Here is a 144,179-nt window from a genome sequence, read left to right as displayed (position 1 = left end):
TATTTTTAATTCTGTCTGATAATTTCATAATCTCTGCTATACCTGAATCTGGTTCTGACACTTGCTTTTTCTCTTCAGACTCTTTCCTTTTATCATGCCATGTAATTTTTTTGTTGAAAGCCAATCATGAATTGTCAGGTATTAGGACATAGACAGAACTTTGTATGACATCTTACTTTTATTTGGCCAGGAGATATGCTGTGTTTACTGTTTTCTGTATCTGTAGTATCAGAGGATTCAATTTCCACAAGCATCTTTGATTTTGTCTGCTGGCATCTTTTGTTTCCCCTACAAACCCCATTGAGTCTGAGCCTTCATTTCTTTCCAGCTGTGACCCACTGTCACAGCTGAAAGAGTAAGGAGCCCTTACTGAAGTTTCATCAGGTCTGTGTTGAGGAGACACGTTCTGTAATCCTGATTTGGTCTTGGTCGTTTAGTATGCCTGTCCCCCGGGCTGTGACCTTCACAAGTACTTCTCAGGTTTTTTCTTCCCTTATGTGAAGGCGGATGGCCAGAGGGTCTGAAGTTTAGTAATTTCCCTTACCCCAAGTCCAAGAAGGCTCTGGTGAAGTCTTCTCCCTTGCTGGGTAGGCCATTGTATGGAAAATGCTCTTGGCTTATTTCAAAATGGTTACTTCTCCCCTCTCCCTGGCCAAACAGCAGGCAATTTTTCTCTGATATTTACCAAGAAAACCTGTCGAGGATCCAAAGGGTAAACACCATGATTGTCAGGGATGGGGGGGTGCTTAGATTAGGCCCCCAGGAGTTTTAATTCTCAAGTTAGTCCACACTCGGTCACCAGCAATTCATTGAAGCTACCATTTAAGTCCCAGTTTTACAGATTCCAGCAGTTTCTGCCTCAGGTGTGCTGATCTGTGTTCACTATAATCTGTAATCTCTAGCATCACCTGTTTCTCCAGTTTGGTGGTTGCAATTTGTCCCATGACCTCAATTCTCTGATGTGGCCAAGAATAGTCATTGATTTTTTTTTAATTTTTTTTAAATTTAAAAATTTTTTTTTGCGGTACGTGGGCCTCTCACTGCTGTGGCCTCTCCCGTTGCGGAGCACAGGCTCCGGATGCGCAGGCTCAGCGGCAATGGCTCACTCTGTATGACAGTCTCTAGATCCACCCACGTCTCTACAAGGAGGAATTCCCAGAACTTCTGCTGCCAGTGTCCTTGTCCTCATGATGAGACACAGTCCCCCACCCCCGCCTCTGCAGGAGACCCTCCAACACTTGCCAGTAGGTCTGGTTCAGTCTCCTATGGGGTCACTTCTCCTTCCCCTGGGTCCTGATGTGCACACTACTTTGTGTGTGCCCTCCAAGAGTGGAGTCTCTGTTTCCCCCAGTTCAGTCAGAGTCCTGCAATCGATTCCCACTAGCCTTTAAAGTCTGATTCTCTAGGAATTCCTCCTCCTGTTGCCGGACTCCCAGGTTGGGAAGCCTGACGTGGGGCTCAGAACCTTCACTCCAGTGGGTGGACTTCTGTGGTGTAAGTGTTCTCCAGTTTGTGAGTCACCCACCCAGAGGTTATGGGATTGGATTTTATTGTGATTGCGCCCCTCCTACCATCTCACTGTGGCTTCTCCTTTGTCTTTGGATGTGGGGTGTCCTTTTTGGTGAGTTCCAGTGTCCTCCTGTTGATGACTGTTCAGCAGTTAGCCGTGACCCCAGTGCTCTCGCAAGAGGGAGTGAGAGCACGTCCTTCTACTCTGCCATCTTGAACCAATCTCTAGTCATTGATCTTTAATCTGTTCATATTTTTTCTTGTGAGGGTGGGAATAAGTTGCAAGTTCTTTACTTATTGGAGTGGAATCTTTCCTTTAGATTTTAGACATTGTTTTCTTTAGCTCTTTGGACATATTAAAATATCTGATAAAAGTCCATGAAAAGGCATGGAAGAACCTTAAATGCATTATTACTAAATGAACAAAGCCAACTCAAAAAGGCTACATACTGGGACTTCCCTGGTGGTGCAGTGGTTAAGACTCCGCACTCCCAATGCAGGGGGCTGGGTTCGATCCTTGGTCGGGGAACTAGATCCCACATGTATGCTGCAACTAAGAGTTCACATGCCACAACTAAGGAGCCCATGTGCTGCAACTAAGGAGCCTGCCTGCCACAACTAAGACCTGGCACAACCAAATAAATAAATGTTTAAAAAAAATTAAAAAGGCTACATATTGTATGATTCCAATTATATGCCATTGTGGAAAAGGTAAAACTATGGAGACAGAAAAAAAGACCAGTGGCTGTCAGGGGTCGGGGGTCGGGGAAGGGATGAGTAGGCAGAGCACAGAGGATTTTTAGGGCAGTGAAAATATTCTGTTTGATACTATAGTGATGGATACATGTCATAATACATTTGTCCAAATCCACAGAATGCATAACACCAATAGTCCCCTGGTTCATTCTCCAAACTCCTTTGGAGCATCTCTCCTCCTCACTCCTGATATCCAGTCACACGGCCTTTCATAGAACATATGAAACTTTCCCAATTCAGGATTTTTGCCCAACACCTTTCATCTGGCTTATTTATCTTTCAGGTTAAGCTTTCGTGTCCCTTCCTGGAGTGGCCTTCCTTGCCCTCACAACCTAAATCAGAATCCATTGTATTCTCTCTCCTTGTACCATGTTCCTTACGTGGACACACTTACCACCATTCGTGTATTTATTAGTTTATTGTCTGAGTCCCTAGTAGGGAGGCAAATTTCATGACAGTAAGGCAAGCATCTGTCTTGCTCCCTGATGTACTCCCAGCACCTAGCCCAGGGCCCAACTGGAGTAGGTAGGTGCTCAGTTGACACATGTGGAATGAGTGAATAAAGGAGGTTTATTCATCCACTCTGTGAGGTTGATGCCATTACCTCAGAGTAGTTTAGTGACTGCCACACAGCTAGCAAGTGGACATAAATGGGTGCGATCTCAGAATTACAGTTCTTAGGTGAACACACCATCTAGGAAAGTATTTGCTAAGGGGATGGAAAGTAGGGGTGGGGGAGGAGTGGGGTGTGGAGCAAGGCAATTTGGACGATTCCAGACCAGTCACTCTCAGGGAAATGGTCCCCGGGGGAGGGGGAGGGGAGAACCTGCAACACATATGTTCAGCATTTTACATGTTGAAAATTATCTTCTGTTTTCACCCTGGCTGGGAAGGATAATAGAAAATTATCCTTCTTCTAAGGACAGATTTTCCGATTTATGGGAAGGAGGCAGGTTTAAAAGGCGACAGGGAAACCGCCCCCAGCTTTCTACCATTTCCCTAAGCAAGTAAAGGGCTGAGGGGCGTAGGAGATATGTGGGCACGGGTGGCGCCAGGACCACACTCGCGCAGGGGAAAGTGGATCTTGGTGGCATGGCGCCCCACAGGCTGCACATCCCTCCCCGCCGCAAAGACTCCCTTCCACGACACCCCCAGCCGGCCTGCACCTTACTTCTCAGACTCCACACGCCCCCCACCGCAGCCCTCCGCGAGCCCCACTTCACCCCACGTCACCTAGCAGTCTCACATCAACCCACGAATGGCGAGAAGCTTGCAGGGAAGGCACGGCTGTGGGGAGTCCGCGCTCAGCGGCGGCGTGGAGCCGACTCCACAGCAGAGGGCGCCGGAGAGCCTCGCAGCGCCGGCCCGCCGGACGCTCGCGCGCGGGGGCCGCCTCCATGCCGGGTAGCTCGCAGGCAGGTAGTAAGCCAAGGCCGCCAGCCACGCCCTTCTAAGAAACAGACTCTTCCCGACTTCCGAGGCTCCGCAGTGAGTTCGCTACTTTGAATGGCCCTATGGATAGCTGCAAAATAAAGGTTAATTGCTGTTATTATTATCATTTATCACATGTATCGGTAACAGGTGATCTTAAGAAAGAAGCCAAGAGTCTATGGAATAAGAACTGAAGTGCAGATTGTGTTTGGGTAGTTTGCTTTTTTTTCTTTTGTGGTTTGGGTTGCAGGGTGTGCTATTTCGGCATATAGTGTTTTTTGTTTGTCTGTTTCTTAAGGTATAGGTTAAAAATTGTCTTTGTGGGGAGATTGAGATTGACATATATACGCTACTATATATAAAATACATCACTAATAAGGACCCACTGTATAGCACAGGGAACTCTACTCAGTACTCTGTAATGACCTACATGGGAAAAGAATCTAAAAAAGAGTGGATATATGTACATGTATAACTGAATCACTTTGCTGTACACCTGAAACTAACACAACATTGTAAATCAACTATACTGCAATAAAAATGAATTTTAAAAATTGTCTTTCTGGGAAAAGACTGATTCTTCTAGAGTGATTTGACACATTTCTGGAGAAATGCATTAACATTCCCTTCACAAAAAACTGATGGGAAGGGGATAATGGGAACAACAACTTCATATGCCGAGGAAAACAGATAAGGTGTGAGGAGACCGTTTATTGACATTTAAACCCCCACACGCCCTTTTTGTATTTTTTTTTAAATAAAGAACTTCTCTAGGAATGAAATTGACCAAGTCAAAGAACATTAGACCTGGAAGGAATTTTCGAAATTAAACCACCTTCTCATTATTATATATGTGGAACAGAAGGCCCAGAGAGGATAAGTGTCGGTCAAAGTCGCGGAACACCTGTGTGCAGTCAGGGCTGATTTCCAGTCTGGAGCTCAAGTGGGAAGCAGTATCTCTCAGGGAAAGGACAGTAGTATGATGTTTAAGGATTTTATTCTTTATTAAGTAATTATTGTAGGAAAAGTTGGGAGAAGTTAACGTTTGAATTTACCTAGAGTCCTACCACTTTGAAATGCTCATTGTATTTCTGCTGTATAATATTCCAGACTTCTTCATGTATGCAAATACTGGTAAAAATGCTGTATTTACTAAAATTGGATCATTCTATCCATACTTCTTTGCAATATAATTCCTAACAGATGCATAACTATTCTGTTGGATGGAGGGACTTTTATTAATTTAATCAGTCCCTTATGATAAACATATAAGCTTTTTCTAATGTTAAACTCTTATAAAAGATGCTGCACTAAACATTCCTGTTTGTACATCTTTTGCTGAAGTGATGTCTGCCTATTGTTCAGCTTGAATTTTTGTAGGAATGTAGTGCAACGGTATAGGCTGGGTTTGAACTCCAGCTCTGGAATTTACTGTGTGTCTTTGCACAAATCACAGCCTTTCTAGGCTCCAGTTTCCTCATCTTTAAGTGGAAGCAATCAGACTACTGATTGCCTACAGCTATTGGGAGGATTAAATGAGATAATACACGTAAAATAATTGGTTAGTGCCTAGCACATAGCAAATCCTCAATCAATATTAGCCATTATTATTATTATTATTATTATTACCACCATGACCCCTGAAGAAGGCTGTTTCTTCAAAATGACTCCCATAGTTTCTATTACTTTTTAAAAGAGAGTAATCAGAATTTCATGAAGAAGTTTTTAGGTGTAAAACTTTAGTAGTTAAATGAATATTTCCTATTTCTAACTTCATTTATCCAGAGGATAAATAATAAAGTGTGGGCTGTAGAGCTACTTAACCATGTTCTAGTTATAATAGGTTTATTGTCAGTCAAACCAGGAAATGATAGCTTTTCATTGGAGGTTCTTATGTAAAAATCAACTGTTTTGTGACAAATAAAACCACCCCTGATTCTTTCTTCTGTGGAAAATCCTCAAAGCACAGCTTATCCCAAAAAAACAGCAGAATATCTATGCTATCACCTATGCAGCTTCCCAGTGCCTTCAAGCTATTCTCTTCTGATTTTCTCTTGTATCCATGGGCCCACTATTTCTTATTCTTAATAGGTGTGGGAGAGAGCACAGAAGCAGAAGTTGTTGCCTCTGAAACTTTGCTTTTAATATGGGAAGACACCATGAGTCACACTGGGACAGATTTCAGGTTCATATTCCCATCTGAAACTTTGGAAACTAGTCACTATTCCTACCAAAGCCTATACAGTTAACCCAAGCCTGTGTTACCCTTATTTCTCCAAGGGCTGTCAAAAAATAAGGAAACACTCACTCTGTTTTATTGATTGATTTATTTGTATATTTTTAATTCAGGTATAGTTGATGTACAATAAGTTTCAAGTGTACAACATAGTGATTCACAATTTTTAAAGGTTATAGTACATTTATAGTTATTATAAAATATTGACTATATTTCCTGTGCTGTACAATATATCTTTGTATATATCTTTGTATATGCAAACTACTATGCATATTTATGTTATGCATAGTAGTTTGAGTCTCTTAATCCCCTTCTTCTATCTTGTCCCTCCCTACTGCGTCTCTTCCACTGGTAACCACTAGTTTGTTTTCTATATCTGTTGCCAAAATTCGGCCTTTGTTCACAGGTGCTGAATAGAAATGTGGAGAGAGTTTTGGGTGAAGTAGGAAAAACAGCTTTATCGCTTTGCCAGACAAAGGGGGCCACAGCAGGCTAATGCCCTCAAGACTGTGTGACCTACCCTGGAGGGGGTAGTGAGGAGTCTTATAGTGTTCAAGGAGCAGGGAGTGATCAGATTCTTCTGATTGGTTGGTGGTGAGGTCATCAGGACTCAGCATCATCAACCTTCTGGTTCCAACCGGTCTGGGGTCTCCGTGCTTGTGGGCAGCATACAGTTAACTTCTTCCACCTGGTGGGAGTTTCAGTCTCTGCAAAACAGCTCAAAGGAGATGGCTCAATATTATCTATAGTCCTTGAGGAGGAACTAAAGGTCTTTGACTTTGTTTAATGGCTAAAGTATTACTATTTTGTCTTGCTTGACTGTTTTCCTTTCTGCATTTTCTCACTTCTCTGATTTAATTTATTCTTTTTAAAAATATTTATTTATTTATTTTTGGCTTCATTGGGTCTTCGTTGTTGGGTCTTCGTTGCTGCCCATGGGCTTTCTCTAGTTGTGGCGAACAGGGGCTACTCTTCGTTGCAGTGCACGGGCTTCTTATTGCGGTGGCTTCTCTTGTTGCAGAGCATGGGCTCTAGGCGCATGGGTGTCAGTAGTTGTGGCATGCAGGCTCAGCAGTTGTGGCTCATGGGCTCTAGAGTGCAGGCTCAGTAGTTGTGGCACATGGGCTTAGTTGCTCTGCGGCATGTGGGATCTTCCCAGATCAGAGCTTGAACCTGTGTCCCCTGCATTAGCAGGCGGCTTCTTAACCACTGCACCACCAGGGAAGTCCCTTAATTTATTCTCTGACTAAAGTTTTTCTACAGACAAAAGGCAGGCGGAGGACATGGGTAGGGGTCTATTCTGGGAAGGCCTCATAGGGTCTTTCTCGGTTACATATCTGTGAGTCTGTTTCTTTTCTGGCATATTCACTAGTTTGTTTTATTTTTTAGATTCCACATATAAGTGATATCATATAGTATTTGTCTCTCTGACTTATTTCACTAAGCATAATACTCTCTAAGTCCATCCATGTTGCTGCAAATGCCAAATTTTCCTTTTTATGGCTGAATAATATTCCATTGTATATATAGATACCACATCTTCTTTATCCATTCCTCTGTTGATGGACACTTGGGTTGCTTCCATATCTTGGCTATTGTAAATAATGCTGCAATGAACACTGTGGTGCATGTATCTTTTCGAATTAGTGTTTTCAGTTTGTTTTCAGATATATACCCAGGACCACTCACCCTCTTTGAGAAGCTGGATGGAATGTTCAGAGTTTGATGGCCTATCTCAGAAGTCAGCAGTCAGTGACCAAAATTCATGGTGGCCAGAAGATTTCCAAAATGCTGCCAGTAACTCTGTGCTTACTTACGGTTCCTTCCTCTTCTGCTCCACTGACACTGTGAACAGAGACACTCAACAGGATCGGTGGAGTAAATGTGGTGGTTAAATGAGTCCTTCCTGGACACAGCTCTTGTGGAATCTGAGCACCAAATGCTGGGAAATCCTTGCCTATAACTGAGGCCCGGAATGACCTCCCGTGTGTCTTTTGCCATGGTGTGCCATCCTTCTTTCCAGTAATGACCAGTTATACTCTATTATAGTGTCTCACGCTTGTTGTAGTGGCTTTGACAATTTAGCTAGGCTAGAACTTTCCCGGGATTGCCTTCCCTGTCCTGAATTAGGGTTGGCTGGAAGAAAAATTGGGGCAAGATTTGGGAGGTAGAAGTGAAGCCACAGCCATTATGTTCTGAAATTTGGTATAAGACCAGGTGCTATTGCCACTTGTGCACGTTGGCACTGACCCTCTGGCATATCTTTTTGGCGTGGGACAGCAGTGGGGCCCGCAGCGACTCCACCCACAAGATCTCCTCCAACGTGTCCAGATCCTGGGCCGGGTGCGTGTGCAGCTCCGTGGCAAAGGATGGCAGTTCCTTCTCTAGATTGGAGACAGTAAGAGGCAGTTATAGGGTCCACAAAGTTTTGTGTCTTCATGGGTTTTAGTTTGTCCTCATGGGTTCAAGGGAATCCTTGCAGATTCCAGTTGGTCTTTGCTCTCCCCCATTTCACATGCACTTATCTGCCCAACTATTGGCCTTGAATATGTGCATTGACTTCAGGCCACCGTCAAATGCAGAGGCAATAGCCTTTCATAGACTTCTTCCTCAGCTCCCACAACTGCATGAGATCTAATCCCTATAATAAATTCCCTCATTGCCTTTCACTCCGCTTCTCTGATCAAACCCTACAACTGTGTTTAGGTGAGTCTTATTTTATACCCAAATTTGAAAGTCAGATACAGGATTACAGACATGACAAAAGAATGGTTTCTTTGTTTTTTGGCCGCGCTGTGCGGCATGTGGGATCTTAGTTCCCCGACCAGGGATTGAACCCACGCCCCCTGCATTGGAAGTGCAGAGTCTTAACCACTGGACCGCCAGGGAAGCCCGAGAATTTTTAAAACTGAAGTATGGTTGATTTACAATATTGTGTTAGATTGAGGTGTGCAGCATAGTGATTCAGTTTTTTGTTTGCAGATTATATTCTATTATAGGTTATTATATTACAAGGTATTGGATATAATTCCCTGTGTTATACAGTAAACCCTTGTTGCTTATCTATTTTATGTATAGTAGAGTGTATCTGTTAATCCCATATTCCTAATTTGTCCTTCACCCTCTCCCTCTCTGCTTTGGTAACCGTACGTTTGTTTTCTATGTCTGTTGAGTCTGTTTTTGTTTTGTATATAGATTCATTTGTATTATTTTTTAGATTCCACACAAGTGATATCATGCAGTATTTGTCTTTTTCTGTCTGACTTATTTCACTAAGCATAATATTCTCTAGGTCCATCCATGTTGCTGCAAATGACAATATTTCATTCTATTTTATGGCTGAGTAATATTCATACACACACACACACACACACACACACACACACACACACACACACACACATATATATATATATATATATATCACATCCTTTTAAGCCAATCATCTGTTGATGGGCACTTGGGTTGTTTCCATGTCTTGGCTGTTTGTATATTTTGGATATTAACCCCTCATTGGTTGCATTGTTTGAAAATATTTTCTCCCATTCAGTAGGTTGTCTTTTTGTTTTGTTGATGGTTTCCATTGCTGTGCATAAGCTTTTAAGTTTGATTAGGTCCCATTTGTTTATTTTTGCTTATATTTCTTTTGCCTTGGGAGACTGATCTAAGAATATATTACTACAATTTATGTCAAAGAATGTTTCGCCTATGTTTTTTTCTAGGAGTTTTATGGTGTCATGTTTTACATTTAGGTTTTTAAACGATTTTGAGTTTATTTTTGTATACGGTGTAAGGGAGTTTTCTAATTTCATTGATTTACATGTGGCTGTCCAGCTTTCCCAACATCACTTGTTGAAGAGACTGTCTTTTCTCCATTGTATATTCTTGCCTCCTTTGTCATATATTAATTGGCCATAGGTGTGTGGGTTTATTTCTGGGCTCTCCATTCTGTTCCATTGATCTATGTGTCTGTTTTTGTGCCAGCACCATGGTGTTTTGATTACTGTGCCTGACAAAAGAACCTTTGATTTTTCAAAAGAAAAAAAAAAAAGATTTGTACGTGACAGTTAACTAACCATCTATTACCCTTGCTTTCGTTTTGATGTCAAACTCCTTTAAATTGTACTCTACGTTTATTGCCAACTTATTTTATTTTTCTTCCTCCCATTTTCTCTACAATCCCTTGAATATGACTCCTCCCTTACAAAACACTTTTTTACTTCAGTAGGGACTTACCAAACAGCACATCCAGGTCTCAGTCTTCTTTATTTCTTCTTCGTACTTCTTTACACAGTTGGCTGCTTTCTTTTTCTTGAATTTCTCTCCTCTCTTGGTTTCTGTAATCTGCAGTCTTTGGGATTTTCTCCTCTCTCTCCAACTGCTCCTTCTCTGTCTTGTTTGCTGACTTTTCTTCTCCCCACTCCTCAAGGTGTAGTTGTTGCCCAAAGCCCAGTTCTTAGCACTCTTGAATTCTCACTTTACCCTTTATCCCTTTATGATCTCCTCTACTCTCATGGATTCAACCATCATCCCTTCACACTCATGATTTACAAATCTATGTCTTTATCTCTGCTGTCTCTCCTGAATGCCAGGATCATGTTTCTAAGCGTTCATTGAGTTGCACATGAATCTCAGATTCAACGTGTGTAACCCCCACTATTTGTTTACCACCACAAGTCAGTGTTCCCTAAATTGCATAATGGCATCACTGTCCTTCAGTCGTCCTGCTCAAAACTTCAGAGCTGTTCAACACTCTTCCCTCTAATCATCTTCAAGTCCATGAGTGCTCTGACTCTCCCCTTCGTCCAGTTCCCCTTGCCAGGCCCTCATTTGGGCTTACTTTTACAACTTACTATTACAACAAACTCCTACTTGATTCCTAACTTTAGCTTCCACCTATTTCCTTTCCTACCCCCTGCAGCCTGTGTTACTTTCCCAAAATAGGCATGGGTTTATGTAACTTCTTTGCTGGAAATATCTCCTGGTTCCCCCTTACATATATAATAAATACCTGCCAGTTTTGCACAGCACAGCCACATCTTGATTCCTTCCCTTTCAACCTCATGTCCTACGATACTCCAATCTCCCAGCATGCACAGTCTATGGATCCCTGGACATACCTGCCTGCTCCCAGCCTAGGGCCTTGGCTCAAGTCTTTTCTGCTTGGGCTCTGTACTATATTGAATTCCTAACCATCCTCTCTATCCAGGCTCAATTCTCACTCCTAGCTAGTGAATTGGGTAAGAATCTCTGAATCAGAGGTAGTTTTCATCAATAACATGAAAATAACAATACATATAATAGCAATAGCTCTCATGGCTCAAGTACTTACCTACTGTGCCAGGCACTGTTCTACATGTTTTACATGTATACATTCTTGTGTTCTTCCCAATAACTCCTCACCTGACATCTTCATGTCAGTGCGGACGTGGATACAGACTGACCTCACTCTTGATCCCTTTACTTGAGCGTCAGCTGATGTTGGTTGAGTGCTCACCATGGGCCTTATCTTTTTTTTTTTTTTTTTTTTTCGGTACGCGGGCCTCTCACTGTTGTGGCCTCTCCCGTTGCGGAGCACAGGCTCCGGATGCGCAGCCTCAGCGACCACAGCCCACGGGCCCAGCCGCTCCGCGGCATGTGGGACCTTCCCGGATAGGGGCACAAACCCGTGTCCCCTGAATCGGCAGGCGGACTCTCAACCACTGCGCCACCAAGGAAGCCCATGGGCCTTATCTTTATTACGTTATTTAAACCTCACAACACCATAAGGCAGGTACCATCATGATATCCATTCTACAGATGTGGCAATTGAGGCACAGAGGGAGGTCAGCCTTGCCCAGGGTCACAGAGTGAGTAAATGGTGGGGCTGGGCGATCTGCCTCCATAATTTGTGGCTTCCTTCTCTGGTGTGGGCCGATCTGCCTCTCGAGACTGAGAACCCACAGCACGATGGCTGGGTCAGGCATTGTGACATTCCCCACATCGCCTGGCACAGGGCCCTGTATACCAGCAGCTGACATAGGCTTACTGACTGATGCTCACAGGTACAGAAAGCGGCAGGAGGGACATTATTTTCACAGGAAAACATCCTGTCCTCGTTGAGAACCACCAGAGGATAACCATCTCCCCTCTTACAGACCCTCATGAATACATAAATAAATAGAAAGTGACTGAAGTGGTGAATATAAAGCAGTGTGGTGTGGTCATCTGTAAAGTTTTATTAGAAATATTCAATCCCAAAGTGTTACTGCCCATGATGTAAGTAACCGCTACTCCCAAAGACAAGCTTCCAAAGAGCACATCAGTGATGCGTGCACAAATCTCACGTCACCTCTTCTCCTCCACACCTGCACTAAATTGTCATTAAGAATGAGACATTTAAAGAATTTATAAATGGAATTAATTAATGACAAAAAATGATTAATGTCCTCCAGGGTAAAGGTACCTAAGAGGCTGCTTAATCAAATTCCCTTGTCCCCTCAAAGGCAGGTTGGCTGACACAGCAGCCCAGGCTCTGTCTATCAGCTCCTCCTTCTCTGTTCCAACTCACTGGTGGACGAGGGGCCACATCTGAAAGTGCAGTGAGTGGAACCACTTCATCATCAGGGCAGGGCAGGGCTTGTCTATGAGTGAGGTTGAGCCATTCCACCCTGGTGTAATTTCTTTTAAAAAGGGGATGATGATAATGATGATTGTGAAGGTAGAAATAGGATAAGTCATGTACAATGTCAAGCACAGGACCCATGGTTAGAAGCTATTCTTAATATTCAGGATATTAACACGCCCCTGGGGACCTGTAAACACCTCTTGAAGAACCATAAAACCCTCAATCTGGCCTGGCTTTCATTTGGCCCTTCTTGGTGGGGAACAAGAATTCCAATATGGAGAACAGTATGGAGGTTCCTTAAAAAACTAAAAATAGAACTGCCATACGACCCAGCAATCCCACTACTGGGCATATACCCTGAGAAAACCATAATTCAAAAAGAGTCATGTACCAAAATGTTCATTGCAGCTCTATTTACAATAGCCAGGACATGGAAGCAACCTAAGTGTCCATCAACAGATGAATGGATAAAGAAGATGTGGCACATATATACAATGGAATATTACTCAGCCATAAAAAGGAACGAAACTGGGTTATTTGTAGTGAGGCAGATGGACCTAGAGTCTGTCATACAGAGTGAAGTAAGTCAGAAAGAGAAAAACAAATACTGTATGCTAACACATATATATGGAATCTAAGGAAAAAAAAAAAGGTCATGAAGAACCTAGGGGCAAGACAGGAATAAAGACACAGACCTACTAGAGAATGGACTTGAGGATATGGGGAGGGGGAAGGGTAAGCTGTGACAAAGCGAGAGAGTGACATGGACATATATACACTACCAAACGTAAAATAGATAGCTAGTGGGAAGCAGCCGCATAGCACAGGGAGATCAGCTCGGTGCTTTGTGACCACCTAGAGGGGTGGGATAGGGAGGGTGGGAGGGAGGGAGACGCAAGAGGGAAGAGATATGGGAACATATGTATATGTATAACTGATTCACTTTGTTATAAAGCAGAAACTAACACACCATTGTAAAGCAATTATACTCCAATAAAGATGTTAAAATAAAATTAAATTAAAAAAAAGAGGAGAGAGCTACCAAAAAAAAAAAGGAATTCCGGAAGTTAGAGGAGAGACAGAGTGGGAGGGGTGGGGTGGGAGATGGGGTGCAGGAGAAAAGGGCGGCATGGGGAAGATGGAAACTCTCCCTGGTCTACAATACAGGCCCAAGTAAAGGGCAAACATGCACCTATGTAGGGCACCTGCAGCCAGAGGTGTGGAGCAGAGTCCAGCGGACGATGCATAGCTCCACAGTTACGTCCAAAGTCGAAGGAAGGGCCCCTTGCACTGTAAACGTTCTTGGGAGCACTGATCACTGGCAGGGTTCTACACTTGCACTCTGACGTGGGTTAGTACAAATCTGGAGCACTTGTTGCATTCGGCAAGGGACAGGTTGGGTTTCTTGCAGCAGGCATCTGAGCACACAGAGTGCTCTGCAAACACAGCCCCAAGCTCCCACTATAATGCGCCCCAGGGAGCCAGAGCAAGCAGCTCCCTGATCATTTCATATGAACCACTAGCCCAATTCGTGGACTTTGCGGGCGAATGGAACAGAACCAGAGTCCCATCCATTAGTTACCGACTTTCGGGCGGTTAGGGGGAGAGTCGTGCTCAGAGCCCACACGACAAGGGGTGGTGACCGGGCTGGGGCTGCTGGGGCCCCGCGTGCTTTCTCCAGCCCCACCTCTGTGTCTCTTGCTCCGGGGTAACTAAGGGCAACGAGCCTGCGCCCATGGAGGGGCCAGGCCGAGAGATGTTCTCCCAACATTTTTCCCGGGCCCCGGGGGCGAGTGAGGTCTCATTCCCATGCCCCTCCCCCGCCTCAAGTTGGCACCCCTCTACGGTCACTCCCTGGCCTCGTGCACGCCTCAGCGGGTCCTACCCACCGCAGGCCAGGTGGGGATGGGCACCTAACCATGAGCGGGTACGCACTGCACCTGCGACAGACACGCTATAACCGGGACCAGGCGCCAAAAAGAGGACCTGACCCGGCCACTGGCCCTAGCTCTATCCCCGACGAGGGCATCCCCACAGATCCCAGCGCAGCTTTATCCACAGCACTCAAGACGTGGAACCTCGGCTCGTGTGGGGGCGGGGCAGTGGAGTAGCCTTGATGATACTGGCTATCACAGCCTGAGTCGGTGAAGACCGGGAAGAACCACAAGGCCAGTGCCCGGACCGGGACAGGTGCTTTGGCGAAGCCCAGGAAATGCCCTTTCCCTGGGAGAGGCGAGTGGACAGGACGCTGCTGCGGCTCAGTGACGGCCCTTCGCCTCCCTATAGGCTCTCTCTTTGCCTTTCCCCCTTTTCAGATATGAAGCCCTCCGTGATCTCAGCGATGGATGGTAGCGGGAGGTGAAGAGGAGGCAGTGTGGTCCGAACTGGGGCGGGGGAGGACGAGGAGGCGGTGGCCAGGAGCCCACAAAGCAGCAGCAGCAGGAGCTGACCTCCCCAGGTCCCTGAGGGGCGGAAGCCTGGGGACAGGTAGCGGCGCTTCTACCGCATCACATTCACCCCTTTGCAGCTACGGATGGAGAGCCTTTTACACCGCACTGGATACCCCGCCGTGTTCCCCATGTACGCGGCTAGCCCTGGAGGTGCCTAGCTCTCCAGGGGGCTCGGTTGTCTCTGGGTGTCTCTGGCTCTCTTCCGGAGTCTGAGCCAAAAGCCACCTAGAGGGCCCAAGGCCACCAGGGCCCCCTCCCCCAGGACTCTGGGGTGGGGGCAATACCTACCGGGCATCAAGGTAAATATTTTCATGCGGTATTTAAATCCATCAAGTAGGGAAACTTTGGCCGGAGGCCCGTTTTGTAAATAACGTTTTGTTGGAACCGTGCATGAGGCACCGTGGAGCAAGTGCAGGGTCAGATTCTACCTATGTTTAAATTTTGGTAATATTTTCATCATGGGCTATTTTTGCACTAATTTTGGTATTTGTTAAATACTACACTAAAACATTATTTATCTTGATTACTGATTTTTTTGGTGTCCCATTAAATTTTGCGTGGGAGGGAAAACCACCTGCTAAGGCGAGCCTGGAGCTGGGTATTACAGAAAAGTGTACTGTGGTGGGGGGCATGAAGGGGATAGAAAATTTAAAACAAGAATGAAATAACATCCATATATTTAATTTCATCCACATCTCAGAATACTGAACATTTGTGATTTTCTTCTCGCTTGCAAGACACATGGATGATACTGAAGCCAAGGTGCAGGTGAGTAAACCTGAAAAAAACAACCTGGCAGGGCAGCCATCCTAAAACCTGCTTTGGGACTTGGACATCTTTGTCATGGACATTCTCACGTTGGTTTGTTTTTATTGCCTTTTCCATGATTGGAAAATAAGTTTTTGAACTTTGGGGACTTTAAGGAGTAGTAAATGGGATCAGTAAATTCCAGTTTATGGAAACTGCCCATCATTCCCAAAGAAGAAAAAATAGAACAGAGCCACTTTTCCTACACCTGTGGTATCTATCCATCTGAATATATATAGATATGTGTTTTTTCCAATAAAATTCAAGTCCTCCTAACACAAGTATCCTTTAGGGAGAATGTTAGCCCTCCTTAAAGCAATACTTCTATCTTCCATGCAGTCATGTTGGGACTCAATCTGACCTGGAAGTATTTACATTAATACACTGAGGAGCTGGGTTATAAGAGGGTTCAACAGTGCTAAATTATTTAAAATATTCAAAACCACGCATAAACTCTGAGGTAAAATGAGTGATTCTGTAAACATTTCAGCACTGGTGCAAGGGAGTAATTGGTCCAGAGAGCACACTATAGGAGTAACTAGCATCTGTTTAGTTGCAATGAGACGGATGGGGTTGAGAGCTTAAAGTTCAAGTCCTCCTGGTGTTGTTTTTCAGCATTTGGTAAAGCAAGGTAGGGAGTGGTAGCCCTAAAGTTGTCTAAAAAAACAAAAACAAAAAAGAACAATTATGGATAAAATTCCACTGACCCAAAAAGGGTGAAAATGAGAATTCTAATATATTGTCAAAATATGCCTTGGAGATATCACACAAAATCAATGTTATGAAACTACCAAATGCATAAATGAATATTCTCTTGAGGAACTTCTCATCTAAGGACTTTTTTCCCTTTTGGTGGTACAATTAGGAACAAGTGGGTTTTGTGGAACTTTTTGGTGCTGGTGGGGTGGCTGTCAATTCAGGGTAGAGTTGGACCTGTGTTAATCTGAAGTACCTTTTCATTTCCTCAAGCAGGGATGACTTATTTCTAGGTCATGGAATCAAGAGGTGACTACTTAAGATCACAGAAAACCTTAGGTTGCATCAAGGAAGTATTGGTAGGAGGAAAAATCAGGATGAGCTTATTATTAGCTTTGCTGCAGAGAGCGTGTGTGAGGGCAGTGATGGACACGGGCTGCAGAGCTGGTGGTGGGGTCTGGAAAGCAGTGCTGGCGGCCTAAGGCCACGGGCTGGGCTCACAGTCAGGTCTGGCCAGGGCTTGGGAGGCGCAGGCCTCTGCTTTCTCAAGCAGGCAAAGCAAGCTCAGAGGAAAAGGGAAACTGAAGTTTTGGTGGCTTGCTTCTCCTGGGTTTACGTAGTGGTCTCTTAATGGAGTTCTGAAGGGAAAAGGAACCACAAGAAAAAAATAAGGAAAAAGAATGTTCTCATCTATTTCCAAACTACAGCATGAACCCCAAAGAACCTCCTTTTCTCTCTTTTTTTAAAATTGAGGTATAATTGATATACATTATATTAGTTTCAGGTGTACAACATAATTATTTGATATTTGTAAATATTGCAAAATGATCACCACAATAAGTCTAGTTAACATCCGTCACCACACCCAAATTTTTTTTCTTATGATAATTTTTAAGATCTACTCTCTTAGCAACTTTCAAATTAGTACTATTAGTACTTTCAATAGTACTATTAACTGTAGTCAGCATACTGTACATTACACTCCCCATGACTTAAGTTTGTACCTTTGACCCCCTTCACCCATTTCTCCTACCTCCCTCCTCTGGCAACCACCAATCTGTTCTATGAGCTTGTTTTCTTTTCTTTTCTTTTTTGTTTTTTGCGGTACGCGGGCCTCTCACTGTTGTGGCCTCTCCCGTTGCGGAGCACAGGCTCCAGACGCGCAGGCTCAGCAGCCATGGCTCACGGGCCTAGCCGCTCCGTGGCATGTGGGACCTTCCCGGACCGGGGCACGAACCCGTGTCCCCTGCATCGGCAGGTGGACTCTCAACCACTGCGCCACCAGGGAAGCCCCTATGAGCTTGTTTTCTTTAATTGACGGGGGGTTGTTGTTTGTTGCTTTTAGATTCCTCCATGTAAAAGTGAGATCACACATTATCTGTCTTTCTGATTTATTTCACTTAGCATGATGCACTCAAGGTCCATCCATGTTGTAGCAAGTGTAAGATTTCATTCTTTTTTGTGGCTGAAAAATATTCCACTGTATATACAGGCACACCTCATTTATTGTGCTTCACTTTATTGCACTTTGCAGATATTGCGGTTTTTTCTTTTTCTTAAACAAATTGAAGATTTACGGCCACCCTGAATCAAGCAAGCCCACTGGTGCCATTTTTCCAACAGCATTTGCTCACTTCTTGTCTCTGTGTCACATTTTGGAAATTCTGGTGATATTTCAGACTTTTTCATCATTATTATATTTGTTATAGTGATCTGTGATCAGTGATCTCTGTTTCTATTGCAGAAATATTACAATTTGCTGAAGGCCCAAGATGGTGGTTAGCATTTTTAGCAATAAAGTATTTTTTATTTTTCATGGCTTAAACAACAGAAATTTATTTATTTTTTATTTTTTTTTAACATCTTTATTGGAGTATAATTGCTTTACATTGATGTGTTAATTTCTGCTTTATAACAAAGTGAATTGGTTATACATATACATATGTCCCCATATCTCTTCCCCCTTGCATCTCCCTCCCTCCAACCCTCCCTATCCCACCCTGCTAAGTGGTCACAAAGCACCGAGCTGATCTCCCTGTGCTATGTGGCTGCTTCCCACTAGCTATCTATTTTACTTTTGGTAGTGTATATATATGTCCATGTCACTTTCTCACTTTGTCCCAGCTTACCCTTCCCCCTCCCCGTATCCTCAAGTCCATTCTCTAGTAGGTATGCATCTTTATTCCCATCTTGCCCCTAGGTTCTCCATGACCATTTTATTTTAAGATTCCATATATATGTGTTAGCATATGGTATTTGTTTTTCTCTTTCTGACTTACTTCATCCACCTCACTACAAATAACTCAGTTTCATTCCTTTTTATGGCTGAGTAATATTCCATTGTATATATATGCCACATCTTCTTTATCCATTCATCTGTCAATGGACACTTGGGCTGCTTCCATGTCCCAGCTATTGTAAATAGAGGTGCAGTGAACATTGTGGTACATGACTCTTTTTGAATTATGGTTTTCTCAGGGTATATGCCCAGTAGTGGGATTGCTGGGTCGTATGGCAGTTCTATTTTTAGTTTCTTAAGGAACCTCCATACTGTTCTCCATAGTGGCTGTATCAATTTACATTCCCACCAACAGTGCAAGAGGGTTCCCTTTTCTCCACACCCCCTCCAGCATTTATTGTTTGTAGATTTTTTGATGATGCCCATTCTGACCGGTGTGAGATGATATCTCATTGTAGTTTTGATTTGTATTTTGCTAATGATTAATGATGTTGAGCATTCTTTCATGTGTCTGTTAGGCAATCTGTATATCTTCTTTGGAGAAATGTCTATTTAGGTCTTCTGCCCATTTGTGGATTGGGTTGTTTACTTTTTCAATATTGAGCTGCCTGTAAATTTTGGAGATTAATCCTTTGTCAGTTGCTTCATTTACAAATATTTTCTCCCATTCTGAGGGTTGTTTTTTTGTCTTGTTTATGGTTTCCTTTGCTGTGCAAAAGCTTTTAAGTTTCATTAGGTCCCATTTGTTTATTTTTGTTTTTATTTCCATTTCTCTAGGAGGTGGGTCAGAAAGGATCTTGCTGTGATATATGTCATAGACTGTTCTGCCTATGTTTTCCTCTAAGAGTTTGATGGTGTCTGGCCTTACACTTAGGTCTTTAATCCATTTTGAGTTTATTTTTGTGTATGGTGTTAGGGAGTGTTCTAATTTCATTCTTTTACATGGAGCTGTCCAGTTCTCCCAGCACCACTTATTGAAGAGGCTGTCTTTTCTCCACTGTATATTCTTGCCTCCTTTATCAAAGATAAGGTGACCATATGTGCATGGGTTTATTTCTGGGTTTTCTATCCTGTTCCACTGATCTATATTTCGGTTTCTGTGCCAGTACCATACTGTCTTGATTACTGTAGCTTTGTAGTATAGTCTGATGTCAGGGAGTCTGATTCCTCCAGCCCCATTTTTCTTTCTCAAGATTGCTCTGGCTATTCAGGGTCTTTGGTGCTTCCATACAAATTGTGAAACTTTTTGTTCTAGTTCTGGGGGAAATGCCAGTGGTAGTTTGATAGGGATTGCATTGAATCTGTAGATTGCTTTGGGTAGTAGAGTCATTTTCACAAAGTTGAATCTTCCAATCCAAGAAAATGGTATATCTCTCCAACTATTTGTATCATCTTTAATTTCTTTCATCAGTGTCTTATAATTTTCTGCATACAGGTCTTTTGTCTTCTTATGTAGGTTTATTCCTAGATATTTTATTCTTTTTGTTGCAATGGGTAATGGGAGTGTTTTCTTAATTTCCCTTTCATATTTTTCATCATTAGTGTATAGAAATGCAAGAGATTTCTGTGCATTAATTTTGTATCCTGCAACTTTACCACATTCACTGACTAGCTCTAGTAGTTTTCTGGTGGCATCTTTAGGATTCTCTATGTATAGTATCATGTCACCTGCAAACAGTGACAGCGTTACTTCTTCTTTTCCAATATGGATTCCTTTAATTTCTTTTTCTTCTCTGATTGCTGTGGCTAAAACTTCCAAAACTATGTTGAATAACAGTGGTGAGAGTGGGCGACCTTGTCTTGTTCCTGAACTTAGTGGAAATGGTTTCAGTTTTTCACCATTGAGGACAATGTTGGCTGTGGGTTTCTCATATATAGCCTTTATTATGTTGACGAAAGTTCCCTCTATGCCTACTATCTGGAGGGTTTTTATCATAAATGGGTGTTGAATTTTGTCAAAAGCTTTCTCTGCATCTATTGAGATGATCATATGGTTTTTCCCCTTCAATTTGCTAATATGGTGTATCACGTTGATTGATTTGCATATATTGAAGAATCCTTGCATTCCTGGGATAAATCCCACTTGATCATAGTGTATGATCCTTTTAATGTGCTGTTGGATTCTGCTTGCTAGTATTTTGTTGAGGATTTTTGCATCTATGTTCATCAGTGATATTGGCCTGTAGTTCTCTTTCTTTGTGACATCTTTGTCTGGTTTGGTATCAGAGTGATGGTGGCCTCGTAGAATGAGTTTGGGAGTGTTCCTCCCTCTGCTATATTTTGGAAGAGTTTGAGAAGGATAGGTGTTAGCTCTTCTCTAAATGTTTGATAGAATTCACCTGTAAAGCCATCTGGTACTGGGCTTTTGTTTGTTGGAAGATTTTTAATCATAGTTTCAATTTCAGTGCTTGTGATTGGTCTGTTCATATTTTCTATTTCTTCGTGGTTCAGTCTTGGAAGGTTGTGCATTTCTAAGAATTTGTCCATTTCTTCCAGGTTGTCCATTTTATTGACATATAGTTGCTTGTAGTAATCTCTCATGTTGCTGTGTATTTCTGCAGTGTCAGTTGTTACTTCTCCTTTTCCATTTCTAATTCTACTGATTTGAGTCTTCTCCCGTTTTTTCTTGATGAGTCTGGCTAATGGTTTATCAATTTTGTTTATCTTCTCAACACACCAGCTTTTAGTTTTATTGATCTTTACTATCGTTTCCTTCATTTCTTTTTCATTTATTTCTGATCTGATCTTCATGATTTCTTTCCTTTGGCTAATTTTGGGGTTTTTTGTTTTTCTTTCTCTAACTGCTTTAGGTGTAAGGTTAGGTTGTTTATTTGAGATGTTTCTTGTTTCTTAAGGTAGGATTGTATTGCTATAAACTTCCCTCTTAGAACTGCTTTTGCTGCATCCCATAGCTTTTGGGTCGTCGTGTTTTCAGTGTTATTTGATTCTAGGTATTTTTTGATTTCCTCTTTGATTTCTTCAGCGATCTCTTGGTTATTAAGTAGTGTGTTATTTAGCCTCCATGTGTTTGTGTTTCTTACATATTTTTTCCTATAATTGATATCTAGTCTCATGGCGTTGTGGTCGGAAAAGATACTTGGTAAGATTTCAATTTTCTTAAATTTACTGAGGCTTGATTTGTGACCCAAGATATGATCTATCCTGGAGAATGTTCCATGAGCACTTGCGAAGAATGTGTATTCTGTTGTTTTTGGATAGAATGTCCGTAAATATCAATTAAGTACATCTTGTGTAATGTATCATTTAAAGTTTGTTTCCTTATTTATTTTCATTTTGGATGATGTGTCCATTGGTGAAAGTGGGGTGTTAAAGTCCCCTACTATGATTGTGTTACCGTCGATTTCCCCTTTTATGGCTGTTAGCCTTTGCCTTATGTATTGAGGTGCTCCTATGTTGGGTGCATAAATATTTACAATTGTTATATCTTCTTCTTGGATTGATCCCTTGATCATTATGTAGTGTCCTTCTTTGTCTCTTGTAATAGTCTTTAAAGTCTATTTTGTCTGATATGAGAATAGCTACTCCAGCTTTCTTTTGATTCCATTTGCATGGAATATCTTTTTCCATCCCCTCACTTTCAGTCTGTATGTGTCCCTAGGTCTGAAGTGGGTCTCTGTAGACAGCATATATATGGGTCTTGTTATTTTATCCATTCAGTCAATCTATGTCTTTTGGTTGGAGCATTTAATCCATTTACATTTAAGGTAATTATCAATATGTATGTTCCTATTCCCATTTTCTTAATTGTTTGGGGTTTATTATTGTAGGTCTTTTCCTTCTCTTGTGTTTCCTGCCTGGAGAAGTTCCTTTAGCATTTGTTGTAAAGCTGGTTTGGTGGTGCTGAACTCTCTCAGCTTTCGCTTGTCTGTAAAGGTTTTAATTTCTCTGTCAAATCTGGATGAGATCCTTGCTGGGTAGAGTAATCTTGGTTGTAGGTTTTTCTCCTTCATCACTTTAAATATGTCCTGCCACTCCCTATTGGCTTGCAGAGTTTCTGCTGAAAGATCAGCTGTTAACCTTATGGGGATTCCCTTGTGTGTTATTTGTTGTTTTTCCCTTGCTGCTTTCAATATGTTTTCTTTGTATTTAATTTTTGATAGTTTAGTATGTGTGTTGGCGTGTTTCTCCTTGGATTTATCCTGTATGGGACTCTCTGCGCTTCCTGGACTTAATTAACTATTTCCTTTCTCATATTAGGGAAGTTTTCAACTATAATCTCTGCAAATATTTTCTCAGTCCCTTTCTTTTTCTCTTCTTCTTCTGCAACCTCTATAATTCGAATGCTAGTGCATTTAATGTTGTCCCAGAAGTCTCTGAGACTGTCCTCAGTTCTTCACATTCTTTTTTCTTTTTTCTGCTCTGCAGTAGTTATTTCCACTATTTTGTCTTCCAGGTCACTTACGCGTTCTTCTGCCTCAGTTATTCTGCTATTGATCCCTTCTAGAGAATTTGTAATTTCATTTATTGTGTTGTTCATCAGTGTTTGTTTGCTCTTTAGGTCTTCTAAGTCCTTTTTAAACGTTTCTTGTATTTTCTCCATTCTATTTCCAAGATTTTGGATCATCTTTACTATCATTATTCTGAATTCTTTTTCAGGTAGACTGCCTATTTCCTCTTCATTTGTTAGGTCTGGTGGGTTTTTGCCTTGCTCCTTGAGCTGCTGTGTCTTTCTCTGTCTTCTCATTTTGCTTAACTTACTGTGTTTGGGGTCTCCTTTTCGCAGGCTGCAGGTTCATAGTTCCCATTGTTTTTGGTGTCTGTCCCCAGTGGCTAAGGTTGGTTCAGTGGGTTGTGTAGGCTTCCTGGTGGAGGGGACTAGTACCTATTCTGGTGGATGAGGCTGGATCTTGTCCTTCTGGTGGGCAGGTCCACGTTTGGTGGTGTTTTGGAGTGTCTGTGGGCTTACTGTGATTTTAGGAATCCTCTGTGCTAATGGATGGGGTTGGGTTCCTGTCTTGCTAGTTGTTTGGCATTGGGTGTCCAGCACTGTACCTTGCTGGTTGTTGAGTGGAGCTGGATCTTGGCATTGAGATGGAGATCTCTGGGAGATTTTCGCCGTTTGATATTACGTGGAGATGGGAGGCCTCTTGTGGACCAGTGTCCTGAACGTGGCTCTCCCACCTCAGTGGCACAGCCCTGACGCCTGGCTGGAGCACCAAGAGCCTCTCCTCCACATGGCTCAGAATAAAAGGGAGGAAGAAAGGAAAGAAAGAAAGAAGAAGATAAAATAAAGTAAAATAAAATAACGTTATTAAAATAAAAATTATTATGAAAAAAAATTTTTTTAATAAAATTAAAAAGAAACGGAGAGAACCCTAGGACAAATGGTAAAAGCAAAGCTATACAGACAAAATCACACACAGAAGCATATACATACACAGTCACAAAAAGAGAAAAAGGGAAAACAATATATATATCATTGCTCCCAAAGTCCACCTCCTCAATTTGGGATGATTTGTTGTCTATTCAGGTATTCCACAGATGCAGGGTACATCAAGTTGATTGTGGAGATTTAATCCGCTGCTCCTTAGGCTGCTGGGAGTGATTTTCCTTTCTCTTCTTTGTTCGCACAGCTCCTCGGGTTTAGCTGTGGATTTGGACCCGCCTCTGCGTGTAGGTCGCCGGAGGGCGTCTGTTCTTCGCTCAGACAGGATGGGGTTAAAAGAGCAGCTGATTCGGGTGCTCTGGCTCGCTCAGGCCGGGGGAAGGCAGGGGTATGGATGTGGGGCGAGCCTGCAGGTGCAGAGGCCGGCATGACATTGCACCAGCCTGAGGCGTGCCGTGCGTTCTCCCGGGGAAGTTGTCCCTGGATCATAGGACCCTGGCAGTGGTGGGATGCACAGGCTCCCAGCAGGGGCAGTGACCTGTGCTTGCACACAGGCTTCTTGTTGGCTCTAGCAGAAGCCTTAGCGTCTCATGCCCATCTCTGGGGTCCGCACTGATGGCTGCGTCTCGCACCCGTCTCTGGAGCTCCTTTAAGCTGCGCTCTTAATCCCCTCTCCTCGTGTACCAGGAAACAAAGAGGCAAGAAAAAGTGTCTTGCCTCTTCAGCAGCTCCAGACTTTTTCCCGGACTCCCTCCTGGCTAGCTGTGGCACACTGGCCCCCTTCAGGCTGTGTTCACTCAGCCAACCCCAGTCCTCTCCCTGGGATCTGACCTCCGAAGCCTGAGCCTCAGCTCCCAGACCCCCGCTCAACCCAGCAGGTGAGCAGACAAGCCTCTCAGGCTGGTGAGTGCTGGTCGGCACCGTTCCTCTGTGCGGGAATCTCCCCGCTTTGCCCTCCACACCTCTGTTGCTGCATTTTCCTCCATGGCTCCAAGGCTTCCCCGCTCCGCCACCCGCAGTCTCAGCCCACGAAGGGGCTTCCTAGTGTGTGGAAACCTCTCCTCCTTCACAGCTCCCTCCCACTGGTGCAGGTCCCGTCCCTATTCTTTTGTCTTTTCTTTTGCCCTACCCAGGTACATGGAGAGTTTCTTGCCTTTTGGGAGGGAGGTCTGAGGTCTTCTGCCAGCGTTCAGCAGGTGTTCTGTAGGAGTTGTACCACATGTAGATTTCTGATGTATTTGTGGGGAGGAAGGTGATCTCTGCGTCTTACTCTTCTGCCATCTTGAAGCTCCTCACCAATAAAGTTTTTTTTTTTTTTTTTTTTTTGCGGTACGCAGGCCTCTCACTGTTGTGGCCTCTCCCATTGCGGAGCACAGGCTCCGGACGCACAGGCTCAGTGGCCATGGCTCATGGGCCTAGCCGCTCCGCGGCATGTGGGATCTGCCCGGACTGGGGCACGAACCCATGTCCCCTTCATCGACAGGCAGACTCTCAATCACTGCGCCACCAGGGAAGCCCATCAATAAAGTATTTTTAAGGTATTTACGTTGTGGGTTTTTAAAAAAATATTTATTTTTTGGCTGCATTGGGTCTTCGTTGCTGCACACGGGCTTTCTCTAGTTGCAGCGAGTGGGGGCTACTCTTTGTTGCCCGGGTTTCTCATTGCAGTGGCTTCTCTTGTTGCGGTGCATGGGCTCTAGGTGCATGGGCTTTAGTATTTGTGGTTCGCAGGCTCAGTAGTTGTGGCATGTGGGCTGTAGAGTGCAGGCTCTGTAGTTGTGGCACACGGGCGTAGTTGCTCCATGGCATGTGGAATCTTCCCAGACCAAGGCTCGAACCCATGTCCCCTGCATTGGCAGGCGGGTTCTTAACCACTGGGCCACCAGGGAAGCCCTTTATGTTGTTTCTTAAGACATAATGCTATTGCATACTTTAATAGACTACAGTATAGTGTAAAAATAACTTTTACATGTATTAGGAAACCAAAAAATCCATGTGGCTCACTTTATTGCGATATTCACTTTGTTGCAGTGGTCTGGAACCACACCAACAATATCTCTGAGATGTGCCTGTATACACATTTTCTTTATTCATTCATCCGTAGATAGACAATTGGGTTGTTTCCTTATCTATCGCAAATAATGCTGCAGTGAACACGGGGGTGCCACACTGTTGCTGACCTTGTTCTAAAATGCCTAGTTCCACTCTCCTGCCTTAGAACTCTTGTTGGTGTTGGGATCTCCTAGTTGAGGAGTAGGGCTGGCAGGACCTACTCTGGCAACATCACCTTCCATCCAGAATCCTGAACCTGGAGGTAGAACCGGGTTAGCTGACAGTGTCCTGAGCCCATGAAGACTGGAGGGTGGGGGCAGGTTGGCACATGCAGAATTGACAGTGGTCTGCCTCTTTCCCTCCGAATTATTGGCTGGGCAGAAACTGCGTTTGAATGGAGTTGAACCTAGTTAGGTTGAACTTTCCTTAGCATTAAAGACTAAGATATCAAGGCAGTGACCAGATCTTCAGCAACTCTCACGTCCCAGTAAGACAAGTCAAAACCCCACTGGGCCCCTCTTGCCAGACCACCTTTCTAACTTTTAAGATGTTTCAGAGGGTGAATGACTCCTTAGTCATCCTTGAAGGAAGCCTTCTGTCTAAAAATCCAACATGTTCCTTCCTATTAATTATTTACTTCAGACTGAAGATGGGGTTTTAAAATAGGGGCTGCCTCCCTCAGTATGACTTTGAAAGGGGTTGAATTTTTACCATGTTCAGCTCCCCCCATCACCAGGGTGACATTGTCTCTAGTGAGGAGGGGCAGGGCAGCTCGACTGCTGTCAGAACACTAACATGTCTTTACCCTGTTACCAGGCAAAGCATTAACAGCAAGGACACAGTGCAATTCACTAGCTGGTTTGCATGTAGGACATGGAAAATAGTTAAAGAATACTAAAAGTGGGAGGACAGGAACAAAGCAATAAGCCTAGACCAGAGCTTGGCATGTATAGCCTACGATCACTAATGTTGGGCTGAAGGGAGGGGTGCAGTATTAATTTTCCTAAGATATTTGAGCAATAATGAAATAGTTTCTTCCATTTCATCAATAGCACATAGATTTGCATATTGTGTTTTTCTATTAAGACATTAACTGTTCAATATACTAAACCAATACCTTTTTTCCCTCTGATTAAAGTTTTGGTTTAAGAATGGGAGGGCCAAGTGTTGGAGATATCAGAGGGGTTTAATTCTCAGAAATACATCCCCTTTGGCCATGGGTCACCCTGTCATCATAATCCTGGATGGACCCTATAATGCCATATTTATTCTGCAACCCAACTGGAGTTGGGTTCCTCTGGTGCCACTGCAGCCCCAAATACCTGGGCCACCCATGCCATCCTTGCCCTGTCTGCCCTTGCCTCCTCCACCTATGTCTTCCTTTGGCTTAGCTTTGCTTGGCCTGGCATGGGTCCCTGTCATCAGCATTCATTTTCTAGTCCCTATCTTGTAAGACATGTTTTCTATGAGTTTTTCCAAAGTATTTTTTTGCCAGATTGAAATTTTTCATAGCACCTCAAGAGCAGTTCACCAAATGCCTAATAAATGAACTGAATAAATGAAAACAGTGCACTGTGTTTTTAATAGGGCATATTTTTTGTATTTTCAGTAAAGATGTGAATTCTCTTGTATACTTGTTTTTATGTGCCAAATGGGGTTAGTATGATATGGGTAAGAATTGCTAAGGAATGTCAAGAAGGTCTCTTTTCATGAGGTGACGTCCCTAAGCACTATCACTAGACCCTGCACTTCTCAGATACATACACATGTAAGATGAGGTGGGAAAAGTCCCTAGTGAGAGAACAGTGTGCTGCAAAATGGGACCAAGCTCCATTCATGATGAGGAGCTCAGGCACAAGCCTGGACTCTAAAGGAAGCTTCCTAAGAAATTACTATTCATAGGGCTTTATGGGAAGGTAGCATCCAAATATTCACCTAGTTTTGTTCTAGATGCTCCAGATTCTGTTCACTACCCTCCCTTTTTGTGAAGGATATAGGGGAACAAACCATTCTGGCCCAAAGGAACTGCTGCTTCAAAGGGAACACAAGAGGTGCCTCCATTGAGGCCAGAAAGAGGCTCTTCTCCCTTTTCACCCCTCCCCCCACCACAGGAGCCATATTGTTGTGTCTTCCCCGGCTCAGAAGTGACAATTATCCCTTCAAATGTATTTTGTCTCATTCAGCGTCCTTGAAAGGACGCTAGATCTGACGATTAAACACTAAAAGGGAACATTTTGGTTTACTGCTGCTGGAAGCAAGAGGGAGGCCCTGATTAATATTCCAGATTAATAGATCACTGAAAAGAAGTGGTCAGACCTTGGCTTTCTTCATGCTGTCTTCCTCATGTGAAACTGCCAGGCTAGAAAACAAAATACAAATGAAGTGTGATAAAAAACTGAGGAATTACTGTTAAATTTTTAGGCATAATAATGGTAATGTGGTTATGTTTAAAAAAGAATGTCTCTCTTTTAGAGAAGCATGCTGAATTGTTTATAAATGAAATGATATCTGGGATTTGTTTCAAAATAATTGGGAGGTGGTGGCAACTTCTCACAAGTTGATAATTGTTCAAGTGGGTGATATGTACATGGGAGATCATTACACTATTCTCTATACTTGTATATATATTTGACCTTTTCCATAACAAAAATTAAATTAAAAAACCTGATCATCTGTGTTTCTTCTTTTTCTTTTGCTGGGCTTTTTTTTTGCTTTCCTTTGTATCTTCATCTGAAAATTAAAACACATTAAAATTGAAAAAAAAGTTTACCTCTAAACATTAATACCTTTTTATAAATTTATTTATGATTTATTTATTTATTTATGGCTGTGTTCGGTCTTCGTTGCTGTGTGCGGGCTTTCTTTAGTTGCAGCGTGCTGGGGCTACTCTTCGTTGTGCCACACAGGCTTCTCATTGCAGTGGCTTCTCTTGTTGCAGAGCACAGGCTCTAGGCGTGCAGGCTTCTGTAGTTGTGGCACGTGGGCTCAGTAGTTGTGGCTTGTGGGCTCTAGAGCACAGGCCCAGTAGTTGTGGCACATGGGCTTAGTTGCTCTGTGGCATATGGGATCTTCCTGGACCAGAGCTCGAACCCAAGTCCCCTGCATTGGCAGGCGGACTCCTAACCACTGTGCCACCAGAGAAGTCCCCATGTTAATACCTTTGACAAGATAAATATGCTTTTCCTGTCCCATTTGTTATATCAGAGAAATTCAAACGCTTGTGTCACGAACCGTGCTAGGCACTGGAAGCATAGAAATTAAAGTCACACTAGGTATTAGATGATATAAGGAATTATTAACTTACTGGTAAGATAATGGTATTGTAGTTAAGTAGGAAAATGTCATTTTTTAAAGCGTTGCAGACAGAAATATTTAGTGTATTTTACCTTGACTATCTCAACAAAAAAATCCCTATCTGAAGCAAGTATGTCAAAATGCTAACAAATGTTAAACCTGAGTGACAAGTACTGTACATGGCATTAATACTACTACTCCCTTTACTTTTCTCAATGTTTGAGTATTTTCATGATGTGTGTGTTTGAGGGTTTGCTTTCCAGGAGCTCATTCTAGTGGAGGAGACACAGGGAAAGAGGCAAATCTGAGTGAGAGGGAAGCATGGGGTGCTCTGGGCATACAGAGGAGTCTCAAAATCAGGCTGATTTGGGGATAGTGGTTGAGGAATGGTTGACCAGGAAAAGGTGACTCTTAAGCTAGTTATTTTTAAAATCAGTTTCATTACAAACGTAATGCATGCCCATCATAGCAATGAGTAAGCCAAGCCGCATGCAGGGAGAGACCGGCATTGTAGGCAGACAGACTCTCTGTATCAAGCGACAGAGTCAAGAGAAAGGACGTGCAGTATCAAGGAGATGGAAAGTCATCCTTAGGCCAAAGAGGACGCTGCAGGAGAGCCACAGGGTACGTGATGCGAGAGATCAATTGGGATCTGACTTTACCCTGAAGGCCATGGAGAACTGCAGAAGGATTTTAAGTAGGGACCACCATGCTCAGATTTGTGCTTCAAGAAAGCTCAGGCTTCTAGCAGTGAGGAAGAAAGGTGACAGTGAGGGCCAGGAAACCCAGGTGACATCAGAGGAAGGGGTGCCTTAATGTAACGTGTCCCCAGAGGAGGCACCCTCTGTCAGTCATCAGCCAGGCATTGTAGGCAGACGGACTCTCTGTATCAAGCGACAGAGTCAAGAGAAAGGACGTGCAGTATCAAGGAGATGGAAAGTCATCCTTAGGCCAAAGAGGACGCTGCAGGAGAGCCACAGGGTACGTGATGCGAGAGATCAATTGGTGTTGCAGTTTTCTTATGACAGGGCTGAAAGTAAGCTCATCACACGAGATGAACTGTGCAGAAGCACAGCAGTAGAGGGCTGCTGCTCGCTCAGGCAATACAGCGCCGTCTCATCCTGCTGTGGTGACTTTTATTTAAGCATTATCTATGTTTACATCTTAAGACTTAAAATTTTAACATTCCAGAAATGCCAAAGCAGCAATATATGCTTGTATTGATTAGACAAGCAACAGTGGGCTTTCTTGAAGACATGCCGTGCTTCATCCTTGAGCTCACAAGCAGCACAAGGACATCTCCTTGTGTTCCCATCATTCTGATTATACTGAGGTCATTTCATGGATCAGCGCCCAAAGTATCCAGGACTGCCTGCAGTTCTGGCTTACTCGCTAACCCTCGGTCTGCCGAGGGGTTCATGGGTCACGTCTCCTTTCCATGTCCTCAGTTATTCCTCTACAATTGGGATCTGACTTTACCCTGAAGGCCATGGAGAACTGTGGAAGGATTTTAAGTAGGGACCGCCATGCTCAGATCTGCGCTTCAAGAAAGCTCAGGCTTCTAGCAGTGAGGAAGAAAGGTGACAGTGAGGGCCAGGAAACCCAGGTGACATCAGAGGAAGGGGTGCCTTAGTGTAACGTGTCCCCAGAGGAGGCACCCTCTGTCAGTCATCAGCCAGGAGAGGGCACAAAAAGGTGACTTCTTTGTGATGTGCCGCCCCACAGGAAGTGTGGTACATCAATCAGCTGCTGGCCAGAGGGAGCCCCCTATGGTGCACCTTTTTGAAAATTGCACAAAGGTGCCCACTAAGTGTGAGAATCTCACAAAAGAGCTGCTCCACTGGGCTGAGGCAGCCCCCTGTGGCTTGGTTTAGCACCACACGTCTCACAGACTAACCCCAACATGGTTCGGTGCCACATGCCTTGTACAGCTACACACAACCAATCTGGAGTCACACGGCTTAGGTCTGAATCCCAACTGTGTGGCCTTGGGTGCGGTACTTATAACCTGCTCTGGGCCTCCATTTCTCCATCTCTAAGATGTGTCCTACAGTGACTGTGTGGATTAAATAGCAATAATGCATATCAAGCACTTAGCAGGGTGCCCAACACAAAGTCAGTGAGTGTTCAAAACTCTTGGCTATTATTGTTTTTAAGAACCTGCTTCTAAAATAAGCTTTCAAGAAGTACAACTAGTTTTGAAGTAAGGCTCACAGAAGGATGTTGGCTTTCTTACCACTGGAGTCTGTTTCAGAATCAGAGTCACTGTCACTATCATCAGAATACTTCTTGTGTTTTCTTTTAGATGATTTTTTCTTCCTCTTTTTCTTGGACCTTTCTTTTGAATGACTAGACTTCTTCTTTTCTTCTACATAAAATACAAATAAAAAACTAACTTCTAAAGAAGTATTTCTGAGCATCAATTTTATTGTATTAAAAATACTGAAAAGATGGGCTTCCCTGGTGGCGCAGTGGTTGAGAGTCCGCCTGCCGATGCAGGGGACACGGGTTCGGGTCCCGGTCCGGGAAGCGGCTGGGCTCGTGAGCCATGGCCGCTGAGCCTGAGCGTCTGGAGCCTGTGCTCCGCAACGGGAGAGGCCACAACAGTGAGAGGCCTGTGTACCGCAAAAAAAAAAAAAAAAATACTGAAAAGGAATTGATGACAGGCGATTTGAGTAAAGTCTAATATTCAACTATTTATAAATGTATTTTTTAAACTTCTCAATAAAAAAGTCCTATATTTAAAAAATACCTTCTGAAGTAGAAGCTAAAGTGGTGCTTTTCTTTGGCTCTTTGTCCTGTACTGCTGTATGTTCATCAGAGCTGAATTTAAAGAAAACTGTAGTAAGAATCAGAAAAGTGATAAAATATGGACCACAGAGTATAAAAATATACACTTAAAAATTTTCAGTAACAAACTGATTCTCCAAGAACCATTCAAAGCCAGCATCTGACTGCTTTTGTAACAGTACAGCTTATTGGCCAACCACCTTCAAAATAGTAGAATAATCATTTACATTTGCATAATGCTTTCGAGTTAACAAAATGCTATTCACACTGAAAGCAGCATGAAGGATTTATATTTTCAGAAGAAACCACAGGGCAAATGCAGGGAAATAGGAATCATAAGGAAAGATGAAAGAAACTGGACATAAGAAGGCTGAGGGAAGACTTCATAATTTCATTCTACATGTGGAACAGACATACGGTACAGTAGCAATTGTTGTGTCTCCCCAGAGTAAGAACCTAACACACTACAGTATAGAGATTTCATCCTGTTGTAAGAGAATTCTGAAAATGAGTATTAGCCTTCTACAATAGCTTAAAAAGGGCATTTCTGTATCACAGTCTTTTCCTCTTAACATCACATCTGGAATAATTTAGATATTGCCTAGAAAATTATTTTTAGGGCACCTTCCAACTCTAATTCTCTGATTTCATGTTCTTATACGGATATCTGTAAGTACAAGTTTCTAATAATAATGCTTTATCAACTAGTCACAAATTAGAAGTTTATCTGTGAAGCACATTGTCTCAACTCGACCTAAAGTAGACACGGAAATAGAGGAGAGGGAAGCAGCAGCTGATAAAGAGCACCAAAGAGAAAAGAAACAAGGAAAAAGAAGAAGCATTAAACCTTCAGATAGTATTGTATATAGGAAAATTAACTAAACAAAACCATACTGGCATGTTCATCTTTAAAATCCCTTTGTAATGCTAAAATCTGGCATGCAATCTGTTATTGGGTTAGTTGAAGAAAAAAAAATTCAAAATAACATAAATGCATTATTTGTCTTAACACTGAACCCTTCTAAGAATAGGAAATTAGCACCCCATGAATTATAATTTAAAAAGAACAATTAGCATGCTAAAATCCACTGGCAACATGTTTTAATTCTTAGGTATGTTCCATATTTTTAAAACTTAAGGGACATAAAAGGATAAATCACAAGAAAGAAGAAATATGTGAGACGCACTTAAAGTTCCTCACTTAATTAAAAAATTTAAAATAGGCACTGGATTTAATAAATGTTATAACATATTTTAAAAATACATTTTTAAAAGACTTACTGTGGTTCAGTATTGTATTAGTCAGCTAGGGCTGCCATAACAAAATACCATAGACTGGGTGGCTTAAACAACAGAAATTTATTTTCTCACTGTTCTGGAGGTTAGAAATCCAAGATCGAGGATTGGTTCAAGATGGCGGAGCAGAAGGACGTGCTCTCACTCCCTCTTGTGAGAGCACTGGAATCACAACTAACTGCTGAACAATCATCGACAGGAAGACACTGGAACTCACCAAAAAAGATACCCCACATCCAAAGACAAAGGAGAAGCCACAATGAGACGGTAGGAGGGGTGCAATCACGATAAAATCAAATCCCATAACTGCTAGGCAGGTGACTCACAAACTGGAGAATGCTTATACCACAGAAGTCCACCCACTGGAGTGAAGGTTCTGAGCCCCACGTCAGGCTTCCCAACCTGGGGATCTGGCAACGGGAGGAGGAATTCCTAGAGAATCAGACTTTAAAGGCTAGTGGGAATCAATTGCAGGACTCTGACTGAACTGGGGGAAACATAGACTCCATTCTTGGAGGGCACACACAAAGTAGTGTGCACATCACGACCCAGGGGAAGGAGGAGTGATTCCGTAGGAGACTGAACCAGATCTACCTGCTAGTGTTGGAAGGTCTCCTGCAGAGGCGGGGGGCAGTTGTGGCTCACCACAGGGACAAGGACACTGGCAGCAGAAGTTCTGGGAAGTCCTCCTTGGTGTGAGCCCTCCCAGAGTCTGCCATTAGCCCCACCAAAGAGCCCAGGTAGGCTCCAGTGTTGGGTCGCCTAAGGCCAAACAACCAACAGGGAGGGAACCCAGCCCCACCCACCAGCAGACAGGCTGATTAAAGTTTTACTGAGCTCTGCCCACCAAGCAACAGCCATCTCTACCCACCACCAGTCCCTCCCATCAGGAAACTTCCACAAGCCTCTTAGATAGCCTCATCCACCAGAGGGCAGACAGCAGAGGCAAAAAGAACTACAGTCCTGCAGCCTGTGTAACAAAAACCACATTCACAGAGAGACAAGATGAAAAGGCAGAGGGCTACGTACCAGATGAAGGAACAAGATAAAACCCCAAAAAAACAACTAAATGAAGTGGAGATACGCAACCTTCCAGAAAAAGAATTCAGAATAATGAGAGTGAAGATGATCCAGGACCTCGGAGAAAGAATGGAGGCAAAGATCAAGAAGATGCAAGAAATGTTTAACAAAGACCTAGAAGAATTAAAGAACAAGCAAACAAAGATGAATAGTACAATAACTGAAATGAAAAATACAAATTCCTAGAAGGAATCAATAGCAGAATAAATGAGGCAGAAGAACGGATAAGTGACCTGGAAGACAGAATGGTGGAATTCACTGCTGCGGTACAGAATATAGAAAAAAGAATGAAAAGAAATGAAGAGAGTCTAAGAGACCTCTGGGACAACATTAAACACAACAACATTCACATTATAGGGGTCTCAAAAGGAGAAGAGAGAGAGAAAGGACCTGAGAAAATACTTGAAGAGATTATAGTTCAAAACTTCCCTAACATGGGAAAGGAAATAGCCACCCAGTCCAGGAAGCAGAGAGTCCCATACAGGATAAACCCAAGGAGAAACACGCCAAGACACATAGTAATCAAATTGGCAAAAATTAAAGACAAATTATTGTAAGCAGCAAGGGAAAAAATGACAAATAACATACAAGGGAACTGCCATAAGGTTAACAGCTGATTTCTCAGCAGAAACTCTACAAGCCAGAAGGGAGTGGCATGATATACTTAAAGTGATGAAAGGGAAGAACCTACAACCAAGATTACTCTACCCGGAAAGGATCTCATTCAGATTTGAAGGAGAAATAAAAGCTTTACAGACAAGCAAACGCTAAGAGAATTCAGCACCACCAAACCAGCTCTACAACAAATGCTAAAGGAACGTCTCTAAGTGGGAAACACAAGAGAAGAAAAGGACCTACAAAAACAAACCCAAAACAATTAAGAAAATGGTCATAGGAACATACCTATCAATAATTACCTTAAACATGAATGGATTAAATGCTCCAACCAAAAGACACAGGCTCGCTGAATGGATACAAAAACAAGACCCATATATATGCTGTCTACAAGAGACCCACTTCAGACCCAGGGACACATACAGACTGAAAGTGAGGGGATGGAAAAAGATATTCCATGCAAATGGAAATCAAAAGAAAGCTGGAGTAGCAATATTCATATCAGGTAAAATAGACTTTAAAATAAAGAATGTTGCAAGAGACAAGGAAGGACATTACATAATGATCAATCCAGGAAGAAGATATAAGAATTATAAATATATATGCACCCAACATAGGAGCACCTCAATACATAAGGCAACTGCTAACAGCTATAAAAGAGAAAATCAACAGTAACACAATAATAGTGGGGGAATTTTAACACCTCACTTACACCAATGGACAGATCATCCAGACAGAAAATAAATAGAGAAACACAAGCTTTAAATGACACAATAGACCAGACAGATTTAACTGATATTTATAGGACATTCCATCCAAAAACAGCAGATTACACTTTCTTCTCAATTGCGCACGGAACATTCTCCAAGATAGATCGCATCTTGGGTCACAAATCAAGCCTCAGTAAATTTAAGAAAATTGAAATCATATTAAGCATCTTTTCCGACCATAACGCTATGGGATTAGAAATCAATTACAGGGAAAAAAACGTAAAAAACACAAACACATGGAGGCTAAACAATACACTACTAAATAACCAAGAGATCATTGAAGAAATTAAAGAGGAAATCAAAAAATACCTAGAGACAAATGACAATGAAAACACAACGATCTAAAACCTAGGGGATGCAGCAAAAGCAGTTCTAAGAGGGAAGTTTACAGCAATACAATCCTACCTCAAGAAACAACAAACAGCTCAAATAAACAACCTAACCTTACACCTAAAGGAAGTAGAGAAAGAAGAACAAACAAAACCCAAAGTTAGTAGAAGGAAAGAAATCATAAAGGTCAGAGCAGAAATAAATGAAATACAAACAAAGAAGACAATAGCAAAGATCAATAAAACTAAAAGCTGGTTCTTTGAGAAGATAAACAAAATTGATAAACCTTTAGCCAGGCTCATCAAGAAAAAGAGGGAGAGAACTCAGATCAATAAAATTAGAGATGAAAAAGGAGAAGTTACAATGGACACCATAGAAATACAAAGGATCATGAGAGATTACTACAAGCAACTCTATGGAAATAAAATGGATAACCTGGAAGAAATGGACAAATTCTTAGAAAGGTATAACCTTCCAAGACTGAACCAGGAAGAAATAGAAAATATGAACAGACCAATCACAAGTAATGAAATTGAAACTGTGATTAAAAATCTTCCAACAAACAAAAGTCCAGGACCAGATGGCTTCACAGGTGAAATCTATCAAACATTTAGAGAAGAGCTAACAACCATCCTTCTCAAACTCTTCCAAAAAATTGTAGAGGAAGGAACACTCCCAAACTCATTCTACGAGGCCACCATCACCTGGATACCAAAGCCAAACAAAGATACTACAAAAAAAGAAAATTACAGACCAATATCACTGATGAATATAGATGCAAAAATCCTCAACAAAATACTAGCAAACAGAATCCAACAACACATTAAAAGGATCAGACACCATGATCAAGTGGGTTTTATCCCAGGGATGCAAGGATTCTTCAATATACACAAATCAATCAATGTGATACACCATATTAACAAATTGAAGAAGAAAAACCATATGATCATCTCAATAGATGCAGAAAAAGCTGTTGCCAAAATTCAACACCCATTTATAATAAAAACTCTCCAGAAAGTGGGCATAGAGTGAACCTACCTCAACATAACAAAGCCCATATACAACAAACCCACAGCAAACATCATTCTCAATGGTGAAAAACTGAAATCATTTCTTCTAAGATCAGGAACAAGACAAGGATGTCCACTCTCACCACTATCATTCAACATAGCTTTGGAAGTCCTAGCCATGGCAATCAGAGAAGAAAAAGAAATAAAAGGAATACAAATTGGAATAGAAGAAGTAAAACTGTCACTGTTTGCAGATGACATGATACTATACAGAGAGAATCCTAAAGATGCCACCAGAAAACTACTAGAGCTAATCAATGAACTTGGTAAAGTTGCAGGATACAAAATTAATGCACAGAAATTTCTTGCATTCCTATACATTAGTGATGAAAAATATGAAAGAGAAATTAAGGAAACACTCCCATTTACCACTGCAACAAAAAGAATAAAATACCTAGGAATAAACCTACCTAGAGACACAAAAGACCTGTATGCAGAAAATTATAAGACACTGATGAAAGAAATTAAAGATGATACAAACATGATGGGAGATATAACATGTTCTTGGATTGGAAGAATCAATATTGTGAAAATGACTATACTACCCAAAGCAATCTACAGATTCAATGCAATCTCTATCAAATCACCAATGGCATGTTTTACAGAACTAGAACAAAAAATCTTAAAATTTGTATGGAGACACAAAAGACCCCGAATAGTCAAAGCAGTCTTGAGGGAAAAAAACGGAGCTGGAGGAATCAGACTCCCTGACTTTAGCTATACTACAAAGCTACAGTAATCAAGACAATATGGTACTGGCACAAAAATAGGAACATAGATCAATGGAACAGGATAGAAAGCCCAGAGATAAACCCACACACCCATGGTCAACTAATCTATGACAAAGGAGGCAAGGATATATAATGGAGAAAAGACAGCCTCTTCAATAAGTGGTGGTGGGCAAAGTGGACAGCTACATGTAAAAGAATGTAATTAGAACACTCCCTAACACCATACACAAATATAAACTCAAAATAGATTAGAGTTTAAATGTAAGACTGGACACTATAAAACTCTTAGAGGAAAACACAGGAAGAATACTCTTTGAGATAAATTGCAGCAAGATCTTTTTTGTTCCACCTCCTAGAGTAATGAAAATAAAAACAAAAATAAACAAATGGAACCTAATGAAACTTAAAAGCTTTTGCACAGCAAAGGAAACCATAAACAAGACCAAAAGACAACCCTCAGAATGGGAGAAAATATTTGCAAATGAAGCAAGTGACAAAGGATTAATCTCCAAAATTTACAAGCAGCTCAATATCAAGAAAACAAACAACCCAATTCAAAAATGGGCAGAAGCCCTAAATAGACATTTCTCCAAAGAAGATATACAGATTGCCAACAAACACATGAAAGGATGCTCAACATCACTAATTATCAGAGAAATGCAAACCAAAACTACAATGAGATATCACCTCACACCAGTCAGAATGGCCATCATAAAAATATCTAGAAACAATAAATGCTGGAGAGGGTGTGGAGAAAAGGGAACCCTCTTGTACTGTTGGTGGGAATGTAAATTGATACAGCCACTATGGAGAACAGTATGGAGGTTCCTTAAAAAACTAAAAATAGAATTACCATATGACCCAGCAATCCCACTACTGGGCATATACCCAGAGAAAACTGTAATTCAAAAAGTCACATGCACCCAATGTTCATTGCAGCAATATTTACAATAGCCAGGATGTGGAAGCAACCTAAATGCCCATTGACAGACGAATGAATGAAGAAGGTGTGGTGCATATATACAATGGAATATTACTCAGCCATAAAAAGGAAAGAAATGGAATCATCTGTAGAGACGTGGATGGATCTAGAGACTGTCATACAGAGTGAAGTAAGTGAGAAAGAGAAAAACAAATATCGTATACTAACGCATATACGTGGAACCTAGAAAAATGGTACAGATGAACCAGTTTGCAGAGCAGAAATTGAGACACTGATGTACAGAACAAACATATGGAAACCAAGGGGGGAAAGTGGCGGGGGGTGGTGGTGGTTGTGGGATGAATTGGGAGATTGGGATTGCCATATATACACTAATATGTATAAAATGGATAACTAATAACCTGCTGTTTAAAAAAATAAATAAAATTAAATAAAATTTTAAAAAAAAGAAATGCAAGATCAAGGTGACATCAGTGTTGGTTTCTGGTGAGACCTCTGTTCCTGGCTTGTAGAATGCCACCTTCTTGCTTGGCCTCTTCTCTGTGTCCTCTGTGCTCAGGTCAGGAGAGGTGGGAGTGGGGAGAGAGGGAGAGAGGAAGAGTAGAGGGAGAGAGGAGGATAAGGGGGAGATAGAAGGAGAGAGAGAGAGAGACAGAGAGATACTGATTGACCGAGATCTCTGGTGTCTCTTCTTCTTATAAGGACACCAGTCCTACTGAATTAGGGTCTCATCCTTATGAGCTTATTTAAACTTAATTACCTCCTTAAAAGCCCTATTGCCAATTACAGTCACTTCGAGGGTTAGGGCTTCAACATATGAATTTTGGGGGCACACAATTCAGTCTAAAACAAGGATTCTTTGCAGAAAGTCCTCATACTTCAGGAGCTCCCAATTCTCTAATCCTATCTCACTTAATTTTCCAGAAGATATAGGCATGTAAATTATAACTCAATAGGTGAATTCTAGAAAAACAGGGAAAGCTAGAATGAATGCTGTGCTATGGATTGGAATTTGAGGTACTGGTGTGAACTCATGGATTTCAATAGGTAGAAATGTTATGAAATATAAATTTAAATATGGAAATTAAAAAATTTAAAAATAGCTGAATTCGGGCTTCCCTGGTGGCGCAGTGGTTGAGAGTCCGCCTGCCGATGCAGGGGACGCGGGTTCGTGCCCCGGCCCGGGAGGATCCCGCATGCCATGGAGCGGCTAGGCCCATGAGCCATGGCTGCTGAGCCTGCACGTCCGGAGCCTGTGCTCCGCAGTGGGAGAGGCCACAGCAGTGAGAGGCCCGCGTACCGCAAAAAAAAAAAAAAGCTGAATTCCATTATATATATATATATATATATATATATATATATATATATAAATTTTATATATATTCAAATTCAACAAGTCCAGTTATTCTATTCTCCCTTTATGTTTTAAACTTTAAATTAATAAAAAACTTGGTATAAATGTAAACTTAACACTTAGGGTCTGATGTTCTGATAGTACCATCAAATGGTACAGACTACAGACAGCCTGAACAGCCAGGCTAGAAATGCAGCCTGGGAGGCTGTCAAGCGCATCCCTTCTGCCGCATGCATGACAGAGCTCCTAATTGCTCATTTCATCTTCTGCAATATGTGACAGAAACAGTTTTACATTTGGAAATAACTTCATTTGTTTATGCATATTTATGAAAGGAAAAAGAAGTCTGTTCCAATTTGGTTAAAACTTTAGTTTTCAGAAACCCAGGACCTAGTAAAGACAGCTTTTAAAAATGAAGCACTACTGACTGGCATCTTTAGATTTCTTGATTAAAAACCTAACTAAACTGATTACATTTTAGGCATTCTTTCAGTGATGAAGAGGTTCTTGGTGAAAAATTTGGGAACTATTTGGTGCTTAGTAGAAATATTTTGAATTAATGTATGTACCAGTTATTGCCATTTCTTTACCAAATTCAAAAATTTTCTGTCAAGTAAATATTTCAATTTTGAAAAAAAATGAAGCACTACAAGAAGTAGAAAATAAAGGGAGCTCTGAAAAGTTCTATGTGACAGAAGTTGTATTCAATGAGATCCAGGGTTTGTTTTCTTTGTTTTTCCTTTAGTTCCTTTTTGGAAAAGGAGTACATTGTCTATCTGTTCTTTGGAGGACATTAAATTTTTTTTGTTTTATTATAATGTTTGTCATTTCTTCTGTTTAGTATTTACTATTACTCATAAACTGAAAAAAGAAAAGGAGAAAACTAACAAGAAGCTCAATTCTCCAAAGTTTAGCTGCTTGTGTCTCTGTTTTTTTTTAATCCTTACAAAATAAATATATTTGGTCTCATTGCTTAAATAAATTATTTTTTAGTTCTTTATTCAGAGGAAAAGGTATTATAACTGCAGATTTGGACTCAGAGGGTCACCCAGTTCCAGAAGCAGATAATCTAAAAGTAAACATACAAATAATAGCCCTTGGAATATATAAGTATAGGGGCCAATGATGCCTGCCAGACTGTAAAGACACACAGTCCTTGTGGTGTAGGGCCTAAAATTAAGGCCCAATATTATGTGCTGCTTTGACATCTGGGGAAACCAGTAGGGCCTCCAACGGCCTAACTGCAAATTCCCCTTCCCACTCTGCTCCTGCAGAAAAGGTCCCCTAGCCAAACAACCCTCTTTATTAAAGGGACAGGTGCAGTTCCAGATTATCCCTGCATAGTGGATCTTATGTGTCCAGTGTCAGGTGTCCTATGTTCAGCTGCCCCATAACCCTAGGGAGGGATTACCTCTCTCACCAACAGGGTGAATAAGAGACCATTAAAACAGTCCCTGCTGCTACCTGGTTTCATCTGGACTCAAGATGAATTATCTTCTACATGCACAAATGCAAATTTCATCCAAGCTGTTCCTACACCTTTTGGTTGGGATTCTAAAATAACCTGTTTGCTTTTTGATTGACACAGATTGTGGGTGACCTTTCTGAAACATATAACTTGGAGAGGTAGGTCTCCAATATAACTCAGGACTATTTTTACTGTTCCTCCTCCCAGGTGTGAAAACCTAATAGCTAAAACATAATGTGTATTATGTTCCAGGCACTAAATCATTACAACAACCCTAAAAATGTCAGCACTATTTTTATCCCTGTTTTTACAGGTGAAGAAATGTACCTTGGAGAGGTTAAGTAATTTGCCCAATGTTTTGACTTCCTTAAATTAACATTTGTTAAGTGGAGCACAGGGTGCCAGATGGTGAGCCAAAGTTCAACAACAGACCACAAGAGAAATTGAAATAGAGAAGTTTATTACTCACAGGTCCGGTAGGAAGTATCCAGCACACCTCGAGGGGTTACATGGGGAGGTCAAGATAGGGTGCAGAGAGTGACAGGACCTGGGGCACATGCTTTTATTACAGTCTGTGGGTGGAGTGCTTTGGGGTTCCCAGGCTAGGGACATTTTGGTCAATTTAAACCAAAAGAGCGGGGGTTTTGGTAAGCCCCACGAGGGTCTTCTCTAAGGGGGCCATACAGCATACCGGCACTGGGAGGCAGGGGAGACTGCAGATCACAGGGGCTGTTAGGGAAGTCATATCAGGAACTTACATTTGCTTGTGATTTTACGGGTTGCTATCTAGGGCATGTGCTTACAGGAGAGGGCTAGACCCTGCAAACAAAATGGACGCTGAGGCAGCAACACCACAGAGTAGCTCAGGTAAACTCTCAATACCCAAAGTTATACAGGTATTAAGTGGCAAAGCAGGGCTTCAAACTCAGGCAGTCTGAATCCATCCACTATCTTCCTCCTCACTATGCTTTATTACCTTCCACTGCTGGAAGAAAAAAAATCATCAAGACATCTCCCAACTGTTGTAATTTCAACCTGCCCCTCAATGCCTGTAATGTTTGTAAATTTCTCATTTTTAACACATTCAAGGCACTTGGGAGGTATGACTACTTACACAGCAATAATTAGAACTTTTCCTTCTTAAACTATTTTTCCGCTCCAATACTCACTTTCATTAGAGGAAAATTGATCTCACCCTTCCCTCATTCTTCACGGTCAAGATTGAGACCATTTAACAAGAACTTTCTCAAGGTAGCCCCATTTGCAGTTACGCACATTGCTTTTCCTACGTTCATCCAATCCTGTCGTGGGGGAAGGTTTTCTCTTCTCCAGTTTAAACCCTTAATCTCAACCCTTCCCAACTCCCTACAAAGAATTTCCACTTACACATCCTGTTATCATCTCAAACCAATCTGTTCATTCATTCAACACACAATGGTTGAGCTCTTACTAAGTGCTAGGCACTGCGAATTCTGTGATGAGTAAAATCGGGCTCCTCCTTTCCACGAACTCAGTCTAGTGGGGAATAAAAACTTGCTCACAAATGATAACACAACGTAAATAGGTCTGGGACCCTTGGCCATGTCTTCTGCCAGACCAGAGGTGAAAGGGGGTGGAGGGGTCACAGCACCGTATGAAGGAGCCCAAGGATGAGTGAGAATTAAGGGAGAAAAAGGGCAAATAAGGAGCTGTCGTGGACTGAAGCAAAAGATGGAAATGGGCGCAAAGAAGGTAGAAAATGCTTAATTGGAACCGTTCAGAAGCGGGATGAGAGATGAAGCGAACTCTGAAGGCAAGTGGGCTCCTCAGAGCGAAGGTGCGGCCGCATCACTCACCTCCTCCCGGTCCAGGAGGCTGGGTCCCGGCTCGTCGCTCCCGCAGCGGCGCGAGTGGCGGCAGCGCTCAGCGGACGAGGACGCAGAAGCGGAAGGGGAGCACCGAGGTGCCGAGGGCAGCTCTCGCGAACGACACCGCAAGCCAGGGCCGCAGAGCTGGTTTCGGGAGCCTCGGCTGAGGCCACCCAGCTGATGGCTGAGGCCATTCCGGTCCCCGGGCCGAGAGCAAGAGTGCGAACGAGAGCGGCTGCCCCGCGAGCTCGGGGCTCTTCGACGAACTGCGATGCTTCCCACTCCGGGCCGCGCGAGCGAGACACTCGAGCCATTGTTGCCGCGAAAGAAGTAACACTCTCAAGAGCCCGGGAAGACCTCGGTCTCTTCGGCTCCCAGAACGCGCCGCTGCGCTACCCTCCCCCGCCCAACCAACGCTGAGGAAACCATTCCGGGTACGCCGGCAAAATCCTTCCCCAGGCCTACGTGGCCTCCCGCCGACGTGAAAGGGGTGTGTGCATCCGTGTAAATAAACCGCCGCTGCAATCGGTTCCTCTCATCCTTCCGGTTCCTCAGGAGGCGCGCCAGGTCCAAGTTGGATCGGAGACCGTGTTTTTCTCAGCCTCGTACTTGAAATGACCGAAAGGAAGGATGACAGACCACAAGATACATTTCACTGAGTGGCCGTATCACCAACACAGTCAATTATGCTTGTGTTCCAGGTGCCTTCTGTGCGTGTGTGTTACATATTCTATACTATTGGATGCTTTTACTGTTTCTCGTGTGTGTGTATGTATGTACATACGTACATATACATAATATCAATATATGCACAGATGTGGGCGTCTATGTACATGTAGAATACATAGGAATGGCTCAAATCGAATTACATATTTTTTTCTGAGTCTATCCTGATTTCAAATAAAAATCTAAGTGGGACGAGAAGAAAAAGCACCAAGTATTCAAAGTATTTCCTATGCAGCTGACAGTGTTTTTATTTTAGTGTTGTCAGATTTAGCAAAAAGAAAAAAAATACAGTAGGTTCGCTTACATTTGAATTTCAGCTAAACAATGAATAATGTTTTAGTATAAGTATGTCCCATACAATAATAATGCACTATTAACTATTTTCTACTAAAGATGAGGAGATAGCCAATATTATACCTCCTCCCTCCTCTCCCACCACCTCTAAAATTTATTCCTTATATTCTAAGGCTTTTCACTTGTTGTTAGAGAAAATGGATTGGGAAGCAGCCCCTGATATCTGGAAGCTGACTAGCGCTCAGGCCATGTTCTTCTGTTGGACGTAAACTCACAGAACACCAATCTAAGACAAGGTCACTAGATGACTGACAACGTGAGACGAAATAAGACCACTTCATAATTTTGTCTAAGCACAGACAAAAAAAAAGTCACTGTGCCACCCAGAAAACACCAAACACCCCCTCTCTTGGCCAAAATGGGTGACTGCTACTTTATCAATTACAGCTTTATCTTTGCCCTAGTCTGCCCTCCCTATGTATGAGGTTATTGAGATGCCCAATCATACAATTGCCCCTGCTTTCTGCCAGCATCTGATTTAGAGCGAACTGCCACTTCCTTAGACCCTCCCGTAAATCACTCAAATACTATAGTAGGTTCTTTCTAACATTCTCTTACTGAAACACCCCATGGTTCCCTATGGTGTTCATTCTCCCTGCCTGCAAAGAATAATAAACCCAACTTGTCAGCTATGAGTAAGTTCCTGATGGTCTTTGGTTGAAGGGCATTGACATGTTCCACTGCCTAGAGTGCTCTTCCCCAGATATTTGCATGGCTCTTTCCCTTAGTTCATTCCGTTCTTTGCTCATCCATCATCTTTTCAGAGAGGTCGTCCCTGACCACACTATTTACAATAGCACCCTCATTATTCTCTCCCCCTTTATGCTATTTATTTTTCTTCATAGCACTCATTACTATCTGATATTATGTTATATATTTAGATAATATGTTTACTGTATGTCTCTCCCATTAGAATCTAAGTTTCATGAAGACTGCGACTTCATCTTGATGATGATTGTATCCACAGTGTGTAGAGCATTGCCTGGCACGGAGTAGGTACTAAGTGATATGTATTTAATGAACAAATGAATGAATGGATTTTTATTGTGTCAGGGTTTATAATAGTTTCATTCTATCACATATTCATAACCTTGTTGTTTGGTCTTAGTCCTCCATTTACATAGACTGGCGCACTGCAAAATGTCCGTTCTTAATTCTTCATTTTGACTCATTTCTTATCAGATTTGATTTCATATTGCCAAGTAATTTTTCACAAAGGACACATTTGTAGTATATTCTCTCAACTTTTTTCATATTCGAAATAAGCTACCTGTTGCTTTTGGGGGGTAGATTGTATTATTGTCGGCAATATCCACTTCCTTTTTCTCAGTAGGAGGGTTATATATCCCTATCCAATTGACTTTAGAAGAAAAGGAGAATCAACTGTATCAAACAAGTCACTTAAAGAGAGAATTGTTGGGATAAAGCAGAAAAGGGGAGAGTGATGAAAAAGCAAACATATATTTAGAACTTACTGGGTTCCAGACACTCATTCCTTCAATATTAAGTAACCATATCTGTCTATCATCTACCATCAAGGCAGGCTTCACAAACATGTTAGTGTTTGAGTTGTGTCTTTCTTGAAGACCAGGCACTTGCCAAACAACAGGAGAGGCACAGTGTGAATACAAAAGGAATGGTTATTACAGGCTTAGGGTTCCAGGCACAGACATGAAAGCAGTAAACACCATGTCATATTTTGGAAACTGTACACAGTTTGACACTATCGGTAGTTAACTCATTTAATCCTCAAAACAACTCTATGGGAAGGTATTATTATCTCTATTTTACATATGAAGAATCAGGCTCAAGGTCACACAGCTAAGTGGGAGTACCAGAATCCCAACCCACTCACATCTGCCCAAGTCTTTGTTATTTCCACTATACCTTACTGTGGTTTCTTTTTATACTTGTGTAGTGACCTTACTAAATCTGTGTAGCTAAGCATAACTCAGTGGAAGGGCTCTAGGACTGAATGAATGCCGTTTTTTATCTTTTTAAAAATTTATTTATTTATTTATTTATTTTTGGCTGCATTGGGTCTTCGTTGCTGCACGTGGGCTTTCTCTAGTTGCGGCGAGCCGGGGCTACTCTTCATTGCGGTGCGCGGACTTCTCATTGCGGTGGCTTCTCTTGTTGTATAGCATGGGCTCTAGGCGCGTGGGCTTCAGTAGTTGTGGCACGCGTGCTCAGCAGTTGTGGCTCGCGGGCTCTGGAGCGCAGGCTCAGTAGTTGTGGTGCACAGGCTTAGTTGCTCCGTGGCACGTGGGATCTTCCTGGACCTGGGCTCGAACCCGTGTCACCTACATTGGCAGGCAGATTCTTAACCGCTGCGCCACCAGGGAAGTCCTGGTTTTTTATCTTTTATTGTCATCAATTAATATATATTAAGCATCCACAAGATTCTTGACATTTTAACACAGGAGAGGACAGTTGCTGGCCTCATGGAATTCATAATCAAGTTCAAAAAAGGCAAAGGCAAGCAAACTGACACATGGTTATAAAACCTGATTCCATTATCAGCCAATCAAAAATCTTTTTAGAATGTCAAACAATTGATACCTCCAAATCCATTTGATAAAGGTTCTTGTCTTTAAAAGCTACTATGTTGTTTGAAGTAGGGTTAAGCCTTCAGATAAAAAGAAAGTGAAAGGTGAAATAACTTGTTGAGAAACAGAAAATTAATGAAACTTTCCAAAGACCTTGTCCCAAAAGCAGCTGTTAAGGCCACTCAGATTTCTTGGTCTGCTCTGCTTTTCCTACCAAAAAATTCCTTTCCTGATCATTGGATCCCCTTTAATTATAGGTAACTTTTTTCTTTTTAAATTTTTTTAAATTTGAAGTATAGTTGATTTACAATATTGTGTTAGTTTCAAGTGTACAACAAAGTGATTCAGTTATATATATATATATATTAATTTTTTCAGATTATTTTCCATTATAGGTTATTATGAGATATTGAGTATTGTTCCCTGTGTTATACAGAAAATCCTTGTTGCTTATCTACTTTATACATGGTAGTGTGCATCTATTAATCCCATACTCCCAGTTTGTCCCTCCCCCTCTCCCTCTACCCTTTGGTAACCATGAGTTTGTTTTCTATGTCTGTGAGTCTGTTTCTGTTTTGTATATAGATTCATCTGTATTATTTTTAGATTCCATATATAAGTGATATCATATAGTATTTGTCTTTGATTTATTTCACTAAGGATAATACTCTCTAGGTCCATCCATGTTGCTGCAAATGGCAATATTTCCTTCTTTTTTATGGTTGAATAATAATATTCCATTGTATATATATGTACCACATCTCTAAGCCAATCATCTGTTGATGGGCATTTGGATTGTTTCCATGTCTTGGCTTTTGTAAATAGTGCTGCTATGAACATTGGGGTGCGTGTATCTTTTTGAATTAGAGTTTTTGTTTTTTTACTGATATATACCCAGAAGTGGAATTGCTGGATCACATAGTAGTTCTATTTTTAGTTTTTTAAGGAACCTCCATACTGTTTTCCATAGTGGCTGCATCAATTTATGTTCTCACCAACAGTGTACAAGGATTCCCTTTTCTCCACACCTTCTCCAGCATTTATTATTTGTAGACTTTTTGATGACAGCCATCCTGAATGGTGTGAGGTGTTATCTCATTGTGGTTTTGATTTGCATTTCTCTAATAATTAGTGGTGTTGAGCATCTTTTTTTGTGCTATTGGCCATCTGTATGTCTTCTTTGGAAAAATGTCTATTTAGGTGTTCTGCCCATGTTTTTGATTGGGTTGTTTGTTTTTTGGATATTGAGTTGTATGAGTTGTTTTTATATTTTGGATATTAACTCCTTGTCAGTTGCATTGTTTGAAAATATTTTCTCCCATTCTTTTAGTTTTGTTGATGGTTTCCTTTGCTGTGCATAAGCTTTTAAGTTTGATTAGGTCCCATTTATTTTTGCTTTTATTTCTTTTGCCTTGGGAGACTGAGCTAAGAAAATATTGCTACGATTTATGTCAAAGAATGTTTCACCTATGTACCTTTCTAGGAGTTTTATGGTGTCATGTCTTACATTTAGGTTTTTAAACCATTTTGAGTTTGTTTTTGTATATGGTGTGAGGGAGTGTTCTAATTTCACTGATTTACATGTAGCTGTCCAGCTTTCCCAACACCACTTGTTGAAGAGACTGTCCTTTCTCCATTGTATATTCTTGCCTCTTTTGTCATAGATTAATTGACCTTAGGTGCATGGGTTATAGGTAGCTTTTAAATTTTAGCTTAGTTTTTGCTGAGTTAGGGGCTGAGCGACATGGACAGAAGGGAAGAGACAGTTTCCTGCACTTCGAAGTAATAGGCCTTCATCATACCTCAGTTGTGGCTCCACACTTTTAAAGCCCTTTCAGGAAAGGGACAAAGGGAAGGCAATTCTGTTGGGGGCCTTGGTGTTGTTGGTGCTGGTGCAAAAGAAAATGTATTGCATCTTACAATTTACTGAGAGGTAACCAACACACATTTGATATCAAGAGTGGCAGCTACTGCCACTGTGATCTGTATTTCAAAGAAATGTCTCATTTTAGTTTTAGTCAACTAAGCTACTGAAAGATAAATAGATCCTAAACTTTCAAAATGTACTTTGTCTTATTTCCTAATTTTTTTTTTTTTGCTACTAAATTTTGGGGGAGGATGACTCAGAAAAATGGTCATTAATCTGCTAACTAGTTTTGTTAAATGCTCAGTTACCAGGAAAATACTACCATCTGTCTTCGTTTCTTTTACAACAGCACACTCCTATTTTCCATGAAATGTTTTTATATTAAACAATAAAACTTTCATAATTTTAAGGCATAATCAAAAACTAATAATGCAGTAATTCCCACATAGATTGTTTTCCCACAATACCAAACCTTGGAGAAACGCCTAAGGAATTTCATTTGGATTTCTTATCTCCATGTGAAAATACAGCTGTATTACACTACTTTGATGTTATGCTATGTGGCTTTACTTTATTGAGGAGAATGTAGAATAGATGAGAGATCGATAGATGATGACATCTTTGTCTGATTTTATGTTGAAGAAAATTAGAGATAGTGAGTAGCCTGGTGGACATTCCAACTGAATGGTAAATAAGTGCCAATTCAAGTTTTTGGAAACTGATGCAATATTATCCTATACGTATTTTTTAAAAGAAAATGAAGGTAGTGCATGGCTCTAGTTGTTGAAGAAAATGCTGCTATTTTGTTCTTTAGTTGAATATGATCAATAACCAGCCTAAAGGGAAATATTTTGCTCTCCAAACACCCATCCCATTGCTCCATTCATCGTGGTACTCAGTCGGAAGTGTATTACCAGAAGAGTTTTTAAAATTAGCACAACTCATTCATATATTCATTCACTAAACAATTATTGAACACCTACCATGTGTCAGACAGTAAAGCCCTCTGAGGAGGAAATGCTATGTAAATAAGAATAATAAATTAACAATGCAAGTGTTAATATTATTTATCTTTCAAGATGCAGCTCAAATTCAGTTTGCTACTCCTTTCTCTGTGTTCTGTACCTTACAAATATTTTGTCGATGTTTGAGTACCTATCTACTGAGCTCTTTGAAAAGGTAGAGACCTTGGTTTATTCATTTTTGTATTCCACAGAACCTAACATAAGATTTGGTACAGATCAAACAGGTGGTCAGAAAACGATAGTTGAAATGAAGGAATTAACATAGTGTTGCATCATTTAGTATTCAGTTAAGAAGATAGTACTTGTCCAAAAACTGAATTTATTTCTTCAAAGTATATATTATAATGCAGTTGTCATCGTGTTATCCTAGAACTTGGATTATCATAAATCATAATGAGTCGATACATTGTTTGATTATATTTATTCTGATTATATTTCAAGGTGGTTTATCATCTAACAGGCTATTAAATAGAGCAGTTTCAAACTTTCAAAAGAAATGAAACCCGTCTAGTCTCTCAGTTTTTACTCCCTAGAAGCTTACACGGAACGTAGACGAAAGCGACTACCTTCCCTCGCATCCCAACCGTTTGTGACCGCATTACCCCATCTTTCCTTTTTCCCACCCTTTCGCCCTCCGGAAGGGGCCGAGCTCTCCCGGTACTTCCCAGTCTTCCTCCGCCCCCTGCGGAAGGAGCCGAAGGCGGAGTGGGGCGCCGAAGCGGCGCGGCCTAACGCTCGGGCCCCTCCGGAAAGAGCCGAACCGCACTCGGAAGAGGAGGGCGCCTTTGCCTTTGGCGCCTCGCCCCCGCGCGGTGCCCTCTGTCGGCGGCTTGGGGCAGCTGTGGCAGTGGTGGCGGCGGGAGGCGGTAGCCGCGTCGACGTCGACCAAGACTGGAGCGACGTTTAAAGAAGGAGCCGAGTCGCCGCGGAGTCCGGCTTCTGGTTGTTGGAGGACTCCCACCCTTCCGCGCGGCCCGACGACGAGAAGCTGCAGCGCCGGGAAGCAGGTGAGGAGCCGGCCGCGACCCGGGAGGGGGCGAGGGATCGCGCCTGCTTCCTCCGTCCCTGGGCCGCGCCTGCCTTCGCTTTCTCCTCACTTGAACCAGGAAGCGGCGGAGACGGAGGCTCCGCTCCTCCGGCCCTTTCTTTGTGTGGGCCCGGGAGCGAAGGAGGGGACGAACCGGGAGGGCCGCGGCGCGGTCCCCTCCGCCGTCAGGGGCCGAGGGTCTGCCGGCGCCCGGGGTAGGCCCGGAGCGTGGGGAGCCCATCGCGGAGAACCGCTCGGCGTTTTCCTCGCCCCTCTGCCTGCCTTTTTTGCGCCTCTTTTCCCCTCCTAGCCCTTTGATTTAGAGCTTTTCGGCCTGGCCCATCCTCCCCTTCCGTCCCCTTCCCAGGGCATAACAATGCCGCCTGCTTGGCCTCATCCCCTCCCAACACCCCACCCTCCGGTTCGCCACCTTCTACTTTCCCCGGCTCGCCTCGCCTTACTACCCCCGCCCTGACTGTGCTGGCTGGACCTCCATCTGTATTTGCGAGAAGCTGCTTTTCCGCGTGAATGGGGGTTAAAAACCTCGGTTGCAGCCGGCCGGGTGCGAATGGGAAGAGGGGGTGGAAGGAGGAAGATGGGGTTCAGCTGCCGCAGGGAGCCGCGTGTCGGTTGTTTCAGTCTCGCGGGTGGTGTTTCTCTTTCCCACCTTCACCTGCCCTCGGTCAAGGATTTGTCTCACAGGAATGAGGAACGGCTTTTCCACAGTCGGGTCGCAAATCTTGGTTAGGGTGGGTTCAGACCGATTTGTGCTGTTCCTGGGTCCACCTTAACAGGGAAGAGGAGGTAACCTAAACAACAAAATGAAACCAAGTCCCGGTGTCACCTGGACACGTACATTTAAATCATTCCCCCATTGGGAACACCCATGTGCAAACGACAAAAATAGTGGGACCGTATTCAGAAAACCTATCTATCCACTGAAAAGGGACTTGTGTCGAAATCCCCATATTTCGGTAGCCCAGGTTGCTGGCTCGCTGTCCAAAGGTCACCCTTTCTGATGAATGCCTTTATGGTAACCTGGAATTCCTTGGTACCGTTAACAAGCAATGCCTTATAACATGATGTTTTAAATCCTTGATTTCTAGACTTTTCTCCTATTTTTTGTTTTTAAGCTATTATTTTGAAAAATTTAGAAGATATTTGAGACGCCCTGTCTTCCACGTGTATATAACTTAAGAACTGTGACAGTGGTACTACTTTGGTAACTCTAAAGAGAAAGAATATTAGCAATAAAAAGTGTTTCTTTACCAAAAGTACTTATCAACTAATTTTTCCCCCGCTTATCTATTTTATTTTATTTTATTATTTTTCAACATCTTTATTGGAGTATAATTGCTTTACAATGTTTAGTTTCTGCTGTACAGCAAAGTGAATCAGCTATACATATACATATATCCCCATATCCCCTCCCTCTTGCGTCTCCCTCCCACCCTCCCTATCGCACCCCTCTAGGTGGTCACAAAGCACCGAGCTGATCTCCCTGTGCTATGCGGCTGCTTCACACTAGCAATCTATTTTACATTTGGTAGTGTGTATATGTCCATGCCACTCTCTCACTTCATCCCAGCTTAACCTTCCCTCTCCCCGTGTCCTCAAGTCCATTCTCTACGTCTGCGTCTTTATTCCTGTCCTGCTCCTAGGTTCATCAGAACCATTTTTTTTTTAAGATTCCATATATATGTATTAGCATACGGTATTTGTTTTTCTCTTTCTGACTTACTTCACTCTGTATGACAGACTCTGGGTCCATCCACCTCACTACAAATAACTCAATTTGTTTCTTTTTATGGCTGAGTAATATTCCATTGTATATATGTGCCACATCTTCTTTATCCATTCATCTGTTGATGGACACTTAGGTTGCTTCCATGTCCTGGCTATTGTAAATAGAGCTGCAGTGAACATTGTGGTACATGACTCTTTTTGAATTATGGTTTTCTCAGGTCAACTAATTTTTAATTATATATACATGTATTTATTTATCTATTTATTTATTTAAATTCCGTGTCATTGTTATTGGATATATCTTCTGCAAAGTGCCAAAAATTGTTTTGGGGGTGGTACACAGCAATACTATTTATTGACAGTCCCCCTCCCCTTTTTTTCTAGAGTGATGTCTGCTCTGTTCCAGTAAGTTTATATCTTAATTTTCACTAGTTCATTTGGTGTGAAGAAAGTTCTCATATCAATGCTCATAATTCTTTACCAACAAAATTCAATGTTTTGTGTTTTCATGCAAATGAGCTTTAAGAAATGGTAAACTTTTCTTTTCCTTTGTTTTATTTTTTCACAACAGCATCTGTTGACTTCATTTGGCACTCTGTTTAACATTCCGCCTCTGGAGATTGTAAGGGTAGGCAGGTGAGGGGAAGTGGCAAGGGGAAGAAGAAAGAGGAGACGGTAAGAAAGGTGTTTCATAGTTTATCCAGATGAGGCATCCCAATCAAAGTAAGAATAGAAAAATAATAGAGGTAATAATTGCCAGTGTTTATAAATTCTGATTTAGTCACTGGCTGCAGGGAATAGCTGTTGAATATGTTCTTAAAGATAAGTTAAAATTTAGGAAGACTACATATTTTGGACTCAGTGTTGCACACACCAAGCTTTTCTGACATTCAAAACATTCATTTACAGGTGAAATAACTTTTATGTGTTCATGATGAAGATTTTTCTTAAAGTTTTAAGACAGTTAAAAATTAACTCTTGGGCTTCCCTGGTGGCGCAGTGGTTGAGAGTCCGCCTGCCCATGCAGGGGACGCGGGTTCGTGCCCCGGTCCGGGAAGATCCCACATGCCGCGGAGCGGCTGCGCCTGTGAGCCATGACCGCTGAGCCTGCGCGTCCGGAGCCTGTGCTCCGCGACAGGAGAGGCCACAGCGGTGAGAGGCCCGCGTACCGCAAAAAAAAAAAAAAAAAAATTAACTCTTAACTCTTCTTGAGGAGAAAATCCAAAATTGGAACTAAGAAAATTAATTTTAGTCTTTAAAACTAGCCTAGTGGTGATGCATGAATCTAAGATTCAAAGGAAGAGATTAATGTTCAAATCTGTAGATCAATTTAAAACTGGCTTGTCTCTTCTCAGGGGAAAGTCATGAGATTTGACATGTGGTCCAAAAACCAGCCTGTAAGAATAATTTATATAAAAACCAAAAAGTTATATCAAACTTCGGGTAAAACTCCAGTAAACTAGTTAATGATGCTGTAGCTGAAATTCTGAATGATGAAGTGCTTTTGTCCTTCTTTCCTAATCTCCCATCCTCCCCTTCCCTTTCTCTTACAGGCATGGAGAGTAGAAAACTGATTTCTGCTACAGACATTCAATACTCTGGCAGTCTGCTGAACTCCTTGAATGAGCAACGCGGCCATGGACTCTTCTGTGATGTTACCGTTATTGTGGAAGACCGAAAATTCCGAGCCCACAGGAACATCCTTTCAGCTTCTAGTACTTACTTCCATCAGCTCTTCTCAGTTGCTGGGCAAGTTGTTGAACTGAGCTTTATAAGAGCAGAGATCTTTGCAGAAATTCTCAATTATATCTATAGTTCTAAAATTGTTCGTGTTAGATCAGATTTACTTGATGAGTTAATTAAATCAGGGCAGTTATTAGGAGTTAAATTTATAGCAGAGCTTGGTGTCCCATTGTCACAGGTTAAAAGCATCTCAGGTACAGCTCAGGATGGTAATGCAGAAACCTTACCTCCTGGTTCTAGTGACAAGAACCTTGAAATACAAAAATCAAAAGATGAAGCCCAAGAAAATGGGGCCACTATAATGCCAATTATAACAGAGTCTTTTTCCTTATCTGCTGAAGATTATGAGATGAAAAAGATCATTGTTACCGATTCAGATGATGACGACGATGACGTCATTTTCTGCTCTGAGATTCTGCCTGCAAAGGAGACTTTGCCAAGTACCAATACAGTGGCAGAGGTCCAGCCTAACCCAGGCTCTGTTGCTATTTCAGATGTTGCACCTTGTGCGAGCAATAGCTCTCCCCCTTTAACAAATATCACACCTACTCAGAAACTTCCTACTTCTGTGAATCAGGCAACTCTGAACCAAACACAAGGAAGTGAAAAATTATTGGTATCCTCGGCCCCAACACATCTGACTCCCAACATCATTTTATTAAATCAGACATCACTTACTACACCACCAAATGTCAGTTCTTCACTTCCAAATCATATGTCTCCTTCAATCAATGTACTTGTGCAGAATCAGCAGCCACCAAACAATGCTGTTTTAACAGGAAACAAGGCCAATGAAGAGGAGGAGGAGGAAATTATAGATGATGATGATGACACTATTAGCTCCAGTCCAGACTCGGCGGTCAGTAATACATCTTTGGTCCCACAGGCTGAGATCCCCCCAAATACCGCTTTTGATGGATCGTTGATACAGAAGATGCAGATTCCTACACTTCTGCAAGAGCCACTTTCTAATTCTTTAAAAATTTCAGATATAATTACTAGAAACACTAATGATCCAGGTTTAGGATCAAAACATCTAATGGAGGGTCAGAAGATTATTACTTTAGATACAGCTACTGAAATTGAAGGCTTGTCGACGGGTTGCAAGGTTTATGCAAATATTGGTGAAGATACTTATGATATAGTGATCCCTGTCAAAGATGACCCTGACGAAGGGGAGGCCAGACTTGAGAATGAGATACCAAAAACATCTAGCAGTGAGACGGCAAATAAACGTATGAAGGTAAAACATGATGATCACTATGAGTTAATAGTAGATGGAAGGGTCTATTATATCTGTATTGTATGCAAAAGGTCATATGTCTGTCTGACAAGCTTGCGGAGACATTTTAACATTCATTCTTGGGAGAAGAAGTATCCTTGCCGTTACTGTGAGAAGGTATTTCCTCTTGCAGAATATCGCACAAAGCATGAAATTCATCACACAGGGGAGAGAAGGTATCAGTGTTTGGCCTGTGGCAAGTCTTTCATCAACTATCAGTTTATGTCTTCACACATAAAGTCAGTTCATAGTCAAGATCCTTCTGGAGACTCAAAGCTTTATCGTTTACATCCATGCAGGTCTTTACAGATCAGACAATATGCATACCTTTCTGATAAGTCAGGCACCATGCCTGTCATGAAGGATGATGGTATTGGGTATAAGGTTGATGCTGGGAAAGAACCTCCAGTAGGGACCACATCTACTCCTCAGAACAAGCCAATGACCTGGGAAGATATTTTTATTCAGCAGGAAAATGATTCAATTTTTAAACAGAATGTAACAGATGGCAGTACTGAGTTTGAATTTATAATACCAGAATCTTATTGAACTCCTTTGAAATATCAGAAAGTTTTGGTTTGGATTAAGGGTCAGGGCTTTCAGAAGACCTGTAAAACAAAGGTGAAAACAAGTTGATTTGATCTGCCATGTCATCTGAAGGTAGTCTAGTTGGATTATTTGTTGATAATTTTTTAGAAGCAAATTATTCTGAAAGTTTGAATAGAGATTGAGAAGTTTTTCCCCCCCAAGTATCCATTTTTATAGTTAGCTTTCAGCACATTTAAAAGAGGCAAAAAGAAAAAAAAAGCTTGGAGAGATAGTTTCCTGAATAGAATTTGAAGCAGTCTGAATGTTCTTTGAAAATAACTGGAGTTATTAGCATACCCTAGTATATCTTGCAACTTTCCCCTTCCGTGTTAGCACTTTACTGATGATTCTCAATTTTCTTATTATTGAGACTATAAATGTGTCGTGTCTTATATATGGCATAAAAAGTAAACAAGAACTTCTAAAGTTGTCCTGGAAATTTTCAGAATAAATCTCTGCTTGGTTGTGTATTCTGCTAACCCAAATGGATAGCAACCTCCTGCCCCTCATGAAAATGGCCGTGCAGACAAATCTCTCATTTGAACAATGAAGTAGTTTTAGCTGATTAGAATTAAACCTTGCTTTTATTGCCATAGTCTGGAAAAGACCTGTGGCTGGACTACTGTATATATACCTTTGCAGTGTGGTTTCCATGGGCAAAAATACTAAAGGAAAACAAATCTCTGTAGTGCAGACAGGAAGAGGTGAAATGATCTGTCGCATTTGTTTTGAATTCTGCACTCTTATATGATAGCGACAGAGAATGGAAGTAAATGGAGATTTCCTTTTTGCTTGTTATGGTTAAAAATATTCCCATGACATTTTTCAAATTTTGAATCTGAAAGCCACCAAATTAATCTTTATGTATAAATCTTTATAAATGACAAATTTCACAAATGAGACGCCTGTATATTTTGGGCGGGAGGCTACTGGCATATATTTTTAAATGTTCATATTACTTAGAATCTCTAATAGGAAGTTTTTATTTGACATAGTTGAGTCAGTGATCTAGTATTTTCTTTTCAGCAAGACCTTTTAGGTTTTTACTCCTTCTAAAATAAGTTCCATTCCATCTGCAAATTGCTGCAGTATTATAGCATTCAGAAGCTATACGTGGAAGTTAAATAGGCTTGTTGATTCCCATTTATCTTGAGAACAATAAATACCACCTTTCTCCCTTTTAAAATGACACATATTTAAACACTTAGAAAATAAAGTAAAAACTTATTGAAGTGCTAGTACTAAAAGGGAAGCAGGTTGGAACAAATATATAGCCTAGCATTTATAACAGGATTGACTTGTCGAACTTCTGTAAATGAATTTTTGCAAAGGAAAAAAATTAATAGATATTGAAAAAGATTGTTGTGCATAGTTATTAGTCATTTGTAACCTTGCTTAAGTATTTCTTAATTCAACATAGATATTTTCTTTCTCCTTAACCACGTATTTTTGAAAATAGTCTATTTCTTGACTTTGAACTTAAAGCTTTAATCATAATTTCTCATGTATACGTCATTCTTACAGTAATCTAGACTTGAAGATAATGGTTTCAGTGTTTCTTAAGATGGTAGCTGAGGGTATCAGGCATCAGTATTTGCAGTAATATGAGAAGAAAGAAAAATAATATACTCCTTTGCTTTACCAAGGATTAGAATGATGTGCATCTTTCCGTTTTCTGTTCTGTGAGTTGAGACCTTAAGACCATTTTGTAAACTAATCCTTGGAAATTTTTTAATTACCTTACAACTTAAGAGTCTGATCTCTGGAATTGCAATATCTGTTTCCTTTCTTTGTAGGTACTGATAACATTACTCTTTGACTATAGGGTACACTCTGAAATCTTTTCAGTGGAAATTTGTTTGTTTCATTAATGCTGTTTTACCAGTTAGACATAATTCTTCTACAAGTGTGAATGATACTGATATCAGCAGAGCTTCCAGTCCTTTCAGACTAAACTGCTAGGTAAATTAGTTTGTCATAATAAAACTTGGTGGTTTCTACAAGGCCATTATGACAAACCAGGAGTTAATTCTATAATGGAAAACTATCCATTCTTAATTATCTGGATATAATTATTTGCTGCTGCTGTGCTCTATGTAAATTCTGAGGGTGAAATTTCAACTTGGCCTACTGAAGGTATCTTCTAGAGTTTTTTGGGAGGAGGAAAACTGGAAAAATCACTTTAAATTGTATTTTTGCCAGAAGACTTTTACTTGCATGTATGTCAGGGTCTTCTGTTTTTCTACAAGTCTCTATATACAAAGTTCAGAATTCATGCAGAATACTCCTTTGGGATTAAAACCATTCACCCCCAATATTTATGGGGTTGGAAATCTGTGGCAAGAGGCTGTTCAAAGCTTGTCATGGGGTGTTCCTATTTTATACTTAGTTTTCTGGCAATTGAACTTCCTTTTTTTCCTTTCAAGTTGGCTTCAGATTTGCTCCTATGCTAAATTACCTATAAATATTCTGGATAGGAACTTTGAAATAGCAATTTGTTAAAAGATGACAAAATGAAAGTGCTCAAACAAAGCAAAGATTTTTTTTTTTTTTTTTTTTTTTTGCGGTACGCGGGCCTCTCACTGTTGTGGCCTCTCCCGTTGCGGAGCACAGGCTCCGTACGCGCAGGCTCAGCGGCCATGGCTCACGGGCCCAGCTGCTCCGCGGCATGTGGGATCTTCCCGGACCGGGGCACGAACCCGTGTCCCCTGCATCGGCAAGCAGACTCTCAACCACTGCGCCACCAGGGAAGCCCCTAAGCAAAGATTTTTAAATGTTGTAGCAATCTTGCAAGATTCACTTTAGAATAAATCTTAAATGATTATCATTTTGGTGGTAATGATCCCACACACACAACCGCTATGAGGAATTGATGCTGGGTTTTTCCCATTGTACCAAAAAGATAAAACAAATGGTAAAAATGATGAAGGTATTTTGTATTGTCAAGGCGTGCATATTCTAAAGAATTAAATACTAATTCAGCAGCACTGGCTTTCTCATCTCTGTCAATCATATGAAACCTTGTTCATTTCCATCCAATACTGTAATGTTCATACTTGTTCACTCTTCTCTGTCATGACTTTAAGTTCTACTTTTCATTAACCGTTACCTGATATTAGTTCGTAGAGCTTCTTATGGCAAAAATAAAATGTTTTAATTCTGATTTTTGAGTGCATTTTTTACAAGATGTTCTTTCAGAAATTACATAGCTTATGTTCTGTTGTTTTTCAGTTTTTGTAGCAGGAGACTGGAACTGTATTTCTGATGACGGCATGACAGAATTTCCCATTAGGTTTTATATGTTGGTTAATCACATGCCCATTGTATCTTGAACCATAATAGTCAAAAGTGAGTCAGCTGCTGTCAGTTGCTTTAGAGTGTTTGTGATACTTCTGTTGATTCCATGAAGACACATGTAAGTTGATAAGGAGGAGGATAGTTTTATTAATTTGAAACATCACAAAAGCAGTCTGGGTTTCCAACATGGCAGTGATACAGATTTTAAGCAACATCCAGTTATACAGGTTCTGGATTAATATTTTAATGTTTCATGCCCAGTTCAATACTTTAAAGCAGAATTAGGAATAAAGCAGTAAATATTACAAAATGCAGTCAAGGTACATTTTGGAAATACAAATTCCTTCATTACAGCAAATGTTTTTGCAAAAGAGTAAAGCAGCAAATATTAACTTTTCTAAGGTAACATGCACTTTTTATAGTTCAATGTGATAAAAAAAGAAGCTGCTCAAATTAAGTGTTACAAAATCTATACTGTTTCAAGTTACTTTGTAAAGTAAGAAAAATACATAGAAATGAGTCATAGAATCTTGACACTTTAAGAAATGTGATGAATGTAGGATATACTATGTAATGGTGCCTTTAAAAAAATTAAATACCCATACACGTTCACTAAAGCAAAATGTAAAGTGTAAACAGCAAGAAATTTCATTGAGTATTACAAGTTGATATTTGTATAGTAAGTCAATTGGTTATTAGTCCCTTTTTGAAATCCAATAGAATTTTAATATGCTCAGAACTGTAGAAAATAATAGTAACTTTATATAACACAAAAGGATTATAGTTGTTCAGATTTGAAATCCAGATGAGACATCAGTCGTGATGCCGAAAGTTAAACTGAATGTTTTGCAAACATTTACTGTGAACAATGAGCACACTGGTTGTACCTTGGTAACTCTTGATGGCTGGGTGTCTACAAGGTAGATGGGAGCACCAGCATTTGCCTGCTACCTCTAATCCATGAAGTTGGGAGGTAGCGAAATTGGCTGGAAATTTTTCCTGTATGTGTTCTGTGTTTGCAGAACTGTCTAATTAGGTACCCTCCTGTAGCCCTGTATTTTTATGTTGTACAAGTATAGGATTATCAATCTTCCTTTAAATCAATCGATTCTCAGGTTAACATAAGATCACAATGAAAGTGTTCATTCTGAAATGAAGGCATGGTGCCGAAGTGTTAAATTCATCAGATTGAGGTTTAAAGCTATGTATAATTAAAAGAACTGTACAAATACCTACCACAATGTGCCAGATGGATTTTAAATCTACGATAACACTTAAGAATTTGTCAAGTTGGCTACATTTGAGGTATTGCAGACAAAGCGGCATTGTAACACTTTCATAACCTTGAACACTGTCATGATTGGTCTCAACAGAAAAAAGGACCAATAAGAGCAGTGGCATTAAAATACAGATGATTCTTTTGGGGTGGGGTGCAGGATACGTGCGGTTTGCTGGGATTGAAGCACAATATTTGAAGATAAACAGTCACAAAGATTAGTAACAATCATAACACGACCCAAGAACCTAATCTAGCATTTTTGAACTCAATTTTAACCGTAAGATTTGTATCTCCTGCAGCAAATGCAACATGTAGTAGAACCGCTGTCTCCTAAGTTACCCGATGTATAACTGAGATCCACTTAAAACATCTCACATGTTCTGTGTATTTCAGTGCTTCTTGAACAATCAATCCTGTTCCCCACTACTCAAAGGACTATTGCACTTTTCCCTTTGGGAGGTACCAATCACAAAAGCTGAGCTGAATGATCACAATAGCCATTTTTACAATACAGAGAAGAAAGGAGTAAGAGACATGGGCAGCTTTTTTCAGCATCCAGACACAAGCAAACAAAATCTTAGAACTCTCTTCATTGGAACTACCGTGTAGCCCCATCATCTGGGAAATTTTCCTTAGGGACTGACTTTAGTGGTAGGGAAAGACAGGGCCTATAAGCCAGGCGCTTCAACCAAGGTGCTAGGGTGGCGATCTGCCAATGGCCGGAGGACAACACTCCATTTACACAAAGTGAAGCAGATGGCAACCACACTTCTGCTGCACACAGAGGCGGGGCCATAGGGTAATGCAGGTCCAAACAAGACAAGCTGCTTGCTGGGATGGCTCTCCAGCCTTGCGCTGCCCTTCTTGGAAGTGCTGGGCTCAGTCTAGCCACCCCTGCTCTGCACTGATAACAAATAAGCTTCTTCCCTATCTTTCCTTAGCCTGGCAGGCCATTGCAAAACTTTATGCATAAGGATCACACTTTAAAGTTTGTACCCTACACACTTCCACTAAAGCAGAAATATAAAAGCCACAATAATCTCAATAGCCAGCAGACATTCCTCTTTAGGGGCTGTAAGGGGGTGGCTTTTCAAAAGGCGGATAGTAGGGTGGAGAGTATCGGGGTGGAGCACTCGAGGACCACATGTAGCTGGGCGAAGGAGAGGCAGACTGGGGCTCATCAGAAAGTCCAGAGGGTGGGGAGGATGGAAAGACACTGGAATGCTGTGTAATCAAAATAGAACAACATCAGTTTAGGCAGTGAGGTTGCATTTCTCCAATGTCAGTCATTATTTTAAAATGAATACGGACCCAGTGTGTTTCTGTTTGGAACAACCAAGAGTTCCTAAACCTCGCAGGGTTAATGAGGGGCATGAAACTGAGCTGGTCCCACCTTCTCTCAGTCACTCAGGCTGCAGAGCTCATGCAGAGAGGCCTTGGAATCCTCCCCCACCCCTCCCTTTGGACCCCTCATTCAGTCAGTTACCGAACCCTGTTGCTCCTACTTCTGTGTCGTCTCTGGAATCCATCACTCCCTTTACCACGTTTATAACTCAAGCCTCCAACAACTACCCCCTGAGCCATGGCAACAGCATCCCAACTAGTCTTCAAAAAGGTAGTTTGGGCCTTAAGAATATTTGAGGTTAAGCCATTAATACCTGGGAAAGTCTTTGCTACAAAAATATATCATCACAGAGCCCATCTCACAGACCAAAACAAAACAAAACCAAAAAACTAAGGTCAGAGAGGTTAAATGGCTTTCTTGGATCTGGGGTCTTCTAACTTGAAGTCCAACAATTTCTATTTCATCTTAACTGTGGCCCACCACCCCAAAGTGCAGGGTATGTCGGAGGGCAAAGAGGAACAAAGGCGTGGAGGTAAGAATCACAAAGGTAAGAGTGAGGAGCGATCTACCAGGTTGCAAGGACACTGAGGACTCTTACTTGGTGCTGTCTAACTTTTGTAGTCTTTGGGAAGGGAGCGAGGTATGGGTTAAAAAAAAATACCCAGTGAACTGGAGTGTTAGGAGTCATCTGCCACTTCTCTTTCCCTGGCCCATGTATATACCCTTGACCCTAATGATTTTCCTGCTCAAGGAGAGTTGGCCTGTTTTGTTCACTGCTCTCTCCCCCAGAACTCAGAACAGTGCTTGGCAAGTAGGAGGTACTCTAACTTCAGGAGCATAGAAGATGAACTTGGTATGATTTTTTTTTTAAATAAAATCTATTTTCAAAGACTACGGTCACATCTTGTGGGTACTGTTGCCTTGCTCCAGTGGTGGAGCATGGCTGAGGCCTGAAGGCTGGAGGGGTCTATAGGGATGGCAAGAGGCAGGAGGCCAGTTTTAGGCTCTCAGGAAGAGGAAACGTAAGCCAACGAACGGGGCTGCAGAACTGCAATTTTCTGTTGTGCCTTAGCTCTAGGAGGAACTGCTATATTAAAAAAAAAAAAGACCCACTTAAATCAAAAAATTTCTCAAGAGTTCAAGTGCTGTCTGGGGAGGTCAATGCCTTTTCTTTGTTCAGCTGGCCGGAGTCTAAGTAGATCACGTCATTTTCAGGCCTAGAGCAATCTAGAGTCAGCCTTGCCATGAGGTATCTGGAGCCCGAGACCAGTTGGCTGATTCTCCTTAGCACCAGTCCTGACCTCTGCACTCCTTAGAAAGCGTTGTCCTGCTTTCTAGGTCTTGCTTGAGACACTGAAATCTCCATCTCCCACCACATAATGTCAGGACTGAGAAGAGGCCGTAGCGGCCAACATCCCCTCCTTCCCCATCACATCCATCCTTTCGATCTGAGAGAAGGAATGACAGGGTCATAGAAAGCCTTTAAAGACAAAAGAACTTGAGGCAGTGGACTCGAGACAAGCCAGATTCCTTCCAAAAATCTCAAAATTTCTCCTCCCTCCAGGAGGAGATATGCTTTCTAAGACACTGGAATCGTGATTTCCTAGTTTTCCACTCCGCCCTGCACAACTCTCTCCTCTCTCTCCCTCCTCTTCTGTTGCTTTCCTCAACTAAGAACGCTGTCCTCTTAAACCAGAGAGGAGAGCAAAAACCCACCAGGGACAAGATCTCTGTGGCCGGGGATGTGCCACTCTGCCCTTCTAAATCCCGTTCCAGGATAGTGAGAGCCAGGAGGCCAGTTCTCTGTGGCCCAGCCACAGAAGGGAGGGGCAAGTTTCTGAAGGTGGAGCTAAAGGCCGTTCCGTCCTGAGAGGCAGTAAAAGGCTGCCGTGGGTAGCAGCTGCCGTGGGTGGCAGTTGTACACTTTGATAATAAGAGGGGGTGGTACAACGGCCTTGGGTTTTCACTTCTCAGTTTCATGTTTGGGAAAGTATTAAGGGGGAAGGGGGTGGGATGCTTCTCACTTCCCTTTGAGGATGCTGGGAGTCTTAGGGATAAACTCAAAGGGCTCCTGGCAGAGCTAGGGAGCTAACTGGCTGCAGTCCACACACACCCTTGGGATTTGTTGCGGGCGGGGGGGGGGGGGGGTCGCCCACCGTACCAGTGCATAGTTTCCTAGCAACAGGCAGGCACCTTGGGAAAGATCTGGCTTTGTTGCAGCTGGAGAGCTGGCCCAGCGCATTTTGGTTCCTGCCTAAGAGTCGACTTGACTAGGGACAGGCAGCTCAGAAGAACAGAGCTTTGAATCCTTTCGCACCACAAAGCATGAAAAGCATGAAAAGCATCTAAATAGCCTACTGCTGGGCCTGGTCAGCTAGAGCTTCCCGAGCTGCTGCTTAGAGGCTGGGGTGGCCTAGGGCGGTGGAGCTACAGAGGAGGGAGCGGGCTCTCTCTCCCGCCTTAGCCTGCCCCTCCCTGCCCCATGCAGACCCACAGTCCGCAAGACCCTTGTGCGTTTCTGTCACGTGTGCTTCTCTCTTCGGAAGCACTGGGAGGCAGTGACTCCAAAAAGAGCCCCGGAACTGGCCGGGTGATAAAGGGTACCAGCAAAAGATGCTGTGTCCCAAGGGTGAAATCCAGGGTCTCTTGGTTCTTTGCATTCCCCCTCTGCTTCTGACCCAGAAAGCAAAGCCAGGGGAGACGGAGAGAAGAGTAGAGAAAAGGAAGAGGAAGAAAAAGGGAGGGATCAGAAACAAGAGAAAGGAGGAGAGGCAAGGAGAACCTCAGCAGGAGAGGGGAAATAAAAAGTTGAGTGGCGGCAGCAGCGGCGGCCTCCTAAGGCTCTCAGCAACCTACGCCATCTACCGCCTCCCCCCGGACTAGCGCGACTCTCTCATTCAAGGGGCCCGATTTATAATGGGTCCTGTTCAGTGGCTACGACGAAACCTAGAGTACCTTCATGTGATTTAATAAAGAGCATAAACAGAGGTGCTCGCATTTTGCAGAGGCTTTTGTTTTAAGCTAAACTTGGCGATTCACCAAATGGCTAGAGTGAAATAGCGGGTCTGGCCCAGTAGGCCAGACTGGGGAGTATGGCTGGAAGCCTTAAGGGATTTACCCCAAAGCTACACTGGGTTGAATTTCCCAGAAGTAGAAACGGATGCTTTATACCCTACAGGATATGGACTGCTTGGCCATGGGGAAATGAGTGCAAGGGGCAAGAGAAGTGAGCGCTGGGGAGGTGAGCAAGGAGGCACCAGCAGTCTTGACTTCTAAGCTTGGACGCCAGTCCAACATTTGCAAGAGTCACAACATCCTCAGGGCCGCTGACCAGACCCACGTCCTCGCTCCCGTCTGACCACAAGAAACGTTTCCCAAGCTTCCTGACTGGACAGCTACCCAATAAGAGCATGACTTTGAGGGGTGAAAACAAAACCCTATAAATCTCCTCTTCCTTCTATCAGCCTTGGGATAAAAAGGAAAGAGAAGTCTTCAAAGGCAAAGTGACATAAATAGTCCTATTTGGAAATGACCAGAATGGGGAAGTCATTCAGGAGAAAGTCTAGAAAGGTCAGTTTTCCTGCTATGATTTGGGCCCTTTTACAATCTGAGATGAGACTAAGGGAGCTCTGGCTTTTTATTTTTTGGGTAGGTCTGTGCTTCTGATGGTTTTATTGTCAGAGATGGTGTGCGTTTTGCGGACTACTTTCTATTTATCTGGGAACATAACAGATGTTCCTTCATCCTCTTGGCTTTCTTGGGGAAAGACTGGTATTTCCTCCTATGAAACAATAAGGGAATGGAACTTGGTGAACAAAAGAAAGCTCCACTCAAATACTAAAGTGAAATACTTTGTAAGTTCTAGAAGGAAACAAATCACTTAAAAACATACACCTTAAAACCCATAAATTTATAAAATCTCCAAAAACGAAATACAAAAGACGGCTTGAACCTACAGAAAGAACCAGGAGAGGTATAAGAAGTGTCCCAGAAGTCCTTGGAGTGGGGAGCAATTTAATAACATAATAAGAGAAAGTAAAGGGAATTCCCTGGCGGTCCAGTGGTTAGGACTCCGCGCTTTCACTGCCAAGGGTACGGGTTCAATCCCTGGTCAGGGAACTAAGATTCCACAAGCCGCATGGCACAGCCAAATGGAAAAAAGAGAGAGAGAGAGAGTAAAGAGACCCTTTCTGAGTCAATGATTAGGAAGCCCATAATTTAAACCAGTAGAATGCGTAAATATCCTAAAATTAACTGGGGAAAAGATCAGTGCTATACTCAGACTTATAGCTTCTCCAAAGAATCCCTCAAGCCAATCTCTGGCATCAGACAGACCTGGATACATATTCTTGTCCTCCACTTACCATCCCTGTGACTGTGGAGAGGTTACTTACTTCCTCCATGACTCAGTCATCTCAACTTAAAAATGGCAATGACAAGAGTTATTTCCCTCAAACGACAAAAATGAGATGATATCTGTAAAGCACTTAGCACAATGCTTGGTACATAGTAGGTGCTCATTGAATAGGAGCTTTCATTAAAAAGCAGAGGCTTCCACAAATCCCTGAAGTGCCTGCTTTGAGCCCACGGTGTAGGGTTGGGTTAGGTGGCTAGATTTGGATCCCTTCTCTGAGTTAGGTACCCTGTGTCTGGGTTTCCATAGCACTCTGGGTAATAGTCTACTTACTGTTTTGTCCCCACTGCTGTCCCCTAACCAGTCCCCTTCAGGTCCCTAGACTGGTCTCTTAATGCAGGGCCTATGTCTCATTCAATCTCTACATCCATAGCTCCTGGCACAGTTCCTGGCACATGGGAACACAGAGTCAACATTGACTGAACTGAAACCAACAGCCTGGGCCACCACTAGCATTGGCAATCTTGTTTTCATGCCTGGGGTAGTGTTTGAATGAGGAATGATAGACAGAGAGATGGCTCCATCCCCTAAACAGGGGCTTCCTGTCTCAGAGCTTGCAGCAGCCATCACCAAGGAGGTTATTGTTACTACTTCAGGGGTTCGTTATAAAGTGAAAAGTCCTAAAATCAATATAGTCAATATAATTTACTTCGATGTAAAAATATGGAAGCAGCCTCTTGGGAGCCATGCATGGCCCCTCTGTCCCAGGATGAGTTTTTATTATGGGCGTCCCCAAAGAATGGTGACCCTCCTGTGCTAGGTTCAACATCCCTGCATTCTTTTTAAGGATTCCTTTGCCTCTGTCACTACTGCAATTATCTATGCCCTTTTAGAACTTATTTGTGTTTTCCGGTCTATATTGCCTATTTGGGGAACAAGTTCCCTGAGTTGTCTACCTGTGAATACAGTAGGCTTTAAAACAAGTTCTAACATCTTTTCCCAAGCTTTAATGGATGCCTCCTTGTGCTGGTGCTGTATTTTATGACAGCAAACAAATCCATCTTCACACTATAGGTACGTATTCCTATTGCCATATAGAGTCCCAGACCTCCCTGTACAGTATGTAAACCAAACCAAAGTACACTTTATTCAACTAAATAGGGGGTTTTTCAGTTTCAATTATTTTGTTAATCTGAAGTGGAAATTAGGTTGCCCAAGGGCTCTGTTTTTCTCAACTGGCTGGTTAATTGGGACCACCCCCAAACAGTCATGCTTTTATGTCCCCTTGGAGCATTCAGGGCTCTTGGTCAATAGAAGTAAATTCATTATGAGCTTCCCTCCTTTCAAAGGCATTTCCTTAGTCCCCAAATTTTGAATTAAACAGATTCGAGTGTAATCCCATCCTTCTGTGGTCCAGGGTTTAGGGTCACTGTAAATGCCTAAAAGACTGTTTCGTTTGTTTTCCTGAAGTGTCTAGTTCAGTGCTCTGCATACAATGAATTCCTTTTAATTAAGTGCCTTTTGGGTTCTGTTCTTCTGTGCTTAGTCTTAGCTCAAAAGGAAAACGGTAAAGGGCAAATTTGGTAACACTTATTTCTGACCCACGTGATAACAAGGCAAAAGAAGGGGAGGAGGGTGTTATAAAAAATATTTTCTCTGTAGAGTCCCAGTTAGGAAGTCTGGAGAAAAAGAAGGGACTTCTTCCTCATTACAGATTTGATTCAAACCCGTGTGTGGCTCAGAATGCCCTTGTGCTAAGGAGGCAGGCCTCTCCCAGTGGCAGAGAAATGGAAAAGGTCATTGTTGGACAGGGGTCCGTGGTGACATACTCATGAGTACCTCAGTGTAGGTCAAGGCAACTTGGGACACCTGGATCCTATCTCCTCTCCCCTTTTCTTCCCTCATTCTGTTTCTTCTCCTCTTGTGTCTTTCCCACACTCCCCATCTCTCCCATCATTGCCTGCCTATGCAGTCCTTAAGCTAGTCACTGGTACCCACAGGCTGCTAAAGGCCCTCAGGGATAGAGAGCCTGGCTACGTCATATATATTAGGAAGGGTCCATAATTAGGGAGAGAACGAGACAGCATGAGTGAGAGCAAGGGTAATGGAGAGTTCTTTTTCTCTCAAAACATACCTGAAAGTCATAAGCAGAATAAGGTGGCAGATGAGGAGGGCTATGGTAGTAGGTATTATAGGATGCCACTTGAGGACGAGCGTAGTAAGAAACAGTCGGATGGGCATTTTCAACAGAACAGTTCAGTGCTGGGAGAGCTGGGTTCTGCAGAAAAACATAAATTAGAAACAACATAAACGTTCATCACTAGGAGAATGGTTAAATAAACCATGGTACATTCGTACTACAGAATACTATGGAGCTACTGATAAACAATGATGTGCACCTATATTTAGTGACAGGGAAGTTGTCCAGGATATATTGTTAAATTAAAACAACAAAAACAAGCCATTGGCAAAACTATGGAGACAATAAAAAGATTAGTGGTTGCCAGGGGTTGGGGTTGGGGAGAGGAATGAATAGGCAGAGCCCAGAGTATTTTTAGGACAGTGAAAATACTGTTTGCCACCATAATGATGGATACATGTCATTATACATTTGTCCAAACCCATAGAATTACAACAGCAAGAGTGAACCCTGGGGCTTCCCTGGTGGCGCAGTGGTTAAGAATCCGCCTGTCAATGCAGGGGACACGGGTTCGAGCCCTGGTCCGGGAAGATGCCACATGCCACGGAGCAACTAAGCCTGTGCGCCACAACTACTGAGCCTGCGCTCTAGAGCCCGCGAGCCACAACTACTGAAGCCCACGCGCCTAGAGCCCGTGCTCCACAACAAGAGAAGCCACCGCAATGAGAAGCCCACGCACCGCAATGAAGAGTAGCCCCCACTCGCCGCAACTAGAGAAAGCCTGTGCGCAGCAACGAAGACCCAAGGCAGCCAAAAATAAATAAATAAATAAATTTATTTTTTAAAAAAAAGAGTGAACCCTAAGGTAAACTATGAACTTTGGGTGATTCTGATGTGGCGATATAGCTTCATCCTTGGTAACAAATGCACCCCTCTGGTGGGGGCTGTGGGTAATGGGGGAGGCCATGCATGTGTGGGGAAGGGGTACATGGGAAATCTCTCTATCTTCCTCTCAATTTTGCTGTGAACCTAAAACTGCTCTAAAAAAGAAAATCTTTTAAAAAAGGCACCATGTTACATTAATGTAGCATAATCCCAGTTTATGTAAAAAATAAAGACTCAATTATACACATATGTGTGTTTGTCAATGAAATTAATCTGGAAAGATTCACAACAGACTGTTAACTATGGTTGTCTCTGGGGAGGGCAGCAGTACTAGGAAGTAAATGGGGACTCTTCACTTTCAATTATATAGCCAAGGTTTTCACAATTAATATGTATTACTTGTGTCATTCCCCCACAACTTATTATTTTGAAAAATTCAAACCTATAGAAAAGTTGAAATCATTTGTATGATTTTCAAAAACAAAAAAGAAAAAGAAGAAATTGAGACCCCAAATACAAAATGCCAAACGGACAAGGCTATTGCTATTCCTGTGACAGAAATGTGATCGATCACAAAGGGTTTATAAAAGTTGTAAGGATTCTTGCAGATTCCACCCCCACTTTTTGGGAAAACAAAGCAATGCAGAAAGAATTTAATACCATTCTTATAACATGGTGACATGTGTAGCCCTTTAAGGGTTAAAGCTAATCTTATCCAGGATGGGGCTGCAGATTTCAACAAGGCCAAAACACTGCTCAAGGAAGCCACCACCGCTCATTAGTTCCCAAGCAGGACTGTGCGCTGTACCTTATGAGTGCCACATGGGTCAAGGTGTGGGTAAATGTTCTTTCCATCATCCATGTCATTGACACCCCCTCCATTCATGTGGATAATCGACAGCTGTCTGTAAAATCAACATGTCTTGTTTCTGGTATGTATCGACTTTGCACTAACGGAGAGCAGAAGCTTCCTCTCAAGTGACGAAAATGTGTGGGCAGGCTTCGGCAATGTCACAGGCAACCATGGTGGGATGTTGGCAGAGGAAACTCCCTTATAGCAAGTTTCAACACAGTCTGTTGCTCTCTTCCTTGGAGTGGGTTACTGTTTACATCTCTAGGAGGTTTGAAGAGTTACAAGCCTCAGTCATTATGATGCTGCTCACAGACAACCAGAGAAATGTTTCTCAGCCTCTCTCTTGTGTGGGAGAGAACTTAGATCTTGACCATTCCAAGGGCTGGCTCGCGTTACAGAAGAGTGCTCAGAAATGCCCTTACCTCTCCACAAGGATTCCAAAAAGAAATGTCATCCCTGAGGAAGTCCGAGAAACCATGTTCCGTTGGCCTTGTGTCAGTTAAAAACACACCCTCCAGCTCTTGCAAAACGAAACCAGTTCTTCTATGCAAATAAACTAAGCCTAACCATAGAGAAGCAATCATGCAATGTAAACTCTATCTAGAAAAGGTTTTGTGCGTGCAGCGAGGCTGGGGGTCCAGGATAATCTTTGAAAGGAAGTTGACTATTTAGAGAAAGAAACACAGGCGGAAGATTAAATAAGCACAAGAAAGCCACAGAAGAGAAGTGTAGAGGACGTAGAGAAAATGGACGGGCACCAAGAGAGGTTGAGGGAGTGAAGGGGGGTGAAGTCAGGGGTCAGGCAGGGGAGAAGCAAAAGGGATGGCCCCAAATAATGGTCTGGTTATGGTTGTTGTTCTTTTTAATATTTACTTATTTTGGCTGCTCCTGGTCTTAGTTGCGGCATGCAGGATCCTTTGTTGCGGCATGCGGGACCTTTACTTGCGGCAAGTGGGCTTCTTAGTTACAGCATGCATGTGGGATCTAGTTCCCTGACCAGGGATCGAACCCGGGCCCCCTGTATTGGGAGCATGGAGTCTTACCCACTAGACCACCAGGGAAGTCCCATGGTCTGGTTATGTTTTAAATCAGTAATTCTGATTTTCCAATAAATCTGGGCTCCATCTCTACTTGTGTGTGCATATAGGAGTGTGTGTATTTCTGTACCAATAATTCTGGGGCTTAAGTTATGAGAGCCCCTTTTTTGACCAGTAGCATTCTGAGCTCCAGTGAAACGAACAGTTACTAGGTAGCACAGGAAATGGTCAAAGCCGTCTCTCCTGGACAACACTGAGTCTCTTCTGAGACAATTGCGGACTTTTGGAGAGAAGGCCGCTTTGACTTCTCCTCACTTTACTCTAAACCAGAGACATCAAGTAGGAGAAAATGGCAAGATATCATCACCTTTTAAAGATTCACCTCAAATTCTTATATCTTTGGGCAGCAAGCACTTTGGTCATCAAACATTTGTTCAAGACCCTTTTCACCAAGCCCCTCTGGTCAGGGAAAGAAGACGTCTTTTTTCCTTTCAGGTTCCCACAACTCTGGAAACGATGCTCTGAGCTGATCTCTTTGAAGGCTGCCAGCTCACAGCTTCGGGCTCCTGGCCTCCCTCCTCAGGAATGCCCTTCATCAGCCAGCACCCTTGGGCCTCCCTGCAGCCCCCAAGGCATTCTACTCAAGGTGGAGGCAAGCCAAGAGTCACCAAGCACATTTGGACCCAGGCCGAGGATTTTGTGTAGGCCTACCTGCTTGATGTTCCAGGATTTTCCACACCATGCCTCATTTTAATAAAGTGATCCAAACAATGGTTCCTCCTTGGTGCTCCCATCTTATAACTCCCGCTTGTTCTCTCCCGTCATGAATCAAATCTCCTGCCCCTGCTCTTTGCCTTATCTTTCGTTTTCCCCACTGGCCCTTGATTGGGTTCCCAGGCCTGGCATTTGATGATGCTCAGGTCTTCCCTCGCTCTCCTCCTTTCCTCTCCGAGAAGCTCCCAACAGGTGGAAACAACTTGCTTTTAATTTTTTTAATGAAAGCAACTAAACAAAGGAGGTAATATCTGTTAAAACACTTGTAAAACCAGAAAGGGTTCCACTCCCAGCTCTGCTATTTAGCCCTGGGCAGGTAACTTGACCTCTGTTGGCCTGTTTCCTCATCTGTTAATGGGGGGGTAATATTTACTTCACGAGGTACCAGTGGTGGTGAGAAGCCGAGAAAGAGGAGAGTAAAGGGGCCATTACTGGCACCTCTCAGGACAGCCTGTCAACAAACCCCTATTCCCCTAGAGATCAAGGTCACAGTGAAATTAACAGTGCAGACTGTACACCTGAAACTAATACGCTATTGTAAGTCAACTATACTTCAACAATTAAAAAGAGTTCAGAAATAAACCTAAACATCAATGGTCACCTGAGTTTTGACAAGAGTCCTTGCAGGAGCCCCACAGAGCCTACCAAGTGGCCGCCAGCCACTCCATTTGTACATCAGGGCACTTGGCTGTCCATGTCCGAGAGCTCGAGGGATAATTCAGAGAAGCCTTAACACTCACCCTGATGTCCCATCTCAACTCGCCAGCCCCAACCAGAAGCTTCGTTTCCAGCCAGAGCGGCTCAGATTCTACACAAGGCCTCTGCTTTCACCTGCCCCCTGGGGAAAGTCTCCAAGAACAAAGGGCATTCTTTTCTCCAAAGAAACTCCAACCCAGAAACAGCTTTTCTGAAGCTTTCTCACCCCAATGCTCCATCAGGCCCGAACTTACAGGACAGCCTTCTCCCTCCAAGGGGCCCCCTTACCTTGAGGCTTCCCCCGAGCTTGGGCTTTCCCGAGTGGGAGGAGGGCCCCGGGAATGAGAAATGCGCGTATGAGAGAGGGAGGGGAAAAAAGAGAAGGATAGTCGGGCTGGGCAGGAGCAGGGTCACCAGCGGGAACACTCAATACTTCCAGTTAGCCCCGTTCTACTGGGGACTTGGTGCCCAAAACTGCAGTTTTTTCTCTTCCCTGGTCCTACCGCACCTTTCACTTTCCATTACTCATCCTTTTGACAGTCCAGGGCCAAACTACAAACTGTCTTTCAGCTTCCTGTTCCTCAGTGACCCCCCAAATGGGACAGAAACAGCCAAAGGCCTAGGGGTTATCTGCCTCATTTCTGGGGTCAAAGGAAAACCCTTTTTAGGCACAAAATGATTCCCTAGACATGGGTGGGACATTTCTTTAAAGCAGCCATACGCAACCATGGCCACAGTTGGAGTCACCTGGGGGGCTTTTAAAAAAGTATTGATGCCTGGGCTTCAATTTAGACCAATCAAGTTGGCATCTCTGGAGGAGCAGTCCGGGCAGTCTGAATTTTTAGAGCACCTCAGGTGATTCCATTCTAATCTGAAGCCAGGTTGAGAACCATAGCTCTAAAGCTATTATCTCCATTATTAGAGATCAAGGTTTATTAAATAAGCAAATAAATACTTTGAAATGCTTTAAAAGCAAAAGAAGGAAGGACCCCACTATTATGGAGCACCTACTGGGCACTGAGTCCTGGGGTGCCTTTTCAGACATACACACAAACATGGAATAGAGTTGAAAGGGAGCACAGGGGACGCAGGGAGACTGAGAGTGAGGTTAAGGTTGAGGACAAGACCTGACCAGCAGTTTAGCCTAGGGCTGGGCCTTCACATGCAGAAAGAGTCCTGAGGCTCTTTCTGGAGAAACTCCAGGAGGAAATTCCTGGGGAAGGGGAGACGAGCAGTACTCTTACCTGTAGCTAAAAACGTCTTTGCTTCCAGCTCTCCCAAAGTCTGTTAATGGAAATACCACCCAAAAAGGTTTCTACTAAAAGTGTGTGTGTGTGTGTGTGTGTGTGTGTGTGTGTGGAGGGAGTGGGGGGCGGTAATTAAAGGCTATGTTTACATAACTAGCATGAGCCCCACCCGCCCCCAGAATGTGCCTCAAAAACACAGGCAGGGCTTCCCTGGTGGTGCAGTGGTTGAGAGTCCGCCTGCCCATGCAGGCAACACGGGTTCGTGCCCCGGTCCGGGAGGATCCCACATGCCGCGGAGTGGCTGGGCCCGTGAGCCATGGCTGCTGAGCCTGCGCGTCCGGAGCCTGTGCTCCACAACGGGAGAGGCCACAGCAGTGAGACGGCCGCGAACCGCAAAAAAAAAAAACAAAACACAAAAAAAACACAGGCGGGCTTCCCTGGTGGCGCAGTGGTTGAGAGTCCGCCTGCCGATGCAGGGGACACGGGTTCGTGCCCCGGTCCGGGAAGATCCCACATGCCGCGGAGCGGCTGGGCCCGTGAGCCATGGCCGCTGAGCCTGCGCGTCTGGAGCCTGTGCTCCGCAATCGGAGAGGCCACAACAGAGAGAGGCCCGCGTACCGCAAAAAAAAAAAAAAAAAAAAAAAAAACACAGGCAACTCATGTTAACAAGAAATGTCTGCAGGCTGATGGCATCACCTGGCTCCTTCGACCTGAGCTGTTTGAAACCAGCTACATTTTTTTTTTGGCCCCACTGCATGGCATGTAGGACCTTAGCTCCCCGACCTGGGATCGAACCCAGGCGCCCTGCAGTGGAAACACGGAGTCCTAACCACTGGACCGCCAGGGAAGTCCCAAAGGCAGCTACATTCTTGAACCAACGGTTTCTGTTCCTCCCTTCAAAGCGTGGGTCCCCATTGCCCCCAACCGTCTTGCCTCGCCCCAGCCCTGACAGGAGGAGGGGTCTCTGTGGGATGGGAAGTCACTTCCTTCCTTACCATGTCCTTAAAGCCCCCCAGGACAGCGGCAGTGATGATGCCCAGGAAGAGGCCGACGATGTTGAGGATGGTGGCGGACCAGAGCAGGTGGTAGAGGTGGATGATATCCTGGCAGCTGCTGACGTCAATGTACTCATAGTAGCCACCGGTGATCTCCACCCGGCTGGACGGGGAGAAGCACATCCAGTCAGTCTCCAGGGAGCAGGCTGTCCCTCTAGGGCTTTGGCTACCATGCGGCTCAGTGAAAAGACAGATGGGCAGGTGGGGAGCTATCGTAAGGGACATCGTAGCCAACAATGCACTCGGGGAGCAAGATACGATAATCAATCAAAGTGTGACTACCGTTTATCCCCGAAACCCTCCTACCTGCCAGAGAAACACTTGTTACCATCAGCTAAGGCTAATCCTAGGTGGCAATTATCGACACCTGCTATGTGCCCGGCAAGGGGCTAAGCATTTTACAGACATGAATTCATTACATCTGTGCTAATATGGCGGCTTCTAGTCAACAGGTGACTATTAAAATTAAGTAAAAAATTCAGTTCTTCAGTCTCACCAGGCACATGTTAAGTGCTCAGCAGCCACAATTTTAAGGGCCACACTAGTGGCTGGTTACTGTACTGGACAGAGCAGATTACAGCATTTCCATCATCACAGAAAGTTCTATTAGGCTGCGCTGCAAATCCTTACAATATTGTGTGAGGTAAGTACTACCACCATTCACGTTTCACAGATGAAGAAACTGAAGCACAGAGAGGTTAGGAATTTCCTCAAGTCGTAAGCGGTAGAGCTGGGATCTGAATTCAGGCTTCAAAGATTTCAGTGTTTCCTCTCCCAAAACAAAACACCAACAAACAAAAAACAACATCCCAATAAAGTACTAAAGCTGAGTTCCTGCACAAAATCTGAATATCACCTCCTCAGAAAGGCCTTCCCTGACCACTCTGTCCAAAGACATCCCCACCCCCACCCAGCCTGGTCACTCTCTAGCCCACTACTTGCCATGAACTGAATTGTGTTCCCTTCCAAAATTCATATATTGAAGCCCTAACTCCCAAGGTGACTGTATTTGGAGAAGGGCTCTTAGGAGGTAATTAAGGTTAGATGAGATCATAAGGGTGGGGCCCTAATCTGATAGGATTGGTGGCTTTACAAAAAGAGGAAGAGAGAACTCTCCACACGCATGCACACACTGAGGAAAGACCACGTGAGGACACAACAAGAAGGTGGCCATCAGCAAGCCAGGAAGAGAGCCCTCACCAGAACCTGACAATGCTGGTGCCTGATCTCGGACTTCCAGCCTCCAGAATTATGAGAAAATAAAGATTTGTTGTTTAAGCCAACCAGTCCATGGTATTTTGTTATGGCAGCCCAAGCTAATTTCCCTTCCCTAAATCCTCTGCAGCACTTACTCCTTACTAATGTGTGTGCTTCATTACTGTCTGTCTCCCTAACTTGAATGTGAGCTCCATGAGGGTAGGGACTTGGTTTGTTTTGTTCATTGCTGTGTTGGACACATGGTTGGTGCTACATAAATACTGGTTAAATTAATTAAATGGAAGCTCCTGTCTTCCTGGATGTTGCAAACTAGTTTACAACTTGGCCACTGGAATCAATAATGAATCTTAAACACTGTGATTCTTACAATTAAACTTAGAACCAAACCCCCTGGCATCAGGATAGTTATGTGTGACTCCCCTGCTATAAGAATATAGAAAATGAAAAAGAAAAAAAAATTAAACGTTAACCTCCAAAATGAATCAGGGAGAGATTATTCACAGAAGACTTTTAAACTTTACAGATGAATTATCTTAGAATTCTTTAAAACCAGTGCTTCTTTAAGGAATTGAAATCAGTGTGGTTACAGGACAGCCTGCGTCAAAATCTGTGTTTGTGTGTCTATGTGCCTGCCTATGTCACTGTGTTATTTGTGTGTGCCTGTGGGAGTCTCTGTGTGTCTGTGTGTGTGTGTGTGTGCATGCATCTTTGAGAAAGAGATGGTTAAACATGCAGATTCTGAGGCCCAGCCACAGTCCTACTAAATCTGGCAGAATCTCTTGGGGTGAGGCTCTGGAATCTGTGTTAATGAGCTCATTGATATTTGAGACCCGCTGTTTTAAATAGTAAGCTTCTATAGTGAAATTTTAATGGTGTTTCAATTCATCAGAATTTGAGCTAGATTTCAGGTTTTTCGGGAACATAGCTGGACACCACCTGGAAGCATACACTGAGTGTCTCCTATTAGCTGGCATGGTACTCGAGCCTGGGGATGCGGCAGGGAGGATACACAGATTACTTACCGCTCAAAAAGGCACCGCTGTACAAGGACTCTCCCCTGAAAAAGGCAGGCCTGTGTATAAGGGCGAGTGTGGGGTTGTAGGGGTGCAGGGGAGGCTTGAGAATCAGCTTCTGACTTCTCCCCAGGTATCTTTGCTTATGTCCTAAAACACCGAGGGTGGGCTGGTAGCACATACAGATGGGTGGTACAGCAGAGCAGACTCTGGAATCAGACTGCATTTGAACCCTGGCTCTGTCACTTATTTGCTGTCTGATCTTGAGCAACTTTCTTAACTTCTCTGAGCCCAGGGGATTTCATGAGCGAATGCACGGAAGCAGTACTCTAGCACATTGTAAGGGCCCCCCCCCCCAAACATGTAGCTGTGTTTTTTCCCTTTTAAGAGCCAGCCTCTGGCAAAATGATTCAAACCTTTGAATCGTGTTCTTAAAGGCAGTGACGCTTTAAAAGCACAGACCACAACATGGGGCTAGATTAGTAGTTCATTTAAAAGTATTCACTAATTGTAGAGAATATATGTTTGGTTTCAGTTTGAGTGGGTTCAACAGCTACTAAAATGATTTTTTAACTGAACCGTGAAGCAAAAGAACATTAATACTAGATCTGGTTCAGGGTTTAGCTAATTAATGTGGTTTGTTTCTGTTTGAGATTCACGATTCCATTTGGTTCAGTCTCTGGGCAGAGCTTTGCCTGATATTCCATCGTTTGGATTCTCACTGCTCCCACCCTCAAGCCTCCGTGACTGCAGCGCCCTCCTGCCGGACCCCATCACTGCCTGGTTCAGCTTCCTAACACATTTGTAAAACTAAGTCATTCATTTAATCAAAAGCCTTCCCTGGCTCCCCATTACCTTCAGGAAAAAGTATCCCAATTCCTCAGTCTGCCATAATCCAACTCCAAAATGGAATCCACATTCCAGCCAGGCTGGAATCCTCAGAAGCACCAAACTGGCCATGCTGGGTACTTATTCCAGACCTTTGCTCAGATTTCTCCCCCTGCGTGGGAGGTACTGCCCTCTGTTCTCTGCCTGTCCTGATCTCTCCCGCTGCGCAAAGCTTCAACACACACTTCTCATTCTTCAAGGACTCCAGCACCTATTCATTAGCTTTGTACCTGGACTCCCACAGCCTCAGTCTGTTCTTCTCAGTTTGGCACGTTGCATATGTCAATAATTCAGCTATTCATTTCATCTGATATTTACCGAGAGCCTACCCAGTGCTGAGTACCGTGCTGGGTGCTAAAACCACAACCAAGGCCAAGGTGGACACGACGGCTCCGTCTAAATTCTAACCTCTGGAGGGCGAGGTCATCTCTTACACTTCTTTTGTGTCTCCCTCACTGCCTCCTAGCTGGGTGGTAGAAATGTTATGGGTCATCAACAGATACTTGGTGAATGAGTAACTGAGTTCAAAGACGGATCATTGCATTGATCATAAGATTGATTACCCAGTGCGGGCTTTTACCCCCTTGCTCCCAACTTGCCGGGTGTGACTGGAGAAACAGATAACCTCTCTGTGTTTCAGTCCCCATTCAACAGAGTAGGAGGCAACAGATCTTAGAGAAAGCCAAAGGGCATCCTTCTGCTCTTCCACAAGGGCCTGGAACTATTCACCAACTGTTGGTGGACAGGCAGCGGCTATGGGCAGCCTCTGTGCACCTTTCTCTCACTGCGTGTATTCTGTGTATCAGTCTAAACCCCCCTCCCCATAATCCCCCTGGTAAATTGAGTTCCTTAAGGGCAAAATGTTATTTTAAGGATATCTATCCTTCTAGAACAGTCCCTGGCACACAGTAGGAGCTCAGTAAAAGTTTGGCAAAGGGAGGAATGGATGAAAGTGAGCTATCATCTTTCATTTTATTCATCGTCAGCTGCGGCAGTTCACAAACCACGCCCATTTCCTTTCGCGTCCTTTAGGTTACACACCGAAAACCAGTGATATTGACTTGACCTCTCCAAAGCTGAGTGAAGGCTGAAAGGCAGCTGCTGCAGAGCTGCGTCCTAGAGAAACCACCTTCCTGCACAGGGTGAAATGGAATCGTCTATGTTTGGTATTAAAACCTCGCTGCCCCTGACGTCAAAGAAGGTCTGTGGCTTCGAGGGGACAGCAGAAACTCTGTTTCCGTAGCGCTGGACAAATGACTGCCTGATGTTTTTGTTCCCACTTGTTTTTTTCTTGGCCTCCTTTCCAGGAAATGGACTAGAGGAGCTGGTAATTGATTAAAAATAGGCTTCGTGTGAGGAAAAAAAAATACGCATTCGGCAAAATTAAAGTCTCCGAGCCTCAGAATGCTTGCAGCTAGCTATATTTAGGCCTGGAGATTAGGTCTCCTTCGAGCTGGCTGGAAAAAGTCTCGGGTCAAAGAAAATCTTTTCCTTCTATTGTAGGATCATCACCTCTTAAGTCTCGCGCCTTGCTTTCTGACCGCATGGGACTGTGTCCTGATGAAAAGCTCAGTAAGTGCTTTTCTAGTGGCTTTGCCCTTGGAATCTCAACGCTACAGACCTGGGCAAGGCCTCGATCGCCGCCTGAGGCTGGTCCCCAGGCATCAGGTAGGTGAACAGCGTTTCCAGCTCAAAGGTCGTTAGGGGCAGTGTCCCCATGAACCCTCTTAGCTGTCTGGTCCAATAGTTTATTTTCCTGGGGAAAAGGGTGTTCCTTTTTAATCCTTTTTAACACATGTCACTCCCTTGTCATCAGGTCTTTCATTCAAGCCTGGTCCTGTGCCGGGGCCTGAGGATAAAGATAAGATGAAGTTGTGTTCGCTGCCTTTAGGGAGCCCAGAGTTTAGCAGAGCTCCTCATAAAATTCCTTTAGGGCCTTGAAGACGATCCTGGCACGACTTGCTATAAGAAAGTCAGTTATTATGAAGTTCAGATTGACAGGAAGATAAATTGGGCTTGAGTCTCCACTTAAAAAAAATTCACCTAAGGGCTCAGCTAAATGGAATTTAAGGTAGGATTTAGTTTATTCAGACCTTTTTCAGAAACACACCTAATTGTGGAGAGAAAGGTGTGCCCATAAGGAATCACTTCTCAGCCCTCTCAGCGGGCCTCCTCTCTCCTCCTGGGATCTCAGAACGGAAAGGGAAAGGAGAGGAAAGGAGAGCTGGCCAGAGGAAGGGGTGTCAAAAGGAGGGAGGGGGTAAAAACAGAGGGGAGGACTGAGCAGGGGGAGGGGGATGGACAAGGGGAGGCAAGAGGAAAGATAGCGAACTAACCCCAATTCCCCTAGGACCTATTTTACATTCCTTTGATCATTTTTGGAAGGATGGGCTCAGGAAGTACAATTATAGCCAGCTCTCCATCACCGCTAAGGAGGGAAGTCCTTTACAAGTGTTAGTTATTATTACAACATGAATAATTGAATCTCCCAGATAATCCCCAAACCTCATTTGAGTCTTTAAGTTTCTCTTCCTCCACCGCCAAACCTTTTAATGAAATGAGACCGAAATGAGACCGGTGCTAGCAAAGAAAGTAAAAGGGCTGGCGAGAGTCCCCCTTCTCCTCCCATCGCTCCACTGCCTCTGGTCTGTCAGGTCTTTAATCCTCAAACCGGAGACACTGGCCCCCCAAAACCATGAGTAGGGAGTGTGAGTGAGGAGGGGTGCATCCTGCTGACCTCTTTGGACCTAGCTCCATCTGGGCCCCTTCTGCCAACTCCTCCCTCCCTTCCACCCTCCCCCTCCTCAGCACCCCTGCACTGATAGCTGAAAGAAAATACGTGCATGGCAGGCACTGGCTGACACACCCCACGTACAGGGCCGTTTACTTATGTTCTGCATCACCTGCTCACGCATTCCTGTCTATTCCACCTTCTAAATTGCTCTTAAAAGTACTCCTTGCTTTCCACCATCCCCAAACCAACTTAATCTAGACTCCGTTCCCTTTGGCCTGGACTCTTGCAGTGGCCCCCTAGTAGCCTCCAGTCTCTAACCACTCAAATCCATCTTGCACGCTATACCCTTCAATGGCTCCCAGTTGCTCACAGGGTCAAGTCCAGAGGCATTCCTATGGCCAGTGAGCCCTCCATGATCTGATCTGTGACCAGCGCTCTGCCCTCACCTCCCCCACAACTTCTGGGAAGACCCTCCTCACCTCCACCCCACTTGGGTTTGTTTCCTAACTCCCTTTAAATCTCAGCTCCCACATACCCTCCTCCTTGACACGCCCCCCTTTGCCCCCAGTGACTCTGACTTCCAGTCATTTGCATAGAGAGGGTCTCCAGTACAGCCCCCAGATCCGCACTGCACTTCTCACACTAGACTGCAATCAATGGCTCACAGGTCGGTCATCCCTGCTAGTCTGTGAGTTTCTCCGCAGGACTCTCTGTATTCCTGGCACCTAAATATGTCTTGAAAGAGAATAAATGATGTTTTAACAATTGAAGGGCAGAGCGCCAGAGTGGTTGTAACAGAACTAGCACCAAAATCTAAGTTCTGTGAGGGCAAGGAATTTTGTTTTGTTTGCTGCTGAATCTCTAGCGTCTGGAACACAGTCAGGCTATTTGTTGAATGTTGTTGAACTTGGACTTAGACAGAACTGAGTGTGAACCCGACCTCTACCATTTTCGAACTCTGTGTCACCTTGAACTAGCTGTCTGTTTCCTCTGAGCCTCAGTCTTATCATCTGTAAAATGGGGATAATAATTCTACGTACATCATAGGTAAGAATTAAATGAGATCAGATACTTGACAGCACCTAGCATAATGCCTGGCACAGAGAAGGCAGGTAATGCATGTCAGCTGAAATCCTTTGAAGACCAATGTCTTCTACTTCTCTGATCCCTACCGTGCGCCCTTCCCCCACCCTAGCCCTGCTCGTGCCCACTGTGGTCAAACCATCAGGGGCTCGGCACTCACTTGCCGCAGTTGTAGAGGTCACAGCAGAAGCAGGTGTTGCCCCGGATGCGAGGTGTGCAGAATCCACGGCTGAGGTGAGGGCAGTTCACCTGGGGACACACCACAGTGAGTAGGTGAGCTGGCACTGGATGGGAGGCGGGACCCTCTGGGATTGGCACTGTGAGTTAGTGACTGATGGAGACGGTAAGGATGGCTGTGAAATGAATACACCAATGCACGGGCAGGATGGGGCTGGGCAGGTGGCTGGCTGAACTCGTGTGTGAGGCAAGTCACTGTGGAGCTGGGCTCACGTGCAGCCTCGTCCACAGCCCTCAGGGCCCCATCCCTGAAGGGTGGAGATGGAGAGGAGGAAGGACGGATGGAAGGACGGACAGAAGAACAAATGGATGGTAGGAAATGAGGATACAAGGGGCGGGAAATCAGGGTATGGGGGAAAGGGGACCAGATGGGAAGGAAGACAGAGGGGCCATCACATGCACTTTGAAGTACAGTAGTACCTCTCGAGCTGCCTGGGTAAGGTTCCTCATAACCCTCGCAGAAGGAGAATTTTTGGTTGAGGAACTTATGACCTTATATAGGAAAAATAGGGTTAGGGGGACCAGGGTTACAAGTGAACCTATGGAAGTCATTATTAACATTTTTACAGTCACCAAGTTAACACAAGAATGAGAACACGATGAAATCCAGAGAATAGCAATGATATTTTACACATCTCGTGTTTGCAAAAAAAATGTAAAAATTAACTTCCATTTATCATCTCTTATTTGTGAGAAATCTTCCAGGCTCTCCCCCGCCCCATATGGATGCAATGAAGTGCTTGTAAATTTGTTTCACTGTGTTATAGAGAATGTTGGTGGTAAACGCGCACTTTTTTCTATATTGGGTCCTTCATCCAAAAGCTCATGCCTTTCTGATAAGCTGTTGGCACATACATCTTTCTACTCCTTTCTAACCCGAGAATAGTTAGAAAAATGGTAAACTGGTGATTGGGGAAGGAAAATGGGGCAAGTGGATGGCACTGTTCACACTGTATGTCAAGGAAAACAGCTTCCCCTGAAGTTATGCAATGCAGTCACCATTTTATATCCACTTGCCACCTTTTTCTAACAGTCACAAGTTTACCATTTTTCTAACTATTCTCAGGGGCGGGGGGGGGCATTGACTTTCAATTTGAAGTTAATAGAGAACCAAATGGTCGAGGTTGCTAGAAGCACATGGTAGAGTTTTATATTAAAGGGCTCTCTGGATTGGAGAGAGGTGAATGTGAGCTGAAATGAAAGCTCTCCAAAAATGACCTGGAGCCGAGCTTCACCTCACCGCCCACTGCCTCTGCTTCTGTGTGAGGCAACAAGGAACCCAAGGAGAGCCATGCGGGGCAGGAGAGACACACCCTCACGTGTCCACTCAAGCAGCAACAGACTGGCCTCCGGGCGTGTCGTGACAGGCCTCCCCAGAGCCTCAAAGTGGACAAGGCTTCTCAGTGACCCTCATTGGCTTCCTGACCCCTCCCATATGTGGGACTCAGACTCTGCCTCCCCGGTCCAGGCCTGCTGCCTTGGTGGGGCTCCCACTTTTCTTCCAGCTGGACATCAAGTCCAGGCAGCTGAACCATCATCCACGGACATGGGGGAGGGACCTACCCTGTGGCCTCTGTACTCTTCGTCTGTCCCTCTCGGGATCAAAGCCACACACTGAGAGGCTGCCTGCTGGGGTCAGAGGGGCAGCCTGTGGCCACAGAACAAAGTAAATCTGATTAGGCCTCATGAGGCTCTAACCTATGACCATGGCCCCATTAGCACTGTGCTCTGACCCACCGAACAAATCAACTAAACATACCTTGTAGCAAGCTGTAGGCCTGGGAAAAAGAGTAAAAGAAAGGGGGTTCCAGGCAGAACAGGAGACTTTCCCCAAAGGTAAGACGTGCAGCCTCCTTCTGGCTCTTACCTCCTCAGCTTCCTTCTGGGATGTCTTGGGCACATAGTGGCACCGGTTAGCATAGAGTGGTTTCAGATCCTGGAAACGGAAACACCAAACCAAATGGGTTTTGGCTTTGGAAAATAGAGCAGCAAGTGCTCTGATTGGTAATAAAAGATTTGAATACACACACACACACACACACACACACACACACACACACACACACACCCCAGAGCAGGTAGTGGGGGTTGGGTTGATTTCTGAAAGCTGCCCATCTAGGGAGCCTGAGAATGTGAGGATCAGATAAAAATGTTCTAATAACTGCTTTCTATTGGGCCACTTGGTTAATGAGAAATTAGGAAATTGACTGAGAAGTGGGTTTCTTGAAATTTCCACTCTGGTTTTCTTTTATTTCTAGTCTTTGTCTCTTTGCAAAGAGTCCCCAGGGAACAAAAGTCAAAACTCCAAGTTATTGCAACATCACACTCCCAATCGGAGGGAGGCCAGCTCCAACAATGAGGATTCATTATCACCTGGGGACAGGACCAGGGCTGGCTGACACGTACCGTCTGCTGTCATTGCCACAGCTTTTTCAGAAGGAAGAGCTCAGGAAGCAAGCCCCACGGGGATGGGTAGCCATGGAGCCTGCTGTAGATTTTAACTCAACTGAATGATGAGCCATTTTCACTCAATTACACAGATTAAAGACAGTGAACTCCAAAAATACCACTGAAGCCCAGAAAACTAACATGGGGCTCAAGGACAGTTGACTAACCCTGCTGGCTTGGGCAGCTTCCTGGTGAGGGAGCTCTCAGACACAGGGGCTGGGGTGGAACAGATAGATGCAATCCAGTGCTACCTGGAAACTGTCAGTCAGGGGATGCTGCCCACTTTCCGGGGGACAGTAAACATCCCCTGACTGGTAGGGGGCTTCGACCAAAAGCAGGTTAGCACAGGACAAGCAGTTTATGCAAACTGACCTTTGGAACTCGGCCAAAAGCACCTTGGCAGAGGGAGTTTATCTATTGCCCCTCCTTCCCCCTAAACCCACTTCTCTCACCGTTTTCAATAATCCTGGTGGCTGCTTTTCCCCACACATGTGATTGAGCATCTCCTGCACCAGACACCCAAGTGCCTCCTTGCCTCCCTGCCTGCTGCCCCGTCAAGGACCTAGGACCTTCCATCAGCTGCTTCCACATGAATGTCCTGACCGCTCCGTGTTCTGAAAGTACACTGCCCTGTGGGCTCAGCCTGGAGTCAGGCTGGAAAGGAATGAGGGTTCTCATGGTCACTGCCAGCAGGGTTTATTTTCCGACTTTGGGCAATGGCAGAAGTCATCATCATCCTGCCGAAGGGGAGGCTTGATGTGCTGGTCGGAGCCCTCCTGACCTCCTGGTTCTCCAAAGAGCATTCAGCCACCAACTGCCTAAATGAAGACAGACGTGTGTGTGTGATGGTCGCCCATATGCTGCCTCTGGGTGCTCTTGTGCACTGAGGCCCCAGGGGAGGAACAAGCCCATGTGACTGGCCAGTAAGAAAAGGCCACTTAGCCGCGCAGCCTTTTCCATGCGAAGGGCTAGCGACTCCGGAGTGGAGGGCTGGCCACGAGACTGCTTCTTGCTGAGTGTCAGTGTGCTCTGGGCGAGGCCCTCTCAGGGCGCGTTCACACCCATTATTTCATACCGTCCTCATGTTAACCCTGAGAGGCAACCAGGTTACTATCACATCCACGTGGAAGAGGAGAGACTGGGCATGAGGAGGGAAAGGGATTTTCCCAGCTAGTTAATTGCTATATTCGGGGAGGGGAAAGGAAGGAAACTGGAGACGAGAGAGAAGGAATGAGACACATTTAGAGGGGGGTCAGGAAGTAGGTCTTAAGGGGAAGTGCACATGTCCCCAAGCCAAAGGACAGGGCACCAGGAGGTTAAAGGGCTCCAACAACAGGAAAGGCTGGCTCTAACCCACCCGAGCGGTGCTGGGGTCCAAACGTGCCTTTCATTTAAACTGGCCAACAGACATCACCATAGATTAATAAAGCCTTCTCCCTCAAAACTGTCTGGGTACCAGTGAGGACTGGCAGATGTCTTAGGACAGGTACAATGTAGGCAAAAAGTTGTTCTCAAAGACTCCTCCAGCCTTACTCCAACCTCCCGAATCAAATGCTCTACTGCAAGCCACTAACGGCAGGAGGTACAGAGGGCCTAGACTCAGAAGCTGGAAGAAACTTCCAATAAATATAATTTGGATTTTTCTCGCATTGCCTTTGGCTGAGGCCAGTGATCAAAACCTTTAGGAGTTTAGGAGTCGGAAAAATGCAAATCAAAACCACAATGAGAAACCACTTCATACCTACTAGGATGGCTAGAATTTAAAAGTCGGATAATTACGGGAGTTGGCAAGGAGGTGCAGAGACTGGCACACTCAGATACTTCCAGTGCGAATGTAAAACGGTGCAGCCACTTTGGAAAATTGGCAGTTCATCGAAAGGTTAAACATAGTTACCATATGACCCGGTACTTCCAATCATAGGTATATACTCAAAGGAAATGAAAACATATGTCCACGTAGAAATTTGAACACAAATGTTTATAGCAGCATTATTGATAACAGCCAAGAGGTGGAAACAACCCAAATGTCCATCAACTTGTGAATGGATAACCAAAATGTGGTATATCAATACAATGGAATATTATTAGACCATAAAAAGAAAGGAAGCAATGATACATGCTACAATATGGATAAATCTGGAAAACATTATACTAAGTAAAAAAAGTCAGGTTACAAAAGACTACATATTATATGATGCCATTAACAGGAAATGTTAATTAATATAGGGAAATCTATAGAGAAAGTAGAGTAGTGGTTGCCTAGGACTTGGGGGAGCAGGGGGAATAGGGAAGTGATAGCTAAAGGGTATGGGGTTGTTTGGGGGATGATAAAAATCTTCTAGAATTGACGTGATAGTTTGCACATACACGTGAATGTACTAAAAGCCACTGAATTATATACTTCAGATGGGTAAATTATATGGGACGTGAACTATAGCTCAATAAAGATGTTTAAAAAAAGAAACATTAGGAGTGGGAGGAGGAGGGAAAAGGAGGAAGCCATTTTAGCTCATGATGCCATGAAAATCTACTGCAGGCTTCTTGGCCACTAGGCCTATGTTGCCATGGAGACTGCCTCGGAGTGAAGAGCGCTTGTCAAATGGGGATAATAACACCTGCCCTACATATCTCACAGGATTGCTGTGGGTCTCAAATGAGATAATAGATGTTAAGGCACATTGAAACACTAAATTCACTATACAAAAACAAGGAATTATTGTTTTTAAGATGGCGCCTGTTGAAACAAAATAGCACACGTACTATGATTGTCTACAAGCATGCTACAAAAATAGGTATATACTCAGAGGGTAATATGCAAAAATTGCATATGCAATAGAATTGCTATGTTAGGGTGGTAGGATAGTGGATGTTACAAGTTCCTGTTGTGTCACTTGCCTTTTCAAGAAGAAAAAGATGAAGAAAAAGATGGCTCTCTCAGCTAAACTCAAAAGGGATGAGTCTGATATAGGGGCTGACATATTCCTGACCCCAAAAGAAAACTGGGCTAAAAGCTTCTCTCTTCCATCCCATACTTTTCCCCCTGCCCAGTAATTATCTCCTGACATGCCAGCACTGACCATAGGAATTCCACTAATCTTGGCAAATGAGGGACTGACTCTTATGTCTAGGAGGAGAGTCCAAGAGCAAGTTGGGATTGAAATAATAATGTTAATCATATGCAAATGTTAATATTATGTTAATAATGCAAATCATCCTTTCCCAGATCCATCCATACCCAGGACACTCCCTCAGGATGACCTGCACTATTAGCCAACGATTGAAACGGAATAAAATATGATGGATCCACACAATATTCTGATAATACAATTTTTCTCTAATTCAATTGTTTTAGAAAACATATAATTCCAACTAGTTCATAGGATGTTTTCATTTTCAATGTTGGTTCACTTGGGGGAAAAAATGAGTATCTGAGGTTTTTGTGGGAGCTCAGGAAGCTGCTTGGTTTGCTCTCGATTTGGGTTTGTGGGCCAGATCAGGGCTATACTATGACCTCCCTGGGACTTCTGCCTTTTGTGGACAGCTTCCTCCATTAAAAATTGTTGAAAATGATATTTCATTTATTTTGATTATATCTTATGACTGCATTGGTATAAAGACAAATTTCTATTATGTGTGAAAACATTTTTTTTGGCCTAAAAGTTCATCATTTTTCTTCTGATTTGAAAAGAAATGATCATATTTTTCTGGGACCCTGAAAGTCCGTGGGTCACAGGCACTGTTGTCTGCTGAGCCCAACAGAGAAGGCGGCCCTAGGCCAGATATCTGGAATCGTAAGAGATGGAAAGCGCCGACCGAGGGGTGAGGGCTCCTGCAGGGAGCCCTGTGGGAAGGACCCGAATCCCAGGCTTCTCCAAGAAGGAGCACAGGTTTGGGTTTCAGGAGTAAAGTAGCCTTACTCGAGGCACAGCTTCTCCAGAACAGGAAGCATTTGGCGCCTCTACTCCAGAACTGGGCTCGTTTTGGAGACTCCCAGCTCTGGGGCTTCCTCCGGATCCCAATCACACCACTCCTCTCCAACCATGAAGACAGCGAAGTTCAGGTATCCTAGAAAAGGTGTCTGTCCTCATGGGCTGCTCTTGTCACTGTTGGAGGTGGGGGAGGTCAGCTATTGCCACCTCCAAGGCTCTCAGGAAGTCATGTGGCTTCCTGCGGCTCTCTCCCTACCTGCTCACTCCCAACACCAATTCCAAGCCAGTCCCCTGGCCCTTGTCTCTGACTTTTCCAAATGTCACCCACGTGTCAACAAAGGCTTAGCTCCAACCCCTCCACCGTGGGGAAGCCTGCTCTGATCCAAGGTAAACCACTTGGGCACTTAGAGTTTATATGCCCAGCTTAGACCAATTTCTCTAGATGCCCGTGTGTGTCCAGGGATGTCCTCATTTTGACGTCACCTCCTTGAGGCCGGTGATGTCACCTCCCTCTCCTGTACCCCTCACAGCCCTTAGCACACACCCAGCACACACACACTCGATGAAGCCTTGTTGTATTGCCCATTTACTTTAACCCAGGACTAAAAATACTCACAATGTGTCTGGCAGCGAAGACCCCGTCGACTATGGCACAACAAAAGGCTGCAATCACACCAAAGCTGATAAAGACGATGGAAGCCACCAGCTGTGGGAGTAGGGGTGGGGGACAAAGCAAAAGTGTCTGTTAGCCCTCCACTATTGCTGCTTCTGGAGACAAGGCGATCCCCAAGACACCGCCAGCCAAAGCAGAACTCTGGCCTGCCAGCCCGTGTGAAGAGTGAATGCCCTTTTCAGTCACGCAGCACGAGTGGGAGCGGGGGAGGGCGACGCGGAGAAGGGGCCATTGAAGCACTTCTTACACTTTCAGGGCAAGCTAAGAAATTCACTCCAGGAGTCTATGAGTGCCCAAGGAAGAGAAGGCTGAGGAACTAGACTGCATGGCTCTTCCATTCTCAGACTCAGAAAAATGTTGGACCTTTGACATCATGAAGTCCCACCCCCTATTTTATTTATTGTGGAATTGGAGGCTCAGAGAGGGGAAGTGGTGTGTCCAAGGTCACTATCCAGTCTATGGAAGAGCCTGTGCCCACCAACTCCTAGTCTAGTGTTCTTCCCAACCCCTCATGGTGGGCAATGATGAAGAAGGGATGATTCTGAGGCCCTGCGCAACCCTACATGGCCCTGCATCACTGAAGAAAGAGAACACTCAACTTATTATGGCTTAGGTGTCAAAGACATTTTACAAGGGTTGAAGTCTCTGAAATTGATCAACTCTGTGTGGTACATACAAAAAAGTTCAAGTAAGAGAAATGTTTGCTGGAAGCAGACTGCCCTATTCTCTGATCGTGTTAGATAACAGAAATTTTCCTAGTAATTTGTCTTCCATTACAAGGGCGATACCACAACCCAACGTGGGGGTAGGTGTTTCAAGGTGTAACCAGGGGCAGGGATAGGTACTGCCTAAGCCCACCATCTGCCCGTGTTGACCCTCAAAACACCCTCTTTGAGGTGTTTGGGGGCTAAAGTAGAGAAATAGCATGGCATTAAGCTGCTCCCCAGGGAGGAGGAGGAAATCACAGTCAAGGCCACCCTAAGGTCCTCCCATCTCACAGGCTAGAAGGTAATACTGATCTCCTTTGGGAGTTGTTCAGAAACGTCGCCCCATAAATCTCGCTTCACAGCACTACCGAGAGTTGGTAAATAATGGATGAAAGATGTCATGAAATTGGCATTATCAGCTATGCTATGATCAGCTCTACAATTAGAACTCCCCTGTCATTTTGAATAATTTAAACCCAAAGTGCAAACACAACTGGCAGCGGAGAGCCCAGGTGAAATGGAAGAAGAGAACTATTAGAACCCCTCTGAGGGTGATTCCCTACATTGCTGGGGGGAGAACACACGGTTAGAGTTCCCTGTCCCTGGAGCTATTACGTTATCTGATTAAACTTGCTGTTGAATAGACCCTAGCATCAGTCTAGATGCCACAGTGACTTGTACGGGGAAGCCTAATCAGTCCACCATCTGACAACTCACCAGGCATCTTGATTTACAAGCCCATAAAACTGCAATATGCTTGCAATTCGGTCTGTACCGTCTTCTCTTGCCCTCTAGGAAGCCTTCTCAGGCTGAAGCAAGAAAATACAACAGTCTGCCCTTGCGGGCCCCCATTCGGACATAGAACTTTGTGAGTTTTACCTCCTGTTATATGCGTACCCTTCCTCTCAACGTTACACATACTTAGCTTTGAACTATGTATGGGTAATGGGAATACTTGAGGTTGGCTTCGTAATTTCATTTCGTCTTCTTGCGCCCTAAATATATTTGTTCTGTTAATTAAAGTCCCCTAGATTGGAATCTCCTAAAAGGCAGGAACCCTCTGCGAAAACTCCTCTCCAAGATTATGCATCAGAGAGGAAGGTGTGAGGGTCGCCAGTGAGCCAGGGCTGCAGCAGCAGGAATCGAAGACACAAAGGCATCCGATGCGAGGACAACTGGCCTGACTGGATAGGCTGGCACACTCCTTTGCGAAGGAGGAGAAAAGCAAAAGGCAAGATCCAGATTATTCCATCCCTGTGACTTAAGGAGACTAGCTGGGCCACTGAGGGAACATCAGGCAGGGTGAGAACAAGTCCCATACCACAGGGTCACTTTAAAACAAGTTCCCCGGAGGCTTAGGAGAAAAGTAAAGTAGCTGTTTCTTTTGTGGCCCAATTTGGGCAACCTTAAGAAATGTGTCACTTATCCACAGAAATGTTGAGCTTTTTCAGGTGAAGAATTTGATTCTATAACGATGAAAACTTACCATTTGCCGTTTGTTCTCCACGAGGTTTGATCCGATGATTCCAAGGAATGAGCCAAAGCCGAGCTGCAAAGCAACATGGCACAGGTAGCACGTGGGCAGATGGTTAGCCTGACCGCACGGTCGTTCCACCCCTGGGATACAATTCAGGATAACAGAAAATACCCGGGGTACAGATGCTAAACCCGTGCAGCTGTTACACAAATACAGTATGAGTAAGAAAAGTATTTCTCCCACCATTGGCCAATTTTTCCTCGTAGATATGAATCACACCTAAAAAGAAACTCGTGTGCCCAGGAGCTAAAAGTAAAAGTCAACCATAGCTTTTCAGAGGCTGCTTATTTCAATTTCAATATCCATTACCTAGCATGTGACTGGTGAGTCAGTAAGAGATGGATAATGGTGAAAAGCACGCATTATATTCTGATCTTTATCTTTTCTTTGAAAAGAGACCTTCTATCCTGATGCACGAATTACAAAATAAAGGTTTGAAATAGCGATTTCTGATGCATCAGACACGCTAATCAAACGCAGGAAGTACTTTAGAAATCAGCAAGCACCTTAACCTAGACTTAAAAAAAAAAAAGAACTATTTTTTGAAAGCCTGTATTTGTGGTTGACCCACTGCCGTTTATGTTAGCACTTATTCACCTCTTCTTCCATCTCTGCTTCATTTATGGACAGAAAGCATTCATTAAAGGGTGAATAGAAATGGCGGTGTAAAACCCTGAAAAACAATTTCCCTGCCTAAGCGGCTGGGATGATGGCTCGGGGTAGCAGATTCCACTTTGCTCTCAGTTCTGCCATTAGTGGATTGAGTCTGCCATTCTCAGCTGAAAATGATCACTAACCGATGGCTGCTGTCAGGGGTGAAAGTGGAAGAAGTAAAAGGTGGTGGGAATGGACCAATAAATCTTAACACAAGTCCAGCAATGTAGTTACACTTCTCTTGAGCCTCACTAAGGATCTGGCCTTCCATCTGCCGCCTTACCTTGGCTCACAGGGACATCTCTTTCAGTCTGAGGCCCCCAAGCCTTACACCAAGTCTTGGAAATCTAATGGACCCAAGGGCTGGGCAGGAGCCTGGTGGGGCAGTGTAGGGGGACTGGGTGCTTGCCTCAGAAACCTAAGCATGAAAGAAGAGAATGAATGGAAGGAATGAATACAAATTTCCAAGGACTCATTCTGCAGGGCCACTCAGCCAGCAACCCCTCTTGAGAAATAGAAGCTGAAGAGAATAAAGGTGTAACCCATGCCGTCCAAGACTCTACTGAGAACATCCTCACTCAACGGTTAAACTATACCTGTCTCCCGCCTGGTCTTATTTGAAATGTAATTAAAATGTGTTGTGATGAGGTATAGTGATTAAAACCTGGTCATCAGACTAGCCTGGCTTCTAACCCCAGCTCTTCCACTTGTGGCTGTGCGACTTGAACAAACTGACTGACCTCTCTAAACCTCAGTTTCCTTATCTGGAAAATGGGGACCATAGTAGTAGCTGTCTTATAGGATTTTTATAAGGATTATCCAGGACAATACAGTCAAAGAACTTTGCACAGGGCCTGGCACACAGTAAGTTCTCAGTAAATACGAGTTATTGTTCTAGTGATTATTATTACTATTTTTAAAGACACCTAACTTTGGGGCAGCTCTAACCTGATTTGAGCTGGCAAATCCTATCATTATCTGCTCTGTTTCATAAGAGTTTTGTATTCTGTCTTATCTCCCCTCCCAATATGTTGCACAGCTTTTATTTTTCAGGAAGAATTCCATGAATAGCCTGTGCTTATGACACTCTGGGCCATTTGTGGAGACTGAAAGAAAGTCAGAGGGCAGTTTCTTACATGGAAAATAAGTCCTTTCACTGAGCAGTTCATCAGTTTCCACAGATATTCACTGAATGTTCTGAGCCTCAACAGCAGTCTTTGCCTTAAGACGGGAAGCAAAGACACTCGCTCTTCCTGACACTCTCAAATAACTCTCTGATGGCAGTGACCGGAAGAGGTGGCCTGAAGCCTCATGGAATTGGCCGGAAAGACAAGGTGCTCTGGGACTGGAAATCCCAGGCCAACCAGTTAATTCATCCAGTTCCCTCCCCTTTCCTTCCATTCTATTTCTATTCCACTCCAACTCATTCCATTTTCTAACACTCACTGAGTACTTTTGGGAGATAAATAAGATGACATGACCCCTACCCTGCAGGAGTGCATAGTCTAGTGAGGGAGAGGCAGACTGTGGCTTAAGGACCACAGGCGAGGTAGAAACAAAGTGCTGAAGGAGCAGAGAATAATTCATTTTGTATTATATCCTTGGCTCTGCTACTTATAAACTGTGTGACCTTGGGCTAGTTCTTTAGCCACTCTGTGCTTCGTTTTCCTCATCTATTAAATGGGAATCATAATGGTCATGACCACACAGGACTGCTGTGAGGATTAAATGAGATAAGGTATGTACGTAGCGTGACCTGCATAAGGTAGGCTGCTAAATACATATACGTGGTCGTTCTCAGATCTCACAGAGGGGATAAATGGGGTCAAAGACAGGTAGAGTTCACCAGGTGGGGAACTAATATCAATTGAGTCCTGGCTGGAAGAATTCATTCATCTGGATGACAGGTTTATGAACTAACTCACCAGTATCACTAAAACTACCTTACATTTGAAGAGCATTTGAATTTAAAGAAGCGCTTGCCATGGTCACAGTCATGTTAGGGAGTTCGGTGGAGCTCATATCATTCCCATTTGATAGATAGCAAAACGGAGGCCTAGAGAATTGTATGGGCTCATCCCCTCTTACAGCAAGTTCACGGCAGGGCCAGGACGAGCCCTCAAGAACACCCTAACAACTGGTGTTCTTCCAGCCACACTTTGCTGTATTTGTGGCCAGTGTTAGCAGAATAGTGACCTTCACCTCTGCCCCCCAGGGAAGAAGTTCCCTGTAAGGATGGAGTGAGAAGTCCTATTTGAGGAAGAGCTGAGGGGGTGAAAGTAAAGAAGGAAAAATCAACAGAATTTCCTGAAAATGGGCAGCTGCTTCTAATCAACTGTTTGCTCTCCTGAGGCCTCCGAAAGGTAAGCTCTGTGGTCCTTGCTCGAGAACTGCCCGGAATCATGGAATGTTCAGACCTTTGGAACTCCATCTTGACTCCCCATTACCTGAACAAATAACCAGTTTGCTTTGTTTTGGCTGCCCTCCACTTGTAGAAGAAAAAAAGGCAAATCATGAGAACTCAGTTTCAAGAGCTCTTTTTAGGCTGCACCCTATAATCTATGCCTATTCCCATCCACTGGGACTGAGGTGCAAATGGATTAATCATTCAACAAGTATTAATTGGACATCTACTCTGTGGCAGGCACTGTGCTACACCTGTGATATGGAGGCCAGGAAGCGGGGTGGGGTATGATACCAAGACCAACAAGACTCGGCCTGGAGGAGCTGTAATTAGATAATGGGTCCACAATCCCTTTCTGTAATACTGAAATCAACAAAGCTCTTAAAACCAAAAGGGTTTTTGGTAACTAACTTGGTGGCAAAACCTGACCTTGAACTGACGTGAGGTTATTTTATAATGTTTATCTACTTAGTGTAAAAATTCACAGTTTATTGTAGAAAGATGAAGGTGCTTGATTATGGGGTATATCTCAAGACCCCACTGGGATGTTAGATAATATATGATATATGCAGTCTATTATCTTTCTGAAATTAAAAACAAAACAAAACAGTCTAAAGTTGCAAACACATCTCACCCAAGGGTTCAGATAAGGGATTGTGGACCTGTATAAACAAAGCTAAATGAGAATATAGCCCAACATCCCACAAAGCAGAATGTGACTATTTCCCAAGAACTATGAGTGGAAGGAATCTACAGTAGGGAGTTCAAAGATGGTAGACACCACTGTGGATCCCAGTAGCTGAGAAATGTCCCAGCTGTGTCTTTAAGTTGGAATAGGACAGAGCATTTGGATAAACAGAGAGAGAGAGCACAGGGAGGACGTTCCAGCCCAAGTCATGTTCAGGGGACTGTGAATTGAAAATTTTGGTAAAAGAAAGGTATGGGAGACCAGGCCAAGGGCATCTTCAGAGAGCTTTGAATGACAATGCTAAGGAGGCAACAGGAAGCCAATGAAGGTTAGTCTTATCTAGTAAATCAAGGCTCAAGTGTCATCTCTGAAATGTACTTACTAGCTAGGAACTTTATCTTAGAATGATCTTATATTTTAGAAACATTTTCAACAAGAGGTAGAAAAAAATTCTGCCTAATTCACAATAAACCACAAAATTCCACTATCCAGACCTCCTTCTACTTCCTGAACATTCAAGTTAGTCAAAACTTTCTTGGATTTATCAAGAGTCTTCACATGTGAAGCTGAAGCCACGCTGGCCTAGAGGTTTCTGACCTATTGACTGTTTTGAATGATCCCTGTTGTCTCTGTATCCTACTACCCCATGGCAACTCTGATATAATTTTCAATTAACTGGACACCCCCCCTTCCCCCACCTGGGAGAGGGGACAGAAGCTCCTGGTTTCTTTCCTAAAAGAAAACCCAGGCTGGTGTGGGCCCTAGCAGTACAACAGCTGGTGGAGAAGGTTCTAGAGTGAAAGGCTTTCAGCACTGATCAGGTGGCCAACTCCATCTTGCGGGTTGCATGGGAAACACATGTAGAGGCCTTGTTCTCCTGGATGTAAGGTTAGAGAGCTATAGAGAAGGACCTGGCTCTCTCCCCTGCATTTTCCATCTTCATACAACCGAGGCTCTTGGTTTTCTTTAGGCCTCCAGAGTAGAAAGCTCACTGGAACGCTTCTGGAACGGACTATGTCTTGAACATTCGAGGACAGTAAAAATCCTAAGCCAGTTTGTCTTTCTGTGTTCGTTTTAATTTTTTTTTAATTTTACATTTTAGCCTGTACAGATGAGCACATCTGTAAAGATGCCTGTTGCATACATGTCTTAGGATGATGATACCACATTCTAGCTCAGGTAGAGTAGCTAACACCCTATCATAATGCACCTCACTGTACAAGGGCATCTCGTTTGGCAAAATAAAGATGGCTCAGAAAAGTTTTGCATGACTTACATGAGTTTTGCATGAGTTATGCAAACGCGATTATATTTTTCAATGCCTGAGATCTCAATATTTAAATGAATTGTATGGTAAGTAGTCTTTAAGTCGTCTTTAAATCTAGTAACTGCTCCCTAATTTGTTTGTTTTAAAATTTTAAATTCTCATGTGCACATTTAACCAGAGTCCTAAAACAGCAGAGTTCCAAATAACCTGACATTTTCCCACAAATCTATACCATGATCTTTATATTCAAACTGACCAATTTGATAGTGTGGAATCTGAAAATGACACATTTTGCTCATTCTGGTTTTATTGCAAGCATACTTTGTTTATTGTGGGTATTTTCTTTTACATCTTTATTGGAGTATAATTGCTTTACAATGGTGTGCTAGTTTCTGCTTTATAACAAAGTGAATCAGTTATACATATACATATGTTCCCATCTCTCTTCCCTCTAGCATCTCCCTCCCTCCCACCCTCCCTATCCCACCCCTCTAGGTGGTCACAAAGCACTGAGCTGATCTCCCTGTGCTATGCTGCTGCTTCCCGCTAGCTATCTATTTTACGTTTGGTAGTGTATATATGTCCATGCCACTCTCTCACTTCGTCCCAGCTTACCCTTCCCCTTCCCCATGTCCTCAAGTCCATTCTCAACGTCTGTGTCTTTATTCCTCTTCTGCCCCTAGGTTCTTCAGAAACATTTTTTTTTTAAGATTCCATACAGATGTGTTTGCATACGGTATTTGTCTTTCTCTTTCTGACTTACTTCACTCTGTATGACAGACTCTAGGTCTATCCACCTCATTACAAATAGCTCAATTTCGTTTCTTTTTATGGCTGAGTAATATTCCATTGTATATATGTGCCACATCTTCTTTATCCATTCTATTTACTGTGTTTTAGTTCTCCAGGTGGTTGCCAATCCACCTGAATTAGACTCCCCTGGGGTGTTTATTAAAATACACACCAAGGTGGGGAAACCACTGGCTTAGAGTTTATATAATACCTCTCTAATAACCAAACTATTCAATTAGTGAAAGCACCCCAGTCCCGGATAAATCTGGATTCCCAGGCATTTATTGTTTCAGAGGTATGAGTTGTTTATTGTATTTGTTATAACATGATCTGACCTATCAACTCAAATGGATTTTTCTGCTCTTCGATCTGCAGTCTTCCCCCCTTCACTTCCTATAACTAAAACCCATTTTAAAGAAACAATCTACAGGAACTATAAAAGCAAAAAAAATTAAGATTAAACCATAGGGCACACTGCTAGGGCTGGCTCTCCTATTAAGATTTCCATATTAGCTCTTAGCCAGACGCACACGCACAGACACACGCCCCCACTGCTTCAACTTCCAGTGCTAGCTGAACGTCAGGTACTCCAATAACAACAATCACGCGCCCTCCTTCCTTTGTTAATGTATTCCAACCCAGCCACCCACAGGCAGATATTCTACAGAGAAGGTTCAGAAGCACCGTTCATGAATAGTAGTTGCTACTCTTAAATGACATGGAAAATACCTTCCTCTCACCCAGGGAGAGTCTGAATCTTGGCTTGAGCATTTGCTCATCAGTCGGAAACCTTTTACTAAATGCAGCTACCTGAAGCCCACGAAGTCACGTAGACCCTATAAATTGCTTTCCCAAGCCACCAAAATGCAATCTTAGCCCCCCCTTCCTCTGTCCCCCGCCCCTCTTGTGTTTAAAAATAAAACCCAATTCTGCTGATGACTGGTTTTCTTGCCTCACCACAGGAAGTGGACCGGGTGAGTTCTCACATCACATGCTTAGCAGAGGGCACCAGACGGTGTCTGTGGGACACCTGCCCTCGGCTCGGCTCAAGAGCTGCGAAGGAACTTCCCGGGAAGGGCGGGCGGCCTTCAGCAGCTGGGCCCCAGTGTCAGGCCCCGGCTCCGCTAGGGCTATTGAGACGGCTGACTGCGGAATCGGTGACCTAGGCAACAGGCGTCAGGCTTGGTCACTCCCGGCGCTGGTTTGTCAAAGGCATCCATCTTTAATCCCTTCCCCTTTCTTTGCTTCTCTTTCCAACACCCCCCACTCCAAAAAAAGAGTAAAAAAGAAAAGAAACAAAACAACAGCAACAAAGCCGTCTGCCCTCCCTGATAACCTAAAATGTAAACAACAACAACAAAAACCCACCCTAACCTTCCTTCCCGCTCTCTAGCAGTTACAATTGGGAAGTCATTTAGTTGATATTCAAAATACGATCCAACCTCTAGAGTTAGGTTTTAGGGTTCGATAGCAGTGTGTGTAGATCCAAATGAGGTTTTGGTTTGGTTTTCTTTTTCTTTTCTTTTTTCCTCAATTATATTGAGGTATAATTGGCAGATAAAATGGTATATATTTCATTTCATTTCATATACAACATGATGATTTGATATAAAATGAGGTTTTGTATGCAAAGAGTTCAGCGCTTTCCAGAGTGGATTGCATGCAGCCCGGGGATCCGTAAAACAATCCACTGACGTATGGAAAGAAATGATTTGAACTCTTGTTTCCTATTTTTTGTTTATCTAAAAGAATAAGAAAGAAATTACGCGTTACAAATATTCAGTGAACAGACTGTCACTGGCGCCCTCCCTCGGTGTGAATGTCAGGTGACAAGGCGAGAGCTATCGTTCTGGAGGAGGGCAGGTTCCAAGCAGCAAAGGGTTGGTGGTGGGGCAGCCACCACGTGTGCCCGGATAGTCTTATCTAGTCTTCACTAAACTAGTCCCAAGAAAATGGACAAGGAGTTTGGAAAGACTCCTGTTGATAAACCATGAGTTGAAGATGACCCTAATAATGTAACACAGCGAGAAAATGACAGAGCTGACCCTTGGAACTCTCAGGGTGAGCTCTTTGTCAGCCACACTGTGAGATCACATGAAAAAAACAATGATGCTCATGACAATCTGTTCATATCTGAGAAGAAAGCACAAAATATTCAAAATTATCTAGTAAGCTATTTGAAATAACGACTTACAGCCACTATCTTTAATGAGATTTCATGCGAAGTGCATACCATTCCTTGAAATTTTAGCTAGTGTTAGTATGAAGATATTAAAAATTAAAGTGTATTTCATTTTCATCTAATTTTTGAACTTCCATTTTTGTACGTGTTATGAATATGCATATAATTTGTAAATGAATAATTACACATATTTGAGGAGTAAGCATCCCACATATTTTTCCTGAGAGGAGGGCAGGATGACTTTGGAGATCAGTGCTGTGCGTCACAGACTGTCAAGCTGCAAGGGTCCTCAGATTTCAGGTAAGGTCAGGTGACCCCTATTATATATCTAGAAAAGCAGATGCCCAGAGAGGAAAGGACCTCAGCCTAAGGTTAACACTGCTCATTAGTAACATGTCCTAGACTAGAAAACCGAAGTCCTAAAGAGTGAGATGACCTGCTCAGGATCACACTGCTAGTTAGGGATGGCGCTGGGATTCTTCTGAGTCTTAGTTCAGTGCCCTCCTAAACCAGCCCAGAGGAAATCTGAGCAAACACAGAAACTCAAACAGAATTGAAAACCATCAGAGTAGAACCAAATGTCTGTAGCCAGCAAGCTACTGAGACCTACCTATGCCTTTGATACTCACAATAACTCCCGGGTAGTAACCTCCAACAGTCACATTCTGGGTCCTGGTGGTTGCGGCGAGGCCCACCGTGAGAATTAATACGGACACGATAAGCAAAGTCACGGTGACATAGATGGAGTTTCGTTTCCTCCGATTAAAGGCTCCTGAAAGCACACAGAGAAACTGAAATTGCTCATTTCGGCTGGAGAAGGGATGGACTTCCAGAAACAAATCACTAGGAAGGTTTTCCTTTCCTACTTCAACTGGTAACTGGGGTTATCTCTGGGGAGTGGGATTATGGGGAAGAGATGGAGCTTTAGTTTTTTGCAGTCATCAGGTGTTACGTTTACAATAATATATATATGTTTCCAGTTTGAAAATAAACAACAGAAGAAATTGTACCAGTTACATAAAAAGTAAACGCATTCGATAAAAGATGTATCATACCCACTTAGTGAAGTGTTTCTTTTTTAAGCCAAATTATAAGGTACATGATAGATGGAAAGTGTACTGTGGAGATATTAAATGAAAATATTTTAAGGCCAATATGCAACTAAGGAGGGTTTTTTCATAAGATGGAGATATGAAATTTCATTTTCAGTGTAAATATCAGAACCAAGCCAGGTACTGGGATTTTTTTTTCATTTATTTCTGACATTTGCCACCTCATGTATAAACTTTAAAAATGGTGTGTTGGCAAGATTTGCCACATAACAAATGTGTGTAATAAAGTAAGTGTTTGGAGGCCATTAGTCCACAAAGATATGTATCGGGGGAGGTAGATGGGGAGGATTATAACTTACACCGTTTAGGCTTATGTGAGGGTGACATAAATACAAATGATGAGAAACCCGTTCTTCTACTCAGTGCTTATCGGACATGATAGTGCAAACCAATATTTTTTTTCGAAAACAGGCTTATTAAGTCAGATAGAAAAATGGTATCTAGACTCGCTTTTGAATTTAATTTTTTTTTCTAAGGAACGAAGCACTGCTCAACACTCTGCGTGCGTTTTTTCTGGAGGGGGTTCTCGAGTTACACCTAGGAGTTCTCATAAAAATAAGCAACTGGGGGACTTGCTGTGAGAGTCCAGTTCTCTAGTGGGGAGCCTTATGACAGGGTTGCCCACTCAGGTGGCTTGGCTGTCATTTATGGGCCTAAAGAGGCCACTTGGGACTGATCGCAGGACCCCGCCATTCTGGGAGGCCTCGCTGCAGCCTCAGGAAGCAGCTGCCTTTGAAGCCGCCCAGACTGCACCACTGGGAGGGAGGGGAGAGGTGATGAAGGAAGGGGGAGGGAGGCGAGAAAACCAGGGAGACCCAGGAGGCCTGATGGTGCTGAGAGGGAGGCACTGTGGCTGGCTCTGCAGCCCCCAGCAGATGCCCCCTCCTCGAGGGAAGAAGAGCGTCAGAAGTGCCACCCTGGGTGAGCCCCACCATCCGTCTCGTCTCCCCCAGTGCGGTCCCTGCCCAAGGCTCCAAGGGAGGTGGGAGGGGCTGGCGGTCTCTCCCCTGACGTCAGCCTCGAAAGTGAGGGCCGTGACTCATCAGGGTCATTTCTAATACGGTACTATTCCAAGACCATTTTACATCGAAATGTAGAAGTGGCTTGAGCGTTTGGAGGCACCCACAGACTAAAGCGCCATATCGCACCCTGGGAGGAGAGGTAAAGTGAGTTGGGAAACGAGGCTCCTCTCCTGGGGGGCCTGAGTCCAGCCTCCAGGGGGAAAAACAACGGGACCGCTGGAGACACCTGTGACATCAGGGCCCTTTGTGTGAGAGGGCTATTTGGGATGCAGATGGAGAGCTGACTGCTGGTAAACAGAGGAGCAGAGCGGGGAGACACAGACTGCGAAGGGTGCGGGGGGAGAAGAGCAGGGATTTATTTCTTCTGTTTATCTGAAGGTTAGTTACCCCTCCTCTAGATTTCGAGGGACCTTAAATGAGCCTCCAAACCAGGATCCCTAAGTCCATTTGATGATAGCCAGTTCTCAGTGAATCTGCCAGTTGGCTCCACAGAGGGGCTCTAAATAACATAAACTTACCAACATCGTCCCCCACCCCTGTCTGCATTTCTACACCATCTTAGCCCTCCCCCACCCCAAACTGGCCAAAGAGAGTGAGGGAACATCTGGAAACAAGGGTATCTTTGTGGCACACCAAAGTGTCTCAACACCTCACAGGGGAAACATGTCACCTTAGAGACTAGATGTGGGGGTGTGTGTGTATACAGTCTTTCTAAATTCGGAGTATCACTCGCCTGCTCCTTCCCGGCCAACTGGCTTTTGATCTTATTCACAGCTCTTGGGTCTCCTTTGCAAATATCACTCTAACTCTTAAAAGAACAGGAGCCAGGTCAGAAAAGTGACTCAGCAAACCACATGGTGTCATTTGAAAAATCTTTTTTTTTTTCCTGCTTTGGAACCTGAATTGAAAATCCAGTCAGTTGAGAAACCCAGGCAGAGATCCTGCAGCTCCACAGGGGCCTTGCCTCCAGACAGGATTAGTTTGGGATAAAATTCCTAAGAAAACTCTCCCATCACTAGGTTGAATATCTATTCTCTGTCCCCTCACATCCTCCCCCAAGTCACCCCTTATTTTACACTTATAAGGACTAAAATTATGTAAAATGAAATTACTTCTAGCTGCACTTGGGGAGTTGACCATTTTAAGGAACCCCAGGGTGAAACCCTTTGAAAAGTGAAGAATCATCCCTTCCATTTATCTTTAGTGTCAATTTGACTGAAAAGTCACATCTACTTAGAGCAAGACGCACCTGTCCTCTAAAGGAAAAAAGCAGCTCTTTGTGTCTACTTAGGACATTTTCCTGGCTGTTGTTCTATTTAAGAAGGGAGAAGTAGAGTTCTGTTCTTATTAGGGTACAATTTGGGGCCTGCCTTAGATGTTCCCGTAAACACAGGAACATCTTATTCCGATTTTGTTTAGTAAATCAACATATAAAAAAACCCTCAGACACCATAAGGTACTTCAATAAAGCAGCAGGTATGTGAAAACAGTGCCCATCACAGTGTCTGATACCTAGTGAGCAGTCAATACTTGTTGAATAAACAAGTCAACATCTCAGAATAGCTTCCTTTCTAATCAAAAAGGCTGTAGGGGGGAACTGTGAGAATAAATATGGGCTACGCTCATAGAATTGGTTTTTTAAAATAGGGTACACCCAAGGGCTCCCCAGATCTAAAAGCTTTCTGGCCAACTAGTGTCGCAACCCCAGTGGCTCTCACTAGCCTGTCTACTTGGCGCCCAGTATCTCTCTGTTTAGACAAAAACAACCAGCCCTGCAACCAACAGCAGTGGGAGAGTCTGAATCCCATTACTGGCACTGCCTGCCCCCCTCCGCCCCCAGCAGCCTCCCTGCAGAACTACTGCAGCCCTCCCTCTCTGCAGTGCCCCTCCTCCACCCCAGATTCGTGACGACCAGGATGCTCTGCTCTAGAAGGGCCCAATTATTTGCTGTCTCCACCCTTCCCAGTACAGCCAGCTTCTCCCTCCTCCGAGTCCCCTCCCTGGTCAGAGCCCCACCTGCACTGCGGTCTTTGAATCTGAGTCCCTCCCTTCTTCTGAAACCTTCTCAAAATTCACCTCCTCCGAGAAGTTTTTCTTGATCAAGCTCACTCTAATCACTCATTATTTCATGTCCCTGAGTTCCTAGATACGTCACTCAGTAAGTATATTAATTATAACTGCTACAAGTACAGTTGTAATTGTGGGTCTGGTCCACCACCCATATGATGTCCACCAGTTCCAGGATTACGTATCTGACGGGAACCAAGGTGTGGGTTGCCAGAAGGTAGGATGATTGTCTCTGCTCACTTGTTTTTTCACCTAGTACCTGTTCTTGATTCCACCCCTTGATTATAGGGTGTGTAATCTCCGTCAGAGTGCAGCAAGGATGGAGGCCCAGTATCCTGTCCTGTGCACTATGTTGTTGCTGACTGGCTAATTCTTCGGGCTGATCTTTGAACCGATTCGGATTTGCTTACCTGAGTCAGCTTTGCCATACAGGGAGGCTCCCAGAAGTCCCAGCCTTGAGCATCGGTGGAAACAGGTGGCTGCCCACACAAGAGCCTCAAGGCTCTGCCAGTCTCCCAAACATTTCCTTAAAGGTGCTGAAATCCCCCCTTTGGGCAATTCTTTGACCGGAGACATCCAAGGCCACCGGTGAATCACAAATATGTTATTTGCAAGGGAAGGAGAGCCCCGCTGTAGTAGAGGTGCCTTAGCGCCTGGGGGCGGTGTTGCCAAAAGGGAGATGGGGGTAGCTGGGAGGGGATGAAGGGGCGCCGGAGTCAAATTACCAGCCACGCGCCTGCTCCGCCCCAGCCAGCCAGCAAGAGTAGAGTGCAGGCACCTTGGTGCAGTGTGTGTCCGTGTGTTTTATATTTTATTGTTTTGGCTGCGGTTGTGTCCTGCCAGTAGAGGGAATCCCCTCAGAAATGCTGCCCTTGGAGGCTGAAACACTAAACCCACCCACCTCCACTTCCCTTCCCCCCCATGCAAGGGAAGGAGGCGTTGCCGGGGCTGAGTTAAGTGGGCGTAGCTCCTAAGTAGCCTAGACGCTGTTTCAGGCCCGGGCTGTGCGGGACCAGCGCCAGGGAACTCCGGGGAGACTCCCCTGTCCAAACTCTGGAAACCCAGGGTTACCACTCGACTGGGGAATTTGCTAGTGCCCTCGGTCTGCGCACTTTACGAAGCGGGCTGCGTGGAGAGGGCTCGCGCGTCCATACGGGATCTCTGATTCTTTCCCCTCAGTGTCGAGTCTGGGCTGGGCGAAACCCACTCATCTTCTTGTTGCGCAGATCTTTCGGGAAACGCATGATTGGCTGAGGGCCCCTGGGAGCCCAAGAAAGAGCTCTCTTCATCTCGTTCCCCAACCCACAGAGCAGGGTGCCAAGGAGCAACGCTCTACGCCCGGGGTCCCTAACCTGCCCACTCCCGCACGGGTAGACGGGCGGGCGCGGGCGGCCGGGTTTGCAGGCGGTTGTGGCCCACTGCGGGGATGCGCGCGGCCGAAACCTCGCATTCTTCCACCCAGCCCTCCCTCGCGCACTGGCCTGGCGTCGGGGAGCCAGGGCTGCGTTGGCGCCACAGCTGGCCAAGGTGAGGAGTGCATTCTGTGTGCGTGTGCTTGTGCGCGTGTGTGCGTGTGTGTATGTGTGTGCGCGCGTGTGTTCGGGAGAGAGAGCTGGGGGGGCTGGTACTGCTGGGTTCTGGATTCGGACCCGAGTCCTTGGCCTCATTTGTACCACGTTGCAAATAACTACGCCCTTAAAAATAAAAAAAGAGCAAATTCTTATACTGAATATGCAAAACCACTGGAAATACGGATCTTTCCACCATCCAGGAGATAACACTTTCTGGGGCCCCTCCGGTGAACGAATTCTGTTGAGACGAGGTCTTTTGCAGGCAGCAGGGAGCTCACGTAGGGGTTTCAGCCCCCTCCCCGCCCCCTCCCCTCGATGTTCCCGCAAATTCTTCGGAGAAGACCTGAGCCGACTGTATGGCAAGAATTCGGGACGGAGGGATTTTGCAGAATGTAAAGTATGTTGGAAAGAGAGAGTTCGATTTGGTTAAAGTGTATCCGAGGCGAATTTTAAGGTTAGGTGGGATCATGGTTTGACAATCCCCTCCCGCTCTCCTGGGCTCCAAATTAATTTCTCCGCCCAGTGAAATCATAGTACTTGGGAAGGTGCCTAACCGCTGAGTGGGACTGGGGTTTTTGTTTGTTTGTAACTACCAAAAAGCAGCTTCTAGGGGCAGCCAGGTTGGTGCCTGGAGGCAGCTGTCCCCCACTTTTCATGAGGAAAGGTGTTGAACCAAATCAGGCTAGTGGGTTCCCCCTCCTCCCTCTCCCTTCCACCCTGAGAGGAAAAGCGCGACTTCAGAAGACGCGCGGGCTCGCGCTCGCTTTCTTTCTCGCGCTCTCACTCGTCGTCCCCCCTCTTTTTTCACACTCACGCACAATTCCGGGCATTTGGAGCAAAATAGGAATCGAATTCAAGGAATGTTGATCCTGCCGCTGCAGAAGGCAGGGCTGGGCGGTCTTGAGTGATTCCTCAGGAATTCCCCTCCTGCCAGCCCCCCTTTTCTTCTCCCCACCCCCCGCCGCCCATCCCCCAGGGTTGCGCAAACCCCCCCATCAGCGAGGTGCAAGTCAGGCCTCCCCCACCGCAGCTCTGAATTTCAGGGCAGCTTCGACAGAGTTGGGAGGGGGCGAGGACCCTGCTTCTTCTAGTTCTCGTTAGTCGTGAGCTCTTAGAAGTGACGGGGACTTTGCAAAGAGGGAGCGTGTAATAGAAAGCGAAGGCGCAGGTTGCAGGGAAGTGTTTTGATCCCCAGACAGCTGGGATTTACCACCGGCTGCAAGACTGTCGGCACACGCACACAAACACGCACACACCCGCACTCCGGGGCAGGGATACTCCGACGCAAGCTGGGCGCTCGCATCTCCGCGCGTCGTCCCCGCCCCCGCCGGGCCGCTCCCCTGGGGCTCGGGTCCGGGACCCCGACGCTGGGGCGCGCGGACCCCCCTCCCTCGCCCCGCTTCCCGCTCCCTGGCTCTCGGGGCGGCCGGGGCGCTCGCAGTCCAGGGGGCAGCGCACTCACCCCTTGCCGCCGCCGCCCCTAGGCAGGGCGGCTAGACTTACCCATGGAATCCGGCAGGGACATGTCGCTGGACCGCTGCTGAGTCAGGGACTGATGCATGGTGAAAGCTGCCCTGTGGCCCCGGCCCCCGAAGCTGCTTCACGCGCCCCAGGCTCAGGGCGCCCCGCAGAGCATCCTACTCCGCGGCTGCGCTCCCTGTCCCTCCCGAGAGCTGAGAGAGACTGCCTCTGGTTGCGAGCTGCAGCCCAAGTGCCGCCTCCCCCTCCCTTCCCCTCTTCTCCCTCCTTCCTCTCCTGCCTCCCTCTGCTCCGGGAGGCAGCAGCATTGGCGGTCCGAGCAGCGACGTGCGCTTGCGCAAGACCCCCCTCCTCCCTCCCCCTCGGCCCCCCCATCCTAGTTATCCACCTCCCAGCCTCCCAAGCCAGACAGGGAGCCGTTTTAGCCCCTTGGGGCCAGGACTGCGTAGAGAAAGAGGGGGAGGCTACAACCTGGGGCCGACCGGTCTTCTCTGTAGTTTGGAGAGAGGGTCTTGGGCAAGCACCCTGTTCTAGGATTTATAATTGGGGAGGGGGCAGAGTAAGAGGTTCAGAGCTGAGAACACACACACAGACACAGACACAGACACACACACATTTGTGCAGGTTTGGTCTTAGTGCTTCCAGAATGACATAATGGAGCTGGAGATGATCCAGAGAAGGGCCACTCTATAATCAAGAGGATGGGGGAGGGTGGAGGGGGCTGCCATATGAAGATAGATTAAACAAATGCAGACTCTTTAGTCTAGAAAGATGAAGGCTGGGAAGGGATGTGACTAGAGTGTATAAAATTATGCAGAGATGGAGCAAGGGAACACAGCCTTATTCACCAGATCTAAGAATTCTAGAACCAATAGCCCCCTAAGAGCTAGAAGGAGATTCAGCTAAAGCAAATATGACTCTGCATCAGCGCCCGAGTTTGTGCTTTTGTTCAAGGTGCTTTTATGTTAAGGATCTCATTTTCTCGTCACAGCAGCCATGCAAGGCAGGAAGAAGAGGTATCGATAACCCCATTTTACAGTTGAAGAAACTGAGTCTCAGAGAAGGGATGAAAATTTCCTGTATTCACTCAGCTAGTACGTGACAGAGGTGGGATTTGAACCTAGATCTGTTGGACTCCCAGCTCAGCGCTCTTCCTGCTACGGCAGCTAGTAGAGAAACGCAACTCTATCTAGTATATTGAAAACCTGAGGAAGTCATTAGCCCCAAGAGGTGAAATAGGATGAAAACACAAGTAGCCTTGGAAAGAGTGAGAAAGTCATGGCTGACAGACCCCCTGTGCATCGCTAAGGGAAACTGGGGATGTGGTAGGAATGTTCCTGATCTTGGAGAACAACCAAGTCCTTCCCCAACCCATCCTCCCAGACCCCATTAGGATATTGGGCTGGAATCACTACGTTGTTGGCCTAGAGGGTGGTTCTGATGTCCCCAAAAGGGCTGAACAGGATGAGGCCTCCTTGGAGTGCCCCAAGATATCTGGCTGGTGGCCAAGGGAGGAGGAAGGTGAGGAAGGGGAGAGCAGTGGGCTCCAGCTCCTTCTGGAAACTCAACCCTGCGGGCCTGGCATTGCAGGGAATTCACCTGTTTGAAGGCACTCATTCTGCCCCAGTGAGAGGTCCCAAGTTCTGCTTGCCAGGTCTCCTTCCAACCACTTCCCCCTGATGACTGCTGCAACCCTCTCTCCATGTGCACCCTCAAAACATCCCCAAATCAAGTATAAAACACTCCTGAGAGTCGATGGGATGAAGGAGAGTACTTGGTTCTTTCCAGCTCTAGCTTGCTAATCTACTGCGAAGCTTCATTTCCTTATCCAGGAAATGGAACCGAGGGCCCTTGCCCTTTCCCATCTTCCAAAGGAAGAAAAGAAGCTTCCTGAAGGTTGAAAAGGAAGCCCTTTGTAAAGAACTCAGGGCACCCCAGGGGCCACGCTGAAGGCCATGTCAGGTATTATTAGCAGCTGTACACTATAGATGCAGTTTAGAAATCTGTGATACATGCCCTAGATAGAGACAAGATGCCCACTATTGTAGGGGTGTGTGTCTTAAGCATGTTTGGCTTATGTATCAGAGTCTCCATAAACTCCACAAAGGCAGAGAGAAACCCCATATGTACACTCTTGCCATGTGTGTCTCCAGTTCTGTTTACTAGTCTCTTCCTTCCCCCAGTCTAAATATCTCATATATTTAATGCGAAGAACTCCTGCAACCAGCACTGATTTCTCAGGAGTACTTCATAATTAACTGATTTTGTTTCTGTGAAAGTAGCCTTGAAGAGGTTTTTATACAGGCTGGAAAAGACACCTTCACACCTTCTTCGGGGATTTGGGCCCCCCAATAGCAATGAGACAGCTAGAGATCCCTAAAGAAGCCAAATAGAAACTTGTTACTATGCTGGTTTCGATGCGTAGAATGAGGACTTTTCACTTTAGAGAGAAGCACGTTACGTTACGGGATAATTGACACAGAAAGCGTATGTAATCTGACCTTTATAATCAAAGCCGTAAACTGGGGAGGTGCCCTTAATGGAGGTGAGCCTTGCTTTTTGCAACATCCATATTCCTGAATCTGGCGTGAAAATGAAACACTATTTTAAAAAATACTAGAGGAGCTAGCTATTTCAAAGAACTGCATACTGTATATTTCCTTCTTACTGTCTCTCGGGGTACCGTATGGGACTTGGAACACAGCAGGCTCTCAGTCAAGTTAAAAATGACTTTGAGACCAGTAGCAGTGGCAATAGCAGCAGCTGCAGCAGCTCAGAGAGTAGTAGCAGTCTTCTCCCCAGAGATGCTGTGCTTGTTTGGTCAGAGGATCTGGGATAAGGGGAGGAACTAGAAGGGGAACTTGGGGATAAAAAACCACAGCACATTTCAACTGAGCCTGGCACAGAGACCCCCCTTCCTCCAAAAGAAAGTTTATTTTAACTCTGAATGAGATGGACAATTAAAACGCAAGAGGCGAATTTTCATGGGCTCTATTCTGATTTCCTTCATGTCAGAACACTTGTGGGTTTTATACATAAATTAGCTCATAGTAAAATTTACCAATAGTCAAGCCACCTAGATGAAGAAACGGGTCTTTCATGCTAATGAAGGCTACTATAAAACTGCTTGGTTAGCTTCTGATAAAAAAGAAATTATTAAAATGGCTTAAAATAAATCCTTTTCATTGCAAGCTTAATCAAGCATACAGTGTTGCCCTAGGTTGCAAACTGTTTTATAGCATGAGGAAACGTTTGCCAATGGGGCTGCAGCCTGCTTCTCTCCGTCTTCTTCAAACCAATGATGAGCGCGCTCCCCAGAAGCCTTCAGACCACTAGAAAAATGCCAGATGGCGCTCTGCCTCTAATACGTTCGCCCTGGGAATAGTCATAGCACTTCATCACGCCCTTATTTTGATGATCAGTTTGACTGCTTAAAATACCATAGTACCTTCCTGATTCCAAATATGGGGATGCAAACTAGAGGGATCATGTCTACATGTGTACACAAACATACATGCATTCATGCATATTTGAAATAGTGGCTGCACAAGTATTCACAAATGCACAGACACGTGTACACACACATACCTATTTACATCCTAACCATTCCCTCTCCACGGTGGTTACCACCACCTACCTCTCAGCTGCAGACTTGAGTTGATCAAGTATAGAAAGGAGCTTCAGAATAATGGAGAACCTGAAAGAGTCCAAACATCCCTAATTGAGACTGGAGTTGTGCCCACCAGGTTACCTTAGGTCAATGCCTAGTACCCAGTGCCTGCACCACAAACAGCTGAATCAGAGGAGAATCATGGTTGGTGGTGTTATTTTGCCCACGAAGCTTGACTAGTTCCCATCGTCAGCTGGGCATTTTTTTTGAGTACCAGGAAAATCGCCACAGCATCAGGGAATAAAGCTGGTACTTGTCTTTACTTGTTATTGTTTTCTTCCTATTCTGTGACCTGCTTCAGTTACCAAACACTATATCATAAATAAGTGTTTTCCAATACCAATACAAAATTTTTGATAACATGATTTTAAACACATGGAACATCATTTATTTATCATTCCCTGGTATGGGATATTTTAGAGGTTTCTAATTTTTCACCATTATAAATAACACAATGAACTAAATATTTGCATCCTTATTTCCATAGGATACGATGTTACCGTGGACTTGTTGGTTCAAACGTTTCAAATATATTTCCCAATTAAAACATTTTAATCAACATACAGTAAAGTGCACAGGCCTTACGTGTACATATCGATGAGCTTCTACATAACTATATTCCTGTAACCATCACCCAGATCAAGATGTTGAACCTTCCCAACATCCCAGATGGCTCCCTTGAGCCCCTTCCCAGCCAATAACCCTCCTAGACGTAACCAGTATTCTGATTTTTATCATCCGAACATATTTAAGGTTTTTAATAGATATTGCCAAATTGTCCTCCAAAATATTTGTAGCAAAGTATATTCCCACCATCAGCATGTGAAAGTACCTGGGGCCTCGCACCCTCTAGGCTTTACCTTGCAAAAGAGATGTTTTAGCACTTAAGACACACCTGGTTACAGTCAGCGACCGGAAGGGCCAGTCAAGAAGCCAGCTTGGAGTTCAGCTGGGCGCTAGGCATCCAGTGGGAACCACAGATCTAGGAGCCAGAGGTGGAGGGCAGTCCACAAGTACCTTAGAAACTGTCAACTGCTCAGTTGCTTTCTCTCTGTTGCACATACCCAAAGTCTTCTTTTTTATGCAGCTTTCAAACTTTCTATAGTGATCACTTAATTATGCCTGGTACACAGTAGGGACTTAAATACTTGTTAAATATATGGCAATTTTTATCCATTGCTTTTTTCTGCTTACTGAAATAAAACATGACACTGTAAATATTCTCCAAACTGCAGAGATGCATGATGCAGCAAATTACCCTCTCCCCACAATTCTACTCCCCAGAGATAACAACAATTTACGGATTGGAGTGCATCTTTCCTGGTTTTGTTCTCCATGTATACTTTTCCTTTTGTTTGTTTTGAGAGTTAAATACTCCTTTTAAAAAGTAAATTTTCTCAATAATAAAATAATATATTTTTTGTTAGGCATTGTAAGTTGCATTTAGTAGCGTTCCAATATGCCACATCAAAGTTCATCTTCAATCAGTCAAACCCAACAGTAGTTCATCCTTGCACAATAAAACCCCCTTCAACTTGTATTACAATACCTACTTAGCTCTTATGGGCAGGAAATGGAAATTACATCTCGCTTCTGTTCACTAATGTGTGATGAAGAATATCAAGAGAATTATATGAAAATGAATATAAAGAAATGATTGTGATTTCAAAGTACGTGGTTTGGAAACATTACCAAAAGCATAAAAAATGATACAGGTATACATACTTCTAGTAAGTTCTTGATAGGAAAGTTCTGAAGAACAAACAACCTGTTTCTTCCTACAGAAAGAAGGTAGTTTCTTTTTAAAATCAGTGTTTTTTTTCCCACAGAATTTCACATTTTCCTAATTTGAAGGCATAAAACAGAGAACAATAATGCATGCAGAAATAATACACTAGGGAAGTCTTGATATTCAAAAAGGCTAGATCATGCTTTTTTGAATTTTAGAATAAATGTGACAGGTTAATAATCACAAAATGTTAAGGTTAGAGTGAGATCAGTGATAAACAAAATTACCATATTTTATACTGTAAACTATTTATTGAAGGAAAAAAATCCATACAGAAAAATTCACCATATGTACTGCTTTACAATCAGGAAAAAAGGGCAGGAGATGATGTTGAGTGGCCTCAAACCCACAGGAATGGGTTGGGAGATCATTTGGTGGGTTTCACCGTTTGGATGCCCGGGTTTACCTGCCAGAGATGGTGGTTGGTGGGGATCGTCGAATAGGATTCAGTGAAGCTGTAACTGCCTTGTTTCTTTCCTCTAATTAATTACAGAGCTCAGTACATCCTTTTCCTTTATCCCCATCAAAAAACATTCATTAAACACCTAATTAGATGTGGCATTGTCGCGGGCAGGGGCGTGTATGTCCAACTGCTTTTTGCAGGTTTGACTGGAGAGGATTTCTGTGTTCAGTAGTTTCTGGGAAGCAATAGATTTGCTCCCAGTTCAAACTGCTCCACAGAGCCTTTAAAAATGTTTACACTCTGTGACCCAGTATTTCCACTTCTGGGAACCTGTACTAAGGAAAGAGAAATCTGGACTAAGATTTATGTGCAAGGATGACCATGGCAATGTTATTTATAATAAAGAGAAAAATTGGGGAAAAAAACCCTGAAATGCCCAAATTTAGGGGAATGATTAACCAGATGATACCACAGCCATATGATGCACATATTATATAGCTATTAAAATTGGGTTTTCAAATATTAAGGACATAGAAATATCCATAATAATGAGCAAATATGTAGGTTAAGAACTGCATGTATAGTGTGATCCTAATTTTGTTTAAAATTGCATACACATGCACAGAAAAATGCCTAGAAGGAAAGTCATAAACATTCACTGTAGTTACCTCTGGGAGGTGGAAATATAGGCGACTACCTTCTTCTTTATACTTTTCTGTACCTTTCAAATATATCCAGTGAGAATGTATTATTATTCACATTAGCCCCCCAAACCCTCCAAATTCTATTTTATAAACAAATTAAACAAACAGGTGAATGTTTCATAATTGTACTCTGTTCTCCCTGTGGTGTGTGCTTGGGGCCACTCAGGGCTCACTTACTCTGGTTCTTCTCTCTCTCTCTCTCTCTCTCACACATACACACACACACACACACACACACACACACACACACGCACGGCTCTGCTTTCAGTCTTCCTTGCCTGAGTACAAGTTTCAGGCAAGGTGTCACCTCTCTAAAGGGAATCTGTACTTCTCTTTCATTGTGTGATTAAAGCTTGTTGATGCTGGCAGGTGGTAAGTACTTCTTCTGGTCCAGCTCTTTCTATGCCCCTGAAATTACACCGGTAGGGGGCTGTCTACTCTGTGGATTGCCTGAAAGGAACAGCTTTCTGGGAAACTGACCTGCCTGGGAAGATAAAAGGAACTCTGCCTGGGGTAGGGTGAGGTGGCTGTAACTTGAGGGAAAGATAGAATATAGAGAGGGATCAAATGAGCAGCTTTGTTTATTAGGGTACCATTAGTAAGGTTGTATTTTAGTGTTTTGCTGTTTAAAAGAAATACAGCACTGCAGCTCAGATGGTCCTGTAGGAAGTTCTGTTGAAGGTGAAATGCCCCTAACTCCATGCCTTCCTCTCAGCTCTGCTAGGAACCCAGATCCTGCTATAACGAGGAAGCAGCTGCTCAATAAAGTCTGCCTTCCTTTAACAAACAGCCAGCGTGAGATATGCACCTAAATTTCGAACAATACAGAAGTGTATAAATTAAAAAGTGAAATTCTTTCCCTCCCCAATCTCACTCTTCAGAGGTAAACTCTATTAAAAGTCTGGTCTGTATTTTCCTAGACTTTTCCACTTTTTCTATGCATATATAACAAGTATATGCATACACACACAGGGACCTACACACATAGGTAGTGAACAAAAATGGAACCAAACTATAAACATTATTTTTCAACTTACTTTTAGAAAACCCAATATTATTTCATGGGCATGTTTCCATATCAGTATATATAGGTTTACCTCATTTTTTTAGCAACTGCATAACATTCTGTCGTGGGAATGTTTCAGACTTATTTAGCCAAATCCCCATGGTTGGACATTTAATTTAGTTTCAGTTTTTCATAGCTACAAGCAATAGTGCAATAAACATCCCTGTACATATACCATGGAATCATCTTAAGGGGAAATCTTTCCATCAGCTGTGCATTACCTAAGCATTTGCAATTAGTTTCCTGGGCTCTGGAGAACAGTTTTTAATGGCCATGCCAAATGTTCTGTAGCATCCCGAATGGTCCAAGGCATCCTTTCCAATTAAGTCGCAGCCTACTACATACTGCATTTTAAACGACATTATGCTTTAAGGACAGGGCACTGTCTTACATTACTGACACAGTGTTATAATGCTCTATCTTCATATTAATGCCCTGGACTTGAATGGGTACTGCCTGTAGAGGGTGGGGCAGCCAGAGACTGCTGGTACACATCAGCAGGGGCAGCCCAACCAACCCAGGGAGACACAAATACGTGATCTTCCCTCCTCCACTTCCACCCAGCATCTCTCCACCACTTCTGGCAGGAAGATCCAACTAGAGATAAGGTACTTCATTTGCCACCTACTGGCTTGGGGAAAAGAAATAGGGGAGCACTAATTGTAACATCTGAAATGAAAGAGACCAGGCTGCTTTCCACCCCTCTCACCTCCCCACCGCCCTCCCCTACACCCAGGTGCTCACTGTCTCCACTAACCTTCTGGCTGTTTGCAGGCCCTTTCTCTGGAAAGGGTCACCCTACTTGGAGGTGACCTCAGCCATTGCCTGCATCGCCATCAAAACATATCTCTTTTTAGAACTCTCAGTTGCCAGTATTCATTTGTGTTAGCATGACAGACAGCGCTTAAGGTTTGGCATCAGGAGACCATTTTCTACCCCTTGGACTTTGATCAAATCAGTTAATCTCTCTGAGCCTCCATTTTGACATCTGCAAGATGGGGATAGTAATAATATCTTCTATCCCCATCAACCCTGGGTTGATGTAGAGAGGAAATGAGGTAGCATAGGGGAAGGTCCACTGAAAGCAAGGAATAGTGTTCTGTGATTGTAAGGTGCCGTTATAATTTATGGATTCTCTCTTCCAGATAAACCAGTTTGATTTTATTTTGTTTAAACAGGGGATTTCTGGAGACTACAGTGTTTTAGCTGGGAGGAGTGCTTATTACAGTGAAAATGTCAGGCAGTGGAGCAGGCCAGTGGGGAAGCTGTTTTGAGATGGGGAAACCCTTCCAGACCTTCAAAGCCACGTGTGTAGGGGGCTGCTGGCACCGCCAAGATGGAAGGCTGACCAGAGTCCCCCAGGCAAAAATGTCAGAAAGGTCTTTGTTTCCCTTTTCTGTCTCCGGGGGAGAGGAAGATCGGTTGGAAGGGGGCAAGGACAGCAGAGATTTCTGTGGGGTGGCCTGAGGACCTACTCTCCCTGGGGAGATGTGTTCTAGCAACTGTTTGGTATATTTTTAAAGGTCAGAGAGGCTTTGGCTCTATAGGATGGAGTGGCTGTGACACCTGATTAATGTCTGTGCAGTACTTTCCAGAATGAAATTTAATCAGCAGAATGATTGCAGCAAGCAGCTGCCTGGAGGAAAATGATCCTGTTCTAATGGTGGCTTGTTTGATGTGTTGGCATTGTAGTGGGGCACGTACATTATAAGTCCAGCCCAGGGGGGCCCAACTAGGACACTGGATCAACTAGTAAGGAAATGCTGCAAACAGCAGCAGCCCTTCTATGGCTCTGTGTAGGGTCATCACTGTCGGATTGTCAGCTCCTCCCCACTCCAAGGACCTTTACTGTCCGCCACCTTCCTGCCCCCAGGGTCTTCCCTGTCAGCTCCGTTAACCCCCTCCTATCATTATTATCCATTCCCTGAGTCCCCTCAGGTCCATCATTCTTCGTGCTTCCCCCCTCCAGCTTCCTCCAGCACACTCTCGCAGACACACAAGCATACGTCCCTTCCCTCCCCACACAGGTGTTCTCAAGGCTTAAGTGAAATGAAAAATGGTCTCTCCTCACAAAATGACTGGAGTCCCTTGGTCTAATTAACCCTTCTTGGTCTATTTTCCCATCAGAAGCACAGAGGTTGTTATACTGACGCACAGAAATTCTGTAGTCAGTATTATACTCCTTAACAGGTAGGAAATGCAGCAGATACCTAGGTGACTGCCATGTCCTGCCACTCAAATGCCATGGTGTGCCTTACACCCAAGCTGACTGTGCTGGGCCTTCTTCACCAAGGATCTGTGGTTTGAGATGTTTTCCCAGTAGTAGAGCCAGGTTGAATGAGCTAGTCACACTTTCTTGTTGCTCTTTGTTTCCCCAGTTTGAAAAACTTCCACTTAACTCCTCCAGGGTGTACCCCAGAATCACCACAGGGACCTGACCCAGGATGAGGGAAGTGTTTGGAATTATTGAGGCCCCAGTTTACAGTGGAAAGGGTAGCCTTTCAGGACTAAAAGGATCAAAGTGGATTGGGCTGTAAGAACCCTTTCTAAATGCAGAGGGCTGAGCAGGCTCTTTCCCTGGGCAGTTGGGAGTACTTCAGGACTCCCAGGCTTGGTCTGAGGCACCGCCCCAGGGTCCTATGTATGAAATGAACCTGAAAGCCAGGAAAAACAAAGAACTGACCAGTGTTCCTGGCCACAGCAAGTTGTGCAGCCGTGTGGGAGGGGCTAGAGGCGGAATTGAACCAGAGAGAGTAGAGACTGTCTTTAAAGTTAGAAAACACCTTGAATAGTATAGGACAAACCATTATTGAGCACTTGCTATGTACCAGGCCCTAGAAATAAACAAGATTCAATAAATAGATAAAATCCTCAAGGAGGAACTCTCAAGGAGTTCACAGGGTTTTTTTTGTTTGGTTTTTGGGGTTTTTTGGCCACATGGTGCAGCTTGTGGGATCTCAGTTCCCCCGCCAGGGATTGAACCCTGAACCCGGGCCCTTGGCAGTGAAAACATGGAGTCCTAACCACTGGACAGTCAGGGAATTCCCTCAAGGAGTTCACAGCTAAGTGGGGGAGAGAGAGATCTGTAAAGAAAATAAACAAATAAAAATAATAATTTCAACACAAAAAACTAAATGCAATGGTAAAGGAGATTTATCCCGGATTCTGACAGAGGACTGAGAAGGGAGGGGAGAAGTGGTGCCTGATTTAAGTATTAAAAGATTTACTCATTCACTCATTCATTTTCTAAGATGTAAGTCCCATGAGGTCAGGGGCTTGTTTTGTTCACTGTTGTAGGTCTAATGCCTAGAACAGTACCTGGAATATGGTAAGAACACAATATTCATTGAATAAATGAATACATGCCTATTCTGTGCTAAGTGCTGTGTTAAGCACTTGGGATACATGGGGGAGGGGTGCTGAAAAGGGAAGAGTCAAGGAAGATTTCTAGGTTTTTGGCTTGAGCAGAAGGATTGGTGTTAATTCTTCCGTGGTAGAATTTGGCAGTGAAGCTATCTGGTCCGGGCTTTTTGTGTATGTGTGTATATGTGGGAATTTTTGATGGCTGATTCGATCACTTTACCTGTATTGGTCTATTCAGACTTTCTATTTCTCCTTGAATCGTTTTGATAACTTGTGTCTTTCTAGAAATTTGTCCATTTCATCTGTGTTATCTAATTTCTTGGCATACAATTGTTCATAGTATGCCTTTAAAGAAATTTCTCTAAGGTCAGTAGTAATGTCCCCAACTATAACTGCTGAATTGTCTATTTCTCCCTGTAATTCTGTCAGGTTTTCCTTCATGTATCTGGGGGAGGGGGTGTTTTTTGGTATGTATATATTTACAATTGTTATATCTTCCTGAATTAGTGACCCTATTATCATTATAAAATGCTCTCACTTGTCTCTAGTAATAATTTTTGTCTTAAAGTTTATTTTGATATTAGTATATCAACTCTCTTTTGGTTACTGTTTTCATGATGTCTTTTTTCATCCTTTTAATTTCAATTTAATTGTGTCTTTGAATTCAAAGCATGTCTCTGGTAGACAGCATATAATTGGATCATGCTTTTTTATCCATTCTTCCCATCTCCTCTGCCTTTTGATTGTAGTGTTTAATCTATTTGAATTTAATGTAATTAGCAAAAAGGTAGGATTTATGTCTGCTATTTTGCTATTTGTTTTCTATACTTCACATCTTTTTTGTTCATCAGTTCCTCCATTACTGCTTTCTTTTGGGTTAAGTGGATTATTTTCTAGCCTACCATTTTGATTACCTTTTTTAAAAAAATTAATTTATTGTTTATTTATTTATTTTTGGCTGCTTTGGGTCTTTGTTGTTGCACGCAGGCTTTCTCTAGTTGCAGAGAGCAGGGGCTACTCTTCGTTGCGGTGCGCAGGCTTCTCATTGTGGTGGCTTCTCTTGTTGCAGAGCACAGGCTCCAGGCGTGTGGGCTTCAGTAGTTGTGGCACGTGGGCTTCAGTAGTTGTGGCTCGCGGGCTCTAGAGCACAGGCTCAGTAGTTGTGGCGTGCTGGCTTAGTTGCTCCATGGCATGTGGGATCTTCCCAGACCAACGCTCGAACCTGTGTCCCCTGCATTGGCAGGCGGATTCTTAACCACTGCCACCAGGAAAGTCCCCCTTGTTTCTCTTATATTTTCAGTTATTTTCTTAGTGGCTTTTGGGGATTGCAATTAGTATATTAGTTTATAAAAACCAACTTAAATTAATACCAAATTAATTTCAATATTATTTAAGAACTTTGCTCCAAGAATGCTCCATTCTCTCCCCACTCCTTTATGCTGTTATTGTCTTACAAATTACATCTTTATACATTGTATGTCATCAACACAGATTAGTCCTGATTACTTTACACAGTTGTCTTTTAAATCAGAAAGGTGGGGGACGGGGAGGGGGGTACTTCCCTGGTGGTCCAGTGGCTAAGACTCCGTGCTCCAAATGCAGGGTGTCCGGGTTCAATCCCTGGTCAGGGAACTAGATCCCACATGCCACAAGTAAAGACCCCGCGTGCCTCGACTAAGACCTGACGAAGCCAAATAAATAAATAAATATTAAATCAGAAAGGGAGGAAAAGGAATGTGGTATATGGCCTAAAATTACTATTCTGCGTTGCCTTGACATATGGTAAAATTGAGAATGCCTCAAATGACCTAACTGCAAATTCCCCTTCTCATCCTCCTTCCACAGATAAGGTCCTCTAGCCAAACAACCATCTTCATTATGGAGACCAGGCATAGTTTCTGCTTATCCCTGAGTAGTGGGCTCCAGTTCCCTGCCAGCCCAGAGAATTATTTAAACAAACCAGTCACATCCTCCCACAGGAACCAGGGGTTACTCCATCCTCTTTTTTTTTGGCCGTGCCACTCAGGATCTTAGTTCCCTGACCAGGGATTGAACCTGTGCCCTCCGCAGTGAAAGCACCGAGTCTTAACCACTGGACCGCCAGGGAATATCCCATCCTCTTGAAACTACAAAGCCTGCCTCCCACACCCCTGGTTGTTCACTCTGTTCCCAAGCGCAAACCGCTTGTGGCTCTGTGTGACATGCAGTGTCCTCCTCCTTCAGGCTGTAAATATATGTGACAAATAAACTGCTGTCTATTTCAACTGTCCAGTGTTGGGTGTTGTGTGTTTGGTCATCCCCATAATCCTAGGGCAGTATCCCTCCCTCAACAATGTGGTGAAGAGGCGGTGATCAACACAACTGGTGTCATGAACAGGATGGACCAACCATGACCAAGGACACTGGGTCAGCTTTAATTAACTGTTCACGGCTAATTAACTGGTTCCGTGATATGGCAAATACTGTCTGGGACAGAACTGACAATTGCCAGTGGACTTGTGCTTTGGCTTGCAAGGCAATGTGTTGTCTTTGCTGGGTATTATCATCTATTCCTACTCTGAATGCTCTAATCCTCAAGATAAGAATGGTTGCTAATTGACTATATCCCAACATGGTATGCTGTTGGTTTGGGCCCGTGTTTGGCAGGTGGTCTCTGAGACTCCTGCCTGTGAAGGCAGCACACACAGCATCTTGACCAGTTGGCACTTGAGTCACAGTCACCAGCAGTGAGGCTATAGCTCTGTGGTCACGGTATCTAGCCTGGTTACTGTCACTAGCTGCTTGGGCAGCCATAACATACCTTGTTCATGATTGTGCACTGCCAGGATGGGCCCAGGGACACTTCTTTGTGAGGTTCGTGGAAAGGAAGGAGACCATCACCCTGGGGAGAATTAAGTTGACTATTAGTTGCCTAATCGTCATTGTTATTCAGGCAAGGGTAGCATTTTCACTTCTCTCTATACTGCTGCTTCCCTTGCTACTGTTGTGTATGCTCTCCTGACCCCCAAAGGTATTGAGGTGCATATCCATGGTGGCCCATGGTCCAGGCACCGATGATAAAAAGAAAATGGAAAGGAGTATTTCATACTTAATTGCTGTCCCAATCCATAACCCCTAGCCAATGTGCCTGGGCTTTACCTAACATTGCTGCTTACAAGCACGCCAAAAGTCCTAATCTTGCAATCACGGGGCTTGATGAATCCCATCCAGGCCATAGACAAAATGATCTTACTGGATGTGGACTCAGCTCAGGGAAGATTGACTGGAATTCCCTGGAGGAGAAGGCAGCTGCCTATGAAGTGGGCCCCAGGGCCCTGAACCTTTCCCTGTAACCACCAAGAAGGTCCACATCACAGGTGATTGGGTAGAGACAGAAACTGAAAGCAGCAGCTTTACATGTCTAGAAATCTAAATTGTTATGAGGGAATTTTTAGAAAAAGAAAAGAGAGGGGGAAAGGGAAGTCCCTGTAGGGGAAAGAGTGGGGCTGTAGCAGAATTGTGGACCCAATGATCTTCTGTTATACCACTCTGCTGCTTACGCCTCCACTGCAACAAAGAGCTCAATTCTCAGGGTTGCAGGAAAAAAATTAAATTGAAACAAAGGTCCACAATTTAACACAACTGGAAATACAAAATTTACTAAAATAATTTATACAGCAAAAAAGACAAAGGGCACTTTTACACCTTTACAACATAGGTTCTGAATTCACTTCAACACTTGCAGTTGAAATGCACCAATTGGCAAACGTTCGTGGACTAATACTGGGACTCAAATCACAGTTATACCTGAGGACCCGTTAAATTTAAACAAGGCACCCTCTATAATCTTAAGGAAATTACTGACTGTAAAATATAGGACAAATAGGTATGCCTCACCTTAACCATCAGAATTACTATTTTGCCTAAATTCTCCACGGTCATTGCACCCATTATCCTAAAATATCCTTTAGTGGGCATGGACATTCTGACCCATGAGTAATAAATTAAAATTAAATAAAGTTTTGGCACTTACAAATTTCTGTGACTAAGTGAGGTGCCATGGATTCCCCAGTTAAAATAGTTAATATGACCTAATGTAACCTAAAATAGGGCCTTCAAGGATTAGAACTTACTATATGTAAGACTGAACTAGTGAAGGGGTGATTATCTCCACTGCTCCTTCATCTGACATCCCAATTTGGCCTGTTCTTCAACCTGGAAAGAATGAATGGTGCCTCACAGTACGTAAGTGCAACCTCAATTCAGCAGCCCCATCCACTATGGCCCCCATATCCAATACCCAATATTATTGGAATTACTGACTCCATCCACTTGGCAACTATTTTGCTATTATAGATTTGGATAATATATTCTGTTCAGTATCTACTTCAATACCTTTTCAACTGTTGTTTGGCTTCACCTCCGAAAGGATACATACACCTTTACTAGGCTACTCATGGGGTACCTCAGCGGCCTGGCCATCACACGAAAGATCCTAACTGCAACCACGTTTCTCTAGGAATACAGATACAACATTACCTTGATGACGTCCTCCTCCAAGGAGATTCATTTAACACATTTACTAAGGTCATACAAATACTCACAAAGGAGCTCATAAAAGGGGATAGACTATTGCTCCACACACAGTGCAAGGCCCCACTACCTCTGTACAATCCTGAAAATTCTTTAGTAAACTGAGAGCTGCTCTATCTCTGACACTGTCAGGAAACAGCTATTGACCCTTTAAGTGCCCACAATGTTAATACAAGTCCAATATCTTTGAGTATTTCTTTTTTTTTAGCATCTTTATTGGGGTATACTTGCTTTACAATGGTGTGTTAGTTTCTGCTTTATAACAAAGTGAATCAGTTATACATATACATATGTTCCCATATCTCCTCCCTCTTGCGTCTCCCTCCCTCCCACCCTCTCTATCCCACCCCTCCAGGCGGTCACAAAGCACCGAGCTGATCTCCCTTTGGGGTTCTGGAGGCACCATATTCTTCATTTACAAATTTTATTTTACCTCACTGATGCTGCTACTTGCAAACTGACCCATCTTGAATGGGGCCTTCTCCAACAGAAAGCTCTAGAATCTGTCAAATTGAAATCAACAAGCACTTCTGTTAGTGCCCTCAGAGACTCCTTCATTGTAGCTTCAGCAACCTCCTTTCATACCTCCTGGAATCTCTAGGCCACCTACAATGACCTAGTTGTCCCTAGGCTTCTGATGTAAGAAACTGCCCTTCATAGGACTGCACTATATACCATCAGGGCAGCAATTGATGGCCACATATTGAGATCCCCTGAAAACTGAGGTTCTCACAGTCCCTGAGCCTGTGACCTTTTATACCTAGCGGCTCATTATGCCTTGGGTCTTGGAAGCAGCACCCCACAAGCATATCACAGCTAATGAGGCCTCCTTGACACAGGATGGAACTGAACCTGGGCCCTCTAGTGGATCCCAGCTACAGGAGGCGTGGCCTCCTCTATCCTCAGTCCTTTGCCAGAGGTCATGAGGCTGGAGGAGGTCAAGCCTCTCCCTTGGCTACCTGGGGACTCCCTTAGGATCAACTGAGTGACTAATAATGGGAGTTCATACACTTTATGGGTGGCATCACACCGTCATACCTGATGGAGTTCAGTAGAATGTTGCTGTTTTTCATCCCTTAACCAGAATGTCTCTGAAAAGGATGGCACACAAGAGTCAGCACAATTGGCCACACTTCAGGTAGTCATTTTAACAGTGGATGCCCTAGCCAAAACTTAGTCTCATCTGCACATTTTTACAAACTCTCGGGCCATTGCCTAAGAGTTGCCCCCTTTGGGGTAAAAACTCTGGGAATCTCTTGCCTCATAGATACCCAAAATATAAATCAAGGTCACACATGTGTTGACATATACTAAGGCCACAATACAAGTTCTTACCAGGATACTTCTTATCTCCTTTGGAGTTGTAGATATAACTGATCATGACAAAGGTACTCATTTCACTTTTCAAAACACACAATGCTGGCTCTTAAAGAAGGCATTCAGCAGAACTTCCACCTCTCCAATAGGCCCCAGGAAGTTGGTTTAATTGAAAGGCAAACTGAACTCCTCAGAGAATTCTTATTTAAGTTACAGAGTGGCAAATGGACCCCCCACTGGGTGTCACTATTGCCACAGGCATTGATTAGTCTAAATTCATGCCCCCTGGGGACAGGTACTCCCTGTACCAATGCCACACAGGTCCGTCCAATGCGTTTATTGGCCACAAAGGGGTCACCTCTAAAGTTACTATTTTTTGATGATCACCTCACCATGTGGCCCTCTTTCTCCTGGTCAAGTTCCTCCTTCACTTCCTAGGGAGGCACTTCTACTCCCTAAAAATCTCAATCACAACCAAGATTTAAAGTGATATCAAGACCTTCAAGGGTCAGCTGCAATGTAAATCTTAAAATTAAGTGCTGCCTTGACAGCTGGTAAAATCAGGAGGGCCTCAAATAGCCTAACTCCAAGTTCCTCTCCTCACTCTGCTCGTATGGATGATAAAGTCCCCCAGCCAAAAATTCTCCTTATCATGGGGATCAGGCAAGTTCTTACTTAACCCTGAGTAGCATGTCAGCCCATGGAATTATTCAAACAGGCCAATCACATCCTTCTGTGGAAACCAAGGGTCACCTCATATTCTTTTTTTTTTTTTTTTTTTTTTTTTTTTGTGGTATGCGGGCCTCTCACTGTTGTGGCCTCTCCCGTTGCGGAGCACAGGCTCCGGACGCACAGGCTCAGCGGCCATGGCTCACGGGCCCAGCCACTCCGCGGCACGTGGGATCTTCCCAGACCAGGGCACGAATCCGTGTCCCCTGCATCAGCAGGCGGACTCTCAACCACTGCGCCACCAGGGAAGACCTATATTCTTGATACTATAAAGTATGACTCCTTCAGACCCTGTTTGTTCACCCTGTTCCCAAGTGCAACCCCCTTGTGGCCCTGCATGGCATGTGGTGTCTTCCTCCCCTGGACTGTGAGTATATGTGGCTAATAAACTGCTATCCATCTCACCTGTCCTAGCCATCCCCATAACCCTAGAATGGGGAATCCATCCTTCACCAATGGGGTGAAGAGGAGGTGATCAAAACAAGGAATTATAAAGAAAAAATACATTCATAGTGTCTCATACTTACCTATGTAATTAAATTTAACAGTTTATTTTTTCATGTGAATTCAAGTTGCTATCTAGTGTCCTTTCATTTAAGCCCGAAAATATCACTTCAGTATTTCTTGTGAGGCAGATCTGCCAGCAATAACTCCTCTTAGTTTTTGTTTATCTGGGGATGTCTTAATTTCTCCTTCATTTCTGAAGAAAAGTTTTGCTGGATATAGAATTCTTAGGTTGACAGTCTTCTTCCTTCAGCACTTTTAACGTGTCATCTTATTGCATTCTGGCCTCCATTGTTTCTGATGAGAAATTAGCTGTTAATCTATTGAGTAACTCTTGTATCTAATGAGTCACTTCTCTCTTGCTGCTTTCAAGATGATCTTTTTTTTTAATAAATTTATTTATTTTTGGTTGTGTTGGGTCTTCATTGCTGTGCGCGGGTTTCCTCTAGTTGTGCTGAGCGGGGGTTACTCTTCGTTGTGGTGCATGGGCTTCTCATTGTGGTGGCTTCTCTTGTTGCAGAGCGCGGGCTCCAGGCGTGCAGGCTTCAGTAGTTGTGGTGCACCGGCTTAATTGCTCTGCAGCATGTGGGATCTTCCTGAACCAGGGCTCGAACCCCATGTCCCCCGCACTGGTAGGAGGACTCTCAACCACTGCACCACCAGGGAAGCCGAGATGATCTCTTTTTGCGTTGTCTTTTGACAGTTTGATTATGATGTGTCTAGGTGTGGATCTTTTTACATTTATCCTACTTGGATTCATTTAGTTCCTCAGATGTGTAGATTCATGTTTTCTTTTTTTTAAATGAAATTTGGGAAGCTTTCTGACATTATTTCTTCAAATATACTTTTTTTCCCATTCTTTCTCTCTCTTCGTTCTGGGTCACCCATTGTATGCTTCACTGTGTCCAAGAGGTTTCAGAGGCTCTGTTCATTTTTCTTTTCTTCTTTCTGCTCCTCAGATTAAAAAATAATCTCAATTGACCTATCTTCAAGTTCATTAATTCTTTCTTCTGCCTGCTAATTCTGTTGTCAAGTCCCTCTAGTGAATTTTTCATTTCAGTTATTGTACTTTTCAACTCCATAATTTCTATTCCATTCATTTTATAATTTCTATCTCTTTGTTGATAATTGCTATTTGATGAGACATCATTTTCATACTTTGCTTTAGTTTCAGTAGACTCGAGTTCCTTTATTTCAGCATATTTAAAACAACTCATTTAAAGTTTTTGTCTGGTAATTCCAGTATCTGGACTTTCTCAGGAACGGTTCTTATTGACTTCTTTTTCCCCCTGTGTATGAGCCTATCTTTCTTGTTTCTTTGCATGTCTTATACTGTTTTGTTTTGTTTGAAAAATATAATGTGGCAACTCTTGAAATTAGATGCTCTCTTATGCCCAGGGTGTTTTATGTTTTGTTTTGTTTTTCTGTTTGTCTTTGTTATTGTTGCTGTTTGTTTGGTTAATGACTTTTCTGAAGTAATTCTGTAAAGTTTGTATTCTTTGTCATGTGTGACCACTGAAGTTTTCACTTGGTTGGCTTACTGATCAGCTAATGATTAGACAGAGATTTCCTTAAATGCCTGGAATCAATGTCTCCCAGTATTTATTGAGGGGCTCTGTGTTCACTTTGGGGCTTTCAACACTGAGCCAGATAATTTGAAACTCTGTCTTAGCTGCATTTCCTGATTATGTAGAACCTCAAAATCAGCCAGAGGTGAGAGCTTTGGGCCTCCTCAGGTTTTTCCTAAGCATGCACATAGCCCAACACATGTGTGTGGCCTTCTAGATTCCCAGGAATTTGTCCGAGCTTGTCAAAACCCCTACGGATCTTTCATTTCCCCGCTTTTCCTTTTAAGCTTTTTGGTTAGCCTGTTGTGTCCCAACTATTATCCATTGCATCTAGCAGCAATGACGTTAAATAATTGGCACTTATTATTTTCAGTCAACACCCTCCGGGACAAGGCTGTTCACACTGGGTGAACTCTGAGTCAGGTCAAATAAAGACAAGTCTTGTGAGTGGGATCTTCCAGGGAAATATCAGACAGGTCAGATGATAAGTATATGGGTATAGCACTTTGAAGGCGCTCTAACCTCATTTTGCCTCCCCCAGTGGCTGCCAGGCTCTTGGTTTTCTACATGATTGTGGGTTGTCAGTTTTAAAGGTTACTGCAGAGCTGGAGAGAAGGGGATGGGCATAGAGCAATGCCACTAAGCTTGCTGTTCTTATCACAACTTAGCTGCTTTTCTTCAGTAAATGCTCTCTGATTCCTGCAAGCACTTTGTTAATTCCCAGAGGCCTAAAAAAGTTGATTGTGACCATTATCACCAGTGTTCTCATTGCTTCTGTGGAAGAGAGTATTTTCTGTGGTCCTTACCACATCATTATTGCTGACATCATTCTAATTAATTCAATTTTGAACATTTTGAGTTTGAGATATCTGTAGGATATCTAGGTGCAGATATCCAGTAGGAAGCTGAGTATATAAATCTGAAGACTGGGAGGGTCAGTCTGGTATAGAGATAAAAATGTGGAAATTGTCAGAATAGTTTAAAACACTGGAGGGGGTGAAATCACTCAGGAAGAATTTGTATGATATAAAGAATAGAAGTTTTAGGAAAGAACTGTAAAGAACAGCAATATTTAAGGGTCATTTTGAGACCCAGAAGATTGAGAAGGCACAACAAGAGAGGTAACAGAAACCAGAAAAACTTGGATTTATGAATGCATTTTTCCTTGGCCATGACCTCTGTGGTTTGAAATCCAGTGTAGTTCCCATCTTGTTTTTTGCCAACATAGACTATCCTGTGTGTCCACCTACCCTTGGACCAGCAGGATGCTTAGAACTGCTCCATCCTCCACTCAGGGACATAGACCTCAGGTCATTTATCAGGTCTACCAGCCCTCAGTTTGTCTCCTTCACTGGTCTTTTCAACTGCTGCTCAAATTCTGTCTCCTCCATGAAGCCCAATATGAATTAAAGAAGAAGCAATGTGTATCCTTGATGCTGACTCCCTGAAGTTTAAAAAATTTTTTTCACCACTATCTATATCTATGTCTATATCTATACCAATTCGTTCTTTTTCAGAGTTGTTTTGGACATTTAGGTCCCTTTTGCATTTTCATATAAATTTTAGAATCAGCTTATCACTTTCTGAAAAAAAAAGCTGCTGTGATTTCGATTGGGATTGTGCTGAATCTACAGATCAAGTTGGAAAGAAATGACATTTTAAGAATATTGAGTCTTCTAATCCAGTAATACTTTATATCTCACGATTTACTTAGGTTTTCTTTTATTTCTCTCAGTAATGTTTTACACTTCTAAGTGCACAGATCTTCCACATCTTTTGTCTGCTCATTATATCAAAATCATATATTTGATATTATTGTAAGTAGCATTGTTTTTTATTTCAATTTTAGGATCTTCAAGGCTAGTATATAGAAATACCATTGATTTTTTTAAAAATAAGTTTATTTTATTTATTTATTTATTTTTGGCTGTGTTGGGTCTTCTTTGCTGTGCACGGGCTTTCTCTAGTTGCAGTGAGCAGGGGCTACTCTTTATTGCAGTGCACGGACTTACTGCGGTGGCTTCTCTTGTTGTGGAGCACAGGCTGTAGGTGCATGGCCTTCAGTAGTTGTGGCACATGGGCTCAGTGGTTGTGGCTCGAGGGCTGTAGAGCGCAGGCTCAGTAGTTGTGGCACACTGGATTAATTGCTCTGTGGCATGTGGGATCTTCCCGGACCAGGGCTCGAACCCGTGTCCGCTGCATTGGCGGGTGGATTCTTAACCACTGTGCCACCAGGGAAACCCAATACCATTGAAATTTTTTAAAATTTTTTATTGGAGTATAGTTGATTTACAATGTTTTGTCAGTTTCTGCTGTACAGCAAAGTGATTCAGTTATACATATACATATATCCACTCTTCTTTAGATTCTTTTCCCATACAGGTTATTACAGAGTATTAAGTAGAGTTCCCTGTGCTATACAGTAGGTCCTTATTAGTTATCTATTTTATATGTAGTAGTGTGTATATGTCAATCCCAATCTCCCAATTTATCCTTCCCCCACTTTCCCCCTGGGTAACCATAAATTTGTTTTCTACATCTGTGACTGTTTCTGTTTTGTAAATAGGTTCATTTACACCATTTTTTAAGGTTCCACATATAATATCATATGATATTCCACATAATATCATATGATATTTGTCTTTCTCTGTCTGACTTTACTTAGTGTGATAATCTCTAGGTCCATCCATGTTGCTGCAAATGGCATCATTTTGTTCTTTTTTATAGCTGATAATATTCTATTGTATGTATGTATCACATCTTCTTTATCCATTCCTCTGTTGATGGACATTTAGGTTGCTTCCATGTCCTGGGTATTGTAAATAGTGGTGCAATGAGCATTGGGGTTCATGTATCTTTTCGAATTATGAATACCATTGATTTTCGTATATTGACTTCATATTCTGCAACCTTGTTACTCACTTATTAGCTGTAATAACAATTTTTTGTAGATTCCTTAAGATTTTCTACACAGATCATCATGTTGCCTGTGAATAAAAAGTTGTACCTCTTCCTCCAACCTGTATGCCTTTTTTTCCCTTTTTCTTGCCTTATTACATGACTTAGAATCTTTGATACAATGTTGAATAGAAGTGGTGAGAGCAGACATACTTGCTTTGTTATCTTAAGAGGAAATAATTCATTTTTTCATGATTAATTATGTTAACTATAGGCCCTCCATAGTTCTCTTCTCTTCTTAGTGTCTGAGAGATTTTATCAGGAATGGATGATGGATTTTGTCAAAGCTTTTTTTCTGCATTAGTGTTAATGTGGGGAATTAAAGTGATTGATTTTCAAATGTTAAACCAACTTTTGCTTCTTGGGAGAAATAATAATTTAGTGATGGTTTATTATCCTTTTTATATATTGCTGGACTCCGTTTGCTAAAATTTTATTTGACGTTTTTGTGTCTATGTTCCTGAAGGGTCTAGGGTCCTGAAGATGGTCTGCACTTCGCTTTTTTATGTCTCTCTATGATTATGGTATCAGGGTAATGCTGGAATAGAGTTTTGGTGTTTTGTTTTGTTTTGTTGGTTTTTTTAACATCTTTATTGGAGTATAATTGTTTTACAATGCTGTGTTAGTCGCTGCTGTATAACAAAGTGAATCAGCTATATGTATACATATATCCCCATATCTCCTCCCTCTTGCTTCTCCCTCCCACCCTCCCTATCCCACCCCTCTAGGTGGACACAAAGGACGAAGCTGATCTCCCTGTGCTATGCAGCTGCTTCCCACTAGCTATCTATTTTACATTTGGTAGTGTATATATTTCCATGCCACTCTCTCACTTCGTCCCAGCTTACCCTTCCCCCTCCCCATGTCCTCAAGTCCATTCTCTACATCTGCGTCTTTATTCCTGTCCTGCCCCTAGGTTCTTCAGAACCTTTTTTTTTTTAGATTCCATATATATGTGTTAGCATACGGTATTTGTTTTTCTTTCTGACTTCACTCTGTATGACAGTCTCTAGGTCCATCCACCTCACTACAAATAACTCAATTTCATTTCTTTTTATGGCTGAGTAATACTCCCTTGTATATATGTGCCACATCTTCTTTATCTATTCATCTGTCAGTGGGCATTTAGGTTGCTTCCATGACCTGGCTACTGTAAATAGTGCTGCAATGAACATTGGGGTGCATTTTTTTTTTTAATTTCACTCTAGGTTCATTTTAGTTATTCTGCTTGGTATACATTGTGTTTCCTATATCTATGGATTCAGATATTTTCACCAGTTTTGGAGAATTTGCAGCCATCGTCTCTTTAAGTATTATCTCTCCTCAGCTCTTTCAATTTGCTCTTTCTGAAATTCCAATAAGATGTATATTGGACTTTCATACCATCTTCTCTTTTAACTTCTTTCTTATTTATCATCTCCTTGTTTCTCTGTGCTACATTCTGAGTTACATCAAAACTCTCTTCTATTACTCAACCAGGCTACCAGAGATTAATAGATCTGAAAAGTAGCCAGAGGCACTTATCACACAAAAAAAGAAAATTTATGTTCACACAAAAACCAGTTCCTGGATGTTCATGGCAACTTTTGGGCAAAATATGGTATTGGTTTGATGTCTTTCAATGGGAGAATGGTGAAAGTGCTGTATGTACATACCATGGAATACTACTCAGCAATAAAGAGGAACAAACTATTGGTACCCACAACAACTTGGATGAATTTCCAGGGAATTATGCTGAGTGACAAAAGCCAATCCCCCAAAGTTACATACTGTATGAGTACATTTATATAACATTCTTGAAATGACAGCATTATAAAAATGAGGAACAGATTGGTGTTTTCCAAAGATTAGAGACAGGAGAAGGGGGTAGGAGGGAGATGGGTGTGTTATAAAGGGGCAAGATGAAGGATTCTTGTGGTGTTGGAACTGTTTATTGTCTTGACCGTGGTGGTGGATACACAAACCTGTATGGGTGATAAAATTGCATAGAACTTAATATACATTCACACAGACATATACACAAAAATGAATGTGAGTAAAAATGGGGAAATCTGAATAAGATCAGTGGATATTAATATCCTGGTTGTGATATCATACTATTGTTTTTGCAAAATGTTACCACTGGAAAACTTGGCAAAGTATACAAGGTATATCTTTGTATTATTATTTACAACTGTATGTAAATCTAAAATTCTATCAATACAATTTTTGATTTTAAAAAAGTAGCCAGAGAGAAAATACAGATCTCCCACAAAGGAAAGACAGACTGCCAGCAGACTTCTCAATAGCAGCAATGAAAATCAGAAGATAGTGCAATGAGGGACTTCCCTGGTGGTACAGTAGTTAAGAATCCACCTGCTAATGCAGGGGACACAGTTCGATCCCTGGTCTGGGAAGATCCCACATGCTGCGGAGCAACTAAGCCTGTGCGCCACAACTACTGAAGCCCACGCACCTAGAGCCTGAGCTCCGCAACAAGAGAAGCCACCACAATGAGAAGCCCACGCACCACAACAAAGAATAGCCCCCACTCGCTGCAACTAGAGAATGCCCATGTGCAGCAACGAAGACACAATGCCGCCAAAAGTAAATAAATAAATAAATTAATTAATTAATAAATAATAAAAAGAAGATAATGCAATGATATCCCCACAGGGCTGGCAAAAGTCTGTCAGTTCTGAATTAATACCCAGGAAAAATGATCTTTTGTGTGCGATGGTGAAATAAAGGCATTTTCAGATAAAAACTTAGAGAGTTTAGTAAAGGATGTACATCAAGAAAATAATGATATCAAAAAGAAGGTCTAAATCACAAAAAGAAATAGTGAGAAAGAATTGGTGATCATGTGGGTAAATCCACAACAAACAAGGCAAAACAGTAGTGTACAATTGGTAATATTTTAAAAAATAATACAATGAAAATACTAAGCAATAATTGCATGAAAATAATTAGAGGTTTAGCAAGGTTGCTGGATACAAAATCAATATACGAAAGTTATTTGCTTTACTCTACTTTTGCTAAATAATACAGCCATTTTAGGGGCTGGGAGTGGAGGGAGAACTAACCCAAGAAACTTTTGAACACAATATATTGACTATATAACCTAGACTTAAAAGCAAAATAATTGTAAACATATAGTGTACTCTAGGTAGTGGGTATGTTTTTTGCAGTGGTATGGGTTAAAAATTCTGGAGCTGCTTTATGTGTGCTGTCTCCTTCCTTCACTATCCATCCTAAATTCCTCTCACCCTCAGATACCACCTCTGCTAGTCCTGGTGGCTTACTTGGTGTTGTCAGTAAAACCCTCATTACTGCGAAATCTGAGCCCTTGGCAACCATACACACCTCGGTTTGGGGTTGCTGCACTTGTCCATTCACAGTTAAAATGCAGCAAGGCAAAGGAGTACCAGGAGTCGTCCAAATGGATTATGTAAGCTCCATTCATATTTCCTCTTGTCCCCATTTTGTAACAGCAGCCCACTGGGACTTGGCATAAACTCTACAATGCATATTTTCTTACTCCTTATTCTTCCCACTCCATAGGGTCTGCTGGATCATATGGTTTGAGCAGCAGCGCTGCTTTTACTTCCTGGATCTGTTGAAAAGAGCCCTTTCCTGCTCTGTGACTTATTCAAAGGCGGTAGATTTCCATGTCTCCAGGTATATGAGTGGATCGGTGTTCTTAGGTATGGAATGGTTTGCTCTAAAACCCAAACAGTTCTTCCTGGTACTGTGCTTTTCTTCTTTGTAGTAGGCATTATAAGATGCCACAATTTGTCTTTTACTTTGGCAGGGATTTTCCTGCATGCTCCTAACCACTGGATCCTTAAAAAAACTTCATTAAATCTTTATAGGTTTTATCTCCTACAATGTGGAGCACATGTGTCTTACCAAGGCCTCCAGAGCACTAGCCATCTGCTGCTGTCCTGCTCAATCAGCATGATGCGGTCATCGATGTAATGGATAAATGTGATGTTTTTGTGGCTGTTCAGAGAGGCCAGATCTCTTTGAACTATATTATAACAGAAGGGAGAAGAAGTAACATATCCCTGGACAAAACTTTAAACGAATATTGTTTTACATTCCACATAGATGTGAACTCGTTCTGATCCTCTCTCTTGTTTGGAATAGCAAAGAACATATTTACCAAATCAGTGGCCATATATCATGTACCTACAAGCCAAATTAATATGCTCTAGTAAAGATACAATGACCGGCATAGAAGCTGAGATTGGCTACTACTTGCTTAAACTTTCGGTCATTTCCAGTCATCTTTCAAGTTCTACTCATTTCTGCATGGTCTATACTGGTGTATGTGTGAAATGGGGAACACCATCCCTTCATGCTTGAGATCCTTAAGGTAGCACCAATCTCTGCCATACCCCATCCTGGGGCAGGGGATGGAATACTGATTTTTATTTATTATCTTGACTGTCAGCTGCAGCTTTAGAAACTTCAGCCTGGCCTTTCCACTACTGTAGCTCTTACACCACAAGACAAAGACCCAATGTGAAAGTTACTCCAGCTGTCGAGTATGCCAATCCCAGTGAAGACACAGTGACCAGGGAAATGAGCACCTAGTACGTGTAAAGACCTAGTGGACCTTCTGTAAGGTGTCTTTTTGCCAGGACTCTATTTATTATCCGGTCTCCCTATAATCCACTCTCTAAAGGGAGCCATGATGACACTTTCAGTCTCTGGGTATCAATGTCCAGTATTCCTCTAAATGTCTCCCCTTTCCCCAATGTACAGTCACCCAAATAAACGGCAATAGGTCCCTTTGGGAAAGACCTGGGGTTAGTATTATGGTCTGTAATTGCCATAGTGATTTAGGGTCCTTCCTCCTGGGGACCTGGCCACCTTTTCAGCCAGTGGGTTCTAGGTCTGAAAACTGAGTCAGGTGCAGGAACTTGGCAAGGGATCATGGTTTTCTCAGACTGCTGCTCATTCATTGCAGATATATATATATGTGAATGAGTACTCAGCTTCCTAGTAATGCTACTGCCTGCCTCACTAGCACTTTCCTCATGGCCTTGCTGAACAGTGTGTTCCCTGAGCCCTTGCATGGAACATAGTCTCCAGTGGGTCTTTTGGTCTCACATAACATATACACTGCAGCATGCCTACTTCCTTGCGCCTTTTAATCCCTTCCTCCACTGTCTCCCGTAGCAACTCAGGCATTTTTACCGCACTCAGTGTGGGTCACCACGTTGCCCAGGCTCCTAGGAGTCACCCTAGCAGCAAATGTGCATCTTTCTCCTAGGGTCCTGGCTGGAGTATTGCCTCAATCTGTTCAGGCTGCTATAACAAAATACTACAGACTGGGTATCTTATAAACAATAGAAATTTATTACTCACAGTTCTGGAGGCTGGGAAGTCCAAGATCAAGGTGCCAACATGGTCGTGTCCTGGTGAGCGCCCTCTTCCTAGCACACAGCCAGCACCTTCCCACTGTGTACTCACTTTGCAGAAGGGGCTAGGGAGCTCTGTGGGGTCTAATCCCATTCATGAGGGCTGCACCCTCATGACCCAAGTACCTCCCTAAGGCTCCACCTACTAATACCATCACCTTTGGGGGTTAAGATGTCAACATATGAATTTGAGGGGAACACAAACATTCAGACTACAGCATTCCACCCCAGCCCTCCAAAATTAATGTCCTTCTTGCATGCAAATACATCCATTCCATCCCAACAGCTCCAAAAGACAACTCGTTTCAGCAACAACTTAAGTCTAAAGTCCAAAGTCTCATTTAAATAGCATCTAATTGTTTCCCAAAGGCGCATGATGGAGCGAAAATCTGGTATACAACCGTTTCTCCAAATGTAAACTCTTTTGTTATTGGAGAATCTCTAAGAGATCTCTCAGATCCTTGGTTTCTCTCTCTTTTAAATGACAGGATTGGGTTATACCTAGGCTGCCCAATACAGAAGCTACATGTGGTTACTGGGGACTGGAAATGAAGCTATCCCGAATCGAGATGCTCTGTGAGTGTGAAACAGACCAGATTTTCAAGACTTAGTCCAAGAAAAAAAAAAAGGAATATAAACTATCTCATAAATATTTTGATATTGATTACAATGATAATACCACATAGGCTAAATAAAATACATTATTCAAATTAAAATAAAATAAATAGCATCTAAAACCAGATATGGATGAGACTCAAGGTATGATTCATTCTGAGGCAAATTCCCTTCCAGCTGTGAACCTGTGGAATCAAACAAGTTATGTGCTTCCGAAATGCAATGGTGGGACCAGCATAGGGCAGACGTTCCCATTCCAAAAGGGAGAAACAGGAGAGAAGAAAGGGGTGGCAGGTTCCAAGCAAGTCGAAACTCCAAGGCAAACAATATTAAATCTAAGGCTTGAGAATAATCTTCTTTAACGTAACTCTTTGCCCTCTGGGGCAGAGGTCCTGCTTTCTGGACACATTGGGGTAGGCGTCCTGCCTTCAGGACACACTGGGGCACTCGACCTTCATGGCTTTGATGAACCATGTGGCAGCTCTCTCGGGCTGAAATCACATGCTAGTGGCTCTATCAGTCTGGGTCTTGGGGGTGACCCTACCCCCCATGACTCCACTGAGCAGGGGTCTAGCACCCACAGCTCTGAGTGGGACTCATCTGGCTTGTTGAAACTCTGGAGATGGCCCCCCGCTCTTGAAACCAAGGAGGCAGCCCTGATAACCTCTGAATTGCCTTTGGGTCCTTCTTCTTGAAGAATATTGTACTTTTGTAGGTGAATAGTTCTATGGTCCCGTCCTGCAAAATCTAAGAAGTCTAATAACAACTTTCCTTTCATTCTTTCTTGTCTCCTCCTTCAGTTCAAATTGGCTGTTTTCCTGCTGAGGTGGCTGATTAAGTCCACGGCTGACACCCCTACTAATCCCCTTATCAAAGCATCCCTTGGTCATGCTTATTAGTGTTCTCATCTGAATATGCTTTCTCATTTTTTGCCATATGGATAGGCTGAGAATTTTCCAAACTTTTAATTTGTTTTTCTTTTTTTTTTAACATCTTTATTGGGGTATAATTGCTTTACAATGGTGTGTTAGTTTCTGCTTTATAACAAAGTGAATCAGTTATACATATTAATTTCTGTTTTTCTTTTGATTAACAATTTTAAGCCATTTCTCTCTTCTCTCATTTTACTATGAGAATTCAAGAGAAGCCAAGCTGCTCCTTCAACACTTGGCTTGAAATAGCTTCAGCCAAATATCCAATTTTATCGTTCACAAATTCTGTCTTCCACAAAACTCTAAGACATGAACACACTTCAGTGAAGCTCTCTGCCACTTTATAACAAGAATGGCCTTTCCCCCAGTTTCCAGTAAGATGTTCCTCATTTCCATCAAGACTTCATCAGAATGACCTTTAGTGTCCATGCCGTGACATACTGTGACCAGGCTGTTTATGACCACTTAGGTATTCTCTAAGATTGAAGCTCTCTCTACACTCTTACCTTCTTCTGCGCCCTTATGCAAATTGCCTTTAATGGTCCATTCATGGCAATGTCGACTTTTTCTAGCACGCACCTCCAAACTCTTCCAGCCTCTACCCATGACCCAGTTCCAAAGCCGCTTTCACATTTTTAGGTATTTGTTACAGCAGTACCCCACCCCAAGTACCAAAATCTGTATTAATAAGGGCTCTCCAGAGAAATATAATCAATAGGATATATATATAGATATATATAAGAGGAAATTTATAGGGATTGACTTACATGGTTATGGAGGCCAGAAGTCCCATGATCTGCTGTCTATGAGCCGGAGACCAGGTAAGTTGGTGCTATAATTTCTTCTGAGTCCAAAGGCCTGAGAACCAGGAGCTCCAATGTCTGAGGGCAGGAAAAATGGACATTCTAGCTCAAGAAGAGAAAAAGGAAATTCGCCCTTCCTTCGCCTTTTAAAATGATGCTTGTCCACATTGGTGAGGGTGGATCTCTTTGTCAGTCTACGGAATTAAATGTTAATCTCTTTCAAAAACACTCGCACGGACACACGCAGAAACCATGTTTTATCAGCTATCTGAGCATCCCTTAGCCCAGTCAAGTTGACACATAAAATGAACTATTACAGGCACAGGGATATCGGCTTGGTGCTTTGTGACTGCCTGGAGGGGTGGGATAGGGAGGGTGGGAGGGAGGGAGACGCAAGAGGGAAGAGATATGGGAACATATGTATATGTATAACTGATGCACTTTGTTATAAAGCAGAAACTAACAAACCATTGTAAAGCAATTATACCCCAATAAAGATGTTTAAAAAAAAGAACTATTACAACAATTAGATCTTGTAACCCAAGAGAGTACCCCCAGATCAATAAACTCTCCCTTATCCAGTCTTATGACATGGCCCCCTTGATTGAGCACCCTCAAAATCAAGTCCCATGAATACCCTTCTGACTGCTGCTGACACATTCTAGCTAATTTGTGTGGATCCCTTGGGCTATAGGCCCTGTCCTCTCCTATCAGGCCCATGTCGTTCTTAGATGGGCTATGCAGCTATGCCTGCCCAACAGGAGAAGAGGTGGGGGCAGATCCTGAGGGGGGTCTCCTGTTGCCTTGAGGGAAAGAGGCCTCTGCAGTGTCTTCCCACATGGGGGTGGGCTGGAGTGCTATTTCTTAATAAAAAGGAATGGGGGACTTCCTTGGTGGTGCAGTGGTTAAGAATCCGCCTGCCAATGCATGGGACACGGGTTTGAGCCCTGGTCCAGGAAGATCCCACATGCCGCGGAGCAACTAAACCCATGCGCCACAACTACTGAGCCCGCATGCCACAACTACTGAAGCCCATGCACCTAGATCCAGTGCCCCGCATCAAGAGAAGCCACCACAATGAGAAGCCCGTGCACCTCAAAGAAGAGTAGCCCCTGCTCACCGCAACTAGAGAAAGCCCACGCACAGCAACGAAGACCCAACGCAGCCAAAAATAAATTAATTAATTAATTTACAAAAAACAATGTGGATAAAATTTGTATTAAAAAAAAGAAGAAGAAGGAATGGGCCATCTGTGCAGGTTCTGAGGGTGCAGAGGGGCCTGGGGTAGTGGTGTCAGATAATTGACAGGATGCTCAGTTAAATTAGAATTTCAGATAAATAAATAAAATTTTAGTATAAGTATGTCCCATGCAATATTCTAATTTTTGTTATATTTTTATTTGCTAAATCTGGCAATGCTAGTCTGGGGAGCTGCTATGATCTGAATGATTGTGTCCCCCCTAAATTCGTATGTTGAAATCCTAATGCCCAATGTGATGGTATTAGAAGGTGGGGCCTTTGGGAGGCGATTAGGTCATGAGGGTGGAGCCTTCATGAATGGGATTAGTGCTCTTATAAAAGAGACCCCAAAGAGCTCGCTAGCCCCTTCCACCATGTGAGGACACAGAGAAAGGTCTGAGACCTGGGAAGAGGGCCCTCATCCAACCATGCTGGCACCCCGATCTCAGACTTCCAGCCTCCAGAACTGTGAACAATAAATTTCTGTTGTTTATAAGTCACCCAGTCTGTGGTATTTTGTTATAGTAGCCCAAACGGACTAAGGGAGACGTCAAAATGTTCAGGGTCACTCATCAACACGTGTCCCAAGTTTTCCCAACCAAGACTCTGATTTTAACAAAATAGACTTGCCTCCGCCAAACAGTCATCTTTGAAGCTGGATTCGAAGTTTTAAACCTGGATTAAAGAACCTGGATTCTTTAAAATCCTGAGTTTGGTCTTGAGATTTTTTTTCTGTTCTTCCACCACAGAAGATAAGAGCTTCGGTGTAAGCTACCAAAGAGACACTCTGGATTTCACAGTATTTGTTTGTTAATGGCCCTCACCTTTTCATTAGCCTTCTGTAGGTATCCATGCAACTAAATGATAGCTGGCAAATCTCATTGTCTTTGTAGGATTCCCTCTTCTCCCCTCCCACCCGCCACCCCGCACCAACCCATTTCCCAAAAGCCTGAATCACTGCACTGACAAGGCATTCCCTTCCACAGAACATTTCCCCAAGACACTGCTTGTGAAAGTTTTAGCAAGTGCGCCACCATCTGGTGCCTGGGACAATCCATACCCCACATACCACTGGGGATGGGGTCTATGGTGACAGCCTGCTAGTGAGTAATCCCATCCCCCAAATACCATTTTACTGCCTGGTTTCTTGGATCACTCCTGGTAGCAGATGTGTTAGTTTAGGTCCTCTGGTAAGGAGACACTGAATTGGAGTACAAAGTACAAGAGGTTTATTGGAGGGTAATGTTTGAAAGGAAGGGAAAGCAGGATTGGGCGTGGAGAACCTCAGATCGTGAAAGTTTTGGCATCCTGGATGAAGAGTTCATTAGAGGAATCCCTCAATGGGCAGAAAGGATCAGGCCTTAGTACGCCTCCCATGCTCACTCATTGGCTAGGGGCTGCGTGGGAAGAGCTTGGCTTCTGCTTAAATGCTTTAGCGATCTCAAAGGTGCTGCACCTTGAAGCTGACATCTAACTGCACTCCTTGCAGCTGGATGGCAAATTCTTTTTGAAAGAATAGCCAAGAGACACAGATGCTTCTTTTCAAAAATGGTGCTGGGACAATTGGGTACCAATATGGAAAAAAGGAAAGAGATTGGACCCTTACTTCAATTAATACCCCAAGATCAGTACAAGTAGATTATACATCTAAATCTGAAGGGCAAAATTATGCTTTTACAATGTAAATGATTATGTTCACAGCTTTGGAAGTTTAAGAACTTCTTAAACAGTACACAAAACTATTAACCATAAAAGAAAAAACTGATACTTTGATTATATTAAAATTAAACAGTTCATTAAAATATACCATGAAGGGGCTTTCCTGGTGGCGCAGTGGTTGAGAGTCCGGCTGCTGATGCAGGGGACGCGGGTTCGTGCCCCGGTCCGAGAAGATCCCACGTGCCGCGGAGCGGCTGGGCCCGTGAGCCATGGCCGCTGAGCCTGCGCGTCCGGAACCTGTGCTCCACAACGGAAGAGGCCACAACAGTGAGAGGCCCGCGTACTACAAAAAAAAAAAAAAAAAAAAAGATACCATGAAGAAAATTAAAATTGATCCATACAGTAGCAGAAGATATTTGCAATATATATGTAGCAAATAAAGTTCTAGGACTTGGGACATATACAGAACTGCTGGAAAATGATAAGAAAAATTTTTTAATGGGCAAAAAGTCATAAACAGTTACTTCACAAAAGTAGAAATCCAAATGGCCAATAAACATATGAAAATGTCCTTAACTTTATCAGAGAAATGCAAATTAAAACCATTATGAGATACCACCACACATCTACCAGAATGGCGGCTGGCTTTGTGTGTTTTTTTTTTTTAATCCTTACAATACCAACTGCTGGCAAGGATATGGAACAACAGAAAGTCTGACACACTGCTAGTGGCAATGTAATTTGATTTAACCATTTTGAAAAAGTTTGGCATTATCTAGCAGATTTGAAACGAATGCATTTTCTGTGACCCAGCAATTTCACTTCTATATATATACCCAACAGAAATTTGTGTATATGTTCATCAAACGACATGTACAAGAATGTTCTTAGCAGCACTGTCTTAATAGCCCTTATACTTGAATAAGCCAAAATTCAAGCAGTTGAATTTTGACCAACAGTTGAAAGGGCAAAACATCGTGATATTTCCAAACAATGGAAAACTATTCAGCAGTGAAAATTAATGAGCTACAGCTATATGCAACAACATGAATGTACCTTACAAACATGACACTGATGGAAACAAGCCAAGAACAAATATTACATACTGTATGGCTCCATGTATATAAAGCAGAAAAAAACAGGGAAAACTAATTTACATTGTTTAGGAACTCATACATAGGTGGTAGAACTATAAAGAATACCAAGGACATGATTAACAAAAGTCAGGATATTGGTTATTTCTTGGAAAAGGAAAAATGGGAGTGATCAGGAAGGGACACACTGGAGGACTTCTATTTTTTTTCCAATTTTCTATTATGGAAAATTTCACAGATACAGGAAAAGTTGAAAGAATAATACAAGTAACATTCGTGTACCCTCCAGTTAGATATAACAGTTGCTAACAGTTGCTAACATTTTGGCATTTTGCTTTATATCTCTCCATGTATACTTACATATATTTTTAGCAGCTTTATTGAAATGTAATTCATATCTCATACAATTCACCCATTTTAAATGTACAACTCAATGGTTTCTAGTATAATCATGGATATATGCAACCATCAGCATATTCAATTTTAGAACATTTTCATCACCTCAGATGTAAACTTCATACTTTTGGCTATCAATTCCCTATCCTCCCATCCTCCCAGCAAGCACTAATATAATTTCTGGCTCTATAGATTTGCCTATTATGGACATTTCATATAAATGGAATCATATGTGGTTTCTTGTGATTGGCTTCTTTCATTTAGTATCTTAAAGGTTCATACATGTTGTAGCATGTGTCAGTAATTGTATTAGTCTGTTTGGTCTGCTATAACAGAATACTACAACCTGGGAGGTTTAAACAACAAACTTATTTTCTCGTAGTTCTGGAGACTGGAAGTCCAAGATCAAGGTGCCACCAGGGTTGGTTTCTGGTGAGACCTCTTCTTGGGTTGCAGATGGCCACATTCTCACTGTGTCCTCACGTGGCCTTTCTTCTGTGTGCCTGCAAAGAGACAGATCTCTGGTATCTCTTCCTCTTCTTACAAGGATGCCATTCCTATGGGATTAAGACCCCACCCTTAGCACTCATTTAACCTTAATTATCTCCTTAAAGGTTCCAAATTCAGTCACATTGGGGGTTAGGGCTTCAACACATAATTTTGCGGGGGTGGGGTGGGGCATAATTCAGTCTATAACAGCACTTCACTCTTATTTATGGCCAAATAATATTCCATTGTATAGATATGTTACATCTTGTTTATCCATTCACCACCAGTTGATGGGCATTTGGGTCGTTTCTACCTTTTACCTATAATGAATAATGCTGCTATATTATAAACAGTTGTATATAAGTTTTTGTGTGGACATGTGTGTTCATTTCTCTTGGGTATGTACCTAGGAGTTGAATTGCTGGGTCATGTGGTAACTCTATGTTTAACCATCAGAAGAACTGCCAGACTGTTTTCTGAAGTGGCTGCATCATTTTACATTCCCACCAGCAGTGTATGAGGGTTATAATTTTATCAAGTCTTTGACAACACTTGTTATTATCTGACCTTTTATTATAGTTATCTTAGTGGGTGTGAATGGCATCTCATTGTGCTTTTAATTTTGCATTTCTCTGATCAATCATGATGTCAAGCATCCTTTTAATGTGCTTATGGGCTATTTGCATTTCTTCTTTGCAGAAATGTTTATTCAAATCCTTTGCCCAATTTTTAATTGGGTTATTTCTCTTGGTATTATCAAGTTGTAAGAGTTCTTTATGAATTCCTTGTTTCGTGTTTCCTTGCATTTCCTGTTTTTGTCTTGTTTTGTATTTACTTACAGTTTATGGAGCTTCCTGGATGTGTAGACAAATGTTTTTCAATAAATCTGTGAAGTTTTTAGCCATTATTTCTTCAAATAATTTTTCTGCTCCTTCCTCTCTTCTGCTTCTAGGAGGTTAGTATTCGGTGGAATGGAGGCCAGTAGCCTCAAGTTTTCTACGCTTGCTTCTCCCAGCACAGAACCACCACCTTACAAGCCAGAACAAGGGTAATGGGGCCCCAGTATTTTCAGCGGTGCCATGCCCAGGGTAGAGTCTCCATCCCACAAGTGGTGGCTGGGTAAAAGAAGGAAGCCTGCGCCTCTTGGACATGGTCACTGGATCTTAGCCTCAGCGACAGGTAGCTAAGGGCAAGATGAGAAAAGCTCACATCCTGCGCCTTCTAAGAAGATAGCCTTCCAACTGGGAGCTAGGGAAAGGTGGAGCCCTGTGTTCTTGCTTGCAATCCGGAGAGGAGTTTCCTTCTTGCAGAGCTAGAAAAGGGGGAGGAAGGGAAAGGGTCTTGGTTCCAATACCACATACTCCCCATGTTCTTATCAAATTTTAGTAGACTTTTTATTGAGTAGATGTTTCTTCATTTTCTGTATGTCCTTAGGATAATTTCCAGAGATTTTTTAATGGTTGTACGTATTTTTTCATAATTTTCACCAGTTTCACTGGAGAGCTGGTCCACAGAGCTCCTCACGTTGTCCTGCCAGAAGTGGAACTTCCATATATATCCATATATATTTTTTGCCGAGCCATATCAAAATAAGTTGCAGACATCA

At 43.4% G+C, this 144,179-nt stretch overlaps 3 protein-coding genes across 5 annotated transcripts; 1 reads left to right on the top strand and 2 right to left on the bottom strand.

Annotated features, from left to right (window-relative positions):
• Positions 1-50,838: 50,838 nt before the first annotated feature.
• ZBTB33 (zinc finger and BTB domain containing 33) lies at positions 50,839-59,783 on the top strand. Its single transcript, XM_060003016.1, has 2 exons — positions 50,839-51,246; positions 54,566-59,783. Exon 2 carries the CDS (start codon positions 54,568-54,570, stop codon positions 56,584-56,586), a length of 2,019 nt encoding a protein of 672 aa, XP_059858999.1. The 5' UTR covers positions 50,839-51,246; positions 54,566-54,567; the 3' UTR covers positions 56,587-59,783.
• Positions 50,968-51,507, bottom strand: LOC132418083 (uncharacterized). Its single transcript, XM_060001982.1, has one exon. The coding sequence runs from the start codon at positions 51,505-51,507 to the stop codon at positions 50,968-50,970; it is 540 nt and encodes a 179-aa protein (XP_059857965.1).
• Positions 59,784-60,061: 278 nt separating the features above from the next.
• On the bottom strand, positions 60,062-107,378 carry TMEM255A (transmembrane protein 255A). 3 transcript variants are annotated; one of them, XM_060002958.1, is made up of 10 exons: positions 107,317-107,378; positions 100,671-100,813; positions 92,004-92,066; positions 89,754-89,843; positions 84,628-84,696; positions 83,181-83,252; positions 82,684-82,772; positions 75,528-75,690; positions 69,035-69,178; positions 60,062-62,425 (listed from the first exon to the last, which is right to left on the bottom strand). In XM_060002958.1, the coding sequence occupies exons 1-10, from the start codon at positions 107,372-107,374 to the stop codon at positions 62,267-62,269; spliced, it is 1,050 nt and encodes a 349-aa protein (XP_059858941.1). In that variant the 5' UTR covers positions 107,375-107,378; the 3' UTR covers positions 60,062-62,266. The 3 variants fall into 3 exon arrangements, with proteins under 3 accessions (XP_059858941.1, XP_059858942.1, XP_059858943.1); XM_060002959.1 differs by lacking the exon at positions 83,181-83,252; XM_060002960.1 differs by lacking the exons at positions 75,528-75,690; positions 82,684-82,772; positions 83,181-83,252.
• Between the last annotated feature and the right edge of the window lie 36,801 nt (positions 107,379-144,179).

The sequence above is a fragment of the Delphinus delphis genome, chromosome X (genome assembly GCF_949987515.2).
Source record: "Delphinus delphis chromosome X, mDelDel1.2, whole genome shotgun sequence".
Lineage (NCBI taxonomy): Eukaryota > Metazoa > Chordata > Mammalia > Artiodactyla > Delphinidae > Delphinus > Delphinus delphis.
This window is presented reverse-complemented; position numbering and strand designations above follow the sequence as displayed.

What these genes read in the sequence shown, in the direction of transcription:
- LOC132418083 (XM_060001982.1), bottom strand. Translation starts at nt 51,507, where the DNA reads ATGGGCTCCCCACGCTCCGGGCCTACCCCGGGCGCCGGCAGACCCTCG.
- ZBTB33 (XM_060003016.1), top strand. Translation starts at nt 54,568, where the DNA reads ATGGAGAGTAGAAAACTGATTTCTGCTACAGACATTCAATACTCTGGC.
- TMEM255A (XM_060002958.1), bottom strand. Translation starts at nt 107,374, where the DNA reads ATGCATCAGTCCCTGACTCAGCAGCGGTCCAGCGACATGTCCCTGCCG. An exon ending in GTCCCTGCCGGATTCCATGG is followed by an intron (nt 100,814 to 107,316) that starts GTAAGTCTAGCC and finishes GTGTGCTTTCAG; the next exon opens with GAGCCTTTAATCGGAGGAAA. An exon ending in TCTTCGCTGCCAGACACATT is followed by an intron (nt 84,697 to 89,753) that starts GTGAGTATTTTT and finishes TTCCGTTTCCAG; the next exon opens with GATCTGAAACCACTCTATGC.